This window comes from Strongylocentrotus purpuratus, unplaced genomic scaffold (genome assembly GCF_000002235.5).
Source record: "Strongylocentrotus purpuratus isolate Spur 01 unplaced genomic scaffold, Spur_5.0 spur5_scaffold_1, whole genome shotgun sequence".
Lineage (NCBI taxonomy): Eukaryota > Metazoa > Echinodermata > Echinoidea > Camarodonta > Strongylocentrotidae > Strongylocentrotus > Strongylocentrotus purpuratus.
In genome coordinates, this window is record NW_022145594.1 from 34,138,742 (window position 1) to 34,282,920 (window position 144,179).

Consider the following 144,179-nt stretch of genomic DNA (forward strand, 5'->3'; position numbering starts at 1 on the left):
GCCCCACGTTGGCGTAACGTCGTATTGTTATCTGGGACGTCAAAACTTCCGCGCTATGCGCAGGAGGGGCGGATTGAATTCAGACAAGGATTATGAGTCGAGAAAGGTACAACGAATCGTCTTCTTTCAAAGCTTCCCCTCCCTGCACCCACCCCACTAGGGACTGCGCTATGCGTGCTCTTTAAGTGTGATAACGCCATTACGAACGTGTAGCTCGCGCACAGTTTTTCCTACATAATCATTTTGCCTTCGGCGTAGACTAGAAGAGATGAGATATAGATGACGTCATTCGCAGCGAAAGTTAAATTACGTCTTGCAAGATTTTTAACATGGATTTCGATTTTGACCCATAATTTCCTAAAAAGGGACCTTTAAACAGATTATTTCAGTCAAGTTGGTAACCGATTTATTATAGCCTAGACTCTAGGCCTAATTTACAATATAACATGCACTAGGTTTTTATAGGTAAAATTAAATTTGGGGGGATTTTCGGGGCATAACAATATGGCCAGGCGCGTACGCAGGATTTTTACAAGGGGGGGGGGGGGGGGGGGGGTTTTTAACATTTATAAATCAGGCCGAAAATTTTGCAACGACTCAGCCAGCCGCTGAATAAGCGGGGGGGGGGGGGGGGGGGGAGGTAAATAAGAGGACATCTATATTACTAATACGCAAAATCGCCGCGGGGGGTCCAACATGGGCCAAAACGGTTCCTCAAAAACGCCTTTCCCCGACCGCACCCGCCTCCGCCGGGGCGCGGGGACGGCGGCACAATTACACGAGGCCTGTCTCCCGTAACCCGCGTGCCACGTCGACCCCGCGATCGACATCCATGCCGTTAAACGCGTTTTCGGGGTTCCGGGGAGGACGGGCGGACGAGAGCACGGCGGGCGTGGTGGATTGCAAGGAGGCGTCAAACCTGTGAAAGCGAGTCGGGAAGGCGTGCACCCGCCCTCTGCATGTCTAATCAAAGAGAGGACAAAGAGACACACGATAGACGAGAATCAACTCGCGTCAACGGGTGTAGCAAATCTAATTGCAACGGATGCGGTGTTCCCTGAGTAAGGCATCTTACAATAGATATCCTTTGTAGACGAGGCGCCCATAGTGTACGTGTATTACACGCTCTCAGGTCACACACATGCACACAGTACAGTCGATTCGAGCCGCGGCGATTGCTACAACTGGCGCAAACCATGGACCTATTTTCACGTAAAATCTTTACTCTGAAAATAAACATAATCATAGTCCAAGCTTCTGTTTTATTGGTCTTTTCATGAAAACTACATCGAAATCACAACAAGAATAGCGCAAATAGATCTGTGATAGTACGCCTTCACGTGACTGACAGTTCAGTTGCAAACTACCTTGAGTCCACAGTGTATTGCCACCGCAGCTGAGCGATGCTGGCGGCGGTGCTGTCGGAGCTAAGTGTTTGAGCATGGAGTAGCGGTGACGGAGTAGCCAGGCCTGTCCGTGGTGTGAGGAGAGTCTAAACAACACTTTGAAATTGCTATTATGGCCTCGATTTCAACATAGTTTCGTGAATAGATGTATGAAACCTGGGCTTAGATTGTGATTATTCTGGCCATGTATAGTTGTATACTCAGGGCTCGAAATTAGCGGTTGCCCGGGTGCCATTGACCACCTAAAACGCCACCGGGCAACCTAAAAGTCCCGTCTTGGCTGCCCGGCTGGCAACCAACAAAATAAATGTCAAAAAAAGGAAATGATCTCAAATAGCCCCGGCCCCCGTAACGATTACGAGCGGCCGCTCTCTACTAGCTTTGTATTCATTGTGTGCATTTCTTGGTCGGCACGCACACGCGCGCTGAATCTCCGTCTAAAATTGTATACACAAATTCGGTCATAAAAAACTTGATTCACCTGGCTTACCATGTCGCACGCACGTGTACGCGAAAAGACGTACATTTTCGCGGTTGCGAGACGGAGCGCAGGGATCGAGTTTTTTGCGGTCGATTTTGTTTCGATAGATCATATTAGCTGAACCTAGACCATTTGCTAAAAAAGATCGCCAAACTGCAATCAATTTCCATCATGATTGCCGCTATTGTATATAGTTTTCGTGAATAGAGGTATGAAATCAAAGCTTATTTTGTGATTATTCTCGCCATGATATTCATTTTTCAAATAAGTTTTCACAAGAAAATCGGAGAAAATGATCGTGACTGACAGTTCAGTTGCACAGTGCAGTGTCACTGCAGCTGCTGTGTGAGCTGAGCTGAGCTGAGCTAGAGTCGAAGAGACTTGACAACACTTTGAAATTGCTATCTGTTTGCATCATTATTGCCGTGATTTCAAAGTAGGTTCGTGAATCGAGGTATGAAACCTGAGCTTAGAACTAGTAAAAGTGTTACTTATGTCTTAGTTTTTAAACGACTGTCTGATTTTCTTGTGAAAATTTTACTTTGAAAAAAATGATTATCGAAATTCAGTAGAAGATCTGAACATGGTCATGGCCAGAATAATCACAATCTATTATGTTACAGTCAAATGCATTAAAACTTAGGTTTTTAACTAGATAAATGCTTTCTTTTTGAATGGGTAATTATGACGCAGGAAGCCCGAATTAAACCTTAGCATACAAAAAAAAATCTCAACAAACTATCCTTTTATGAATTAATGAAAAAGTAGCCCCAGAAAAAAGAGCCCTCGAAATGAAAAAAAAGCTCTCGGAAGTTGAAAAAGTAGCCCCCCAAAAATGTCCCCAAAACCTGAAATGGAGCCCCTGAAATGAAAAACTTAATTTTTTCCCTGACTGTTGTACCGGGCACTGAGTTAATTATGATTTTTTTATAGACCCTCTAGTTTAAATATTTTAATTCAAGATTTCAAGTAGCGCCCCTTATAACAAAAAAAAGTGCCATGGTAACCATGATTTTGTTGTCCAAATTACCATCCACCATGGTTACCATAGTATCAAACGATAAATATAGGGTCATCAAACAATGTATTTTATTGTTTGGTACCATGATTACCATGGTTACCATGGAGGATGGTAATTTCGATGGCGCGACAATTGCGACAGACCCGATGGCAGATTTATGCATTACACAAACCCCTTTAAACATATTCACTGTGACCACCTAAACTGCCATTTGGCAACCTAAAAAACTGTATAGGATGCCCGGCTGGCAACCAAGAAAAAAAGTTAAGTGAGAGCCCTGATACTGAATTTCGATAATCATTTTTCAAAGTAAAGTTTTTCACAAGCAAAGTAAAGTTTTCACAAGAAATCGGACGGTCGTCATGGTCGTTTAAAAACATGATAATACTTTTAGTATGATACAGTTCTTGCATCAAATCAATTTTTAAAGTATGGGGGGGGGGGGGGGTCAGGTAACTCAAAGCGATTTGAGTGCAGGCGTGGTGTCCACGGGTACAAAGGGCTGAACCCCCGAAAGCTCAGGGGTTTTAGGCATTTAATTACGGTCAGATGAGCATATTTTTAATACCTTATTTGTGACACTGGCAGGTCGATCACTAATTGGCGTGGGGTCCATAGTAGAGTTGCGTACCAACTACGCTGATCTGAGAGTACGCTGGCCTACGTTACTATACCCTGAGGGACGCAAAAAAGTAGGCAAGATGGACGCAAACAATTTAATATGTTTAACAAAATTCGCGTACTTTCGGCATAGAAACTTGATGCAGAAAGTACGCCTTTTTTACGTAACACTACGCTACTAAACAAACTGCATCTTTAAATGAATTAATGAAAAAATGAGAAAAAAAATGAATTAGGAAATGAAAAATTAGCCCAAGAAAAATGAGCCCCCGAAAGATAAAAAAAGTAGCCCCAAAATTTTTTCCCAAAATTTGATATAGAGGTCTAGATCGAGTCCCCGAAAAAAAAAAAATCTTTCACTGGATTCTACGCTCACAGTCCCACACACAGTCGAGTCAATTTGTGAACAAACCGTCCGATTTTCGCGTAAAATCTTTACTTTTAAAATAATTATAGGCCTACACATTTTGTGAACAATGCCAACATAATCATAATCCAAGCCTCTGCATAGACTAGAGTCTTTTCATGAAACTACATTGAAATCACAACAATAATAATGCGAATAAATCGTAATTATCGAGATCCTATCTGACATAGACTAGAGTCTAGACTAGTTTGTTTTACGATGCGCCATTCATGGTCAAACAGCATAGATCTAGATCTAGATCTAGACCTAGTCTAGGCTATATTATAAAAATTCTCTAGACCTAGATCTAGATCTAGTACTATAGTCTAGAGCCTATAAAGATAATCTAGAGTAAAGTACCCGGTAATCGGTCAGCTCCGGTTTTCGGCCAATTGGTTGGATACATGGTAAAATCACTTTAAAATACATCGCATAATAGCATAACACATATCCCACACATACCATACCATGCCAGTGTCACTGAAGAACCACATTTGCAATGAAAAATATATCCTAAAATATCACATTTTAGCGATGTAATCGGCGGTCCCGCTACCCAAATCTGAAAAATCGAGTTTCTTACGCGTGTATGTAAGAAATATGGGTACCATAAAATGAGCTTTATTTCAAGTATTTTTCAGATATAGAGCCCGATTTTGTGCTGGTCGCAAGCTCAAAAGTATCTCATCGCATGTATTAAATCAATGCAGCCGCACACCGCGACGCACACACGATATGTCTGTCTAATTCAGATTCCAACTTCCGATCACCGCTGTGCCTGTATTCGGCCAGGCGAGCACCCGGGAGCTCCGGCGTGGGATACCTGCTCCGCCAGCTTGTGCTATACATCAGCGCAGAAACGCACGGCGCGCGCGAGCGCTTCCTATTGACTTTGTACATGCGGCCGTAAACTGAAACGCTCGGCCGATAACCGGCTCCAAAACAGTGAAAATTGAAATGAATATTGTCATGGCAATTCGTGATTTTTTGGGGGGATTCTTTTTTTGTTTAAATAATAATAATATTTGCTTCATGATTTGAACAAGAAATGATAATAAATAGGAAGTAAAGAGTCCAATAAATAGGATTTTGTCTTAAGTGGCCGAAAACCGGGTACTTTACTCTAGATTCTAGTCTAATTTTATTTTGGATAGCACTAGACCTAGATTCTAGGCCTCTATCTATCTAGATCTATCTATTTGGCCCCCTCCCCTACTAGTCTAGAATCCCGTGGATTTTCCACGGGTCCTGCTAGTTTTTTTTAATTTTTGGTTTCGAAATTTGAAAATTTGACATTTGGCTCCGTTGGGGGGAGTAAGGTCACCGTTAGGTCAGCCATGTGAATTTTTTTTTTTTTTTTAATAGTCTAGAGGTCTAGATCTAGATCTAGATCTAGGCCTAGATCTAGATAAAAGTAATTAAAAAACAACAACAAACAAAAGGGGGGGTTTTAGATCTAGGCCTAGACCTAATTAGGCCTAGAGTCTAACTTTTACATACAAAAAAAAATACCAAAAGTGGGGGTTAACCCCCCCCCCCCCCCCCCCCCCCCCCCCCCCCCCCCCCCCCCGTGTAGGCCTACGCCTCTGAATATGGCCATGGTGTTTGAAAATGAATATCTAGACCTAGTCTAGGCCTAGACAAAAATTACTTCAACGGCTCGAACGCAAAATATGAGCCTAGCTCAGGCGGGTAACTTGCATGCATTTGATACTACTAGCCTACTACTAACCTACATCGTTAGTAGCCTACAGAAAGTTAGGGCAGGTTGCCGTCTGCAAAACTCACAAAAAACATCGAATTCAGAGACAGATTTCAGGTTACCTGGATTTTTACAGTTCCTTAACAGGGGAGTTAAGGTATAGATCCTCCAACATATCGATTAAAAACAAATCCTTGGCATATTTCCGGTGGTTTCTGCCAAAATTATGGGAGCTTATGAGATACTTTTTCACTCTATCGCGAAATTTTTCTAATGGCGGCCGTTACCATGGATATAGGGGTACTATACAGGTACCCCTACCAGAAGATGGCGCTCTTCCAAACTTCGGACAGGCAACATTGAGTGTCATTTTGACTACGAAAAAATAGCGCTTTCGTAAGATTTTAGCACCAAAATATTGTGTGAGTGTTGTGAAAAACACCTTTCTGATAGTTCTACCTAAAATAAATCTATCCGAAACGAGAAAATAATATTTTTTTCATGAAATCAACGCAGTCAAACTTACCCCCGTCGAACGATTTTTGATCCAGTTTTCAAACCTCCGATGAATACGCACTTTAGCGCGCGCGCTATACGTGCGCTGTACGTGCGCTATGCGCTATACGTGCGTTATACGTGCGCTACAAATGAACGTCCGAAGCTTAGCAAGTGCGTCCGAAGCTTGGCATGAAAAAAGGTTCGGCGGGTAAGTAAATAATTCTAGTTTTCCATTTCCTTTACTAATTTTCTTTTCATGACATACATAAACAGTATTTGCACAATAATAGCGTATTTGATCTTTCACTAATTAAAAAAAAGAATTTAATGTTTTCCCCCGTTTTGTCTTAAGTGTCCGAAGTTTGGCGGTTAGATCTAGGATATATAGTCGGCTTCCGTCTCTAAAGAGAGAGCCAACCCTACCCAAAAAAGAGGCTTAAAGGTAATACAAAGTTTTGGGAGATTTTGAAAATTGGGTGGATAGTGAATCTTTACAATTTTGATATATTTGGATGCCCCTGTGGATGTATTATAAGCACTAAAAAAAATAGCCCCTAAAACACTTCTGTTTACGTGAAAAATTGAATATAAAAATTTACCGGTGCTCCCGGTAAATTTTGATAAATTTCAAATAGCGCCTATGGCCGTACAATGGTAGCTGCGACCATGAAAATCTCAGAATGTGTAGCTGGGATATATAATTTCCAAACGGGAATAGCTAATCGGTCGATTTTAGTCAAGAAACATTTTTTCATAGTTAAATTAATATCTTGACCTTGAGAGGGAGCTATACAACATAAAGAGTTTATTATTTATAATTTCATAACTTTAGACTCGATTTCAACCGCGACAACGATCAATGTATATTGTAGGAACGTATATGCTTCCAATATGTTAATTTGAACCAAATTCATGACCCCATACCAAAAACTTTGTAATACCTTTAACGGACGAAAGAGACGGAAAATTCGGTCTACCCCCCCCCCCCCCCAACTACGCTTATCAAAATATTTTCTCACGGATTGGGCCCCCTCCCTCGTCGCCGGACGGAACTGCCCCTGCATGAAACTGCCTACCCGGCCAGGGACCAGGCCCATGTAGTCTAATTACTAACCTTATTTCACTTTTCAGTCTGATCAGGTTTACAAAGTCAACTCAAAGACAACATGTCGCCGATAAACTGAACATCTAATCTAACTTTTAGAGCCTCGATCAGGACTAGCCAGGCGCGGATCCAGGATTTCTTAGGGGAGGGGGCCCAACTTTTTTTTTTTTTTTGCTCCAGAAAATTTGAAAATCGCGCCGGCCGAAAAGTCGCACAGTGGGGGGGGGGGGGGGGGGGGGGGGGGGTACAGAGCACATTTTTTTTTTTTTTTTGATCCTCAAAAAAAAATTCAATTTGCACCCCCCCCCCCCCCCCTTGAGCGCCAGGGGGGGGGCCCAACCCCAAAAAAAGGTACTAAAAATCACGTGATTTTACATGATTTTTTTCTCAAGGGGGGGGGGGGGGCCCCCGGGCCCCCCCCCCCCCCCCCCCCCCCTGGATCCGCCACTGGGACTAGCTACTGCCACTAAAGAAAGATCTTCTTCAGGTTGCCTTCTTCAGGTTTGAAGATTCTTGCAGCTGCAGGTGGTTAAAGTCGGATAATGAAATAGGACCAATTAATCACTGAATCGAATTCATAAAATCTAGATGACGCATGACGCATGACGCGGCAGTACATATTATTACTACTACTAAGTTAGGCCTCGATGGTACGTGTACAATTACTGGGTGAAAATGGCGAATGCACGGCCACGATCGCCAAAACAGAGCAACTGAGCCATGGCCAATGAGAGGGCGATCCCATCAGCGGGGAATTCCCTCGGCCTAGGCCAAGCAAGCGGCTTCGAATTTTCAAACCGTATCGCAGCAGCATCTTCGCGTGTGTATGGCAACTGCACGAAGGTTCATTCATGCATTAGCAATATCGTGGGAAGGGCTCTCCACTGAATCCACTATGAATGGTTTAAAATAAGATCCCGCGCGTTATCGTGCAAGCTTTTTTGTTTGTTATTTTAATCTCTTCATTTCCTTCTACATTCCCAATCCTGGTTAGTGCGAAGTATGGTTTCTGTGTGACGTACCGTACGAGCAATAAACTCCTTAATATGGGGATGCTCTGCACTATATAGCTCGTAGTTCAGCTCGACTTGAAGCACAAATCGAAAACATGTCATGTCTCAGTTTTAAGTTTGTCAAAAATAGGCATAGCTTATTAGCTTGACTTAATTCTGTTCGCAAAATGTGCTAGTTGTTTTGTCTCAAAATGATGAAAAGGTGAAGTGCAAAACAGATTGTGTCGAGACTAGATTGTTTAACCTTCAAACCTCTTCTGGGAGAGCCTCCAGGTTTTGAATGTGAAAGTTGTTTAAGCTACAAGATGGTGATCGAATGTTTGTGAATGGTGCATGCATGTGTCGGTTTGATCAAATCTATCAGAGCTGCTCTTACTTATATATTTCATTACTTTTTATAAAAGCTCACTAGCAGGGGCGGATCCAGGGAAGGGGGCAGTTGGGGCACACGTCCCCCTTTTTCTTCCCCCCAAAATGTATATATCTATATAAATATTCACCTTCCAGGGGGGAGGGGGCAGCAACTAAAGATTTTGACAGAGTTCATAAAGGATCAGCATGTAATCCCTTTCTTCTTCTTCTGGGTGTAACAGTTAGTACTGTCTCCACCTCCAGACACTCATGTTCTACATCACAATTTAAATGATTTGTAAGTGTATAAGAAAGAGTTGATCAGGATTCTAGATATGTGTATTTGAAAGAAATATTTTTTAAAAAGGAGACTGAAACCTTCTTCAAAGCACTGATGACTTTGTCAGATGTTACTTCTAAGAAGAGGGAAGTGAAGAAGTGAGAGAGAGAGAATCAAAACTGGGAAAGATGCAAGGATAACTAAAACAAAATTTTCCATTACACACAGAGGATAACAAACACCGAAAAGTTGCTGGTTACACAATACTTTTATTAGAATTCCAAATTACATAGAGAATATTGGCATTCAAGGGTATTTCTGTTATTTGAACAAGTACTTTTGAGTTGGACAGTGCATATTCTAGATGTATATATTGAATACATTAACCGCAAAGAGGATCATTTTCAATCACTCTGACCTTGGTGTACTATTGGAATAGCAGCCCAGAATAAAGATTTTTTTTAATCGAGTTGAAAATTGAATAAAATTAATTTGAATGTCTCCACCAGGTAGATTCTGCAAGGTCAATTTATAAAATAGGGTTCAACTTTGCACATGATATCAAGACAGAAATTATAAATCGATAATCAGTGGTGCATGAATATGAAATTATGCTTTAAATTGTCAAACTTTTGTATTTTTCCCACAAAATTTGTAACAAAAGGTCCTTTTACGGTACACTGTTCCCCAAGCATCATGATTTTCATGTGATGTTTGGACTATAGATACATGTAGGCTTATTGGGTAATTTCTGGCAGCATTCACATATTATCATCTAGATATGACATTATAATTCTCAGTGCTGGCTTCTTAAGAATTCAAGATGAATGTTCATTAGTTCAAAAGACAGTACCATGTGTATTAAGGTGATACACTGTATACTGTAAATCAACCATTTACTTTCTGGACATTAAATTTCAGTGATGGGTTTACAAACACCAATCATGACAAATGTTAAGTAACCTGAAAAGGCCCAGTTACAGAATAGCCCCAAACCTCTCGATACTTCCACCCCAACACTGGGATGTTAGAATGTTCTTCATGTGGGCCTAAATCAACTTATTATGCAAATGGCGAAGTCTGGGGTTGACTCGGACATTAAGGTCTCCTCCAATTATGAACCAGCATTTTCATATTTTTTGCTTTTTTTTTTTCATCTGATTTTTTATATTTTTTTGACTTATCACATCCCGAGTAATATCATGCTGCACTATGGTTGCTCTAGTTTTGATACCAGTAGAATTTACGATTCCAGCTGGTTCTTCTCTCTGTCTTATCAGTTATCACTGGTAGATTACATTTTTTTGTTTCAAAGTTGTTGATGTCCTTACATAAAATTTAAAAAAAAAACAATGATATAAAAATCCTTCCTGAAAACACAGAATGTTCTCAGGACTATTATCTAGTAAGGTCACAAGAACATTCATTGTGTGTTGAATTAATTAGTTAGATAGAAATGACAAGGTGGATTCCTTGTGGTACCTAAAAGTCTGCGATTACAAATACTTTCAATCAGAAATTTAAAAAAAAGTCACATTTACCGTTATCTCTTTAGTGAGAACTGAAGTAAATGACTTTATCTTCCCTCCCCTCCAAAGAAAAACAGTAATATACCACTTGTATTAACCATAGTGCAACATGGGGAAACTCTGGTCATGATTGTTAAACTTGAACACTAGTCTCGACACTTGAACAGAGAATAAAATATTCAACGATGGTTACGTCTGAAAATGATCACTTCAGAAATAGCTACAGTACACTGACAGTTTAGCCGAGTGATTCTTACACGATTACTTTCTGATGATCGAATGGAAATCTTGAAAACCTCACAGTAACAAACTGCTTTGAATAACCCAGGGCAAAGTGTTACTGATAACCGCTTAGTTCAAATATCATATTCAAAGAAAAGTTTCAGTTATCATGTGTGAAGTGATCATTTTCAGGACTCCACTGCATAGCAAGGAAAGGCATCCTACTGAGTATACGATGGCTTGTATTGAGTTACCAATCAGGTTGCACAATACTTACCATTGATGGTAACTTTGCCATCAATGGTAACTACCATGGAAACCTTGATTTTGATTGGCTGTTGAGCCCTGTTACCATGGTAGTTGCCATTGATGGCAAAGTTACCATCAATGGAAAGTTTCATGCAATGGGGCCCTGATTCGACTGGACTGGACAAAAGCACATCATAGTTAGAATAACTTCAAAGGATGTTTGGGATTTCCTTCCTAATTCGTGAACCATCCAACTTCCCTGAAGGGAAATATTCTTGGAACTCTGCGTCTCTCATTCTCAAGGCATTTGAGCTAATGTAATGTCGCCCTCACAGTGATGCCTTGGGAATAAAGGAACAAGTTCTCAATACACCTTCCGTACATAATTCAGAGTTTCAAAGTAAGAGGTGAAAAATTTTGTTGAAAATCAACAATGACCCTTTTTTTTGGCTTCTAAATATCGCCATGCAGTCCCGGTTGCTGCATGATCTACATACAACGTCAGGCTCATGAGGAGCATATGATACTATTATGTTTGATATAGTTAGTGGCATCAAACAATTATACTGATTGGTCATGTCACACTGACAGTAGCAACATTAATTCTCATTATGAATGCACCATGTTAGGATGAAGGGGTTCTTCACATATCAAATTCTTCACCTCTTACTTGGAAACTCACCAGAGAATGAAACAAGGTTATTTCGCATTTCAAGAGCAATACAGTTTTAGGCCAATGCCATTTTGCAACGCTGTAATTCTCATGAAATCACATAAAACAGATTTTGCAAAGTTGCCTTGGAGTTCACATTACATGTTTAGATGGATTCCAAATATATGTCAGACAAAACACGTCCCTGTACTTTTAAACCTGTCTCTGATGATTTAGCAGTTGACAGAACAGCCTCTTACAGATTTGTGAACGTTAATTCATTTTCTCTTCTCCTTAAACGGAGCCAGACATGGTCTCAACGGAACATATACCTGAACAAAATACACAGATTTTGGTGTGTAGGTGAAAGGCAACTTTGCAAACTAAGATAAGATTTTGACCAACAAGGTGTCATTTGGTCTGTAAGCTCTTGATGGACAGTAAGAGCTTTTTAACCTGTGGAAATGTATCAGGGTCCCACAGGCCTGCTATATTGTGTACCTGAACACAGAAACCAAGAGTGATGGGCAGGGGAATACTCTGTAGTTGTACAATTTCAATTGCCACCCCACCAGGACGAGCCAGTCCAACTTTGGTCTAACACTGTTCATTGATTGCTGCCTGAAGACTGGTGAATATCACTTCTAGCTGTGCATTGTAAAGAAGCACCATAAGCACACAGGCAGACTTTAAGTCGGTACAAACATGTTCTAGAAATGAGATAGTATTTTCACCAGTCTTGCATGTAATGGTCTTCAGTACATGATGTTAGAGAATTGCATCTCTAGCATAAGAAAATATTTAACATTTTGATGGTCATTACAACACAATTGTTATGAATATGTTCAACAGCTTCTTCTATTTTCCACTGGCAATTTCAGGACTTTTACCATTTCTTTGTCCATGCTTTTCTGTCTCTGTATGGGCACCAACCTGATTAATTTTTTCCACTTCTGTTTTAAAAAAACCAGGACTTGCTGTTCTACACCAAAATCTACAACTATGTTGTGAATACCATCAAAATGAAATAGGATGTTTGTTGAAAGTCAGTAAAATGTTCATCTTAGACAACAGCTTGAACACTTTACTGAAGTCAACACGATACTATTTATGTACACTGAGGATGAACAAAGCCCTCAACTACTTTTCTAATGCGAAAGCATCTCTTCTCCTCAAATGACGTATCATATAATGCAATTAACATGAAGGACTTTGTTTCCCAATGTATACAACTAGTAATTAGTATGGTTCATGACATAACCAACACTTATCTTCCATTTCCCTCATTAGGTCAATTCACACTAGGCTACATAAAACATGGTTACACCACAGAGATGTTTCGACCGTTGTGTGAATGGGCCCTGTGTGTCCTACGTACACACAGAGGCTGGCAATGTGAAAATATTCTTCTTTCAGCATGGAAATACATCAAGCAGTCATCTGCAAAATGCCACGATTGTGAGAACACACTTTTTTTGCCCAACATTTCAATCATTGCTTACACACACAATCACCACCTCCTCTTGTGCACATGTTTCAATATGAGTGTGTATAATAGCACACACAGAGGGAAATAGAGATATTACAACACAATAGGCCTTTGATGGCGCTTTTATTTAGTGAATACAAAGACCCGAGAGAGATGCCTCAAGTCTTCGCATTAAAAAAAAAAATACAAATCAATGAGACACCTGACTTATCTTCTTCTCTTTTTTTTTCAGTTTCACATTTTCCATTTAACACACTTCCCAAACTTTGACTTAGCTCAATGAAGGAAGCAATCTTTCCTTTTTTAAAGTCAGGTGTCTCATCAATTTGTATGTGTCATGCAAAAGCTTAACGTTCCCCCTCCCTCTTCCCCCAACACAAACCTATCAGGTGTGCCAGAGGGGAAGGGGAGGGGGTGGGGGGGGGGGGTGCCTCATGATTTCCATTGTTCTGGGACAGAACACTAGAAACACAAATGAGAAAAGGGCGGTACAATAGGATGGGAGGGTGTACCCAAAAAGTATTTCAGGCTACTTGTGTATTCTGGAACAATAACACTCATCATTATGATGATGAATGAATTCTCTGAAGTAGTATTTCTCTATTTACATGTTTTACATTTATGTTGAACAGAATACACTCCTCACAAGAGGAAAAGTTACTCTAGTATGCTGCTTAGATCACTTTAATTCATCTTAGCTGGCTCTCTATGCCCCATCCGATTTCTATCTTGTCCCAATAATTTTGCTTAATAGTTGCATAGCATTCACCAAGTACATACAGGTAGTCGCGTAATTGGCTTGGTTGGTTATATGCAGACTTCATTCCTTAAGCCACTCCTAAAATCTTAGTGCATGTCTCATAGCTCTGCAGCATTGCTTCCTTTCTGCGTTGCCCATTGGTATTGGATCATTACTCTCAAACATCTCCAAACTGCTACTGTCTGTTCATCTGAAGTAAAAACAACTTTCCATTTCCGATCCACTTCTCATCTTGCTCGTTTCCAATTTTTACCTTTCCTTCCAAAGTGTCAATATCACTTTCAAATGCTCATCTTTCATTCACATCCTTCTTCTTTATTTTCATTCTGGAGACACCATCCACAGCTTTCTTCCGAGTTCAAAGTTCAACTAATTTACTTCCCGACTTGGATTTCCTGTTGTGGTAATAGCAATCCTGTTTCTCCACGTCCGGTGTTCATCATGTTATGCAGAGTTTCTTTGGTTGTCAATATTTCAAAGCATTTGTTCAATTCTTCCGGGACGCCGGTATGCACGCTGAAATCCTTCCCATTCCGAGTTCCTTCCGTCTAATTGTTGATTGCATGTTCCATCATGAATGCATGCTTCAATCGTGTTTTCAAGCAAAACAAGACACACTACACACCCCATTTCATGGAGGGCTTGCTTAAATCAGTGCAAGAAAGGTGTAACGCGCTACAGAGAGATTTTAAGCCATTTTTAACCTTTCACCAAAATGATGATATGGAGTGATGACCTTTTACTGGTACAGCATACTAGAGTAACTTGCAATAGCCTGAATTACTTGTTACATTTAATCATTTAAACGTCAATTAGTTAACATTTCCACTTCATAAAAGTTGACAAGATATGAAGAAGAAAAAAAAAGTGAACCCTTTTCTGAAGGGAGTACAAAAACAAGGATAGATTTGTCAGTTCGCAGACTTCATCTTGCACATGAACACAACCGGGAGATTTGGCATATCTCGCTCATAAAAAAGCATGTATATGCACAGAAGGAATGGATGGACTTAACACACACCAACAATCACACCTACATACACACACGTCCACTCTTTAGCTCCAGAGCGAAAGCAAAGAATCAGATCATTTCCAGTGTTCTCAGAACCCTACTATAGTACAACGCGGTTGCTTTCTCTTCCCAGTAGGGGCTAGCGTATGGGCACATTCCTCGCATCATTCCTTGCATCAGCAAAAGGTTTGGTAGCTGAAATCTTATAAGTATCTTGACATTTTTAAGCCTGTATTCTATCTATGGGAGTGCCAAAAGTTCACATACACTTTAATACTGAACGGATCCATTTTCGTCTTGATTGTCATGTCTTGGCTCTGGAGCTAAGAGTAGTAAGAGTAATCATATCACACGAATCAAAACACCATTTCACCTGGAAATCACACCGACACACATTCTCGCTCTCTCTCTCTCTTACACTCACTCATTCACAACCACACATCATACTTAAAAGCACTGTACACATACATCTCTAGTACAATGCAGTCCGATATGGAAAGGCTGCTGAACACATATTTAAGATTACATCAGGTAACAATATTACGTCAGCTAAGAGCCAGAGGAAAACAGGTAAACTAATACTTTAAGGCAAGCAGCATGGTCAAGTTAGGGTTCCTGTTCCAGAATTTACAATCTACAGGAGCCGATTAAGAAATCTGTTTATCAAATAAACTGAGGAACAGCAAAACCTTTCCTTCTTTCTTACTTTTTTCCTCAAACACCTGAACTCTTGGTGTGACAGCCGAAACAAGTAACAAACGGTTCACTTGTCATCAAATTTACTCTTTAGAATTTCTGTGTTTTCATGTCTGGCCATGTCCGTCTGGTTTAGGAGTCTCAAATGGGCGCCTCTACAAGAGGGAATAACCCAAGGTGGGAGAGATACAGCAAGTGTCCCAATCAGTCACGTTCTTAAAGAACATTTTCTCTGTTTGATAGACTTGTACATGACTGGATCCTGATGTTATAGTGTTCAGGGTTTCCATACAAATATGAAACCGATTTCCATGACCAGACAAGTACCATTTTTGTATCATGGGTCGCGGCATCCAAGCTGTGTACAAATACCACACAGTGATGCATATTATTTTATGTTTAAGGTGGCCTCTGCCTCCTTTCAATTTCTATAACTTTCCATAACTCTGGGAGATTTTTTTTCTCATCAATTTTCCATGGCTTTCCATGATTTTCCAAAGTACTTATTTTTCCATGACTTTCCAGATTTGTCCATGACTTACCATAGGAACCCCAAGTGTTATACAGAGACCAAGGGTTCTTACAGGGTGCATACCTATTCTCCTCTGGCTCTAAGGGGTGTGGTATTAAAGTGTTAATGTCGGATATCAACCTGAACGGATATGAGACGGCATTGACATTGCAGATTTGAGTTGATGCCATCAGTAGGTCAAGTCTGGAGCAGTAAAACATTTGTTCACGCGAAGCAAAAAAGCAGCATGATAAAAAATGTGCGAATGACGCTGAACAGTCATCCAAATGCAGAGTCATGGTTTACTCACATGCTGAATATAAAGTGGATAGCTCATTTGGAGAATTTCAGACTTTGTTTCTGCTTGGAAAATCCACTCCCCTTCTCTTTCAGTTCCTATGTAGGTTTATTTAAGTACAATCTCAGCACAAAAGGTGCGCTTGCTCTGGTTTAGCGAGCTAGTCTGCACAATTCATACTTATCTTTGGGAAACTCAAATGACCAACTGACCAAGTAACATATTGCAATTAGCAATGCCGCATCACATCCTACGGAAGAAAAAAAACAGGGGTCACAGACAACAAAACAAAACGTTAAAAACAAAAACTCTACCTTACGAAACTGGACACTAAATGCACACTTACATCTGACTTTGATGTGCATTTGTGAAACCTTTTTTCTTTTGTTTGAGCTAAGAAGGCACTCTCATAGTGACCACTTTCTGGTCCATTTTTTTTCATGTAAATTCATTTTTTTTAGAAAAGATATCTTGTGGTAAAATAACACCTTTTTTCACAATGTTACACCGTCTCAGTGCATCGTGATACACTTGACTTTTTTCGCAATCCTTCTACAAATTATATATGAGTGATTAAAGAAAAATTAAAAGAAAATATAAAATTGCACAAGGTTCATATCAATTTCATTAGTTTTTTCTGAATTGGAAATGGAAGGAAAAGAAAAGAAGAAAAAAAGTCAAGAAACAAAAAGAGAGATTTTGTGCCGAGATATCCTCTCTCTAGAACAATTTTCACTCGTTTTCTTTGAGCTTAAAAAAGTACCTTCTCAACTCTGCGCTTAGAACGCATCTTGCAGTTTAGCACCATTGCAAGTGTATCCTAATATAAACAGATCTGGGCCACGTTTCATAAGACTTGTTATCAATGACAAATCTGCCCATATCCAATCAAATGAAAGGATTTCAGCAGATTCTTCACAATGGACCCTGCCATGTTTGTATGAAGAGTGGACTATTGGAGATTGCTAAAGAGATATTAAAATCACACTAAGCCATTCTTATTTTTTTTCAATCGGTATCCATGTCGAAAAGATGAAGAAAAAAAAGAGGCTTTTCCAAGTAATTTTCCTATGATCTGGCTTGCAATCTATGCTGCCATGTAAACCATACCTCAAAAACTAGACTTTTCAGTTTTGCGCATACCAACTTATAGAGACATTTCATACGTCTTCATTGTACCAACATGTTAAATCTAGGCATCATTATCACTCACATCTCAACATTATCTTATAAATTGATGCCCTATCTTCACTTCCAATGTCTCTATGATACACTAGCCAATCCTGAAGTATCCTCGCCTAGCATCTTTCGCGGAAAAAAAATAAAAAAATAAAGAGAATTCCAGTATCTGTTTCGTTCAAATCGAATGTGACTTAATTGGGCGTATTTTGTTTGACATTTAAACTCAATTTTCCTATGATTTTCTCCAGTCATCTAGCCGGATCCGTCTCCGATCTCTTCCTCCGTCTGGTACTCTGCCACGTACAGCCTCTTGTCGACGGCCTCCTTGCACGGGAAGGGAACGATCTTGGTCGAGAGCTCCTTCTCGATGACATACATGGGGACGCGGTCGTCGTGGGTGATCATGTTGATGGCCAGTCCCATGTGGCCGTAACGTCCAGAGCGACCGATGCGGTGGAGGTAGGTCTCCGACACGCGCGGGAAGTCAAAGTTGATGACGACGTTGACAGACTGGATGTCGATACCGCGGGTGAACAAGTCTGAAGGATGGAGATAAACATAGTCCAAATGATCTCATTAGTATTTGTCGTTCGCGGTGTTATCAAAGATTACAAATTGTCAAAACATGTTTTCTTCGATGTAAGGGGTTCCATACTGTATTCAAAATATGAGCTTCACATGTTACTTTTACAAAGAGATATGCTAATATTAGTACATTCTCAGTGAACAGTAAAATGTCTAGTTGAGTAGACTGGTCAACTCACATAGAATGCCTTACCTATAGTATGCCAGGTATAGTTTTTCATGTTGATTTTATTCATTTTAACTATAAACAAATTTTATTTTCAGGAGATTTGTACACTTCTATATGAAATATCAAGTCTGAACTGAGAGGATGGAGATAAAACACGGTCCTAAATATCTCACTAGTGGTCTTCACTCTAGGTGTTAAGATAACAGATTCAAGTCTGAAGGAGTTCATTCATCAACAGCTTATCACACAAATTGGCCCTCATTTCCAAAGAAAAATAATACAATATCCAAACTCCTGTCTTCGTTTTTTTACTTCAGGTTTTTCTCTGTGGATTTAAGATCCATTCCCTTTAAATTTTCACAAGCCTATCTCTTGATAAATTAAAGCTGATTTAAGCTAGAATCTTTCATATGCATGATTAAACTCTCAAATATTTCACGAATGTTTCCAGAAGCGATATTGTCTCATGCCACAAAACAATTTGGCACTGTGAAGTGTCTTTTGGCATCTTTGAAGGAAACATACCTGTACAGACAAGGTTTCTGCAGGCGCCGTTGCGGAAGTCATGGAATACTCTGTTTCGATGTTCCTGCTGCATGCGTGAATGGATGTAGTAACAGGAGTAGCCAAGCTCTGTGATCTTCTTGGCAAGGAGTTCCACACGCTGGGTCGTATTGCAGAAGATTATCGCTTGGTTGATTTGCAACTAGGGTATTAAGATATCAAGGAGAATACAAAATGAATAATAGCTAGACACATTGGGTCGTATTTCAGAAGACTTATCACTTGGTTTATTTGTAATTCTGGTAAGAAATAAAGGACATCACAAAATGAATATTACCTTCAAAAGTGGCAACAAAGTAGAGACAAAAAATATATATATTTCAAGATGTGGAGAAGATAAAATTGTTTGAATATCAAGATTTCAGGGCTCTGATTGGTCAATACTGTAGGCAAGAACCAGTCCACAAGATCCTGATCTTTTTTGGTTGCCCCTAACAATATGTTATTTTACACATGTATATGATTATGTCAATATGTTTTATTGCATTGTACTATTTTCTTTTATATCGTTGAATAAAGATGAACAAGAAAGATGAAAAAGAAATTACTAACTCCTGGGCAGTTCACCAGGATATCACTTTGAAGTGCCTAACATACAATACTTCTACCATGAAGACAAAAATGGATACTGCATGGCTTTGATAGGTCTATAGGGATACCTCCATTACAGCCACTGTGACACGGACAGCGTTTCTGTGGGTATTTGGGAAAAAGGTGTGAGTCGATATTTATTTTCAGATGAATTTCTTTTTAGTTTACACATTCAGTTTCTCATTTTCTGATGAGGGATATAAAATTAAATATACCATGCACTCTTTTTGAGGCGCCGGTAAAATTACGGATCACCTGCGACTGGTGTAGTGGCTACAGTGGCTATGCCAGTCACATCAGAGAATCCATAATTTCAACCGGAGCCTCGCAGTGAATGGTATATTTTATTACCACGTTTATCCCATTTTTCTTTCTTACCTTAGAGAAGAGAGTATTAAGGCAGTGAACTTTCTGTTTCTCCTCCACAAAAGCGTAATACTGAGTGATACCCTTCAGGGTTAATTCCTGCATGAGGTTGATTTCATATGCCTTGGTCAAGTAACGATCCTGTGAAGAAAAAAACAAAGTTGTATTACTTCTTTTCATTCGACATATTTTATTACAGTTCCAGAAAGAAGGAGGGATTTTGTTTGATTTACAAAGGAAATTGCATGAAAAAGTGATGCCAAGATGTAACGCAGCAAGAATAACATCGAAGAACATATAATTAGATCACAATGTTAGACGATCCTATTGAAACAAATCAAATTATTTTTCATAGATGTGCACACATACATGAAGACGCTACTATACTTATCATGTACAGATTTCAGGCATGAGTTATTTGAAAACCCAGTCTTTATAAGGCAGGGATGGCAGTAAGAATAGGTCAAGAGGGCCTGCAAATCCCCTAGAATGAGCTATTTTGTACACAAAAAAGCCTAAACTATGGCCTGAAAATAACTCGCCAGGGCCTAAATTCAGGCTATTGCCTGAAAATTGGCATCCCTGATAAGAGAGTTTGGTACCTATTTAGAAACTCGAGTCAATTCACTTTCAGATTTTCTCCGCAGGGGCAGATCAACGGTACATGATACACAGGTGTAAATATTCATTTACAGAGGGGAAAAACAAAAGGTATTGATGAAGCGCCTCCATCAATTTGGCAGTGATTATTCTAAAGCGCACAAAGCGGGACTAGCATTTATACATCTGCTACCTGCATACGAACTGGTCTATTGACTCACCATAAAGTTCTTGACTGTGATTGGAAAGGTTGCAGAGTAGAGCATGATTTGTCGATCCTGTGGAAGAAAGCTGATGATGTCATCTAGCATGTTCTGGAAGTCTTTAGACAGTAACTTGTCAGCCTGGCAGAGGAAAGAAAGGGCGATATGATAAGCCATTACCACATGCAGGAGAAATACACATTCACATACACGTACCTACTCATCCAATGTTCATGGTAGAATAGCAATTTGCTGCCCTCTACTGTACTACTAGGTCATACAACAATACACCAGTTTATGGTTACATCAGTGCGCATGTGTAGACATGGGCGCCATTTTAATTGGCGAGTAAACAAAGCCAATGACCTAGAGGTCATTTGGTTTGTGCGTAAATTAAGATTGCGCCCATGCAAATTATGATGTGAGCGCACAGCGCAGCGCGCAGGCAGTGATGTTATCATAATTTGCATGGGCGCAATCTTAATTATGCACAAACCACTGACCTCTAGAGGTCATTGGATTTGTTTACTCGTCAATTGAAAATGGCGCACACCACCGTAAACTGGTGTATTATCACGTATAAATGTTCTCTCTCTCTCAGCACAAGAGGGCAGCACAGAGCCAGGTAATCCTATTTTATGGCTGGTCATCACAAAAAAGGGGGGGGGGGATGGCTTCTCCAGATATGCTGCGAAATGAGATTATGTAAGCAAGTGGGAAAGATTTTTGAATCATCAAATTTATGAGAAATTAAATCTTACCGACAGTCAAATGCATTGTTCCAAAATCGTGTATATGGACTACGCACTCTACTCGTGTCATAGGGAAGTTCGTCCAAACTTTTCAGTTATTTTTCATCACATTTGAAGAGCCATCTTTTGCATGAGCTTTTTTCTACATTTGTTTCCAACTGAACATAAAAAGATAGAGAAAGCTCACCTTTACAAGAATTCAACATTGTATTACTATAAGAAGATAGACCTACCTCATCTAACACCAGCACACTGCACTTGTCCATTTTGGCAATGCTCTGCTTCATGAGATCAAGAATACGCCCAGGTGTAGCTATCACAAGGTGAACTGGTGAAAGGAAACATAAACACTGCATTTAAGCACTGATAAACACAGCATTAAAGCATCGATAAATACAACATTAAAGCACTGATTAATACAACATTAAAGCACCTATAAACACAGCATTAAAGCACCAATAATGCCAACTTCTTCAGGCCTAAGCTGCCAGTTTTTTATAATAAGCTCACAACTGACTTGGTAGAAATACCATTCAATTCCATTAAAACATAATAACTACATAATGAATACATACATGGCAGTTAATTAATGTTCAGATATGGCCCGGCAAACTGAGTCACTCATGCACAGTCTGAGGATATCGTGTCCGAGGCTTCTACCACCCGTTGAGACCCTAAAATTGTGTCTTATAAATGTCAAGTGCTACACAAAAACTACCTGTACTTCTACTATATGTATAAAGGTTGTCTCAGGGTCTTCTAGTCTGAAGATGTGATGTCTTAGACTTGTGACACCCTATGTGACAATAGGCAGTTTTCGCAACCGGTAATGGGGCATTCTACAACGCTAATTCTAAAACGCTAATCTTCGCGGGGGGTCCTACTCAGAGCAAACAAGTTTCTGTGTAGCGTCCAAACCTATGAGGGTACAAGCGTCGGGAGTCAAGCTAGTACGGGGCTCACAGCTCATTTAAATACCCAGTAGTCAGCACTTGCGCCGTTGTGCAAAAAGTCCCTAACAATTTTAGTATATGCAGACTACAAGGGTGTTTCTTACCTGGGTCTTCCAGTCTGAGGATGTCGTCCCTTAGGCTTGTACCACCCGTTGTGACCATGACATTGTGGCCCGTGTGCTTTGACAGCTGCTTACAGATCTGACTCGTCTGGAGAGCCAGCTCTCTCGTTGGGACAAGGACTAAAGCTGTGGAACAGGAAGAGACAAAAAAAAAAATAATAATAATTTTGTGATATAAGTATAATTCATGTGTTTTTCTTTGTAATCAATATAATTTTGTGTTTCTTATGTACGTATTATTCAATTAATAAATGATGGGGGAAAAAAAAGTGTATAAGTTTTGAACGCAAACATTTTGTTGAATTACTTGCATAAGGGCTGATTGCAATTCAAATAATATAGGTGCAATCATATGGGCGGGTCACAAGTATGTACATACATGTAAATGGGGACAGGTAGGAAGGAATTCCTATTATTATTAATATTATACCCTGTTGCCTACTGAAACCGGGAGGCTCCTGCATAAAGCATATGGCATCGAGAGCATTCAAGTAGTGAAAGGGTTAACATAAAATCATAAACCATATCAAAGCCTTAACCTGGTTTTAATGATATAAATCCCAGAGCAATGCAGCAAGAGTGTGTGCTGCATTGTCAGGACTGTACCCTTTATCCTTCAAACTGGATACCAGGATATCCAGCTAATTGAGAAGGATATGGGGGAAGTTACTCTATGCCCACTTCGACACTGACATCACTGATGTAAACAATGGTCAGCAACACTGGGGCATTTTGAACACACTTTATACAAATTTAATTTGTTGTCAATGTATCCTGAATGTAAAGATGGGCAAATTAATTCACATCAATTGTTTACTTGCCTTTTGGGGGCAATACAACACCCTATTAAACTATCTTTTATCTGATATCAGCTGTAGTAAAAACCATGTATTTCAAATAAACATCAGGTATACTAAAATATCTGATGTTGTCAGTAATATATAGGTTATTCATAGTGCGAGGCAAGGAAATGGGAATGGAAAAGGAATATTAACTGTCCCAAGAGGTTTATGTCAACTGAACAAATGGACATGCATAATTAACAGTCTACAGGAGACAAATTCAATAGCGTTCACAAAACTTTCAAAGATACACTAATGATTTATCACAAATAGGCCATTTTCGTAATGTAACCAAATTGAATGCATATCTACGTCTAGTGCCTTGACTCAAATATTTCATTCACCCTTCGTATAATTGTATTTGAATAGTTAGAATGCAAATTGCATGTGTTATTAGGTTGGGCAAGTCATATTTGTCCTTATGCGCTTTGGATCTAATGAAAAGGCACTTATAAATGTAATACAATTATTATCACCTAGCAAGAACTAGTGTATGCAACTCGCGTTCAGACTATTGAAATACAATTATTTGTAACAGGTGAACAAAATAGTTGGCACTTTACAAAGACATATCAGGGAATAATTTTCCCGGTATCGCATCGCAATTTGCGACGCATTTTCAGCCATTTGCTACACATCTTTTTTTATGAATCGCAATTGCTGCGATGCAAATGCAAACATACATGTTTAAGGGCGGGCTCATCACACCTCTGTACAAGTACAAGTGCGAGTGAGAAGCCCGTTTCGCGAACTGAATAATCTGAATTACTAGGCTAGCTCATCACACCTCAGTACAAGTGCGAGTGAGTAGCCCGTTTCGCGATCGCCGCGGCCCTGTAATCAGAATACAGGGCCGGCGATCGCGAAATTGGCTACTCACTCACACTTGTATGTTTGCATTTACAGCGTAACTACTGTGCGTGAAGTATACTGCAGTCACTCTCTAACCGTGAAGCTTATACACATACACCCATTGTCGCGCAAGCACATGGCATGTTACGATCACCTTCTAACCGCGATTGTTGTTTTGAGGCATGGTTCGCGCGATCATTGCACAATGCAATGACAATGCACGTGGGATCTAATTACATGCATCGCATGTGCGCGATGATCGTACCTGGGAGTTGTTTGTTTACTGTCACAGCAGCAAGTGGCCATATCCATTTGAGGACTAGAAATGTGAGTACACCCACCATGTTTACATGTACATTCATCTTATTGTAGTGGGCAGAAAATGTGCGCTTTGCTATATGAGAAAAAAATTGCGATACAAATTTATCCAACTGCTATGCAAAAATTATTTTGTATAGCAGTTTTGCTATGCAATTTTTTTGCTGAAAATTATTCCCTGCATAAGCACTAAAGTTGGTTACACTACGAACATGGCCAATTTAGCATTTCCTCTCCAATTTCGAACACGATCTTACCTTGAATAAAATTGTTTTCTGTGTTCGTCTTTTCCAGGACGGGTATGGTATATGCCCCGGTCTTGCCGGTCCCATTCTTGGCCCTGGCCATAATGTCTCGTCCGGTCAAGGCGATAGGAATGCTCTCTTCTTGGATCGGGGATGGTTTCTCCCAGCCCTTCTCAAAGATGCCCATGAGCAGGGGGCGACTGAGGCAGTAATCCTCAAATTCGTTTCCTTTGGTATCTGTCACATCCTGTAGGGATTGGACACAAAACAATTAATCAAGGGTTCAGTGACACAAAGACGTAACTCCATATTTTGACAAAATAAGTATTTGATATCAAAATGTTCAGAAAAATGTGGGTTTTCCACGAAACACAAAGACTTACTCCACCCAACATCCCATTGAAGTCAATGGCTAGTGAAACATAGACTTTACTCCTTAAGGCCCAAGTGCTCGGTGACACATAAACCACTTTTTCTCAAAATGGCCAAAATGGAGTTACGTCTGTGTCACTGACCCCTCAAAATGTATGTCGTCTGCTAAAAGATTTCACCGAAATAGACTGGATGATAAGAATTTTTTTTTTTAATGATTTCTTATGACTTGCTGTTCATGAAAGAGATAGAGCCAGAAAGATTTGAGAGGTCACAGAGGTATTGGGCTCTCGTTGGGAAATGGCCTTTTTCGGGTGTTTACCTAATAACGGGTGATATCAAATTGTAAATCACCAGAATTAGCCTTCAGTTTTATGACCAACAGGCCTTTGGTAACGCTGTGAATTTTCCACCAATCGCCCAATATGGAAAAGTCATTATCTTACATGTCCCTCATCCGAAGACTGCCACGGAACTGGGGGTATTTCTTGATGGGACTACGGGTTTGCAGGGTGGGAGACTTGTACATCCATTTATGGTATTTCTACCAATTATAGCGTTGGCGAATTGTGACCTTCTGTACATGAAAACCGACGACCTTCTGTACATGGAAACCAACGTCCTTCTCCCCATAACCGGACTAAAGAACACCCAACAAAATCAACAGAGATAAGGTGCATACCAGTTGTCTAATATCTACTTCACAGCCATTGTTAAAACAGCATTGTTTGGAAGCTAGGTTCAATCTCGGGAAGGTAATATAAACATGTAGTTATCTTTCAGACAACTTCAAAATTGTTTTGAATTTGATGAAGTTGGGACTCATTTTTATCGGAGGTATTCCATTCTATACTTACTGTGGTTCTAATTCTTCTATCCTTATCTGGGATTGCCAGCTTTTCTTTCCAGTCTGGATCACTGTGAAACAGAATAATGATAATAAATACATTTGTATAGTGCTTAAAGTAATACAAAGTATTGTTAATATTTAAACAGGATTGGATTATGAAATCTAAAATGTACTCTACCATTGTGAAACCTAGTGTTAGAATAAGCAACTTTGAAAAAAATTGGGAAGGCTTAGGATTTTGAGAAATTAAAATATCAAATTTATTGGTGCTCCCGATAAATTTCAAATAGCGCCTACGGCCATACAATGGGTAGCTGCAACGATGGAAATCTCGGTATATGCAGTTCTGATTTATTATTTCCAAACAAGAAATTACATACAATGTCTACATTGGACTTCAGCAATTTACGCTGAAGCAAATGTCAGATCACGACTGATAGAATATCATGGAAAGGTACACAAGTAGAACATCATGAAATGCTAGAGCGCCGTAATGGCCGCCTTGCTAATAATAATCGGAGCAGCACCAGGAGCGTCACGAACTCGACGGACGCTATATAAGAAGCCACCATTATTATTATCATTATTACCATGGAAAGGTGAAATGAGAGAATGGGACTTACTCCATGTCTATGGGTGATGGCTTTGGAAGTGGTGCAGCTGGTTTAGGTGCTGGTCTCTCAAAGTCCTTCTGTCTTGAATACTGTCTGCTGCCGTAGCCTCCGCTCCCCCTGTACCCTCCGTAGTGTCCATGATGGTAGCTACCTGGCCCGTCTCGCTGCTGGTGGGGTCCGTTCCTGTCTCCACGTCCTTGATGATTTACCTGATGATTCCCCTGGTGGCTTCCCTGGTGGTTGCCCTGGTGGCTCCCCTGGTGGTTGCCATCTCCTCTCCTCGAGTCGTTGTTCTGCTGCCCCCTGTTCGGGCTCCTCGCCCCGTGATTGTTATTCATCACGCGGTTGAGTTGTGGTGGTGCTGTTGCCATAGCAAAGAGTGTCTTTTCTCACTTCAGGTTTTGTTCCGTTTTCACAAAGTCTTCAAAGAGTTTCACAACCTGATTGACAGCTGATTTTAGTCTTCTTTTGTGATACGTTTATATTATCAATGAAAATTGCATCAGGTGTCATAAGAAGAACATTTCAGTTAAAGATGAGATACTTCCTGAGATTAACTTGTCCAGAAATGTAATAGTACAGGTTCACAAAAAAAGGCAAGTTAGTGCCATTCGACTTTGCCCATACAAAATGGGGAAAAATTATCTTTGGCAAATATACAAATATACATTAATATATAAAACAACCTTTACAAATAATATATTCTGCTATAAACAATGAAGCCCCTCAAAGAGGCTTCATGAGGAATTTAGAGATTTTTGAATTTCAAATTGTCCGCTTGGTGGGAAGGAAACAAGCAGCAATTAAAATGGCTAAGAATCCAGTCAATCCACGGAAGTTTTGAACTTCTAGCGCGAAGAGTCTGTTAAGGTGATATATCACAGTTCAAGATTGCAGTTTGTATTGACATGTATCGCTCAATGAAGTCTGCATAGATCCAGTAGAATTTTTCAGCTCGAAGAAAAGTTGGTGAATTGTCCAAGAACTCTCCCGACTATTGCAGGAATGCCATCAAACCAGCTTCTCTGTGGATGAAATCAATAAAACTCATTGATTAGCTCGAAACTCAATATCTTCTTTGGGATTTGCTCATCAACTTTTAACAACCTGATTAGGTTCTAGTAAAATGTCTGATTTTGCAAAACTCAAGATTGCCTGAAAGACTATGACAATAAGGCACAAGCTACACGTTATAACCAAAAGACCTGTATGGTAGTGCACAATATGTTTACGCAGGGCCCTAATCTGTACATGTGATGATAGTCTACGTGATTCTGATAAAAACAAAACATTTAACCCAAATTATCCGTCTCTAGACTACGGAAACATACTAGGCTCAGGTCAGGGTCCTCTATTTACATGTATGTTAATATTTTTGTGAAATTTTCTTTGTTCTGGATTGTGTTGCAACATTTCTTTCTTTTTTTCTCGAAATGAAGCATATAAATCCTCCGTGTATGTTGAAATCACACTTGTACATCCCCTTTTCACGTCATTTACCACAATTTTCCCCTATGCGTGCGAATGAGGATCATCCACTTAAAAGAGGATATCCTCATAATAGGGTGTCTGATCGCGCACCCGATGTTGTGTCCTAAAATTCTTCCCAAAGAGATTGCATGCATCCCTATGCAGTCTACATGCATTGCGCGACCATGCAAAATTGGTCAATTTTTTTTTTTTCAAAACGAGATTCAAACCTTTATTCTTTGTGATCCTGAAGGTGATACTCGATAAATGAGGTGTCATATGAAAGAGCAGGTGAATCCCCATAATTCCAAAGGGGCTGCATCTCGGAATTCTAAAAATATCTCTGTCAAAACAGCGATTTAAACATTGTGTCCTGGCTAACTCTGAGGTTTGACACTTTTGAGATATGCAGCCCCGATCGCATACATGCCACAGGGAATAATTTTCCTGGTATCGCATCGCAATTTGCTATGCATTTTTGCATGACTGCTATACAAAATATCTTTTGTGTAGCAGTTTTCTTCCATAGAAATGTACAGAATTTCATTTGAAATATTTATTCATCAGCTGAAATTGCTAATCAAAAAATTTGAGGAAAATTATTCCCTGTGCCAACATTTGAAAATCAGAAATCTGTACAAATTATGCTATTTTAAAAAAAAAGAGGAACAATCCTAACTCTCCTATTCAATACTTACAGACAAATTTGTACAGGAAGAGGAACACCTGCATTAAAATGATAATTATCTTCTCCCAAAAAGAGGAATGTTCCTCTTTAATCTGAACAGTTGGCATGTATGCGATCGATAAGTAGTCCAAGTCCTGAGGAATATATCTATGGGCTTATTTTTTCGCTAGCCCCAAGGGATCACAATGCATAACATCTCCGCGTACGAACGAAACCTGAATGAAAGTATGGCTAGCCGATGGCACATATTGCGGAGACAACGTGGCTCAAGCTGCAAGTCGCGCATTCAGCTAACATGCGTACGATATGCATATCGCGCAATACAGCCGTTTGGCTAAATTTAGCAAAACAACATAACTCTGCGTGTACGTCTTTTTCGTCGATTCTGATCAAATCGATATGAATATTGCAGCGTTTTGGAGTGGCTGTATCTTTTGATAGAATCATCGGTGAGACTTGAAATTTGAAATGTATTATTTAGATTACATTTTTTTATTCAAATATAAAAAAAAAATGGTGAAAAACATCCGAAATTGAAAATTTCATCAAAGGATCATCCGCATTTTTGAGATCATTTTTTTTCTATGGCGTCCTGCAGATAAAAGTTTCCCCATCTTCACGCTGGTAGTGCAAAAATTGGATTCTGCGTGATAAAATACCGTTTAACGTCTACTTTTTTTATGGGTACTCCGTCTTACCGGGGATTTATCGTTCGTAACAAGTCTCTGTCATGCTGTGCAAAGTAAGTTTGAAATGAATGAAGGAGCACATCAAGGAATCCATTTTTCGATCCATATTTTTTAGGAAGCCTCCGTCTGCATTTAAGAAGAGGATCCTCGTTTCTAGTCTATGATATTGATCATGCATAACATCGTAAATCATCAAACTTTTGTATCAAATAAATGTGGCTTTAATTAGGGAGGCCAATGCCCGGGCGTAAGGCTTCTACACTTACGATTTGTGCGCTCGTCGCCCACTTCAAAAAATTAGCAAAGGGAAAAAAATGATGTAAAAATAAAAATTGAAGAAAATAAGAAAAGAAAATACAATTATACATTTCACAACATACCTATAATCACGGATCTGTAACAGTCTTTCACCATTTGTTGACAATCTTGCAGATTTTGACGTTTTTTAATCCAATAATTGTGGTTGCAGACGACCTTGACGCACTCGCACCACCGACTAAGAAAATCCTAGAGGGCGTAGAGGTTTGCTCACTAAAAACCTTCTCATTGGCAGAAGGTAGACCCTAAAAATATGGGATCCGTTTTGAGTAAAGAACTTTTGATAGAGATCAACATTTCAGATGTTCACAATTGCCACTTCTAACAACTAGAAAATATAAAGAAAAAAGATTATATCTTTTTAAATACAGATTTTTACAAACTGAACATTCGAAAGTAGATAGAGTACGATGTTTCTGTCAATCGTGCGTTGGTTTGAGCCCTATAGCTACATCCATCTCAAAATGAGAAGGAAAACAGTGAACAGTGACGTCATTGTTCGCGCCAAAAATAAAGGGTATTGCGACATAATCTGAGCTCCGGTCAGATCGTGCGCAAAGCGTAGTCTTATTTATAGACCCTAGTACCTTATTCTCACAGCACTAGATACGAGTGTCGTGCAGTAATGTATGAGAAGTGTTAAAAAAGATATTTCAGTAAAAAAAAAAGTCTATGTGAGCAGTCTATACTCCAATTGAGAATTGAAATGAAAGCCATGATTTGAACGTGTGTGTTGTATGATACATGGTTAGTGAGTGTGTATGTTACGTATAGCGAAAGGGAGAGAGAGAGAGAGAGAGAGAGTGAGAGAAATATTAGTACACGTACGGTATGTTGCATGCATGGATGTGCGCTATGATTGTGTTCGCTGCAAGATGGATGTTAATTGGACCTCGTAACTTCTCGATCGTTGATAATAAGGAATACTCATGAGGAAATCAAATTATTGGAATGCACATCTAAGGTAAATATCAATGAATTATATATATTTCTATTCTTCATTTTTGAACCATCGTCTTCGGCTCGTAGTAGTAGAAGATGTAATCGTTCGCACATTGATGGCTGGACTTCAGCCTGCATCGGGGCTTGCCTGTGTCGGTGGTGGGATCAACTAAGAATAGGGTGTCTGATCGCGCACCCGATGTTGTGTGCTAAAATTCTTCCCATAGAGATTACACGCATCCCTATGCAGCCTACGTGCATTGCGCGACCATGCAAAAAAAGTCAATTTTTTTTTTTCAAATCGAGATTCAAACCTTTATCAGTTGTGATCCTGAAGGTGATAATCAATGAATGAGGTGTCATATGAAAGAGCAGGTGAATTCCAATATTTCCAAAGGGGCGTAGCCCCCGAAATTCTAAAAATATCTTGGTCAAAACAGCAATTTAAACATTGTGTCCTGGCTAACTCTGAGGTTTGTCACTTTTGAGATATGACGCCCCGATCGATAAGTAGTCCCAGTCCTAAGGAACAATTCTATGTGATTATATTTTCGCTAGCCCCCAGGGATCACAACTGATAACAGTTTAAAAATACCCTTCTCGCTATTTGGTGGATCAGCTAATTAGGAGGCGTGCGCTCCGCTCAGTCCAAACCATGGTTACATCGCGTAACATCTCCGCGCACGAACGAAACCCCAAATTATAGTGACTGAAATTATGGTTGGCAATTCCCTCGATAAACCCGGAAGTGAATACACGTTATAGTCAATGGCAATATCGCGGAGACAACGTGCGTTGTCTCCGCGATATTGCCATTGACTATAACGTGCATTCACTTCCGGGTTTATTGTGCGACGAACGCCAACCATACTAGTCAATCGCACATGTCGCGGAGACAGCCTAGCTCAAGCTGCAAGTCGCGGATTGGCTTAGCAGCATGCGTACGATATGCATACGCTTGCATATCGCGCGATACAGCTGTTTGGCTAAATTTAGCAAAACAACATCACTCTGCGTGGACGTCTTTTTCGTCGATTTTGACCAAAATGATATGAATATACCAGCGTGTTGGAGGGGCTGTAACTTTTGATAGAAACATCGGTGAGACTTGAAATTTGAAATGTATTATTCTGATAACATTTTTTATTCAAATATCAAACAAAAATGGTGAAAAACGATCCCAAATTGAAAATTGAAAAATCGTTCAGACACCCTACTAAGAAGAAGAAGGTTTGTACGTGTGCGACCGATTCAAGGCTAGCCGCTGTTGAGTGATTGCACTTTCGCGCGAAGTTTTAAACTTCATCATGAACTTTGTCCCTCGGGCCTGTCTAATTATGAACGTAACTTTGCGACATGAAATATAATTGTTTCAAGGCTCTTACGTACGGAAAGGCGTAGAAGGAACCTCATAGGAACTAGCTGGATATCTCCTATTTGATGGAACTTCTGGAGTCGGCAGATGGGTGGATTTTCTTAGTGAAAGTAAATGCTTTCTTTTAATCTTAGTTTTAGTATAAACAAATTAGTAATTAAAAAGTTAGATTTGGGCATTGGCCTCCCTACTTTAATCATTTGCATGCATGAATTTTGATTCCATTTTTCATTTTGTTAGAGAAATGACACAAAAGATGCAAGCAAAGTAACAAGAAAAGTTACAATAATTTTTAGAATGGCAGTTTCGGTTAGGTGGTGAAGAAACAATAATATTGGAGATACAAGAAATGTCAGAATACCGCCCCCCGAACTGCGTGTAAAGTGAATGGGTGTGCAGACAAGGAAACCTTTGTTTTGCTACGTCAGAACACCATCGCCTTTTCTTGTGAAAATATCATCATTCTTGCTCGAATTTTGAAAAAAATTGGGGCATACATACTCTGTAGGATTTAAGGAATAAGATGAGATCAACATTATGGACAATACAATACAACATTTTCGTGAAGTTCAATCGAAATGTTAGGTGCGCAGACATAGGATTGGGGCTCTCCTTCATCATATCTCATTAACGAGCTTGAACCAGATTCATATTAGAAATGAGAATTTTCAAATATAAAATTAGGGTTCTTCTTTACAACTTTAAGTATCAAAACATATGGTATTATAATTGCACAAAACACATCATGCGAATTTCATCAAAATTATCAGACATAAATTCAAAACATCATAGATTACGATGGATAACTTTGACAGGATAACATTACTTACAAGACAAGAAGGTTCAAAATGGCCGTCTGTGTATGAAGTAAACGTACGATACGTAAACCGTATAGCGCATCTATATTGCTGACGGATTCACAGTAATATTTTTTACTTTTGTACGACACCCGAACAACTCGTCCTGCGTCGTTTCGTTCCACAGGGCCAATGGGAGAAAGCCGGAAAAGGAAAAGACAAAGAGATTTGTTTTCTTCTTCAAAATTAGGTTTTATTCAATCTCGTCAAAAAGTCCAAAGACTAAAAATGTGAGTTAACATCAAGCACACAATCATATAAAAAAAAAAGCATTAAAAACATGTGTATATAAGGAACAACATAGGAAATGGGAAAAAATATATCAAAAAGATAAATGTTTACATCACAACATCAAAGCAGTAACAACAAAAAAAAACAAAAAAAAAAGAAAATACAAAATATTCCTAGCATGTCAGATGATTGTACTAAAAATAAAGTAATTCAAAATAGATAAAAGCTTTATGAGAAAAAATGAAGAAATTTAGGCCTTCTGTTTTGTTAGTGAGAGAATAATTGTCATGGACAAATCAAATGTATACAGATACGTGAACTCAATTAACTGTAACATAGGAAAACCCGCGATAAAATGCAATACACCATCCATTCAGATACTTTTAGCCGAAGTAGAGAGAAAAGTTTCAATCCTGCCTTGCAGGAGCGATGAAACCGTTCGAGCTTTTACTTGGTGTTATTTCGTTTAATATTTTGTATATATCTATTTGTTTATTTTTACTTAGTAATTCATTAATTCATTTATTAATTTATTACTTTTTTTGGGCCGCCTCGAATGGATCATTGACAAACTTAGCTATGAAATGTTCCTGCTCTTACTCCGGGTGGGGGGGGGGGGGGGTACTCACATATTAAGACAAACCGGGGTGTGCCGCTCTAATGGGTCCCTTTAAAAAAAAAAAAAAAAAAATACCCCTAAACATGGATTCGCTTTTTTAACTGACACTTTGACAAATTGGCTTTACTTCGAAAATAATCCGCCAAAAAGAACCTTTAAAGCAGGGGTAGGTGTTTCGAGGCTTCAGCGGCACACCCCCATCAAAACCAAATGTGAGTGAGCCCCCCCCCCCCCCCCCCGGCTCTTACTACCTTCATAAAGAGGCTCCCCCAAAACAAACACCATTTCTCCTTTCATACACAATAGAATAATGGGTGTTTTTTTAAACACCATAAAAAAGACTTTGGCTATTTAAACTTAACTCTCTTGTACATAAGAGGACTTAAGTATATCTATAAAGTAACACACACCTAATATAATAGAGTTTCTACAATATATAGCTCGAAATTATTAAAGTTTATTATTGTATGCGAAGGAGTATAATTATAGCGACTAAACGAGAAAAATAGCTTCTGTGAAATTGAAAAGCGGTAATCGGAGATCGACATGTATTGTAATGGTAAAAAAACACATAAAGTCACAAGGGAAAAAAGACTTACATAATAATTATAAGAGTGAGCATAATTATGTTAGCCTCAACAGGGAGAGTTTTTTGTCTTATGTGAGAGGGGTGACAAAGGTGTTGCCTCATCCCTGTCATCATTGTCCTTTTCGCTAATAAAAGAAAAGCATCGATCTGTTTGCATACTATGGTTTGCGCTATACTCGCGCATACAGTCAAACTTGTCTAGGTCATCCAATTAGGGAAACACAACTGGCCACTGTAGACATGCAGGTGCCCTTTCTAAACAAGTTCTTCAACATAAAAGCTAAACGGTGGTTTGCCTTCTCCTCTTTGGCTTTTATATAGAGGAAATGTGAACACTTAGGGGCCTTTTCGTAACGTAAAGCGTTTTTACATTACAGTTTTTGAGAAATGGGGAGTGTATATATATATATATATATATATATACAGACCGAGTGAGAGAAAAAAATATGATATTGGAATGTTGAATGGGGTTGAATGTACGTGGAAACTCAGTATTTCAAACGGGACCAGAAATCTTTTCCGGGTTAACTGCAAATTGCATGTTTGATGTCATATAACATTTTTTCTTCTTGCTAGGGGAACGGGGCCGAAGCCTCCTCTTTTCGTAAAGTATGTAATATAACATCTCGTTCTATATCCCCACCGCACCCCTCCCCCCCCCCCGCGTTTTCGAGAGCCTTGTGGTAGCTGAGGGCAAGAAAAACCTTTTATAATGAGTTGCGAGGGAGCGTGGCGGCCGAGCAAGAAAAATGGAAGGTTGAATTTGTATTTTATTATTATTTATTATTATTATTATTTATTCGACCATAAAAACACATTCAGCATGTACAGTGTATATAGGTGTATACAGAGTGAAATAGGAAAAATACAAAGTAAGATAAAGAAGGAATAGCATGTGGGTCAGGGTGCACAAAAGCGAAATTCTTCCCTGTTGCCCGGGGGCATGTGCACCCTCAATATTTTATAGCCAAAGCAACCTTTAACGCCGGGCTATAACGACGTTATATATGAAAAACATTTCACTTCATTTTCTTGATTTTCTCTTTTCTCTTATGGAGGGGGCACAATGAGGTGGTAAGATTTGATTATTTATTCCGAGGGAGCCAGCTAGGGGGAACGACCCTCTCCCACAACACACACATGCACTATCGTTTTCTGTACTTTCAAGTGCATGGGCCATTTTAATATTACCTAACATTTCTAAAAATAAACTCAATGCCCTATTGCCCCCCCCCCCAGTGTTATTTAGGGTACACGTAACTATATGCTTGTTCCCTCCCTTTGAAAGCATCTCAGGACTGCCAACATTTATGAACCCCCCTTTCGCGGGCTTTTACTGCCTTGGAGACCCCCCTATATCCGGAACACTACTCAATCCCCCCCCCGCCCCATCTATGATATTATAAATTTTACGACCCCTTTTTTAATTTCTCAGGAGTCCAAAGAGAGAGAGAGAGAGAGAGAGAGAGAATTCACACCCTTTTTGATATTTTATAACTCCCTTGTTAAATTTCTCAGGAATTCAAAGAGAGAGACTAATCGGAGAGAGAAGAAGAAAAAAAATCCCCTTAAAAAAAAAATTCTCCGGTTGAAAAGTTGAATACATCCCTTTTATTACAATTCTCGGGCCGGACTTCGTCGCGCGAAAAGTACCCCTTTACCAGATATTTCGGAAACACGAATGCGGTACCTCCGACCCCGGATGGTGGGAGGGGGGGGGGGGGGGGGTTACCCCATACAAATCATGTTCTGTTTAGGCCTATCTCATTGTCATGCTCGCACAATAGGTGACGTACAAAGACATTGACAATATGGTTCATCATAATTAAACCCAAAAGGCTTTGGACAAGGAACAATTTCCAAATTATTGATTGAAGTGAGTTCTCTATCATGTCAGGTGCCCCTATCCAACTAAGTTTTCGGCCTATTGAAATTTGGAGTATGCCTCTCGTACTGTATATGCCTAAATTTTGCACTCGTTTGAATTATATATGATAGTGTCAGAGCATGGATCCACGAGATTTGTGGGTGCTGCACCCCCCCCCCCCCCCCCACCACCACCGCCTGCACGAGAACCGAAACGTCAACCTTATGGGAACGAGATGGCGAGGGGCGAACTGGCACGAGGACGAACTGTTTAGCATTATCCCTGGACAGAAAATGGTGAACACAATACATGCCAGTAGTGTACGTACGTACGTGGATTTGTGTGCACTAGTGTTGTGTATATCGAACACACAAAGCCATAATAAAAGTAGTCTTTGTTCATAACAAAAAATAGTTTGATCTGATGGAATCTACTCCATCTACTTCCTTTTATTATTTATAGGTTGATATAAATAGAACTTCGCGGCCTATTCTCATAGTTATTCCATCTAAATTTCACCAGTGATCTGTTATCCATGAGCCTATTGATATCAATGCAGGACGGGTTAAACATTTTAACTTGTTTATAGATTTTATTCATTGATTTCATACTGTAGAGTCACGGGTGCTTGTTTCACATGGAATTCTTAGATTACAGTTGTTCTCAACAACTTTAAATTACGGGAAATTAAATAATTAAAACACCCCCCCCCCCCCACGCGTAAATATTCTATAAAAAAAAGAACAACAGCAACCCAGTGAGCTTGGTTATGTCATTGTATGCGACGACACTAAATAAATTAAGGCTTTACCAAAGACTATCCTACAAAACGTATCTTTTCTCTTCCGGAAAGTTAAAAGGAAAAAAAAATGGTAGACGCAGTGACCAAGAAAACTCTAAGTAATATTCCATTACTCAAAACTAAAGCAGGGCCAAGGGACAAGGATCTATGGCCAGCGAGACTGAAAGAAGAATACCAGTCATTAATTAAGGTACATGTATTTACCGTCACTGTTAACTGAAAATGTGTAACATATGTTTATTCCAACGACCGCAAAATGTGAACGGAGCGACAGTGGTTATCCAGCGGGGCAGCTGGGGCGTATGATTATTAGTCAGACCGTAGAGATGCGTAATATTCCGTCATGGCTCATGCTGCCGCGGCCGACCGACGTACCGTATTACCGTGGGCGTGGACCGAAAATATCTGTTTCTTTCGTTCGTCAGCCTTTAGAGAAATGATTGTGTGAGGTAATGTGAATTAATATTGTAAAGACGTGTTCACTGATCCACACAACATTGTCATGATTGTCTAGACCTAGAATCTAACTCTTATTTTTATTTTAGATACGAGGAAGCATGGTTGCACTGGCAATAAAATACATGAAAGAAAGTATGCCCTCTTCGTTATGTTTATTGGGTACTGATGAAGCTAGCTGACCGTACACTTGCAAAGTGTAGTCAAGCACAAGTCGATGACTCGGAATATGAATGACATAAAATAGAATTGGTAATATTGCACAGAGTTTAAATGGTCATATAATGAATGAGAACGAACATGAATAAATGCAATGGACATGATGTATACAAGCTTACGACTGAATGGAAATGACGTCAAAAGTCCAATGAAGATGATGAGATGTGAAGAACGAAGGAAGGAGCTCACGCGATGATGGTGCGGAGGCTTGATGGCGGAGATGTAGCTTCGTTGTCGTGGCTGAAGAGCCTCGACGCTGACGCTCGTGATAAAGATGATGAAGAAGCTCTCAGGCGAGAAGAGAAGAGATGTGGCGCTCGATGACGAAGCAGTGAATCGCTTGATGTCGGAGGCCAAGAGTAGAAATGTAGACATTAAAGCCGGTGGTGAAGATGAACAGTGAGGTCACTCGATGGATAGTTGAGCCGGACTTTAAAGTAAAATCATCAGAGTTGCAGTAAGTCGAACTCGCTGATGAAATGAAAGACGAACTACGGTGAATCGAGCTCATGAGTGGGAAGAGCTTCCGGAACGAAGAAACTGGCAGCTCCCAGCGGAGAATCAGGCGCCATGTCGGTCCTGATTATAACGTTCCAACTGGGAGACTGCCAGCCCGATGGAGACGGCAGAGAAAGAGTAGACGTGCCATAAGAGAGGTGATAGGCACGGAAGAATAAGCCCAGAGAGGAAATCATAGATACGTCTAGACTTGACCGAGATGGAAGCGGGAGTGAAGAAAAACCTTGTGGCGTTGAAAATACGTGGGTGAACGGATGCGCGGAACCACGGTGCTCGATTGGAAGGATAAACACACGTGGTCCGAATAACTGAATATAAATAAGTAGTGTGATGGAAAAATACTGTGAACATGAATGTACAATAAAAGTAAGGCAAATGTAAGAGCCGCTACAAGCGTTAAATTTGGGTTAAATTGAGGCTTTTAGTTTTAAACGAACGAAAGAGACAATGCCAATCAAATACCGACAGAGCTGAGCTGAGCTGAGCATTGCTGCATTAGCCATTGGCATATTGCTAATATTAAATTGTCTTTAATTCGAACTTCTTCAACTTAATTAAGTTCAACTTATATACAGACATGATTTGAATAAAATATTTAAAAAAGAACAAACAAAAGCCCTTTTGAATGTTTTGTTTATGGAATTATGCAGTGATCATGGTGATAAACTGATAATCATATTAATCAGCTACACATGTACGTTCAACAATAAGGGATAGAGCAACGTCGATCTGGCGCTGCTCAGTGGCTGCCGGGCTCACGATCAATTGAGCAAAAAGATTTTCCGTTTCGGTTTAATAAAATTTGGAGTGGACTAAAAGATTATTATTATTATTATTATTATTTTTAAGTAGGAGGTTTTTGGTAGAAGAAAATGTTGTTGCCATGACAGCAGTTATAATACTGTTATTGTTAATAATACTTAATTACTATATCTTTTTTGGTAAATGATACAACATGTATTTTATTTCTTCTCTTTTCTCTTTTATTTCTTCCTCTTCCAGTATGTGGGGAACAACAAGGAAGCGGACAATGATTGGTTCAGACTCGAGTCTAATAAAGATGGCACAAGGTGGTGGGGGAAGTGCTGGCATATACAAAATCTCTTGAAGTACGAGTTTGAGCTGGAATTCGACGTAAGTACGCCAGGACGACAGCAAAATAAAATGTAACAATAATTTGTGTGAGCAGTGAGCAATTCATGTGCATTGAAAATAGAAAAAGGAGCTTTTGACCTCTGATTTGTGATGCCTGTGTGAAGGCCAAAGGGTACAGGTGGGGAACACATACGTTTGTATTTAGTGTATTTTGGTACTGAACAGTGAATGCCAGAGAATGCAATGCATTGGAGGGGGGGGGGGGGGGGGAAGGGCAGATCAAATGAAAGCAATCCTCTTCCTTGGTTTTAAAGGCATATGGTAGGCAATCAACAGTTTCCATGTGTATTATGTCATAATACGTTGTATTGTAATTAGTTGAGATATTATTAATGGATGTACAAGTTTGACACACAGAGATTGGATGTCCACCCAAGATATACCTCCCCCACTAGTCTCCCAGAGAGTGTGGTCTGCTGTCAAATTCCCTATGAAAATCCAAACGTATGTGTTCTCTTGGCACCTGCACAAGAGCCTAAGAATCGATTATACCTCGTCTAATTTGTGTTTTGATTTTAATTTTAATTTGACAACAGATCCCTGTAACTTATCCTGCTACGTCGCCGGAGATAGCCATTCCAGAGTTGGATGGGAAGACAGCCAAGATGTACAGAGGAGGCAAGATCTGTCTTACCGATCACTTCAAACCTCTGTGGGGAAAGAACGTTCCAAAATTTGGCATTGCACATGCCATGGCATTAGGGGTAGGTGTAAGCAAAAGATGTGATTGTGCACCATTCTGCATGAAAAGGAATTTGCATGGGGAGAAGGTTGCGCATTGCTCGCATAAGTTTGTGTGAGCAAGAAAGAAAATACATTTATAAATACAAGATTGGATACACTACACAAAGAGTGCCCCCTGTTCACATTTTGACATAAGGGATTTTTTTCTTCCCCACAAGAAACCTTCGTAACGTACCACGAGGATAGCGCCAAAAAAAAGAAAAAGAAAAAAAAGGACAGGGATCGGTAATTTAACATGATATCACTATCTCCCCCTTTTTGGGGGGGGGGGGGGGGATTTAAGAAGAAAAAGAAATATATATATATGTACATGCATATTATGTGAGTGTATATACATGAATTTGAGTTAAAAACAAATTTGTTATAGTATTCGGCAATGATAGTCATAATCTGACTGACTTGCCTAAATTAAACAATAACAACATCTGTTTTCTCCAATGTCTTCTGCCCCCCCCCCTCTCTCTCTCTCTCTCTTTCTCTCTGTCTTCCTCTTTCCCCCCTCTCTCTCTCTCCTGCAAAGAAAAAACCAATATAAAACCAATAAAATCTCTTTTTCTATCATATACAGTTGGGTCCGTGGCTGGCGGTGGAGATTCCTGACTTAATAGAGAAAGGAATTGTGGTTCATAAAGAAGGCGGAGCTGCATCAAATTCATAACGTTTACATCAGTGCATAGAGTAGAACTTTATTACATCACAGCTTGCATCACATCTAGAGGGCAATCTATCCCAACAAGGCTTGCATCAAAGAGGACCTATGAATTTCAACTTTTTCGTTGATTCTACGTCGATTTTCGCCAAGTGTTTTGAACATGACATCAGATGTAAGGGAACCATCACCTCGTTTTAAAAAAAATAATTTTTTAAAGATTTGCACTTGAACTAAATAGTCTTTTAAAACCCCACTGCACTAGTTTGGCTAGGAGGGATTAGACCTCCCTGCATGGTCACTGACAAGTGGTTATCTCATCAAATAAGCTCTTAATTAACATAAGAAAAAGGGAAAAAGGGACCAATGGTCACCGATTAGGCATTGTTTGCTATATAGAGGGCTCAAGTAGCTATAAGTAGTGCAGTGGGGCTTTAAAGGGAAATGTGAAAGACAAGTCCATCCGTGCCCAGCACCAAAAACGCACTCAAACCATAACACTGATAAGATAATGCTGGACTAATTTTAGATTTCAGCAGGAACAATGTGCGTATCCTGAACTAAGTATACCATTACACAAAGGGATTCATGTTTTCTGACTATTTAAAGAGTGTCAAAAATAACAGCGAAAACCTGGGAAAAAAAATTGTGGTGTTCCATGCTACAATTTCCAAGGCATGGAATGATCTGTGCAATTTATTTTAAGGTCATTGTTTATCAATGTAAAATCTGAGATGCATGACCCTACGTGTTATTAGTGTCTGTGATATAGTGTAAAATTGAAGCCCTGAAAAAATTGCGCTTCAAAATGATCATGATGTGCCTCAAAAAAGTACAAATCTTTGAGTGACCGGTTTTACCATATCGGTATTCATTTTCCCCAATAGACTGTAGTGTTGTAAAAAAACATTGAGAAAACGGTTTTAGAAATTTCGAATTCCAATCATAAATATCTTGATAATCAGAAGGGCGATCGGCTTGTAAAAGTCCTGGGATTCCTGACTGACCTAAGGGTTTAGAATTATGATTGCAGCATGAGCTAAATCCAGGATTTTGTTTCAGAATCTGAGACAAAGATACCCAATCCCTTTAAGGTCATCCCTTATTATGTTGTCTTTCCCGTAGGGATGAGTGGATTATTCACATTTCAGTAACTGGTAATGTATCTTGAATTTGGGTAATCAATTTAGAACTTGAGACATCTGTGCAAAATTTTGAAGAAAATTTTTTGGGCAAAGCTTCTCTTACTGAAGATACTGTGAACTGTTGTGAAGCAGAATTTTCCAGGTGCGTGAAATTTTGCAATTCCCCGACATTTATTTCATCAAAAAATGAAAATATTTGTTATTTGACTGTCGACTTATAGTTGTTTCTTGTATCACTAAAATTATTTAATGGTCATATCAAGATATTTCCATTTTTGGAGGAAATAAAATGGGGAAAAGATTATCCGCCTTACAGAGCTATTCAATGTTATTACATGTATGTAGTGATTTGTCTGTAAATGTAACATGTTGCCACATGTATTCCATGTATATGATTATGTTAACAAATTAAATACCCTTGCAAAGTATAGATTTCAGTCATGCCTTCCATTTTATTTGGTGTAAAACTCCAATAATTCTTTGCAAAAACATTTGATGTTGTTTATTTCTTTTCCATTCCTTAAAAGCTTTTTAACTTAACTCAACATGATGGCGATCTCTTTGTATTTATCTCTCCTCCCCTCTCTCTCTCTCTCTCTCTCTCTCTCATCTTTCTAATATCCATCAATCCACTGGCCTCTCCTCTCTTTCTTTCTCTCTGTCTCTTTCCTTTTTAACAGAACCAGGTACCAGTATTTAGAACAGGGTTCCCACCCTGGGAAAGTTGGTTACTTTTTTCTTTTTCTTTTCTTTCTGCTAAGTAATGGAAACTGTGAGGGAAGGTGGAGGCCGCCACCACAAACATGAAAATATATATATCACTGCTCTTTTTTGATAATGGTTCTTGGAAATTGGTTCTCATTTCTGTGGGAACCCTGTTAGTGTTGAAACACTTGTATCTCCATTACTACCCTATATTCTTCAACACCTGCACTCTGCAAGCCGATGACTTGCCAATGTTCAACATTATTCGCATCCCACAAACTACAAAGCATCCGAAAACAGAGCCTTCATCAAATGTACAAAACATGATCATGTTTATTAAATGATATACACTTGAGCATCAAGACAAGTACAAGTACCTATGTACACAATATACAGAGAAGATAACAATCATGAGTTGATGAAGCAGCCATTACAATGCTTACATGTACTTTCTTGTTTTGTTGAAAAAAGTGTCTTATCAGCCTTAAACTCAACGGTCCAAAAATGCCCAGAAAATTCAATTACTAGAAGCAAAAGCATGATAAGTACCCCACTTACATTGCCGAACCGACTCCAAACGGACTCCAGACGGACTCCAGACAGACTGTTCCTTGGTCAATTGTTATGTAAATTATAACGTTTTGGGGTTATAATTTACATCGCTGTGATTGAGGTATATGTACAAGGTTCTATGACATATTAAACAAGTCGATAAGCAATGGGAACTGTGTGACTTATCCAAGGACTTGCGATCGGTCACAACTCCTAAGCCTAGACTAATGAGCCATTCGGTGGGATCATGTCATTTGGGCTGATGAAAACCATATGAAATTTGATATATGAATGAACAAACATAAACAACTCGATGAACAAACATAAACAACTCACTGAACAAACATAAACAACTCAGAGACTTTTGGATTCTTCCAAAACACAACAATAATGATACAATAATAATAGTAACAATATTAATAAGATCAATTTTTGTTTACCTGTTCTTTCTGAGGGTACCCATTTTCACCTGGTTGGTAGTGCCGGACTGAGATGCGAACCCTCAACCCTTAGATTTAGAGTGGAGAGCATGAACCACTATACCACAACACCTCCACACAATTATACAACGCTGTTCAGGTATTCTATTCACAGCTTAAAGTGTGTACCTGTAGTCTCAAGCACCCTGTACAGCTATCAAATGGCAAGAAAATAACTCTTAAGTGTCGTGCGGGGCTCTACATCAATGATGGGCGCTTGGTCAGCATGGGCACGTCAATTTTTCAGCGTCATGCCCCCCAACCCCCTCCAAGTTTCTAAAACGTTTTTGGGGGACGGGGCATACATGTACAGACTCTACAAATGTCAATCCAGACCCCAGCCCTGCAAAAGAAAAAGGAGGTACGGAGCCCTGTCGTAATGAACATCAGTTTTCTACTTACATCCAGCGGTAACAACAACTAATTCATTTTTAAAAATAAATACAAGAAAACATGCCTAGCAAGAAAATACAAAATAGACATAACTGTATTAGTCTTTTTTCAAGTACCTGTCATTAATGCCATTGCTTTTTCTTGAATCGTTATTTTTGTAAGACATAATAAAAATGTACACTGTAGCACCTAAACTTTACCACTATATTACAAGGAATGGCATTATTCAGTAAGAAGATGTGTGCCAATACTTGAAACTCATAACTTCTAAATGAAGTATAGAATACAAATTCAAATGCCATACGCATAATGACATAAAGAACACAAACTCACTGTTATTTAACATTTGTTTTAAATCTGAAAGAATAACATTTTGTTCAGAACTCAAACTCCAACGTTTGAATATGCAGCATTTGCAACATGACACATAATGGCATATTACCGGTACCTTTAAAGGGAAGGTCTACCCTGATATCAAATTGGTTTTTATAGAAGCAGAAAAATGAGAGAAACAGGTCAGTGAATGTTTAGCAAAAATTGTTGAAAATTAGAAAGTCACAAGTTTTTTAAGGTGAGATCAATTAAACACAAATTGACAACTCTGTGACGTATCTTGTGACCTCCCCTCCAATTTGACCTGTACTAAAAAACTTTCAAAACTTAATATTTCCCCTAAGAAAATTTTAAATCATACATTCACCCAGAATATAATTGCATGTTTTTATATGACCCCTGTTTGAAACAAATCTATTGTCATCAATAAGTAAGAAAATGAAAGTTTATGACATTTCTGTTTTGTTTAGACGGTATATCACGGAAATCAAACAGTCTTGTCAATCTGTTCCATAAAATAACTTTTAAAATCCCATTGAAAACTCAAAAAAACAGGGGAGCTGAAAGCCTTCTGAATTTCTTGAACGTAAAATTGTCCATCTCTTTGCAAATCATCATCTGCCAATTGAAGATCAATTCAAGCTTCTCTTTTTCATCTTTGTAAACACTTACTTTCTTTGTTCAATTGAATGGAGACCATTACCATCAAATGTGTACACATACAACAGAAACAAATCCTAAGTTTATCACAGGCTAGATAAATACACATACCAATGGAACAGACAACTTTTCTCTTGTAACTCCTACAAATATTTCCAGATTTAGTTGCACGTTTATGATTTTGGCAAATATCTACAACCAATGTACATTTGCGTCACAAAAAGACTACTGCATACACAACTTTCAATGTTGTTCACTTTTCTGAACAAGCAACACCATCAATGCCAATGATTGCAGTCACAGGATTGACACACGAACATTAAAACAAAAATTACAGGCATTCTAATGCCAACGGCCTTCTGCTTACCACAATAGTGTGTAGCACAACAGCACAATGAATTATAGTTATGGCAACAACAAATATCTTGTGTAGCACTCATATACATGTAAACAATAATCTGTGAACATGGCATTGTCTGTATTCAGAAGTTCAAATGACACAGACACGTTGAGGAAGCTATATAAGTTGACGTGATTGAGCAGTAAATCATTCACTGGCAGTACATTCATTTTCCACTGACTATACATGAACAGTTTGCATCATATTTTTCCCCCTCAATTTTAAGTCGTGTAAGACATTAATAAATCTAGGTAGTTGTAGTAAAATTAGCTGCATAGCATGTAAGGTAGTCTACATCATTTACGATACAAATACTGTATAATTCTAAGTGGAAGTTGTTGCATTTCATGCAGGAATACTAAAACAAGCTGATTTAACCTGAAGTAATCAAGTTTGATAAATAATCTTCAGTCCTTGGAAGCAGGCTGGGCCTGTGCATTTCATTTCGCCAACGATGAACTCTCAAACTGCCATGAAAGTTGGAAGAATTGTTTTATTGTACATAGTGGGTCAGAGCATCGCCAACAATAACATACAAGCCTGGATGTGCTATTAAACAGGAAACAAAATGAGTGGAGACTTAAACCAGACATTAATAATTGAAAACGAGAAAAACGGTTTCTTGTCTTATTAAACCGTGAGTATTTTGAGCGGGGCTCAACACTACAATGTAACAGGGGCCTGGTACGTATGGGCACCCACAATCTATGGCTGGACCTGCCTCCCCCCCTATTTGGACATTTTTAAAAGGGATCGTCTACTCATTAAACGATCAAACGGCAACCCCTAACAAAACAGTCAGTGTTGAGCCATGATTTTGAGCACCGCGGCATGTCACTTTAAACCAACATGGAAAGTATATTTTAGAGTACAGTACAAAGTTTAACAAACTATTTACAATACACATAATACTGGAATAGGTAGTCATGAAACCATTCGTCAAAAACTCTTTTCTTTTTAATTAACGGGACTTCTTTTTGAGTTTCCAAGACATAGCATTGCATCGATAAACTAATGCTGTTTTGTCGTGATTCATTCTGGGGCAATTCATCATGTTTTCATACATTTTTTTGGCAAAAGTTTAGAAATCCCATACAGCCATAATTATGAGTGTAAGCAGGGCATGATGCTAACATGTGCCAAGGATTAAAGGGCATCCAATATCACAAACATGTGTTAATCTTATTACACATCATTTAATGTGATGTCCGAGAAGTTTTGACTTAAACCTGCATCTTCCTAGTGGGTGGAAACTTTGAATCCTTGTTTAATTCATTTTCAAATATTTCTCAACAAAAATGGTTCAAACTGAAGAGGTTAAAAACAAAAATTGTCTGTATTAGTGTATTAAAACAAAACAGTGGGCTACAAATGGCTAAAAACGCAAATTTATATTTTGCAAGAATATGAAACTTTGAATTGAAAATTCACAAATACCATTGGGGAAATGGTTATAGTCAGAACTCTCCATATTAAGTAGTTACAGTGGTATCACAAGAATAAATTCAAATACCGGTAAGGATAAATGCTACCAACAATGACAAATACCAGTCATCTGAACATAATAATGATCAAAACACAACCCAGGTGTAAATCTAGGTAAATAAAATGAAACGATGAAGACGTGTTCTTCATTTTTGCCTGTACTCTATTTGTTTTTGTTACTGATAATGTTGATCCTTTCGGCCACCCATAATCTTGTTGTTTTGACAACGGGCCCAATGGCACACAACAGGGCCACCTCCATGTACTGTACATGTATAAATACATGTAACGGTCAAGCTAACTTCGGGGACCTGTTTCACAAAGCCTTTTTTCAATGACAAATGACAAAAATCAGTGACAAATCAGTTGATAACCAATCAGATGCAAGGATTTCAGTAGCTTATAACAAAAACTGTCATTTGTCACTGATGACGAGTTTTGTAAAACGTCCCCCAGCACTACGCCGAACTCGGCAATACGAGGTGATAAGGAGTCACACCTGGAAGTGGATACTACTCAAACCGACCAATGAAATAGCCATAAATTTCATATTTTATAGCATTTTACCCCCTAAAATTGTCAACCTAACCTTTCTAAGAATAGATTTTTACACATTTTATGTATTTCCATCAATCATCTGTTAGGGGCCAGAAGGGTGTAAACTTTGTGTAAAACAATTAGAGTTAATGCCCTTCTGGTTCTAATCAGATAAAACAATCTTGAATTTGACTGTTCTAAATACGTACTTCATGCACAAATATAGGCATGCGTTCGTGATCAATTCAGTTTTCTCGCACAATCTAGCCAAAATTCCTCCCAGTCCAAGTTGACCTAGGGACCAAGTTTGCCACGATCGGTGTACAATTTAGTGTGCTATGTGTCATTCTGATAGAGTGCCTTAACATGAGTTCAGAGCCAGAAGGGCGTTAACTCTGTGGTATAGTACATGAGCTACTGCCCTTGTGGCTCCAAACAGAGGTTTATGATCCCTGAGAGTCAAGCATGATGGTATGATCCAAAGAGCTGCTAACACCGCGATAAATCCTTAATGTGCAGAAAGATAATAAGTTGTCTGGTGTGAACACATCCACAGTTCCTACAGGTTCACATATGATTTGACATGGTATTGTTCACACCACCCAATCCTGGATGCTCTAAAATGATTCATTGATGTTCACACATGACCTAGCCTGGAAAAGGCTTGTTCATACTCTAGAATACAACATATAGATGTTATCGATGTGCTGTGTTCACCACTGACGTGGCCTTGTGCCGTTCTCACTCATTGCTTCAAAGTGACGAAACATGGCTAGGGGATGTTCACACATGATCTTACGAAGCCATGTGCTGTTCACACATGATATAACACCACTATGTGTTATTTACACATGAACTTACGAAGCCACATGCTGTTCACACATGACATAGCACCACTATGTGCTGTTCACACATGATCTTACGAAGCCACGTGCTGTTCACACATGACATAGCACCACTATGTGCTGTTCATACATGATGAAGCGAAGCCATGTGCTGTTCACACTCCTCCTGGCTAATGAAGAGCCGATCGCACGGTGTGCACTCAAAGCTGCTGAGATGCCCCAGATGTTTGGCTTTCATATGAATCAACAAACTCACTCTTGTCCTGTAGCCCATCCCACAGACCTTACACGCAACAATCTCATGGAAACGCGTTGATCTCCCCGCCCCTGCTTCGCCCGGTGGTGAGTTCGGAGGGTCATCTTGACCCCCTGCGGCAGGACTGGGAGTGGCGGTGGCGGCTATGGTATCTTTGGTTTTAGAGGGGGGCAGGAGGATGCCAGCTTGGAGGCACTTCTCGCCTCCTTTCTTGGATTTGTTCACACACAGACGGCAGAGGACGGCGGCGGCAGGGTTTTCTTGGTTTGCTGACTGACTGCCTTCAGTCAGTGGGTCGATGAACTCCTGACCACATGCGCTGCACACTCGGATTAGGAAGCGCCCTGTTCACACAAACAAAAATAAGATATTAGGAATCAAGATATACAGTCAAACCTGCCTTCATGGCTACCTGTCACTAGTAGTCAACCAATTTGCTCCCCTGAAGATAGAAATGCATATTAAAGAACCTGTCTAAAAGGGCCACCTGTCTACAATGGCCACTTTTTGTGTTTCCATTAAGTGGCCTTAACAGAGAGGTCTGACTCTATATGTTCAAGTTCGTTTATTTACACTTATCATTAAAAATACAAGAACATATACAATTAAATACGGAATAGTCACACATAAAATATCATACATTCAACAACAAAAAACAAAAAAACATAACATTATGGGAGTGAAGGGATGAGCTAAAATGGAGTATGGTCCTTATGCTAGAGCCCATCCCTCATTATAATATAAATAAAAGGCAAATTAAATGTTGTACGATTGGAAGCATGAAAAAATGAGGGAAAACAGGGGGGGGGGGTAACGAGCCTGGTGAGTTATAGCACGTAAGATTCAATTAAATACATTTTATATTTTTGTTTAAAAGTTTGAAGACTTTCGCAATTTTTTATATTTATTGGAATGGAATTCCAAATTTTTGGACCATCAAAAGATATTGATTTTTTCATTAAAGTTGTTTTAATTTGTGGTAGGTGGAAATTAGATGCATTTCTAGTTTCATAATCATGAAAAGTCAAATTAAAATTAAAATACTTTAGAAGTGCACATAGTAAAGATTCATTTCGACACAAGTACATAAAGACTGCAATATGATATTTACAGATATCAAATACATTAAGAAGCTTTAATTTATAAGATATAGGTTTCGAATGAGCTCTGTAGTGTGAATTTGAAATTACCCGATGCCGGATGGCTTTCTTTTGCATTTTGAGTACCCTATTCAGATTGGTTTGGCTTGTCATGGCCCATACTTCAGAACAGTAATATAAATGAGGAAGAATTAAAGTATTATATAAAATTCTTAAAACACATTTTGGTAAAAATCTAAGTTTGTTTAGGATGCCAGTATTTTTTGAGATTTTGAAAATGAAAATGAAAATGCTGAAGGTAAAATAAAGTTCATTTTAAACTGGTAGTCTTAATGTACAGGTTCTCTAGGCTCCAGACATGCTGCAATATGAAAAGCATAATGCGCTGATTACGGTTGCAAGAACTAAAGCCTGGGTCGTAATACCTAGACTTCTTTGATAGCAGATCGGGATGTTATATAATAATGTGATAATCAGCCTACCTTCTGATACATTCTTCTGTTTGTTGACAGCTTCGGAGCCTTGATCGCCAGAATCTAAAAAGATGGAAAGATGAAGGGTTCACGTCAGTAGTACCAAGGAACCAAAGTGCTAACATCATATTCGCTCGTTGTCTAGGTTACTCGTTCCAAACAACAGAGCCTGCCCACGAGGTTCACCGCAAAATCATTCAAGCAACATCCTGGAGCATGGAAAATTCAATGTTTGGGGCTGGTGTGATCACCATGCCATTGTTCAGCGCAAGATTGTTTTGAACCGGCAACCTTGACAATTGGCTAGTATGACGTCACACGACATAAACATTTTTTTTATTAAAAAAAAAAACTTTTATTGGATACATCTTGGACAGATAATATATGTAATAACCATTATGAGTTTCTATTTTGAATTGCTTTGGTACAATACAACTAACCTTAAAGCCCCACTGTACTACTTTTAGCTACTTGCTCCCTCTGTACAGAAAACTATGCCTAATTGGTGACCGTTGGTCCCCCATGATCCCCTTTTCTTATGTTAATTGAGAGCTGAGTTGATGATATAACCACCTGTCAGTGACCACGCTGTGTGGTCTAATCCCTCCTAGCCAAACTAGTACTGACGGGCTTTAACTGAACTTTGTTTCACTTACTGGTTGAAACCTTCACCATGTCCTTTTCCCTCCTTGGAGATTCCTTGGTTTGAGCACCTGAACTGTGTCTCCTCTTTTCACCCGAGCTTGTTCTAACCCTCTTCGGGGTGGCTTTAGTTCTCACTGTCTCATCCCCTCTTCCATCCACGTCCTCATCAAACTCCGCCCCATCCTCAAAGTCCAAATCAATCTTTTTATGTCGACTCCTCCTTGAGCGTCTGCTCCGACTCAGCTCATCGTCGTCATCTTCATCATCGGACGAGTTAGAATCGACTTCGATGTCGACCTCCTCGGACAAAGCCTCTCTCCATTTGGTTCTCGCCCGCTCCCGGACACGACTCCTGCCATCGTCACCGTGGTCGTGGTCGTCGCCTTCCTCGTCGTTGGAAGTGTCATCGGAATCACCGGAGTCGTCACTGGACTCGTCCTCCTTCCAATCCATCGCTTCTTTAGATTCATCGGTGCTTCCATCTCCGCCTTCCCCGTAGATGGAATACTTGATTGGTCGATGCTGCCTTTTCCTTCTTACGTAAGGAATGTTGCTGGGATCTGAAAGCAATGTAAAAATAAATTATATATCTATCTGTGAGATCTAATGTCTCTGTATGAGATCCTTCATATCCTATATGATGTTGTGTGTGTCCTGTATGACATACATTGTTATGTACATTAAATACTCCTATGCACAAGATAAAGGGTCACACAGACTAGGTAGCTACTATGCGAGCACCTTTGTATGTGAGGTCCTATCATGAGTACTGTATTATACAAGATCCTGTGTTTCCTAAATAAGGTCCTGTTCGTCTTTTATGAGATCATGTGTCCTATGATAGGTCGTAAGTGTCCTATACGAGTTCCAGTGTAATAAATGAGGTCCTATGTGTCTTATATGGTGTCTTATGTGGACTTACCCTGCACACTATCCCTGCACAAAATACAGAGCCACTCTGTTTCTGGCGGACTCTTCACGTCCACACAGCGGAAATGATACCACTCCACCGAGCAGTCTCTACCATCGCATGCTATCCTCTGGTATTATTAGATCCTGTGTTTCCCATATAAGGTCCTGTTTGTCTTATGTAAGGTCATGTGTCCTATACGAGTTCCAGTGTAATAAATAAGGTCCTATGTGTCCTATATGGTGTCTTATGTGGACTTACCTTGAACACTATCCCTGCACAAGATACAGAGCCACTCCGTCTCTGGTGGACTCTTCACGTCCACACAACGGAAATGATACCACTCCACCGAGCAGTCTCGACCATCACATGCTATCATCCGGTCCCAGGAGTTGGGCTGGCCACAGGGACATAGACCTGCTTCCTCTTGCTGCGGCTTCTTCATCCTCTTCCTCTTCAATTCTAGTTCTTTCTTCTTCCTTCGCTGTTCTTTCCTTCTCTCCTTCTTCTTTCTCAAGGTTTCAGCTGCTTCTGTTTAAAGAGAATGACTTTGGATTAGAGACTAACATTCTGGAAGAATCGGCATGAGGACATACTAAATGGAATTAAAATCAGGACTGAGGAGGCTAATATATGAATATCCTAATAGTCAAACTTGTCCATAAAGGCCACACGGAGGAAAAAGAAAAAGTGTCCCCTGTAGACAAGTGGCTTTTAAAGACAGGTTCTACAATACACATTCTTTTCTCAAAGCAGCTTAAATAATTTGCCACTATAGACAGGTGGTCTTTATAGAGAGGTGGCTACCAAGGCAGATTTGCCTGCATTCAAGTTGAATAGCCACATTTTGGTGCATAATGGTTGCTATGGTCAGCTTAACTAGATGTCCTATCAAGGACATCCTGGGAGAATAATATGAAAGGGCTTTTGGGCTTCTTAATTTTAGAGCAAACAATACAAAAACAATAGGAACTGGGGTGATTACATCCAAAGATAATGTTAAAAATGGAAAATTTCACCTTTTTTTTTTGAAATTCTTACTTTTTCAATTGGAATTTTTGATGATAGTTTGTCTTCGTCGACACCAAAGGTAGGATCACATGAAAGGGGCTTCTGTCAAGATTGCCATCTTACCTTTTGAGCAAAAAGGACAGAACCACTCATCCTTTGGCACCTTAGTGACCCCTACACATGTAAAGTGGTACCACTCTATCTCACACTGTGGGTTGTCGCAAGCTATCATCGCATCGTAGGCGTTGGCACGGCCGCAAGGACACACCCCCAGTCGGCTGGACTTGTCCACGACGTTGAAGAAGCAGCCTTGTTCTGCAGCTGTGAGGGGAGACAAGAGAATGGCACATGGTGACAAGGAAGGTAATAAATTGTCTACAGTCCTATATCCTATCGGTTCCGTTTTCCATTGGCCCAATATCCTACCGATCCCGAGTCCTATTGATCCTTACGTCCCATTGCACGTCTGCCCTTGATTTATCTCATATTGATCTTATGCATCATTTGTCTTATGTCCAACTGGTGCTTTGTCCCATTAGCCTTAGTTCTAGTTGGTTTTGTGCCTCATTTTGCTACCATTTAATTTATATACTATTGGCTTTATGTCCCCAATGACGTTATTGTCTATGACCCATTGGTTCTATGTCCATGTCCAATGTTCTACTAGCTTAATGTCTGATTGATATAATGCTCCAATGATCTTATGTTCGACTGATCATATGCCCCTATGCCAAACTGATTGTAAATTCCTTTGGTCCTATTTTCCATCGACCTTATATCCAATCAGTCCAGTCTTAAATCCAATTTGTCTTCAATTGCTACATCCCATTGGTCCTATGCCCTACAAGTCAGCTATATCCTATCATCACCAAAACCTGGAGGCCAGGTTCACTCAGAGCATTTTAAGAGTTAAGCCCTCCTTATAGGAAGAGACCATCAAAGGTGGAGGGGGGGGGGGACCTAAAAGGGTAGGACTACAGGATATACACTATAGAAGTGGTCATGGTGCCCAGCGGAAATACACCGTCTCAAGCTTTGCCTGGTGACATAGCTGATAGAGATGCATATTTTACACTTCCACAAGGATACTTTTTGGTACCTTAACTGTTCTTCTTAATATATACTTTGGCTCCAGTACAAATCAAGGAAAAGTCAATTCCATCTCCCTCCTTGGCCAACCAAAAAAGAAAAACGCATGCCTTAAATTTACAATATTGAAGCCACAAGGCTGATCTAAATATCTGCAAAAGGGGATCCATTAGGATATCGTTATCCTGTGCAAATATACACCACCCTAAATTCATTTTCTATTTTGTAATAACTATTATCAAGTGGTAATTTAGTAAAAGAAATGGTGTGTATCAATACTTGTGTAAAGTGACAAAGTTCACAATATTGGTTAGATGTACACGAATGTGACCATGCATGACTTTGCGAGTCTTGTGCAACAATCAAATATACACTCAAGGCAATACAAAATACTTTGAAGGAGAAAAATAATTTGAATTGTACTTATTTATATATTTAAAGGAAATGAAATTGATGACATCATTAAGCAGAGAAAGAAAGACTATTTCAGAAACCAACTTATAGTCTAGAAATAAGATTCAGATAGTAAGCTAAAAACATAGTGCGATGTGTTAAACAAACATGTAGACATAAACAAACTAATAAAAAGGACACGAAATAATTTTCAACAAGAAAATATTACTCATTTCTATGTAACATTCAAGATACTAAAATGGAAATGGGAAGCTTTGAAGCAAAAAATATGAAAGTCTGAAAAACAAAGCATGAATTATTAAAAAATTAAATTAAAAACATTTTGGCAAATTCTAAGGTGATTATTAAACTAAGGATATATCAAGAAAAATAATGGCTTAATCAATTTTGTTGGTATAGTTCTACAAAATGCATTTCCCTATGATTATTAAACAGGCACAAATAGTGGAAGAAAGGTTACAATGTCTGATACTGACATACAGGTACATTGAAACTGTACATGTATTTAGGAAATGTATGCATTGCTTTTGATACTACATGTATTTAGGAATAAGGTCTATTTTGGGAGACTAAATTTAAAATGATAAATGCTACCACTGTTCAACACAAATCACAGAAGCCATTGATACAAAGTGCTTATTTTTCTTCTTCTTTTTTTTCTTTAAACTGAGAATTCTCAGAGATGTATTTGATTCAAGATTCTGGCCCCTCCAAAAGTCATTGAATGAACTAAGGATAGACGCTTCATCTTCAAGGGATCAACATTAGATCCAGAATCTTTGTTATGCCTCAGTCACACCTTTGCTGCATATTTATGGCAGGCTGTTTCAACATTTATTCCTATTTCCGGATATCAAGAAATTGAATTCTTGATATTAAGAAATCAAATTCTTGATATCAAGAATTACCTTTGCTTTACAACAGAAAATCACTTCTTGATATCATGAATTCATTTCTTGATATCAAGAAGTAGGAATAAATGTTAAAACGGCTTGCCATAAATACGCAGTAATACCCAAGCCAAGTACGCAAAGGTGTGACCAAGGCATTACAGGGATGAAATATGCATACAGGTCTATTGGGAACCCACCTGAGAAAGAATTCCTACGGGCCTGAACAGAACGCTTTTCTTGGCTTCCTTCTGTAAATAACACAATTGAAGGTTTTGCATCATTATTCAAGTCATTTTTTGCTTACTTTTTATCAGCAAATTGCTTTGTGCTTCATCACTAAGTATTGAAATGTAGCCACTTTGGAAGGTAAATGAATGAATGCAAAACAGTTTTACTTTAAATTTTGTTACTGAGTCTGTTTAGTTATTTGAAGCTGCATGGAGGTATTCTAAACTCTATGGGTGGTATTCTTGTAAGCGGACTAACTTTAGTCCATGGTTTAATCCACCGACTAAGTATGGAATGCTAAGTGTCCATATGAATATGTTTATGAATAATTTAATCTGTCACTAAATTAAAATAAAATGTAATAACATAAATAAAAAACAACAATATAACTATGATATCACTATGTTATCATGGGAATTTAGGGACATATCAAATTATTCAAAAAAATATATTCATATGGAGACTTGGCATTCCATACTTAGTCGGTAGATTAAACCACGGACTAAAGTTAGTCCGCTTTCGAGAATACCACCCAATGACTTCTGCCATCTAGATCTAAATTCGTCTAAACATGCAATATATGGACAGAGGTCAGGGAAGGGGGAGGGAGAGTCGAAGAGAGGGAAATAAAGGATGCTGGGACTGAAGGGAGGGGGGGGGGGGAGGCATGAAAGCAAAAAAGTGAAGGATATACAATAATATGGGGTACACAGAAAGAGGGGAGAGGGGAGAGGGGAGAGAGGGGAGAGGAGAGAGAGAGGGGAGAGATGACAGAAGAGACGGGGATGAAAATAAGAGTGAGAGATGAAATAAGAAAGATATTGGAAAATGAGAGAAAGCAAAGAGAGAGGAAAAAGAAAAAGAGGTAAGGATACAGACAAAAAAGGGAGAGGGAGAGTTTCAATATTGCTGAGTGACTACAATAAATAGAGCACATTTATATTTATGTCTCTGTTTGTATCTCTAGACGTTGACTTATTGACCTCTACTCATTATACAAATGTAATTATACTGCCCAATATTTTAGTCTTCAATGTACATATAAGTACTACATAGAAAGCCTCTAGTACCATCATTGAAAAAAATGTGCTTCTAAATAGTTGAAAACTATTCCACTTCGGTGGTAAGCGCTTTATAAGCACCGTTTTTATTACTACTATTTTTTAAATGGGCTAACATATTACAAGATCTTAACCAAAAAGAAACGTCAAAGACTCTATAGTTTGTTCTAATTTTAATTTCCCCCAATGACCTTTGACCCGAACTAAGACCTGAACCTGACACTCAGAAAACAAATTATCCCCCCAAAAAAAATGTTTTCACTACACCCCACAACATACAGATGAAGACACACACACTCACACACACACACACACACACGGACAAATTGTACAGGGAGAGAGAAAAACATCTTGTTATAACCAAGTGAAGGAGACATAAACCGTACATGTGTAGTCATAACAGCTCTGTAAACTGAGATAAGAAGCTAGAATAGAAGTGAAACCATTATGAAGAGAGATCCTTAGATTCAAATTACTACATTCACTCTCAAAATACAAGAACTTATCACCATGTCTGAATCTAAAATACTTATCTGTTTCTTTCACACAGAGAGTGAGAACGCATAGGGTATTTATGGTGTGCAGCTACATTTTGATAACCTTAACATTTCTTGAACTAACACAGAGATAGTGAATACATTTGTATGGTATTTTTGCGCACAGCTGACTTGTCATCTCCACTTGCATGCGACATATGTGAACGACCCATCGGGTGGTATTCTCGAAAACTTTAGTCCATGGTTTAATCCACCGACTAAGTATGGAATGCCAAGTGTCCATATGAATATATTTTAGAATAACTTGATATGTCCCTAAATTACCTTGATAACATAATTATATCATAGTCATATTGTTGTTTATTTATTATGTTATTACATTTTATTTTAATTTAGTGACAGATTAAATTATTCAAAAACATATTCATATGGACAGTTGGCATTCCATACTTAGTTGGTGGATTAAACCATGGACTACAGTTAGTCCGCTTTCGAGAATACCACCCATTATGACTGCAGTATATAAATGCTTGAAGTATCAAAACAGCTCATTTCATGAATTAAAGGGGGAAATCAATGTAAAAGAATTGAACTAAACTGCACTAATTACCGGCACGATAGAGGTCTTCATTAGTTTTGTTGATTCGCACAACGGCATCAATCTTCTCACATTTGATCTTGAGAAGTGTTGAACATGGGCTAGAGGGTGCTTTCCTCTTCAAGGAAGACAAAACTAAAAAAAAAGATTCAATCAGAAAAAGTATAGGTTTATTAATCTGGAAACAATGCACAGAAATATCTGTAGATAAATCTGGAATGTGTATCGAGCAGCCCAAAAGTTGATATACAGTCAAATCTGTCTACAGCGACTGCCCAAGGGAAACAAAAATGTGCTTGTTGTAGACAGGTGGTCTTTGTAGACATCTTCCTCTAGTACATGTTTCAATGAGAAACCATTTTCAAGGGAAACAAAAATTGTGCGTGCTGTAGACAGGTGGTCACTAAAGCAGGTTTGACTGGGTACTACTAACTCAGTTAAACCCAACCATGGGTCTTGGATCACTTTAACAAAGGGAAATTAAACCTCATATCAACTTTCGTTGTAAAACCTTTTTTGAGCGAAAGCCTGAATCTAGCGTCGGATTCAAGTTTGAGGGGAATACGGGCCATAGGATCTATCAAATATACCATTCTGTGCAACAGGTAAAAAATAATTCTACATCAAACTAGATGAGAACGGAAGTAATTGTACTTTGGTAGTTAATCACTTATGAAAATACCATTAAAAACAAAATACCTTTTAATGATGTAACACAGTACACAAACCATCAACATTAATGATATTTGTCCCTTAAATTCTCCTGACTTAAGCTCTCACCTTCTTTCGTATCTTCTTTTATTTCCACTTCCGATTCGACGACTTCAACTTGCGAGTCTGTCTCATCTTGGGAGGTGGTAATCAGAGTCTCACCAACATCTATCTCCTCTTCATCCCCTCCCGCTTTGGCTTCATCATCCGTAGCAACGGCAAGTGAGGGTTTCGTGGTTGCTTCTGAGGAGTCCTCTAGGGAGGTTAATGTACTGCTGAGGTCTTTCGTAACTGGTGTCTCTGAGGATATCTCTGAAGGTCTGCATCCATGAGGTTCTTCTGGTTTCTGGAGAGGTTCTCCCGATTTTTGAGAGGGGTGTTCCAGTTTCTCGGGGGGCTGATCTGCTTTCTGAAGCGGCTGCTCTGTTTTTCCACATGGCTGTTCTGGCTGCTTCGCAGGAGACGAGACAGGGGCAACACGCTTGTCGATCGGCGGGGTGAGAATCTGGGACGTCTTCATGATCCGAAAGGTCGGCGATGAGAACGGACTTACACCTAGCGGTTTCGATGGTTGGGCAGCCACTTGCTTCACAAACACCTGCACACGTTGCATTGGAAGCTGTCCGGGTAGCCCCTTAGGCACAACTCTGGACACAGTTTGGGACACGGGTTGGACCACCACTGGCTCGTTTGGCGGGGTAGGGGGCAACATTGTGACAAGGCTTGAATGAGTTGGCGTACGCCGCCCATCCTGCGGGGTGTTAAGAATCTGTAAGACATTTGATGCGCCAGAGCTCTGTTGAGGGTGGACACCCTTGTTCGCAGAAGTTTGCACTCCCGGCTGTAGGGTAGCTACTTGTGCATGTAGGGTTGTACCTTGGGAACCTGCAGTGGTTCCTCCACTAGTCACAACACTGGGTAAAAGTCTCCTTTCCTTGGTCACCCCTGGCTTCTTCAAAGACACAGCTAATGCGATAAGCGGAGAGCTCCGCCCCTCCTTGAGTTTGTCCTTCTTGTCCTCACAGTGACCTTGTTGAGCGACGGGTGTGTTCTTGCCCCTCTGCTCTGTGAGCACAGATGCTTTCTTATCAGCCTTTCTGCTATGTAACACCTTGTGTCTCTTGTGAGATGACTTCTCCTTTTTGGGTGGCAAGGTCGGCTCTGGAGATGGAACGAAGCTGATTTCTGAACAAAGAGAGAACAAAGTTTAATCAGAAAACCTGGGGCCGTATTCAATTCACTAATAGGTACATGAAACTACCTTGGTTAAATAGAATGAAACAACCAAATAAGCATATGAATAAATGAATAAACAAACAAATAGATTATTAATAAGGAAATACACACTTAACTAAATAAAATAACTACATGTCGAGGGTTCAGTTACACAAAGACGTATAACTCCATATTTCGCCAAAATGAGTATTTGATATCAAAATGTTCAGAACAATGTGGGCTTTCCAGGAAACACAAAGACTTAAATCCATCCAATTGCAGTCAATGGCTAGTGAAACATAGACTTAACTCCTTAAGGCCCAAGCGGACCTCTATCTTTAAACCACTTTTTCTCAAAATAGTCCAAATGGAGTTACGTCTTTGTGTCACTGACCCCCGGATGTAATACTATCATACTACTCTCAGACGGCCGTGCAATTGTATCATTACTTTAGCTTGGCTACCCTGACAAGACACTCATTCCTACCAGATGCTCAATTTTTTTTCACCTGGAAGCAAAGTGGCAATAGTAGATAAGATTAATGTCCTAAACTGAAATGATTATGAGCAGGGAATAATTTTCCTCAAATTTTTTGATTAGCAATTTCAGCTGATGGATAAATATTTCAAATGAAATTCTGTACATTTCTATGGAAGAAAACTGCTACACAAAAGATATTTTGTATAGCAGTCCAGGGGCGGATCTAGCTTTTTGCTAAGGGGGGGGTTGACCAAAATAATGACGATGCGGAGCATCGTCCACGAGCCGCGAAGCGGCGAGCCGATTTTTTTTGGGGGGTGTTTATTTGAACCCCGTAAGTGATGTTTTCCTGGCATCTATTAACACAATGGAGACCATAAAAAGCTGTAAAAAAAGATGCGAGACTGGATTGCCGCAACTTCTTTGCCCTGTTTGCTTCCATATTGCTTGTCACTACACTCAGACCAGACTGATAAAAAAGTGAGCAACTTGAACAAGTAATCCAGGAAATGAGCAGCCCAGCTCAGCGTGCGTTGCCAGGTTAAATCTTCACAAAATCCCCACCCAAACGACACTTAAAATATCCCCAAAGTTGCCAAATTTTGACAGAAAATCCCCAAATTCGTTTTTCATAAAACTCAATATTATTTTCATTCCCAAATATTTATTTTTCATCCCCAAAGACTTCAACAATCCCCCAATTTTTTTTTTTTTTTAATGTGGGGATTTTGGGGATGAGAATCGGCAACGCTGGCCTAGCTTGTCACTTCGGCGGTGGCCCATGTCCTCAAAAAAGCTGATGGGGGGGGGGGGGAAAGGGACTCTGTGACATTTGTTCGCCCAACCCCCCCTCCCCCCAAAAAGAAATAATAATAATAATAATAATAATAATAATAATAATAATAATAATAATAAATGAAATAAATACATAGAAATAGAATAAAATAAAATTACAAGTTTAAAAAAAAAGATAAGATTTAAAAAAATGGTCCCCGGATTTTTTTTTTTTGGGGGGGGGGGTTGCAACCCCCCCAACCCCCCCTCTAGATCCGCTTCTGCAGTCATGCAAAAATGCATAGCAAATTGCAAGGCGATACCAGGAAAATTATTCCCTGATGAGATCGAGATTTATTACATTGTACATGTGACTGGGGGAAAAAATGACATACTATCGTTAATGGCTGTATATCATTGTTGCCTGTGCTACATACATGTACCAACAACAAAATCAGTGAAGAAAGAAAGTTACCTGGAAATGAAACTAAATACAGCAAAACAAAAAGAAAGAAGGACGCTTGATTACCTGGCAGTTCATCTTCATCATCTTCTTCTTGTATTTTCTCTTCTCTAAATATAACCTCCTTGAAGGCAAAGCTGAAATGTTCATCTGGGGAAAATAAACAAAAAACTTGTCAAGTACCATACACTGTACCCTAGCTGCTAATTTTGCATTTTATTGGCTCCCATGAGAAACATACAATATTTTGTGAGGCAAACTATTAGATTTGTCCATAATTGAGCAGGGCTTGCCTTTTCTCGAGGTTTTAGTTAAAAATCAAAATAGTTAAAAAACGAAATTGCGAAAAAATATATTGAAGAAACTGGACTTCAATTGAAAAGAAAAAGTTACAGATGGGCACAAAATTACTACTAAAGAATAAATAAATCAATAAAAATGGAGTGAGAGACAAACAACAGTGCAGGTATCAAATCAAAGAATCACATCGGCTGGAAATTCATGAAGAAGATTTATCGTAAAACATGATTGAAACTTACTCCTTTTGCGTATGTACATCACTTTAAAGCTTGGTATTTTGTCCAACGAATAAGCGATATACATACGATTATTAGAGTCAAGAATTCAAAGTTTGAACCTAGTTGAATGTGATTCAATTCCAAATTCTCCTTCGCGCTTTTGGGCCACTAAGGCTAACATCGAAATAAATTGAACAAAGAAGAAATTAGACACGTTCACACATAGCAGTACAGAGTCTCCTTTTACTCATTTATAGAGACATCTATGGATGATCTTTTCATCCACACTTCTACGAAAGAATTGTATATAATCTTGAAAGTTTCTAAATTGGCATTGCCTGTGAAATTTATGAACACTACCCTTTTTTTTAAGGGGGGGGGGGAGGGAGGGGATAAATTTTGACATTTTCTTTAACATTGGTTCATTTAATACATATTTCTATTTTCTCAACTATGGAGAAGTGATAATAAAAATAGCTGATGCCAATTTGAGGTGGTAAGACCGATTTATTTAGATGTTAAAAAAACAACTCTGAACTACTATGGGTTACAGAAATAAAATGTGAAGGATTAAAGATCACATACGTGGAAAACAATTATATGTCACGTCTTGGCCCAACTTCACGGAAACATCAGGCCAGGAATGGCGTATTCTTTTCCGCGTTCTCACTGCAGTCCCATCTATGCATAAATGTGTAAGTGAAAGAGATGAACATAGAAGAAAAAAATCACACAGATGATTTAAGGAGATGAGTTAGCGACCACGAGTGTTAAGAACGTAAACTGTACATAAGAATAAGAGTGGTGTAGCATGTCACACACAAAAACAAAGACAAACCTCCATCAATGAATTAATTAATAGCTCAAATCAAATAGTTTCCTTTCATCACTTGATTAAATTCTTTACATGAATACATCTACCAAGTTGGATGTTCCTCTACCATTAAATCTTTGACAGTAGTTGGATAAAATGCACTTCCATTTCAGTTAGGAGCATTTTTAAAAGAACCATATCAAGTCTTAAAGTGCTTTTTTTTTGGGTAGAAATTTGTGTTTGGTCTTACCTTACAAGCAATGGCCACGATGTCCCCTTACACAGACAGACGTCATTGATTGTAAGTTATGACCAATCAAATTGTACCAATCACCCAAAAGTCTCTTACTGTGTATGTTTAGCAGTTCCATGTCAGCGTAATACATTCAAAATATGAGCTTGAATATTGCGTCTCTAATGAGATTTTGCAAGTTTAAAGCCCCACTGCACTACTTACAGCTACTTGCGCTCTCTATATAACAAACAGTGCCTAATCGGTGACCATCGGTCCTCCGTGATCCTCTTTTTCTTATGTTAAGTGATAGCTGATTTGATGAGAAAACCACCTGTCCAGTGACATTGCAAGGTGGTCTAATCCCTCCCGTAAACTAGTACAGATGGCCTTTAAGTCAAATAACACTGCACTTTCCAAACGATTTTCTTCTTGAATCATAAAATTCTTTTCCCCCCTCAAAATTGTCATTTGGCGAGTTAACCAAGTATCAAATTCTCCCATCATGTTTAGTTTAGGATGTGTCGTTCATGTCCCATTCACTGTCTCCTTCCCCACCAATTACTCATGTGGACGGGCTGAAAGAGCCAATTCTTTATTCTCCCAAACTCCCTACCTTATTAAAAAGATAGGTATATCTAGGAAATGTAGAATATTTACCCCCCAAAATCACGAAATTAAAAACAGCACTTATTGCTACCACTGCTGTAATGTATATTCAACTGCACCATCTTTCCGGTTCCTGTACCCAAGCATCATCAGTTGGTGATGCACTGTGGGTCATGACTGTTGAAATATCAAGATATTGTGAGCAGCAGATGGCAGTATATATAGATGTGAAGTACTGTCACTAGAATAACCTGCCTTTAAGAATTACAATGTTAAACTTCAGCAGCTGGATAAAATAATTTCCTTACTTGTGTGGACCACACTAGGAATGACACTGGAGTCCGACTGTGGAGTTTTGTGTGGAAGATTTGAAGCGCCGTTTCCTGGAATGTCTCCTGTAAAGTATTAACAAATTAAAAATCAATTATTTGTGAAAAATAATTTCTCTCTCTCTTTCTTTTAACAGTAGGGAAGCAAGGGTAGGAGTGCCATGATAAATTTAAGTGGACTCCTATGGTAGCTAGCATATGACAAACTATTTCTTGTATGGTAGTTGAGACAAGACAAGGTGAGATACACAAAAAAGGGGGGAAAAGAGAGAAAAAGAGCAAGGAATATCTTGAAACCATGTATACAGAACAAAGCCATAACAATGCAGCCACGGAGTTAGAAAATATTCGGCCTCCTGACAAGGCATGAACTAGCCAACTGCACAGGAGAACACCCCACCCAGCTCAAGTGTCCATTGAGAGGGAACAACAAACCAACATGTATGGTAGCTGAGAAAAGACAAACAACCTTGTATGGTAGCTGAGACAAGACAAACCAACCTGTTGGACTTGATCTTGCACGTGAATGGTCCTCTGTACTGCTTTCTTGGCTGGACTGGTCAACTAATACAAAAAATAAACAAAACAAAAAATATGAATGAGAAATACCATCAACAACAGTCTCAATATAATTACAATGTCCAGAATTGGAGATACAAATAATATACTGGCACACACTACATGACTCTCCTGTGATCCTATTTTTGTAGAAAGGGTAGTTACATGTACCTGTAGTCCTGTACAGGTCTGTATATTAGATATGGAAATCTAAACAAGCATTATCCTCCTGATTTAGGTTCTAAATAATAAGAAAATTACCGCTACAATTCAATGCATTTAACTCTTCTAGTCAGAGTAAAAGATGGAACAGGGGCCTGTTTCATCTATAACAAATGCTAAATTTCGATGACAAGTTTGCTCTCAGCCAATCACATGCCATGATTTCAGTAGCTTATAACAGTAGCTTGTAACTTGTCATTGATATCAAGTTTTATGAAACAGGGCCCAGTTTCAAATCGTAGACAATCACCCTGCTTACCGGTATCTGATTAACTTTATATTATTTTTCTGCTTTTATACAAATAAACTTATTACAAAGGTTAGATTGCCAGCATTCTTTATATTTCATAATAATATATTGCATTGTTGCAAAATACTTTAAAAAAAGTTAACATATCTGCACAAAAACAGAGAAAAAAAAGAAAGGGTATCTGGGTAAATATTGCAAGAAAATTGGGAAATGCTTTAAACAAGCACTATGAACATGACAGACAATGAAAGCCGACAAAATATACAGTTCCTCAGGTAGACAAAGGGACATCCCTTCACTGCTATTATGTAAAAATGTGTAGAACAGGTGTCACATGCATATTCACCTGGTCTACACATCTATATTATTAATACGCAAAATCGCCGCGGGGGGTCTAAAACGGGGCAAAACGGTTCCTCAAAAACGTCTTTCCCCGACCCCGCTCGCCTCCACCGTGGCGCGGGAACGGTGGCACAATTCCACGAGGCCTGTCTCCCGTAACCCGCGTGCCACCTCGACCCCGCGATCGACGTCAATGCAGTTAAACGCGGTTTCGGGGTTTCGGGGAGGACGGGCGGACGAAAGCACGGCGGGCGTCGTGGATTGCAAGGAGGCGACGAACCCGCGAGAGCGAGTTGACAAGGCGTGCTCCCGCCCTTTGTCTAATTATCAAAGAGAGACGAAGAGACACATAATAGACGAGAATCCACTCGCATCAACGGGTGTAGCAAATCTCATCGTAAAACGGTGGGGCGTACCCCGAGTTAGACCTCATACTATAGGATATGCTTTGTAGCGTGTCAGAGAAATACACATTAACCGATGACTCACCCGGTTGATGAGATGTAGTAAATCTACGCTCTGACGGGCTGGGCTTACCCGTGTTATGGATCTTGCTATAGGGTATGCTTTGTACGCCAGACGGCCTATGCCTGTACGTGTATGCGATGATTTTACGCTCATGTCACACGCACAGTCGGTTTGCGACTTTCATTCTATGATTGCCGTGATTTGTGATTTGTATATAGTTAACGTGAATTAGAGGTATATAGCAGGGCTAACTTTGTGATTATCCCGTCCATGTTTACTGAATTGTGATAATCATTCTTCAAAGTAAAGTTTTCACAAGGAATCCATCGTAACTTACAGTTCAGTTGCAAGCTGGCTGTCTTGAGGCTCGAGTCCACACATGCACGGACAGCGCATTGCGCCACATGCACTGCTGCCGTGCACTGTCGGAACTGTGACTGTGTGTGAGCTGAGCTGGGCTACATAGAGTAGACTCGACATTCGATAACACTTTGAAATTGCTCTTATTGCCCTGATTTCAATATAGTTTCGTGATTATAGAGGTATGAAACCTGAGCTTAGATTGTGATTATTCTGGCCATGTATAGTTGTATGCTGAATGTCGATAATCAATTGTCAAAGTAAAGTTTTCACAAGAAAATCAGACGGTCCCGGGTCGTTTAAAAACATAACCTAGCTCATTAGCTGAATACTAGAATACTAGAATACTATAGAATACTTTACTCAGTGATACACAGTTCTTGCATCAAATCAATGCTTTCAAACGGGTATGACGGTCGCCATTCATGGTCAAACAGGGGATATTATAAAAATCGTCTATACCCTATATAAAAATAATCACATATTATTTTTGATTGCACATAACCTCATAGGCCTCTTTCTATTTACCCCCCCCCCTCCCCCCTCCCCTCCTAGAATCCCGTGGATTTTCCACGGGTCCTGCTAGTTTTTACATAATAGCAGTGAAGGGATGTTCCTTTGTCTACCTGAGGAACTGTATATTTAGTCCGCTTTCATTGTCTGTCATGTTCATAGTGAAGATCGGGAGCCACATACAGTATCTGGAAAAGGTCCATAAATTTTTTAGGGAACTGGGAGCCGTTTTTTCCAGGACCCATTTCCAAAACTATTGAAAAAATGTATTCTTTTATTATTTGTTAACCATTACCTTTTATTTATTCATTAGTCTAACAGTACCCTACACTCAGTACTAGTTTGTGTTACAATTCAATAAGGATGTATTTATTCAACGTAGATCAACAACAGTCTCAATACAATTGCAATGTCCAGAATTTGAAATACAAATAACATCTCTACCGGTATATCAGTCGATGGTTTAGTCTCTGTAGTCTATTAATCTTATCCCCTTCTCTAGTTGAGAAACTGCACTTACATGTACATCATGAAGTTCTAGGGGCGTTACCACTTGGGAATGAGTAATCTTAACATGCTTTGATTGGTCAATAGTTTAAAGGTAATACAAAGTTTTGGGAAATTTTGAAAATTGGGTAGATAGTGAATCTTTACAATTTTGATATATTTGGATGCCCCTGTGGATGTTTTATAAGCACTAAAAAAATTAACCCCTAAAATACTTCTGTTTTCGAGAAAAATTGAATATAAAAATTTACCAGTGCTCCCGGTAAATTTTGATAAATTTCAAATAGCGCACATGGCCGTGCAATGGTAGCTGCGACCATGAAAATCTCAGAATATGTAGTTGGGATATATAATTTCCAAACGGGAATAGCTAATCGGTCAATTTCAGTCAAGAAACATTGTTTCATAGCAATTAATATCTTGACCTTGAGATGGAGCTATACAACATAAAGAGTTTATTATTTATAATTTCATAACTTCAGACTCGATTTCAACCGCGACAACGATCAATGTATATTATAGGAACGCATATGCTTCCAATATGTTAATTTGAACCAAATTCATGACCCCATACCAAAACTTTGTAATACCTTTAACTGTTTACCAGGATTGGTATGGTATAGGGGGTGTGGTGATGCTCAGTGCAAGCGACTGGGGTTTGGGCCTATGAGTCATAGTTCTTGGAATGTGATTCCTTGAAGTTAGCTCTCTGGGGTGGTCATTAATGGTCAATATTTAGAATCAAAGACAGTAGGGTCAGTGTCTAGGAATATTGGTTTAAAAATCTCTGGAGCCTGGTTACGGAAAAGCTCGGTTCTAAACATTCCCCCTTTTTTTATTGCCAAGATTCATTATGAATAATAAGTAAAAATGGGCAAAAAACATCGAGGCAAATATTAATGCAAAATTTAGCATCGATACAAAAATACACAACTTTCAAATACATACCCAGCTGCTTTTAAGCATAAGCCAAGACTTGAATATGTTACTTTACAACAATAACATCACAATTTCTTCCATTTTTGAAACAAGCATGGAAAATGCCATCCCATACTCCATGCAAGTATACACATTACACATACTGTACTCTATCTAATGAACTTGGATCACAGCTAAAATAAAAAATGCAATTTCGTAATGGTCACGCATGACAAATCATGTTAAATGTAAATAATGTACTGGTATACACTTTTAAACTACACATGCAGCATTATCTCCTCTCTACATATCTTTTCATGTGCAGGCAAATATATGTACTGAATGACTCCGTATACGGTAAACACAATCTCAACTATTTTCAAAAAATCAACTCAAGGGCATTTTCAATACAAAAAATGTATGTCCAGTAAGCCAGTTCACGTTGCAGTCTGAGCATGGGCAGATAAAGGTCATTGAAGAACAAGGTTTAAAATACATGGAGACGAAATACTCATGAAAGTTATGTAACATTATTCATTCATGCACATTCAGTGCGCTCCATGGTACACAGGTGGAAGTATTCTTTAAAAAGGGGGAACAAAGGCTATAGCCCCTCTTCATGTTTTGAAGATCTGTGGATATTCTGGGTCACACTATGAATATGACTGACAAAGAAAGCGGACAAAATATACAGTTCCTCAGGTAGACAAAGGAACACCTCTTCACTGCTATTATGTAAAAATGTGTAGAACAGGTGTCACATGCATATTCACCTTTTTAAATAATAGCAGTGAAGGGATGTTCCTTCGTCTACCTGGGGAACTGTATATTTTGTCCGCTTTCATTGTCCGTCATGTTCATAGTGTCATTGCAGTATTAGGTGTCACTCGTGAACTGGTCTATTGAAATCATGTTTGATTTACGTAAGACATCCTTATCATGTTCACATATAATTCAGTATGTGATGCTTGAGGCTACTGATAGTACCTCAGGATGATTTTTTGAAAGCAGATGCTATCATGTTCTGTGTACATACATGTACTTGGTAGTAACAACACTGACATTATAAGCCACTTGAGGGAACAATTCAAAGGAAATTTTTTAGTATGATGGGGAGAATAATATGGGGGAGAGGAGAATAATATGGGGAAGAGGAGATGGCTGTAATGAAATGAAAGCAGGATAACGAGTGAGATTAGGCTAATTAGCACATCATGTACATGTACATGTACATTCTTCTCTATCTTGTAACGGTACATGTACAGTGAATACCGGACTACCGGTAACTTCATTATTTAATATTCATACCCTTGCAGACTTGATAGTTTTGTGTTTTACTTAACTCAAGAATGAAAGGTGGACTGATGGAATTAGGGAATTTGTTGAATACTTCAGGGAGGCCTTTCACAAAACTTGACATCAGTGACAAATGACAGTCAATATGTAGTTGATAATAATGATTCCTACACACGGTGTACCACAATGTGCTATCCTAGGTCCTCTACTGTTTTTTAATTTACATTAATGATCTTACACATTCAGCTGCACCTCGCAGTTAAATTAAAGGCCTTGCCGCGTGTTTTTTTTTAACACAGACCTGGCTTGCTGTTTTTTTATTTATTTTTTAAAAGGGCGAAAAAGAGGGGTGCAGTTAATACACGAGGGCGGTTTAAACAACATTAATTACGGTACTTGTACCTGCACTATACAATGAATCTTCATATGACGTTTCTTTGTACAATTTTCATACAAATTTTCTTCATTTTGAACAGACCATATATGTTAGCCCCATGTCAATTACACCAGCTTTATTTCTCTTTCTAATGAACATACATGTACATGTAAATTATCTAAATGTGAACCATGTTTCTTGCAAAATTTAATGACCCTCCTAACATGTGGTTAGGACCATGATCTAAACCAAGCATGTAAAAAAAAATATCTGTACAGACATGCATGGCAGAACTTTGCAACCAGCTCCCCTTTTCAAGGATTCTGGTTTAACCTTTCCCCATACCAGGGGTCACATTATTGCTTTGAGCTACCTAGAATGACCCAAACTTACTAGCTACACCATAAAAACTGAAATGTTACATCACCATTTTAAAGGGCCGAGGAGTGATCACTTTTTAAAAATTATGGTAGAGTAACACTTAGAACATGCTGGATCCAACATTATTAAGGTTAAATCCTGGGCTGCGTCTCACGAAACCGTCATAAGTATAAGTTGAGCGACATCCCATTGAAATGTGTATATTAAGTTTAACACGCATTTCAATGGGATGTCGCTCAACTTGTACTTATGACGGTTTCATGAGACGCAGCCAAGCATGTTAAAAGTATCAATCAGATGTTTTTTTTAAAGAGTGGTTACTCCTCAGCCCTTTTAAATGGTGATTTAACATTTCAGTTTTTAGAGTGTATGTTGTTCGCAAAGTCCTGTAGTTTCAAACTACTAAATGACAATCCAACCTTTGTAATATTCTCATTTGCATGAAAGCAGCAAAATAAGAGATAAAGAATGGCACAAAGTTTGAAATAAACCAGACCAAAAATAAGAGACATTTTTTATATATGAGATAATGTTTGCAATATACTCATTTGCTTGAAAGCAGCATATTAAGAGGTGCAGAATGGAGAAAGTTTGAAATTAACCGGACCAATATATATTGAATAAGAGAGTTACAAATATTTGAAATATGAGATCCCATACATGTACTCATTGCGAATCTCAAATTGGCAATTTGGTTAGTGGTTAATGGACAACTCTTCCGTTTGTCATGTACAAAAATATTATTCATTTTTGTAGTCCTTTGTTGAATACTTTGAGATGTAAGCTTTAATATGTCACTTTCTCAACACTCATAAATCGGGGAAAATAAAAATAATTTACATACTTGTAAAATTCACAAAACTTAGTATTAGGGTATGAATGATTTAGTTGTTATGTGTGTGCCTACATGTAATTATACCTTGACAAGGGATTGTTGAACTCCCTGGCAGTTCAGAATTTTCTCAAGATCTAAATAAATTAGCTTTTCCTCCTTACAGTATTTTCCGCTCCTAATAACAATGTTTACATCTAAAAATTATAAATGTTTATTGTTAAATTACCAATTTGACAAAAAATGCCAATTTGTACACAAACATAGCAATAACATGTTTAACACTCGATTGTCAATTGAGAGACTGGGGGTGTGAGGGAAGGGATCGCTTTAACAAGTACGCCAGAATGCATACAGTGTGTTTACTATAAAGCATCTTTTCCGTTCACATAAATACATTCCCCTTTTGCAGCACAAACCAATGCAAGTCGCGTGCGTAACAGAGTGTCTGGAGTCAGTGAGACTATGCCGGGCAGCCCAGTGCACTTTGATCAAACAAACGAGGTACCAATATCTGAGTGTTGGAACATTCACGGAGAAAGCTACATGTAGTATCTTTATTCAAAATATGGATGTCTGCCGGGGCATCTCTGCTGCATGTGGCCCCTGGGGCAGGTTTAAAAGGAGTCCAAAAATGTGTTTGATCAAACGAACAGGGTACCGTGCATTTTGGGGCCCCCATATGCAGCAGAGGGGCTCCGGCAGCAACTATATAAATTAAGATACACTATGTTCTAATACTCAGATATATACGTACCTCATTTGTTTGATCATAAATCCATTGTTCCCTTGCCCCTTTGCTATCCAAATGACACTTTTTGAACAATGCACTTGAGCAAAGTCTACAGGACGCAGTAACCCACCTCAAAATGCAGCTGCACAACTTTGCCAATAAATAGAGAGCCAGAGGAAGGGGCAGGGGGAAGTAAGGGAAAAACCACGAAAAAGCCCCTATGTGTAACCTACTCGTACTGTTTGTCTCTGCTTTATATGATAAAGAAGCATGCTCCGCTTTAAAAAACTTCATCAATTATGCCCAGGGTAAAAAATATTTAAAGAATTTTTGGGGCTACTTTTCAAGCTTGATTGCATGAAAATAACACTATTTAATTTGTTTGCGTTGAACTCTATGCACATTTTGGGGGGCACTTTTCTGTCTTTCGGGGGCTATTTTGGGCATTTCGGGTGCAAATTCGCCCTGAGCCCCCGCATATTTTGTCTATGCCACAGTGATTGTTTTTATGCAGATTACTGTCTTGAGTCTGAATGAGGTTTACTGTAATTATGCACATGCTAATGATGGGTACATACAATCTAAATATCATCATCTATTAAGGCCAGCACTCAATACACGATATGACTGCAATCCAATTCTCAACAAAAATGGCAATTATATTAGTTATAGAAAATCTAAACAATGGACGTTTTGCCGATTTAGGTTGTAAATTATGATTAAGAATACAACCAAAATGTTGGTGCCTTTTAAGCCTTCTAGTCAGTATAGGTATTAGAAAGTAGACAATCGTACTACTGATCTGACGTCATTACGATTCTGAGCCGATTTAGCTTTTCCTCTTTGAAGGAAGCTTGAAATCCCCTAAAATTTAAATTTGATTAATCCCAAGACTATTCAGATCCTCGATCAGGAAGATTTTACAAGTTTGAATGTCCATGTCAAATGCTACTGCTTTTTTCCATAACAGGATTGCAGTTGGATCGTGTAGTGTATGCTGGGCCTTTGGCAGGATTACATCACAGGCAAGCTGACATCGGGGTTAGCATCAGGATGGCAATTTAATAGCCAAACTTACCATCATTTCTCTCAGGTACAACCTGCTCGGCATGTTTCTCACAAATGCCTAATTTCAAGAAAAAGTGTTGTCATAAAGGGTGCATTCACACTACCAAGCCTCTTGTCAGAATTGATAGGTGCATCATAGAACACGACAATTCTTCATTTGAAAGGGAAAACTTGTTCAACACGATTCCAATTCTCATCTGTAAAATACATATGTCTACGACTGCAATTAATGATTTAGGCTGTGGTAACGTTGTTAACAAATTATTTTCTGTTCGATTGAACTCTTTGTAAATTTTTATCATATAAAAGTGCAATTTTCTTAGAGAATTAAAATTTTTTTTTTTTTTTACTAAAGCCTTTTTTTTTTACAGTTTACCAAAAAATAAATGATAATTAACAAAAAATGACAAAAATATGAGCTTGATTTTGAGTCTTACCTAGTAGGTCCCCCCAATCAGTCAGGTCTTGTAAACTTTCACAGATAACAGGACGGACATCAGGGCTAGCTCCTTCCGATGCTGATGAAGATTCCATCCCAATCCAACTCAATCATGCCCTTTGGCTTTGGCTAGAAAACAGTACAGTGTTATAAAAAATATAAAAAAACTAGATTAAAAAAAGATTAATGTGATATAATATCAATATGACTAGCTGACAAATCTGAACTATGACAATGAAAAATAGGGGTGAGAAGGAGAAGAACAACAACAACAAGAAAAAGAAGAAACAGAAAAGGAACAAGAACAAGAAGAAGAAAAAACAAGAACAAGAAGAGGAACAAAACAAAAAAAACTTGGCGTCAGTTCAGAACTGTGACCATACTTTGAACTTGCGACTCTGGCGTCGGTATGTACATGTACTTGTATTGTGCAGCCGTTTGCGTAACTCCAGGGAGCTCCGACGCTGACGCCAAAGTTGCTTACTGAAGACACGCGCGCGCCCACACCTCACCATCGTCAGTACGGTACACAATTGTATTGTGCTGCAGTTTCCTGTGAAACCAGTGAATAGGAAGTCTTCGATTTTAGGAATAATACCCCGAAAAAGATAAGAAAATTGACACGAAACAGGTAACAAACATATCGACTTATAAATCATGACCTTTATTTTGACATTTGATGAATATTTACTTCATTTAGGGTATTTTTTAGTAGGGTATCTCCAAGCGGGAGTTACTGGGTTAAAGTTTGGCTAGACTTCTGAACTAACACCGCTAGGTTTACCAGTAAGGGGCGCTGGTCCGAGAATGAGGATCGTCCTCATAAACGTGGACAAAATGCGTCCTCATAAACAAGGATCGTCTGCATTTTCGCGGACATTTTTTTTTTATTGGCGCTCTGCAGGTTTTGGGTTACCGAACCGCTCGCTGGCAATGCTAAAAATGGATTCCCCAGGGGAAAATAACCCTAGGGCCTAGTTGTTGACCGTCTACTTTTGTGGGTTGTCTGTCTTCCCAAGGATTTATTGCTCATAATGTGAAGGTCTCTGTACAAAGTCTACGTAAAATGCATCAAGAAAATCATCCCGGAATCCTTTTTTTGCATCGCCACTGTGCCGATCAAAAATATGAAACGTCTGCCTTGTTTTTGAAGACGATCCTTATAATTCTCGGACCAGCGCCCCTACTGTTTACTAGGTAATATTAATATCACATTTTGTGTTACATGTATCACCTAGCTCTTAGGCCAGGACAGGAACCAAGCCTAGGCCGATTCAATATCAAGTAGCAGTCTTCCGACCTAACCCTAGCGTATCTGTTGCTTTACCACGAGCCCGAGCCTGGCCTGCTGAGCCGAGCTGTGACTCTGCCTCTGGGGCGCGGGCCACATGCATGGGCCATGGCCATGTATTGGAAGCTTCATTTCCTCGCGTTTGGTTCACTCGCTTCACCTTTATTAAACCGTAATTTCCGAAGCCACACAAACAAAATCGAAGACACAAAGTACTCATAAAACTTGAGATTTATTTGAATGTTAATAATAATCTTACCATTTATCAATACTAGTCTGGAATCTGGATGAGATACGAGGATCTCCGATCTCTGATCTTCTGTTCACCATGGTTGGTACTTGCGCTATACGTACATGCACGCTATGCGCAATTTTTATGCTGCACCTGCGATGTGTGTTCAGTTGGATCGTTACAGTACCGTACGTCGCTTTGTGTGTACTTCTTCCCGGATCCTTGCAATCATCTGAACACGCACAAGTACTCGCATTGTTTGTCTCGCGGGCACTAGAGGGCGGTGATCACAATGGCATTTGCCTCGAATTGAAAAGAAACATATCTAACTTTGATGATTATATTCTCTTTTTATTTTGTAATTACAAATGTCGGAAAGTCATTTGTAGGTCTAGATTTTAATGCAACCCTTTCAGTTTTATTCAAATGTCAGAATTTCATTAAAAGGTCTGGATAATGTACATGCGTATTCTTTTTCGATGTTAATGTTCCGTTTGTGAGGAGATTGATACTGTCAAAACATTCATTTCGGGCTGGTGAGCAATTTATTCCCCATAATATTAATTGAACATTTTTCGGATGCCTCTAACAGGTTAATACCTAATTATTACTGGATCAATCTTATCACTGTGAGTAAGAAAAAGTTATGAATAACTATTAAAATCGTGTACATGCAAATACCCTACTTTATTTACTTGCACTTAGAGACTTCGGTGTTAAGCGCTTTATAATTAACGTTTTTATTATTAATGTTTTTTTATTATTATTATTATTATTATTATGCAGGAAGTAGTCATGAATATTATGTGTTTGCATTTGCATTAAAAAAAAAGATATACAAACTTCACTTCTTGAGTAGCATGACTCATAAAAACTCTAATCGTTAAAAAAAATGGTGACGCACCGGTTATTCATAAATTCACATATTTCAATGATGTGTAAATGGGATCTGCAGGGGTATACTTCTATGAGTTGCATGGTAAGTTCATATTAACAAAAAAAAAAACAAATACAAAAACAAATAATAAAGATAATAATAAAGATAATGATAATATCGACAGCAACAACAATGATAATAATAATAACAATGATATTTGATAACAACAATGATATACAATAATGACAATAATAATTTAGAAAAGTTCTTGAATATTAATTGAAATAGGTACTATGCAACGTACGTGCTTAGGTAAGAGAGGAGTAGAATATACAGAAAAGTCGCAGGAATAATATGAAGCAATTAAATAAGTATGTTTTGATAACTAGCAGTTTCCTGAACTTGAGGCAGGTATGGTCGGTCGCTGAATAGCAATATGACATTATATAAACCAATCATTACTTCCCGACTTTATGCGTGCAGAGGACTAATCCGGGCATTAATCAGTGCACCAGTGAGTCTATCCAACGTCCCCGGCAAATATTGCACAATTCCCAAGAGGTATTTCAACCGATCACAAAACTACTTGGCTAAAGTTAGATTAAGGAGTGTTCTCTGAGTAAAATGCAGAGTAATTGATTTATGTATAGTTTTCCAGGTGAAATGGAGGAGTGATATAAGTGTAAAAATTATCGAATCAAGTAATTGAAGAATTTGCTCCGAATGATATGCAAGAATCTATATTAGAGCTGAGGAGATGACATTCTCAATTATCTCGTTGAATACTTTGAGCAGGCGCGTACGCAGGATTTTTTTCAAGGGGGGGGGGGGGGGGGGAGGGGTTTAACATTTATAAATCGGGCCGAAAATTTCGCAACGATAATAAGCGGGGGGGGGGGGGGTAAGAGGTCACTTTTTTTTTTTTTTTTTGGTCCCCAAAAAATCGCAACGACTCAGCCGACCGCTGAATAAGCGGTGGGGGGAGGGGGGGGGGGGGGGGGGAGGGGGGGGGGGAGGGGGGGGGGGGGGGGTAAGAGGACACTTTTTTTTTTTTTTTTTTTTTGGTCGCGAAATTTGAAAATTTGACCAAAAAAAAAATTCAAAAGGGGGGGAGGGTTTTAGAGAAATTTAGGGGGGGGGGTTTACACACAAAAAAATTACCAAAGGGGGGGGGGGTTAACCCCCCAAACCCCCCCCCCTGTGTACGCGCCTGACTTTGAGAAGTGTATTATGAGTAGTGAGGGAGGACAACAAAGATCATGTTGTTTTCCTCCATCTTGCAAAGGAGGATGAAGACAAAGAGAGCAGCTGATACCGGGCTGATACCAATTCCGGGAATTAAGATGGAGTCACTAGTGAATGTAGTGCACGGGGCTATTAGTGTGGTACGGTATGTCACTGAAACAGCTCCCGTAGGACTTTTGTGCCAAAATTGATTTTTTGGCATTTTTGGATTGATATGGGTCCAAGCTATCAGAAATTGATGGGGTTCAAATTTTCCCGACCCTCAACCCCTCTCTGGGGGGGGGGGGGGGGGGTAGTTTCCTATCATGAGACCCCCTAAAATTGGGTGTGTCATTCATCTAATGACTGGTTTCACAAAACTTGAGTTGTTTTCTAGAACTGTGGTTATCCCTCAACAGTGAGAAAGGTAATTTGAAGACTTTCAGTTGGATAAACCCTCCAACCAACCCATCCCCATCCCTACCCCACCCCCGTCAGCCCAATTTGCGTACCTTTGTCATTGTTCGGCCAGCCGTTTTAAGGTGTAGTACTTTTATTACCATTATCATATATATTTATTAGCCCATTTCCAAACACAAAGAGACAGAAACAAACATACAGACAACCTACATGTATACACACCTACCTCCCCCCCACACACACACACACACACGCACACACTCATGCACACACGCACACCCTTCCTCCCACACGCACATACTCACACACACCCAAACATTCACAGGCAAGTGCGCTCGCGCACACACAGCGCGCACACACTCCTACATAATATTATGCTGCTCTGTGATCATTGTTTCTAGCTCTTCTGTGGTAAAAGTTGTTTTGTTCCTTGGTCTTCGCAAGTTTGACAGAATAAAGACCCCTCTTTTGCAGTATATTGCCTGATTTTCCAAGGTTAGCATAACATATAGCCAATGGCAAATCTAGATTTTAAAATTTTATGTGATGTGGGTCTTCATTATCGGTTAGAGAAGAAGAAAATAAATTGCAAAAACAAGAGAGAACTTTATTACTCTTGATCAATCAATCAACTTAGATAGTTAAATTGACAAATTGGTAAACATTGTATGCATTGATATATATATATATATATATAAGATCATGGACCTATTACGGAAGGACATTCAACGTTATTCTTTCTTTGATCCAATGAGATCCACCGCCTTCTGATTATGTGCATCTTAATGAGAACATTCAGCTGTTTTAACAATACGACTGCTCAAGCATTTTCGGTTACTAACAAAGGAGCAGTATCCCTCTCTTGGGTTTTGTCTTCCTGATTTTGTCAAGAAGGGTGTTTACAACATTGATATCTTGGAAGACACACCCACAGGGCAAGGAACGGGACAGTGGTTGTAATCAACCAACAGGCTGTAGATGGAGAGCCAGTGAATCAACCACGTGTCATACCCGAGAAACTTTCTTCGCAAGACCTTCTAGCATTTGAGATGAATGTGCTTCCAGGGCCAGACATCAGAACTAGCCCATTGAGATTTCAGGCCTACAAGAGGAAACAAAATCTCATTTCTCAAGAATTCACTCATACCTAGGCTCTTGTGTACTACCTTACAAAAGATGACAACGGAGAAATCATCCGAACTGAACCTCAGCTGCACGATGAAGAAGCCCAGCGCAGTGAAGAGATGCCAAGTGATGCAGAGTCTACAAATGATGAGGAAAATGAGCCTTCTAGCAAGAAGGAGGAAGCTGGGTCTTCAAAGGACAGAGGGGAAACAAACTCTGTCGTGATCATCAAAAAGCAGGTGAAGAAATCAGATAAACTAGCAAAGAATGATGTTCTTCCAACATATGGGCTGCAACTAGGTCCTTATTGTTGTCTCAATCCTCTCCCGCTAGCACGCCTACAAACACAGCGGTGGTTGCCCCATTATTCAAGACATCGCCAACTGATTATGGGACCCTCTATACTGTTCTTCGGTTATCCCAGGGAATATCTGCGACTGTTGTTGGCCCTCGCAGAAAGACATTGATAACGCTAGATCTCGATCTTAACTCCGGAGCGTTGAAGATTCAGCAGTCGGTAGGAAACGCCAGCTGGAGCTCTCCACATTGCTTTCGCTGCCTTACAAAACCATCGATGGTAGCGGTCTTGACACGTGTGCTATCGAATGTGGTGCGTACACCTCAGCATCTCTTCGCAGGATCTTTGGTGGTAAAGCTTATAAGTGTGGCCTTGAATTCCACATTACTGCAAGCCTTGCAATCATGATGTTGCGTTTTGATGCCATACTATCGGATCTTCCCAAGGGTCCAATTCGCATCCAGTACAATTCTCTCAAAGAAAAACTTCATGGACGTGACCCGGAGATGGTGGAGATCTATGAAGAAATCCAATCCTGGTACTCAAGCAATGTCAAACCGCTTGAAGAAGCTGAAGACCTTGGCGAGTTTGCCCAGTTCTTGACCCGGTATTTTAACCAGGTGGAGAGTCTTCTACATATCATTAGTTCATGTCGATCAGGGGACGGGGAGGGCTACTTGTCATCACTAGAAGACCTCACCAAGTACTTTTTGCTCGTGATCTCCTGAACTATGCTCGCCTGATGCCAGTCCATCTCGCTCAAATGAATGCCCTAGAATAGGATGATCCAGAAACATGGAATGCCCTCAAGTCTGGAGACTTTGTGGTGGCAAAGTCAGAGATACCCTTTTCTCTTCTCTTCACTGATCAGGCTCTATAGAGCAAGAAATCAAGAAACTACAGGGGAATGGTGGGATGGTTAGACTCACAAGAAATGAAGCCGCTCTGGACCGACTAGTCACTACCACACCTCACCTTGCTGCTCTGGTAAATCATTACTTCAATGACTTCCCAAAAGCTACTGGAGCTTCGGTGAGGAAGGAGCATCATCAGCTCTCAGGAGACATTGCAGTGAGGTCAAAGAAGAATGCTCTGAAACTACGCCACCTAATCGAGCTGCACTGCGGAGTCAATCCTTTCAAGGAGAAGACACAATTGAAGAATCTGGTTTCATCGGCATTTGTGTCAAATGAGGCGAAAAGTGACATTCTCCACTTTGCAGAAAAGGGCCAGAAGCGCTTTGAGGAGTTTGTATCTGATCGTTTGCTTTCATCATCAACCCTCTCGGTGTGGGACAAAATGAAGAAACTGAAGCTGAAATCCTTTTCGAACTGGATGGAGAAAAGGAAAGTGCGTGTTGGAGACAAGGTCATCAAGTTGCGGGAGGAACGTGAATTGCTGGGAAGATTCCTTATCATCCAAGGCAGCCGCCCAAGCTTAGTTCCTAAACTTGCGGAAACAATTGGTGAATATGAAATGTCAGTGGTTCCCCGTTCACTATGTGCTGTCGATGGTTCTTTGTACATCCCAACAGACAAAGCAAGTCTGATGCATGCAGTTAAAGATGCAAAGGCAGAACCTCCCGATGCTGTAAAACAGCCTGATGTCGTGGAGGATAATGATATTCAACTTCCCCACAGGTTGAAATGATGCAGAAAGAGGTTCCTGTTAGCGTAGAACATGATATAACGCAGGTTCCTTCTGGAGCAGCCCAAAAACCTAACCTCTTGCATGATCTTCCTGTCAAGGTGCTAATAATTGACGTCATGGGTGTACTTCAAGGCATGGAAAAAACACTAGCTGCCATGCAAAATATGTCAGACCTGCAGAATGCATTCAACAGGCGCATCGAAGGGATGATGGCTAGCTATGATGAAGGTCGAGTTGTGTTTGATCGATATATGGAAGAGTCATTAAAGAACAATACTCGACAAAAGAGGGCAACTACATCAGTAGAATACGAGATACACCCAGAAATGAAGCTCACAATGTCCATCAAGGAGCTTCTATCTTCATCGTCAACCAAGAAAAAGCTGACGTGCCTGTTAGGTCAGGGGCTGCTTGATAACTTTTCACAAAACACGGACAGCCCTTTCAAGCTAGTGGTTGTGAATGATACCTTCATCAAGGGACATGATTTTGAGGAGGTGCACACACATGAAGAGGCTGATACCCTGATAATCAAGTCCTTGCCTCTACTGCTAGTGGTGCCTTGCAAGAAATTACTGTTTGGTCCCCTGACACTGATGTCCTCCTTCTCTTAATTCATCTAGCATCTTGTGGAAACAATGCAGTGCCCACTTCTCTACAATTTTCTACAGGCAAGGGTACAAAGAAACGAGAAATAGTTGTGCTGGAGCGGGTTCAAGTCATTGGAAATCAAAAATGTCAAGGCCTCCTTGGACTTCATAATTTTTCTGGTGCTGACTGGGGAGGAAGTTTGTTGGGATATCCAAGAAGACATGGATCAATGCCTACTTAAAGCTTGATGATGATGATCCTGCCATTATCTGCTTCAAAGAACTGGGCGAGGGTTCCATTCCAACTGAGCTTAGCAATGGAGAGCTTCCAACACAGGTGAAGGCACTAGAGCATTTCATATGTCGTTTTTACTGTTCATCAGGTAACAACCCTACCATCGCTCAGATGGGAACTGTTCCGATCAAAGAACCTGGAAGGTGAGATGTTACCTCCAACTCGTGCCGCATTACTACCTCACATCCTCCGTGACAATTACATCACGATGAGAGATCAATCATACAAGACTAACTACCCAGTGCTTCCTTCTATCGAAGAGAATGGATGGTATTCAGATAATCGAGGATGTCTTCCAGTCAAGTGTCTTGCGCTCCCTGCACCACGGGCAGTACTTGAACTCATCAAATGTGGCTGCAAAGCAGGATGCAAAGGACGGTGTAGCTGCTCCAACAACGATTTGCCCTGCACTCCTCTTTGTAAATGCTATAGTGGAGACTGTGAAAACCGGACATGGGAGGATGCTCCAGATAGTGACAGCGATTGACTTTTACTGGAAGTCTGATGAACTTTATTGTTGTCATGGTAACCACGAAGTATGTGGTTACCCCTTTCCCGATTTTATTTTATGTTTTGTTTATAACTGGAAAATGTTTCCAAATAATTCTTTGATTTAGATCAAGATTGTGTCATGTACAAGTATTTCGGAACAAAATAGCTCAACTTGTTTCTTCGGGGCGGGGGGGGGGGGGGGGAGGGGGGGGGACCATATCAACAAAACAAAATGCACATTTTCGTATTACTCTGCATTTGAAAAAAATATTACATATATAATTTGTCAACTTTCTGATTGACTGATGCAATTACAGTGCCTAGAAGTTCATATTTGAGAATTTTGTTATATTATCATCTGAAGGTGTTTGGCGCCATCTGGTGTTTAAGTAAGTTATTCATTTGATAGAATACTAAAATAGGGTTGATTTTTATATTAACAGCCTAAAATAACAGTGTTAATGACATGTGATGTTCCACAATTATTCCACTCTATAATAATACACAATAATGCAATTTCCACTTATTATTTCAAAATTCTAGCCCAAAAGAAAGAAGAAGGGCACATTTTTAGGAAATATTTCCCAGTTTTTCACAATTTTTCGCAAATTGCGCCCCCATAAGGTCAAAGTGAAAAAGTTTTAAGACACAATATCATTAAAAATGAATCCTTATATACCTCAAACAACTTCACAGTTAAATTGGCGAAAAAAATATATGAATTAGGGTGGAAGACACCAAATTTCCCTATTGCGCTTTATATATGCAATTTTGGCGCCCAAAATGGACCCCCCAGGAAGTAAAGGAGGGGTCTGAAAATTTGAACCCCATCATTCTTGGCCAATTGGCACCCTTTTGAAGCCAAAACAGCAAAAAATTCAATTTTGGCAAAAAAATCCTACGGGATTACATACCATACCGCACTATATTGTTTACAGGAGGGATTAGATCGCCCTACAAGGTCACTGAACAGGTGGTTATCTCATCAACTCAGCTCTCAGTTAACATAAGAAAAAGAGGATCATGGGGGACCAATGGTCACCGATTAGGCATTGTTTGTTATAGAGGGCGCAAGTAGCTACACGTAGTGCAGTGTGCCTTTAAGCTAAACACTTGTTGAAAAACAACATATAGGAGCAGTGACTATGTCCTTTCGAATTAGTTTTGAAATGAAGAAGGGTGAAACGAGGAAAATGCTACTAACTTTATCATCTTGTCTTACATTATTTTGTTGGATACTATAGAGTCCACAGTTTCGGGGCAGGCATGCTCAAAACCCCGTTTATATAATAATATTGGCTGATAACAATTTACAGATGAAGAATAAATAATAATGATGAGCTGTGGTAAAGTCTGATGGTGACTACTATTATCTCTCTCTCTTCCTCTCAATCTTTCCATTCTCTCTCCATCACCCTTATTCTCTCTCTCTCTCTCTCTCTCTCTAGCTCATACGTATACCCATTCCTCCTTATTTCTGTTCGGGCATATCTCCCGTATTTCTGATCCGCTCACTTCAATTCCTCAAACCCCCTTTCCCTTTTCTCCCAGTCTCTCTGTAGTCGTTAATATTTCTTTTCTCTTTTTATCACCCTATGCTCGTTCTTTCCCACTCCCCTATCATTCCTTTCTACAGGTACCTCTCTCTATTTTGCCCTTCCCCCTCACCCTTCGTCATATCTCTCTTTATCAATACTGATCTCTCTCTCTCTCTCTCTCACCCCACTCCATCTCCTTTGTGCTCCCTCTCTTTTTCCCTATGCTCTGTCACTGGCTGTTATTTTCTGATGAGTTCCCCTTTTATTGATCTTCTCTCTCACTCAACTATTTTTTAAATATTTTTTTTAGCATCTCCCTTTTCTGCTTCTCTATGTTTTTGTTTTTTCTTGCTTCCTCCCTTTGAAGTTTATAATTGTGAGTCCATTTTTCTTATCTCTCCCTCTCCCTCCTTCACTAACCCCCTCTTTCTCATCTCTCTCTCCCTCTATCTCTCTTTTCGTCTTCCCATGTCTCTCCTTAATTTCACATCAGGCAAAGAGATCAGAGATTCAGATGGTATATTTAAATCTTCCTTTTTTAAATCATGTTTATTACAATTGACATCAATAGGCCAGTTCTGTCATGTACACCAAAATAATGTATGCATCCTCCTGTTAAGAATAAATGTATCTCAATAGTCGGAATTCAAATTGCATACATTAGTTGCTGCTAGGTAGGACAAACATTATGACTTGCACAGTTGCGCAAATATAATCGAATATTGAGTGTCACATAAAGCTAAAGGGATAAAAGGATACTCGCTAACAAATACACTATCATCAAACTACAACTAGCACATTATTTTGTCTCCTTTGTAAATCAAAGTGTTGAAATATCTAATGCTATGGTCACATTACCCAAAAGTTGCCTGCTCGGCGGCCGAGCGGCGAGTTTTTAACCAATTCTGCCCGGCGGCTGCTCGGCCACCGAGCGGCGGCCGCCCAGGCATCGCTCGTTTTTAGGGCATCGCTCGGTCGCCGCTGAAGTTTTAGCGCGGAGTTAAAATTTGGGCGGCGCCTGCTCACTTTTCACTCGCCGCCCAAAATACGCTCGGTGCCTGGGCGGTCGCCGGCCGGCACCGACCTAATTGCTGGGCGATGCCTAAATTCCAGCAGCGACCGAGCAGGCTACTGATCGGTCGGTCGCTGCTCAGATTTGTGACCATAGCATAAGGCACTGCAAACTTCATTTCAGTAATTAATGATCATCCAAATATACATAGAAAGACCTGGTTTATAGTACAGTGAAACCTGTCTATAAAGACCACCCAAGGGAGACAAGAAATTGGTCTTTAATGGCAGGTGGTCTTTATGTCCAGGTTCCTTTATTACATGTTTAAATGAGAAATTTTTCAAGGGAAACAACAAATGTGGTCTTTGTAGACAGGTGGTTTTTCTATACAGGTGGTCACTAAGGCAGATTTGACTATACATCCTTTTGCATGACATATTTCAGAATAAACTCACAGATCTGAACGATTCGCATTGTCTATTATGACATTCAGAGTTGATTATAAAAATGACATCACTTAATCAGAAGAGGATGGTGATCAAAAGGCAATGTAACGGAATGCTCATAAGAGTACTTTACACGTATTTGTTTGTATCTTATAAGCCAATCAACAATGCTAACTTACTAAAATATATAACATATTTACAAGGCAAGTATGGCAAACATATACAAGTTCAAAATAACCATTGCATAATCATAATCATAATGATGCAAATAAAAACCTGGAATGTTTATCATACAAATTATTGAAATCCAATACTGAATACAACTAGAATAAACATGTATCGCATAATTATGGCAGCATATTTACATGAACACTGGAATGATGTAACAAAAAAACCTAGGAAATGTTTCCTCAACTGGATATATTATATAGTACTGGTGAATGTAGTTAAACATGTACAAACAATAATCAATTTAAAAATAAATATTACACTGATGACTCAGGCATGTTACATTGACAAAAGAGACATGTATCTCACAATTATAGCAACATATTTACATGTACACTGGACTGATTGTTGTAAAGAAAATCCTGGAAAATATTTCCTCACATGGATCTTAAAATCTAGAAATGAATGTAGCTCTAAATTTACAAACAATTATACATGTCCAACAAAATATTACACTGATAACTCAGGCCTATGACATACACCCTTACCAGGCAAAGCTAGTTCTCAACTATCATATTGAGTTCTATAACGTTCATTGATAAGATAACTAGAGCAATATGGCTCTTAATATCTGGGCCATTTCTGGTTGCAAAGTCACAAGTTAATTTAAATTCTACTTAACATATACAGTGATATTTTGATAAGATAATTAAAAATATTATGTATATATCCTTATAACTCACTTTGTGAAAGTTAAAGATAAAGACCAGTTATGGTCATGCGATTGCATTGTGAAAGGAACGTGGAATCGATCAGAAAAGGTTGATCATCTAGCATATTAGTATTGGTTTGTACTGCAAGGTTCTGGAATCATCAAAATGATAAGAAATTTGGCCCAGTCTTCGTAAAGTTACAAGCACTGTACACAGAAAGATGTAAATGGGACTACGCACACGTGCGCGACACATGCGTTTATCTCTCACAGTCCAATATATAAACTAATTTACCAAATATATCAATTAGTAGGCGGTTTCCTGGCAAAATTGTTATCATCATGTATTAGTCAAAACATATTCTTTCACATGATTGGTAATAAGAGCTTCCATTTCATTTTTTGAAATTGGGGCGTTTCCAATACTGGTCTTTACCTTTAAGTGGTATTTCATATATTGCATGCAAATCATCTAAAACAAAATGGTAAAAGTCAACAAAACACATATACTTGGTACATCACTACATAAATTGTCTAATACACTCACATCCTTGACAAGGCAATAATCCACATTTGCCTCTCTCTATCCAGATTTAAATGGGCACCCCATATGCAAAAGCGCTACATATTTGGCCGCCGCCTAGAACCAGGGTAATAATATTTAAGCGCCAGGAGTGGCACGGCATGGCGGGCGTGTGCACTACCGGGTTGCACTATATCAGAAGCCACCATTTTTATCATTATAATTACTAGTCCCTGGTGTTGTCACCTTTTATACACAGGCATAATGCAAGATCATAGCAGAGTAAAAAATGATCTCCTATTGAGTATTTTTAAAAACATTTTCCACATAACATGACCTCTTTCTGCATAAAACAGGTACACAATGGACTCTTGATACTGCTCTGTTTTTGGCTTATTCTACATAGGTTTTTCACATGTTTTCGAACATTGTGACAATATTATGTTCTCATTCTCGTAAAATGTATAAAATAATACCAGATAGCGGACTGCAGTGGACTGAATTCATTGCAGTGAAAAAGAAGAAAAACAAATCTTTTTACAAATATTCAAACCTTTGCAAACATCGCCGAATTTACCTCAAATTTCTTGCTATCGCAGTCCAAACCACCAGGCACCCGAAACACATGGACACCCAAAATCTAGGTCTGGTCCCCTTCCCAAATTTGGAATTTTTTTCTTAGGGCTCATGCATACAGACTGTAAAAAATTAAATCTGAACCTCTTTCCAGAAAAAAAGTTAGTGTGAAGCCCTGTAGCATGCATACACAAAGGCAAGATGAAGTGTTACCACTGTGACACTGTCTTCTCTACCGATACCATATTCATATTCATATTCATATTAATTTCATTTCCAACAGAAAGGTAAACAAAGATATTACATTTGATTTCATACATAATTCATTTTTTCAACAAACTATTCAAATAAACTTTGCACATAATAAAGTTATTACAAGAATTTCTTAATTTCTGAGGAAATGGGGGGATCCACTGAAAAGCAGTGCTTGTAGTTTGTGGATCCCCCAGAAAAAAAAATATAAATGTTTCAAATTTTGCCTACGAAGACTTAGAAAACACAAGACAATATTTCAAAACAACATACAATTTACAAACACGAAACGAACAAGGAGAAGTAAAAGGGGGAGGGAAGAAGAAGCAGGACAAATCATGACCGGAAAAAAGTAAGTTTAAATGTTAATTTTGGGAAGGGAAGATCATAAGACCAAATAAATATTAAATTAATCAAGCAGATGATGAAGACCCAAATGAAAAATTAAGATGATTACCAACCGTTATCAGATTATTCTTGTATATTACTATAAGATTTGAGCAAAAATGTTTTTAGATTTTTCTTCAAAGAATTTAGGGATGGACTATTTTTAATACTTTCACTTAGAGAATTCCAAAATCTAGGACCATCATACATAAAAGACTTCTTCGCTAATAAAGTTCTAAAGAGTGGTAGGTGAAACTCGTTTGACCGTTTAGTTGGGTAATCATGAAATGACCGATTTAGGGGGAACATGGCATCAAATATATGTGGAAGGGTCTTTTTTGAATACTTGTACATAAATTGTCCTAAGAGAAGTAGATACAGGTCATTTGTTTTTAATAGTCTGCCATTAACAAATAACAGGTCTGTGTGCATGTGAGAGTGGAGCAGAATGGTAAATAATATGGAGAGACGTCTATTTAATAGAGTTTGCCAATATTCCGTGAAATGATCTTACATGTATTATCTACATGGTATTTCCACGAAAGTTTGTTATCAACAGTTATGCCTAAAAATATAATGAATGAAACAACTTCCAAGGGGGTATCGTCAAAAATGATATTCTTGGGCAGTGTGTCAATAGAATTACTAAATAACATATATTTGTTTTTTTGGAGGTTAAGGGATAGCAACTAGACTTCATACTTTGATCGCTTCTCTGGAATTTTAGGATCATCCTGTGGAACTCTTGACTGAGTAGAAGGAGCTTGCTTCTTGTAGGCGTGGTCTGACTGTTGCTACCTTCTCTGTATGTCTGAGAGAATTGACATAGAATATCTGATGTATTGCCAACATCAAAGTCTTGATCTCTACCAGTACTGCTTGTAAATTTCTAGACATGGAAGGTTAATGATATCAAGAGACTGGAGGGTTACACAACAGAGCAGAACTGGAAGTCATGTGACTTGCCCGAGTCAGCCGAACAATCCGAGTCATTTGAGTTGCCCGAGCTGGCCAAGACATACAAGTCATGTGAGTTGTCCAAGTCAGCCGAGTTGTCCGAGTCATTTGAGTTGCCTGAGTTGGCCGAGACATACGAGTCATTTGAGCCGTCCGATTCATCAAAGCTGTAAAGGACATTGATATAAAAGATGAGAAATAAAATATCAACTACTATTGGTATTATTGAAAGTACCTTTCTCAAGAAAAATTTTGATCTGTGAATGAAGAAGAAAATCAATAGAAGAGACTAGCCTACAGTTTAACAAAAATATCAAGAAAAACCAAAACCAAAAAAAAACCCCAGAGAACACAAAAAATCTTCAATATATTAAAGGTTTAAAATACTTTACAGTTGGGAATTTAATAAAATAGTATTTTTTACGATGGTCCCTAGACCGTTCACCCCCTCCCTTATTCGCACGCTTAGCTACGTGGGACTGACGGGATAGATACCCATCAGCTCGCATCTTCCGACACTCAAACCAATCCCGCCCCTTCAGACTTTGAAGTATTTGTTCGGAAAGTAATATCTGACATTCGGTCAATGCTTTCTAATTTTGAGGAATTATTATCTCTAGCCTTCCAAGATGCTCGTACTACAGAGTTAGAGAAAAAGGTTACCCCACTTGAGAAGAAGGCAAATGACTTAGAAGCCCGCATTTTGACCCATGAATTCCGTCCGCAGACAGCAGAGCTAGCTGAAAATAAACTGGAACGTTTTTCGTGGAGAAACAACTTTAGAATTGTCGGAGTACCTAATTACCCCAATGAGAATGCTATGGATGTCGCAACATAATGAAAATTAGCGCATATGTTCGCCTGGAAACGCCCACAGAGGCTTTAACACCTAAATCATCATGTTTTTAGCACGTTTTTTCCCACTAAAACTGATGTATCTGTAGAACGGGTAATCGCCGCAAAAGAGGTGAACAGATTCTCAAAGTTCATTATTTTAGCTTCATGATCATGTATGTTTTACTAAGTAAAGTCACAAAACCAGTGATCATTTTTCTTTCAAACTTGGGCATTCAATTGCAATTGTCTATGGAGAGAACAGAAATTTGACCCTAAATTTCCTACCCCGCATTGTTTATCCGGACGTGACAGGATAAGTCGATGTCATGTCGCAGAGGGGTGAACGGTTTTGGAAAAAAGATGAAATTCCCTGTCCACTCATATAAGATCCATGGTGATTGGTTAGATATCCAGTGATCATTTTTTCTTCAAAGTTTTCATATAATAAGCAGAATTGTTACAAAGGTCACCCGGTATGTGGCCACATGGCCTGTGTGGTATGCTAATTTTTAGGTCTGTTCCATTGCACACTCACACACGGACCTTATGAGCGTTTAGGGCCAAAAGTTTTCATTATGAAGATATTCTCAAGAGATACTTTGGTATGGAAACCCACAAGTTGAGCGTTCCCATCGAGACGGCCCCCAAATGAAGGATCTTCCACGTCATCTTTTGGTAGAGCTCTTACAAAAAACATGATGGTAAATGAATGGTGTTTAAATGGTAGCGTCAATGGTAAATGGTATTTCAATGGTGTGCCAATGGTGGATTCTGTATGGTGAATGGTGTTTCAATGGTGGTGATGGTGAATGGTGTTTCAATGGTAGAGTCTGTATAGTGAATGATGTTTCAATGGTGGAATTGTATGGCGAATGGTGTTTCAATAGTGGAATTGTATGGTGGATTCTGTATTGGGAATGGTGTTTCAATGGTACAGTCTGTATGATGAATGATGTTTCAATGGTGGAATTGTATGGCGAATGGTGTTTCAATGGTGGAATTGTATGGTCAATGGTGTTTCAATGGTGGAGTTTGTATGATGAATGGTGTTTCAATGGTAGAGTCTGTATGGTGAATGGTGTTTCAATGGAATTGTATGGTGAATGGTGTTTCAATGGTGGAATTGTATGGCCAATGGTGATACAATGGTGGAGTGTGTATGATGAATGGTGTTTCAATGGTAGAGTCTGTATGGTGAATGGTGTTTCAATGGTGGTGATGGTGAATGGTGTTTCAATGGTAGAGTCTGTATAGTGAATGATGTTTCAATGGTGGAATTGTATGGCGAATGGTGTTTCAATAGTGGAATTGTATGGTGGATTCTGTATTGGGAATGGTGTTTCAATGGTAGAGTCTGTATGGTGAATGGTGTTTCAATGGTGGTGATGGTGAATGGTGTTTCAATGGTAGAGTCTGTATAGTGAATGATGTTTCAATGGTGGAATTGTATGGCGAATGGTGTTTCAATAGTGGAATTGTATGGTGGATTCTGTATTGGGAATGGTGTTTCAATGGTACAGTCTGTATGATGAATGGTGTTTCAATGGTGGAATTGTATGGCGAATGGTGTTTCAATGGTGGAATTGTATGGTCAATGGTGTTTCAATGGTGGAGTTTGTATGGTGAATGGTGTTTCAATGGTAGAGTCTGTATGGTGAATGGTGTTTCACTGGTAGTGACTTTTAGAAAACTAGGTGTCCCTTATATATTTGCTCTGTGATTTCGCTTTATTTTTCGCGAATTTTTCTTCATGATCAACGTTTTAAAGCTGACAAACTGCAAGGAATAATACCTTAGTCCTCAGGAACAATGAAGGATCTTTAGTTTTTTCTTCAATTTGAAGTAATTTCAGATCTGATATGTGTCTCTTTACCGTGAGTAACTGCTGTTTTGTGCCTGTGGTCCCACTCATATAACTCTGTGATGTACATTTTTTATACATTTGCTTACATGAAGAGTTGAACAGCGCGCCTGTTATTGTTAATTAAAGCAGCTTATAAATCATTCTATTTTATTACAAAAATTGAAATATTACAGTATTAGGGGCACACCTTTAGAAATTTTATCAAGTTAATTATCTGATTGTAAACAATTAAAAATTATTAATGAAGCTGAATGCCAAGTTAAAACAATAGGTTGCGAAAATCCTAAGGATCTATTCTCAGCCCCCTTTTGTTTTAGATTTATATTATTGACATGCCATGTTCAACCCATAATTTGCGTTGATTTTATTTGCAGACGATACCAGTGTATTTTGTAAAGGTCGTGATCATTTCGTAAATACTCAATTAATAAATTTAAGTATGTGAATGGAATCCAATGAGTTAATATTAAATACTAATAAAACTAATTATATTATGTTTGGTACTAAAACCAAAATTCCAATGGATTTAAATTTTGTTCTATTCAAATAAAAAGATAACTTGGGTGTCAAGTACAACATTTTTAGGAGTAATTGTGGATGAAAAACTATCTTGGAACCACCATATAAATCATCTTTGTAACACTTTATCTACAAAATGGTGTTTGATTCAGATTGAATTTCTTACTTCACACTGTTTTGAAAATGTGATATCAAGCCCTCATTTCTTCCCATTTTAATTATTGTATTATTGTTTGGGGTTTCACTTCTAAAAGAAATATTGAACGAATTTATAAATTACAGAAACATGGGATTCACCCTTTTTTTATTATCTATCTCACACTCTACCATTATATAAACAAATGCAAATCCTACATATCAATGATTTATTAACCTTAAATACTACAATTTTCATGTTTCATCTGTCTAATAGAATTCTTCCTAAGATGTATGATTATTTTACTTTGAATTGTTCCATTCATAATTACAATACTAGAAATGCTCAAAATATCCACCTCCCTTTCTGCTCCCTTTAAACCGAATATCAACTACTCAGAATTTGATTTTTGTTGTTGTTTACAAGGGTCCAATTATTTGGAATAACCTCCCAACTCATCTAAAAAATAGAAAGACTGTAAAACAGTTCAAACGATAAGTTAAACAACACCTACTGAACTCATAAATGATAATATTTTGTTGAAGTTTCCTTTCTTTTCTTCCTTATGTTGTTTTTTAAATTAAATTTTGATGTTTTTGTTATCTTTTTGTTAATTTTTTGATATTTTTCTTACAATGTATAATATGTTATGTATATTCTTGTTATTTGTTAAGGGCTCACTTTCAACGATTTAGTGCTTTTTATGACCCTTACAAAAAAAAAATGTTCAATGGTATATCAATGGTATACCATTCGGAAGTACCACTGAAAATACCATACGGATACCATTCACAAACACCATTTACATACCATTCGGATACTATTGAGATTACGCTCACAAAATACCATTGGGCACCATTCATCTACCAGTGAAATACAATTCAACCTAATAATAATTTGTTGACGCTCATTTGCATAATCATCAATGGTAGATGAATGGTACCATTTACACCATTGAAATTTGAATATGAAAAATGCAAATTTTGTACCATTAATCTATCATTCACATACCATTCACCACCCACCATTGGCCTACCATTGACAAATCATTTACCACCCACCATTGGTATACCGTTCACTGTCCACCATTCGTGTACCATTGGCACACCACTCACCGAACACCATTGACCTACCATTGGAGAATGGTGAATGGTATATATGCCAATGGTGACTGGTAGATTAATGGTACAAAATTTGCATATTTAGGTGATACGTACGTAGACGTATCACCTTTTGATTTCGTCAAGATTTTTATTATTTATTTATTTATTATTATTCTTCCTCGAATTTGTTCGCAGGATATCTCAAGACTGAATAATGCCATTATCATGAAACTTGCCATGATGATAGATCTTAGTCTAACTTAGAACTGCGTGACTTTTTAGAGAGTCAAATTGATCGTGACGTCATCCATGCGCCATTTTGTGAAAATCAACTTATGATCATATCTTCGTAACGGAAAGTTATTTCCTATTCATAATTATCATGATTAAGATCAATATCCGTCCGGTCAAGTTGAGGTCAATAAAAGTGCGCAAATGAGCGCGTGCGCGTTCGTCCGCGCGTTTACGCGCGCGCAAAAATTTAAAATGCTCCGAATCATCCCAAATTTTTTTTGCATACGTTTCAGGCCATTTAAAGCATTTCGCAAAAAAATCGCGCAAACGCGCATGCGTGCGCGTTTCCGCGCGTACTGGCATTTTGCAACGTAGAATCGCCGAATTTTCTCTGTCATCATATGTGGCACATTTTTCCAAGCATATTGATAATTTGTTCACATTTTATTAACGCAATGAGCGTCCGTCAAAGTTGACAGCACGCGCGGATTTGCGTTATCTTTATCCACAATACATGGGCAAAAACATGCCTATATAAATTTCATTTTAACTCTTTAGAATAGATAGAAACTCCTAATATTTTTTCATATTTGGATAGATTATGAAATGGAGATATGATTTCATGTCTCATTTGACCCTCAATTAAGTCATAATGTCATCATAATGGCCTCCAAACTCAAAATTTAAATTTGCATATTATGACGTTTGCATATTTTTGGGAAATTGATTGTATTTCTGTAAATATAGATTGTTTTTCTCTTTAATTTCGATATTTTCTAGCTGAGATAATTTTCTACAAATGCAGTGACCACACCTTTCCAGTTTGACAAAGGTATCATGGCGTATTTTTGCGATTAAAGGAGGCATGTCAGTTTTTCACATTTTGCGTGTATTGTCTATGGGACATGACTATTTCTCAAAACTGGATTCCACATTTCCCTCTTTCGCGAGCAATATCTCTGTTGTTTTATCTTTGTTTACGCTGAGCTTCGAGTATGTTGTAGCGGAGACAATAAGCTATCTCAAATGTGTCTTTTATTTTTTGATCAGATGCCGGGATCATGCTCATATTGCACTTGCAAAGTGGGATTTGAGAATCCCATTTTCCGTTTACGTGTAATCGCTATGTGAATTCTCGCTACCCCAAATAGCGATTCTGCCGAGATCCGGGGAAAATCCTGAAAACGCGCATTGCATTATGGGATAGCTTTTCGACATTACAGCTTCCTGTGCAGGCACTATATTACTAGGCGCGATAGCGCAAACGTAAAACGCCGTCGCCACACAACGTGTATGCACCGAATATGTCGTCTGCTCGGTCTTGTTTTTTTTTTTCGCAAATATTTCAACGTTTATTTGAACATTTCGTTCGTTGTTTTTTGCGTCTTTTAACATCAGTGACGATGGTTTTCTTTTGTGAGGCTGCACAGTGCTGGGCTCATGATTCCAAGCGTAAGAACCCTGAAAAATGGGGGTGGATGAAGGCCGTGACTTGGGATGGGACTCTATACCGGAAGTTGTAGTGACGACCCGAGAGAGTGAAAATTACCTCGTCTCGCGAATTTCGAGATTTTCGTACCTATTTAGGGTAGCGAGAATTGTTTTGGTATATCGTTAACGCACTTGAATTCTATCCTCGAGATCCCTGGTTCGAGTCTGGGCGTCTCCAACCACTTTTTTTCCTTTACTTTTTTTTTTCTTTTTGACCTTTCACTGTACCATCTCCTTTGATTATTAAAACACGTACATCTGCGAATAAACTATTTGCTTTATTATTACCCTATTTTCACTTAAACGATTACTTTTTGTGTCTAATCCCTATGGGAGATGACTTTTCCTCAAATCTGGATTCTACATTTCTGTCTTTTGCGAGCAATATCGCCGTTATTCCTGCTTGGATTTTGTTGATATTTAAGGATGTTGTAGCTGAGACTATATGCTATCTAAATCACCCCTCATTTTTTCAATAAGATATCAGGATCACGCTCATGATCATGATCATCTTCATTATCATTTATCAATTACATTTTCATTTCTTTGAATAAGATAAAATCGTCAAAAGGTGTTCTTCATGATGTAAATTAGAGTCAAATGTGTAACTGGTTACTGCACAGGGTCAAAGGTCATATATTGTTTCAATCTATCTTCCCTAGATCCATGATGATCAAGGAGACACAATTTAATCTTGATATATGGATAGATCATAATGGGAGAAGTATATAAATGGGAGAAGCATTTCATAACATAATATATCGTGTAATGCATTATTTGTTATGTAAACCATTATCATACGTATCACCTAATTCGTCTAAGTGACGAATTAAAGTCTAGTTCATATGTTTTTTGTAGTTAAAAAAAAAATCACATTAACTGTACTGACCTTTCCGAACATGTGAGGGTCTGAAGAAATGAGTCCAAGTCATCTTGAGCTTGTTCATTGAACGTGAAGTTTCCTTTCCTGATCTGAGGAAAACAACCCTGTAACATATAACAGCAACATTGCTTGTAAACCTTGTATCAGTTACAAGCAAGTGGATTTATTTCATTCTGGCATATAATCTATTTCTTTGGGAATATACACTCAAGAGCTTTAGTTACATCCCACAAGAGAATTACAACAATCTCAAAAAGAAAATGATCCAATAGTTGAATACATATTGCAATTTCATGAAAACTGTAATATTAATAATAGTGGTAGTTTTACTGTAGTAGTAGTATCCACTATGGCAGTAGTAATTGAATTGAATTATTGACTTCAAGTAAGAAAAAAAATTATACCTGTTAGACAAATCTTTTTATTTTTTCTCATACTGTAAGGGGATCAGAGAACAACAACAGAGAACAGAGAACAGAGAACCATTTCTTTTACGATTCAACCCTAAAAGGGCTTTAGTGGGTGGAAGCTGCCTCCTTTCCTGTAAGTAATGTATTTTAGAGTAATTTACTTCCAAGATCTGTCCTGACTTAATAGCCTAGAGTCTTGTGCATCTTTGATACTAAATTTATAGAATTTAACCATTGGTTGCTGTGCAGTATCAAGAATAATTGCACTGTAATTATCTATCTTGTTTCATGACAACTCATGTCAGCCTTACTCCTCATTTGTTTTGTTCCCTTTATTGTATTTTTTTGAATTTTGGTTTGGCTATTTATTCTTTATATTTCGTGTGTGAACCTTTAAAGGGATCGTGTAACAATGTTAAATCTGAGATACACGGCCCTACGTGTTATCAGTGTCTGTGATATGGTGTAATACTGAAGCCCTAAAAAAATTGCGCTTCAAAATGATCAAGAAGTGCCTCAAAAAAGTAAAAATATTTGAGTGACCGGTTTTACCATACTCGTTTTCCCCAATAGACTGTAGTGTTATGAAAACCGTCAAGCGAACGGTTTTCAAAATTTGCCATTCCAATCATAAATATCTTGATAATCAGACAGGCGATCGGCTTGTAAAAGTCATGGGGTTCCTGACTGACCTAAAGGTTTATAATTATCATTGCATCATGAGCTAAATCCAGAATTTTTTTTCAGAATCTGAGACAAAGTTACCGGATCCCTTTAAGCATGTATACATGGACTTGAATGACTATGACGTGTATTTTCTGTGTTTGCTTTGAATTTATCATGTCTCAAATTAATTAACTTCTTCTGAACCTGCATGCATATTTATATTTACATTCCATATTTTTCCTGTGTTTGTTCTGTAATTATCATTATAGCCTGCCCGCTTGTTGCTACTAGGGCTAGATATCCCACCCCAAAATAAAAATTAAAAAAAAAAAATTCAAGGCATTTTTTACTTTTATTTTGTTGCACTATATAGACCTTATCAAACCTGCTTACCCATCACCACCACCACCACCACCTTCACCTCCAACAAAAAAAGACAATAAATGTTTGGTTCATATACGGATTGCATTAACCTCTTTGTACGCTACATGACGCGAAAACCTTCAAGGTCCCACAGTGTTTAAGGCCCCTATCCCCCTAAACAAAACACAATTTTAAAGTGCCCCACCCCCCCTCTCCGGGCAGTAACTAAGCTCATGGTCCGGTCCAACCCCGTTATATAATTTGTAGGTCCATAAGTCCTACTAAAAGCTACTTTCTATACAAAACATTATTGTTGTATAAACAATTACTAGTTTCTGAAATAGCAAACTCAGTTCTTAAATAATTGGCCTGCTTGGTCTTCTTAAAGTCTCAGTAGCGTAGCCTGGATAAGATCAGTAGGCGGCAGGGTGGTGGGGCAAGATTTCACACAAGGACAAATTACGATAGGATTATATGTGTGTTATGTTTTACTCTTTGTTCTTCGTCACCACAGGTGCGGGTGATGTCTTTAGATAATTATCAAAGATAATATACTTTTAAAAAAGACAAATATTCAAGGACAAGTGTCGCCCCCCCCCCCCACAGCGACACCACAGCCGTGGGGGTGTCCTCCATCCGATATATCCCTTTGTTATTAGCATTTTGTTTTTTGCTTAGGCCTATTTTATTTTTATGCAAAGCGACCCTCATTCCGTATTATGAATAGCAACCCTCTACTCTTATTATGAATAGCGACCTTCATTTTGTATTATGAATAGCGGTCCTCATTTCGTATTATGAATAGCGACCCTCTTCTCCTATTAAGAGTAGTGACCCTCATTTCGAAATATGAATAGCGACTCTCATTTTGTATTATGAATAGCGACCCCGATTTTGTATTATGAATTATATTAAAAAGTCTGTGATTTGTTGACCATTTATACAGGTTTCATTCGCCCCCTTGTCGAGTATGCTTCCCCCGTTTGGCACCCAGGCCTTACCTTTTTCCAAACTAGTCAAATTGAGAGAGTGCAAAAACGTGCCCTTCGTTTGATCATGGGTTCAGCTTATTCATCTTACGATGAAGCGCTGGACCACACACGTCTTGAGAAACTCGAAGTTAGAAGGGATCATCTTTGTAAGAAATTTGCCCAGGCCCTCACGAAATCTAGCCACTTCAATAGATGGTTACCCCTTAGGAGACAACATGAAGGTTCCCGATCACTTAGAAATAAAACCCACTACCAACAAATGCGCTGTAGGACAGAAATGTACAGAAAAAGCCCCATCCCTTTCTTGATTGACATACTAAACAATACCTCATGAAAAGTCTAATAATAATATGATTGCCTTTGATGAATTTGTTTTGTTAAAATTCATTGATATTTTCAAGATTGTGGATATTGGTGAACATTGTTATCGATGTATGGGATGATGTTCGATTTACACATAGCTTAGATTTGGATATTGATGAATCTTGACTTGTTCTTTCACCTACTTCCAATTTCTCTCTTTTACTATATTACTCTTTCTCTCCTTCTGTTATTCCTTCTCTCACATACTACCTTTTCTATCTTATTCCTCCCCCTCTCTCTCTCTCGCTCTCCCACTTCATATACATATTATGATATACACATCTGCCTTTGCTGTTGTATTGCCTAATTCCTCGCATCCTACATTATACATATATATATATTTGATGTTTTAAATGTAAATAATAGCCTAGTTGTATCTTTTTGTGGACTCTGTATAGTGTACAAGTATAATTTATCTAATTTCACTTTTAAGTATTATTTTAAGCATACAACCTTTTTAAATGATGAATTGTATTTTAATTTAACAATATTCACATATCAATATATCATGTATTCGTTGTACCTGGTTTGCTCTCTCATCTGACGACGAAGCATTCTAAAACACATACCTAGAGCCTATTTCCGGCTTTCGTTACTCCTGATTCTTAGTTTTTACCTTATGGTATTTTTTCTTCCAACACTAGTTCTTCCTCTCTGACTCCCACCTTTTTCTCTCCCTTCTTGATTATCTCTCTCCCTCTCTCAATCTGATCATCTATTAATCTATGTGCCTTTATACCATCTGATAATCCTAGCTATTTTGTTTTAAAATGTAAAAGAATATTAGTTAAATATTATTGCGTTACTAATTTTGTATGCAGTTATTATTTTGTGTAATGCTTTTTACAATGTTTATTATAATCTGTGTTTATGTCAAAGATTTGTAAAAAAAATCGTGCAATTCAGCCTTTGGGCTGCAATGTGATTTTTTGAATAAATAAACCATTATATATAATAGCGGTCCTTATGAGCAATGACCCTCAATGTGAATTATGAATAGTGACCCTCATCTCACATTATGAATAACGGTCCTTATGAATAGTGACCCTCTTCTCCTATTAGGAATAGCGGTCCTTCAGGTATGGGAAGTTGCACGTAATGAACAGCGGTCCTTATGAATAATGGTCCTTATGAATAGTGAGCAGACCCCAAATTAACATATATACATGTGCACCATGTGTTAATCAATACTGCTCTTTATTTCTTTCAATGACATTTCCATGACATATGTATAAGTCCACACATACGTGTATAGATGCTAGTTTTGCTTTCATTGTAGAGAAGATATCCTCATTGACACTATGAACAGTCTGGACAAAATGACTCAATGTGATTTTGCAAGAGACTTAAATTCCGATTTGATCTTGTGGTCTTATTAAAATAAAATCATTACAATACTAGTTTCAGTATTAAAGGTAAACATAACTCTATATTTCATGTGCACAAGAATCCTAAGTCAGGAGGTTTGTCGCTATGGTGCAGTTTGGAAATTCATGCCTTTATTAAAAATTGGCTCTCAAAAAACAACTATGTGACATATTTTTCATATCAATCAAACTTTGAATAGGTTGAATATTGATTAATGCTCAAAATAATGTCATTCTTAAACATACTTGAATTTCAACTGAATCAGAACATGAGTAGTTAGCTTTTTCCATGTTTCATGACTGTTCCAATATCAATTATTTAAGTGAATGGCCTTTTAAAAAGGGTGTTTGGAAGGGGAAAACAAATCATATGTACATGTGCACCATGCATATAACCATTACTGCTCTTTCTGTCTATCAATGACCCTCTCCATGACATTTACATTAGGACACACATACCTGTATGGATGATGCCATTGCTTTCAAAGTAGAGTTGAAATCCTCAGTGAGATCCCCTCCATAGAGTTCCAGTTCAGTTAGGTTTGGCATAGAACACATTGCCTCTGCAAGGTGTTGTGATGAGGCTGGTGTGGGACACAGGAGACCGTCAAGCTCGAGAGACTGGACCTGCATTGTTTGTCAATATAGTTAAGCAGCTGATCTATACATGCATATATCTTTTAAAATCATTTCTCATCGTCTTCTTAAATTTTACATAACATTTATTAATTACATAGTTGTATTTTTAATAACAATCTCAATTTAATTCTTCTATGTTGAGAAAAAGAACACACTAATGTTTCCACGGAAAGGATGATTTTCCGTAATAGTGTTATTTTTTAATGTTTTAAATTCCATATGTATTCTTCATTCTGCTTGCAACCTGTTTGTAGTGATAAGTGCTACTACTACTAACACTGAAATTAATAATACCCATAAAAAGACATTTGCTATTAATGTATTAAATGTATAATCATAACTCTGGATTTCATGTGCTCAAGAACCCTAATTCAGGAGGTTTGTTGCTATGGTGCAGTTTGGAAATTCAAGCCTTTATTTAAAATTGGCTCTCAAAAAACAACTATGTGACATATTTTTCATATCAATCAAACTTGGAAAAGGTTGGATATTGATTAATGATCAAAACAATGTCATTCTTAAACATACTTGAATTTCAACTGAGTCAGGACATGAGTAGTTTGCTTTTATTTCATGTTTCATGACTGTTCCAATATCAATTGCTTAAAAAAGGGTGTTTGAAGAAAAAAAATATCATATGTACATGTGCACCATATAACTATTACTGCTCTTTCTGTTTATCAATGACCCCTCTCCATGGCATTTACATTAGGACACGCATACCTGTAGGGATGATGCCTTTGCTTTCAAAGTATAGCAGAGCTCCTCATTGAGATCCCCTCCTAAGAGTGTCAGGTAAGTCAGGTTTGGCATAGAACACAGAGCCTCTGCAAAGTGATGTGATGAGGCTGGTGTGGGACACTTGATGCGTGCAAGCTGGAAATTATGGACCTGCATTGTGTGTCAATATAGTTAGGCACCTCATCTATACACGCATATATTTTATTAAATATTTTCTCATCGTCTTCTTAAATCTAACACAAATTTTATTAATTACATAGTTGTCCTCATAATAATATTCTTGAGAAAAATGATTGATATATTTTATTTTCAAATTCAATTCTTCTCTATTGAGAAAAGATGATTTTGTAATAGTGTTATTTTTGTATGTTTTAAATTCCATATGTATTCCTTATAGGGCTTGCAACCTGTTCGCATTGATAAGTACTACTCCTACTAACACTGAAATCAACCATACCCATAAATATACATCTGCTATTAATGTATTAAAGGTTATTCATAACTCTAGAATTCATGTGCACAAGAATCCTAAGTCGGGAAATTCAAGCCATAATTAAAATTGGCTCTCAGAAAAAAATATATGACATATTTTTCATATCAATAGAACTTTAAAAAGATCAGATATTGATTATTTATCAAAACAATGTAAATATAGAACACACTTGAATTCCATCTGACTCAATACATGTGTAGTTTGCTTTTATTCCATGTTTCATGACTGTTCCAATATACCAAGTGAATGGCCTATAAACAAGTGTGTTTAAAAAAAAAAATCATGTCCACCATATAACAATTACTGCTCTGTCTGTCTATCAATGACCCTCTACAAGACTTTTACATTATGACACATACCTGTATGGATGATGCATTTGCTTTCAAAGTATAGCACAGATCCTCAGTGAGATCCTCTCCAGAGAGTGACAAGTTAGTCAGGTTTGGCATAGAACACAGAGCCTCTGCAAGGTGATGTGATGAGGCTGGTGTGGGACAATGGATGCGTTCAATCTGGAGAGTCTGGACCTGCATTGTTTGTCAATATATAGTTAAGCAGCTCATCTATACATGCCTTTATTTTATTAAATATTTTCTCATCGTCTTCTTAAATCTAACACAAATTTTTATCAATTACATAGTTGTATTCATAATAACATTCTTGAGAAAAATGATTAATAGATTTTATTTTCCAATACAAATCTTCTCTATTGAGAAAAGAACACAATAAACTTTCTATGGAAAGGATAATTTGTGTAATAGTGTTATTTTTAAATGTTTTAAATTCCATATGTATTCTTTATAGGGCTTGCAAACTTTCTGCATTGATAAGTCCTACTCCTAACACTGAAAGTAATAGTACCCATAAATATACATTTGCTATTAATGTATTAAATGTATTCCTAACTCTGGATTTAATGTGCCCAAGAATCCTATGTCAGGGTGTTTGTTGCTATGGTGCAGTTTGGAAAATTCAAGCATTTATGAAAAATTGGCTCTCAAAAAAAAACTATATGACATATTTTGCTTATCAATCAAACTCGGAAAAGGTTGGATATTGATTAGTTATCAAATCAACCTCAATCTAGAACACACTTGAATTTCATCTGACTCAGTACATGTGCACCATATAACTATTACTGCTCTTTCTGTCTACTAATGACCCTCTCCATGGCATTGAAATTAGGACACACATACCTGTATGGATGATGCCTTTGCTGTCAATGTAGAGTAGAAATCCTCATTGAAATCCCCTGCATAGAGTGTCAGGTCAGTCAGGTTTGGCATAGAAGACACTGCTTCTGCAAGGTGATGTGATGAGGCTGGTGTGGGACACTCGATATGATCAAGCTTGAGAGTCTGGATCTGCAGAGTTTGTGATTATAGTTAAGCAGCTCATCTATACATGCATATATTTTATTAAATATTTTCTCATCGTATTCTTACATTTAACACAAATTCTATTGATATATGTATCATCTTTATTAAGCGTAATAAACAGAGAAGTATAAACATTTGAAACCAGGTCCATGACACAGTGTAGTATATAATATACAATTGTGTCACTGGCAGGCGTATCAGGACAATTACCCCCTGGGCAATCACCCCCCGGAAAATTACCCCCCGGAAAACTACCCCCATAGGATGATTACCCCCCGGAAAATTACCCCCCGGAGAATTACCCCCCGAGGACAATTACCCCCCAAGGACAATTACCCCCCGGAAAATAACCCCCCGGAGAATTACCCCCCGAGGACAACTACCCCCCGGGGACAATTACCCCCCGAGGACAACTACCCCGGAGGACAACTACCCCCCGAGGACAACTACCCCCGAGGACAATTACCCCCCGAGGACAATTACCCCCCGAGGACAACTACCCCCCGAGGACAATTACCCCCCATGGACACTACTGGGTCTAGTGGCTCAGTGGTTAGAGCGCCAGTCTCATGTACGGAAGGTCGTGGGTTCGAACCCCGGCCGAGTCATACCAAAGACTTATAACAATGGGACCTTCTGCCTTCTAGCTAGGCGCTCAGCATATTAGATTGGAGAAGGGTAGTAATAATTATGTTATGTTATGCAGGGCCCGCTGGAAGAGCAGTTTCATAACTGAAGTGGCTACCCTGGGTAAATAAAACGTTATTATTATTATTATTATTATTATTACCCTCGAGGACAACTACCCCCGAGGACAACTACCCCTCCCCCTTCGACGACAACTCCCCCCCCCCGAGGACAATAACCCCTGAAGGACAACTACCCCCAATGACAATCAATCCCGAGGAATTTAAAGACTGTGACGTATAACGCAAGCTTCTCTCCAAATTGCTATTTACAGAAAATTGCATAAACCTTCATTTTCTTTGTGATTTATGAAGTTCATTTCAGTCTTTTCAAATTATTCAATTCAATTAGGGGGGGTTGTTGAGGTTGCCCAATTCCCCTGTAGTTTTGCTACCGAGTAAAGAACAGAAATTACATTTCTTAGAAATTAAACAATACATTGCGCGCAGATGAGTACGCGTTACAGCCTCTCTCACCATCAATGGCACAACAAAGAAATTAGGATGTAAGATTTCTTTTATGCACCCTCTGTAACTTTCTCATCAGCTGATCGTGTATTTGTCTTAGTATGTATAATGGGCCCTCATCCATGCCGTGATCCATAATTAAGGTTTTCTTCACGTTATTTATTTATTTCTGTTGAAGTATAATATGTTTTCGTGTACGTTAAATTATTTTGAAATAGAAATTGCCATGTCAAAAGAAAATAAATATCTGCTCTCTGGTAATTCATCTCATTTGATTTTGTAACTCCAGCACAGCGTTTTTCAACCGGGGTGCCGCAAGAGAATGATTTGGAAAACGTTGATTTTGTAAAAAAAAATCAAATACCAGAAACGGTTAAAATATGTAATTACGAGAGAAAATAAAATTTGGAAGATACTAAAGTGTCTTCCTTCCTCGCTCGCTGACAATATTTTGACAGCAAGGCAAATAAGGGCAACGAGAGGCCCGAATATTCTCATATTAGTGTATCAAGGTCATGACCGAATATATCACTTTTTATTTGTGAACATTCGGCGGCAAGGTGCCCGCATACAGTACTTTAAATAGTTTCTAGTGTGTGGATTACAAACTATTTTTTTACCAGTTTGAAAATGTCTTTTTATTCTTAAATGTGCCCATACGTGTGTGCATAGTACTTGACGAGAGCCAGAGTCATGCAAAATTAATAGTCTGTAAAGACTTTGGGATTTGGGAGAAACTTGTCATTTCTTAAGAGGGTACCGTGACTAACAAAAAGCTAAAATAACGCTGCTCCAGAGAAATGTATTTCTATGTATTTTGAAAAGCGCTGGACAATTACCTAAAACTTACATCCTTCGTGGAAATTAGCAACCGCGCTGGCGTTGCATAAATTATAATAAAAGGGAAATGTGTAGTAATGAGGAAGACAACGTGCTATAGTATTTGAAAGAATATGGGGTCATGCAGGGGATCTTATGGGCTCGTAGCCATCTCTCAATGTGTCAGATCGTCTTTTGCTATTGAATCCTGATTGTCCACGGGGGTAGTTGTCATTGGGGGGTAATTATCATCGGGGGGTAGTTGTCCTCGGGGGGTAATTGTCCTTGAAGGTAATTGTCATCGGGGGGGGGGGGGTAGTTGTCATCGGGGGGTGATTGTCTTCGGGGGGTAATTGTCCTAGGGGGTAATTGTCCTCGGGGGGTGATTGTCCTCGGGGGTAATTGTCCTAGGGGGTAATTGTCCTCGGGGGGTAGTTGTCTACGGGGGGTAATTGTCCTCGGGGGGTAATTCTCCGGGGGGTAATTTTCCGGGGGGTAATTGTCCTTGGGGGGTAGTTGTCCTCGGGGGGTGATTCTCCGGGGGGTAATATTCCAGGGGGTAATTGTCCTTTGGGGGTAGTTTTCCGGGGGGTAATTTTCCGGGGGGTGATTGCCCAGGGGGTAGTTGTCCTAGAACCACTGGCAGGGTATACAAGACGTATAGTCGTATACACCCCCTACAATATAGGAAACATATAAAGCATATACAGAAAATAGCAAACGAAATAATAGAAAGAAAAATACGAAGTTAAGATTTCTCAACGGTAATAAGCAATACTATATGTACATATATACATATATACATACACATACTTACACACGCATATATATATATACACAACACATATATGTACATACATACATCTTTGGCTATCTTAAATACCGATATAAAAAGTAACAAGGGAAACGCTCTTGGCGATCTCGTCTGCATTACGCAATTCGATATGATGACATATTGAAGTTGGGACATTATTTATAGGCAGGCTGGCCCATTAGCAGGCCCCCTGAAATGAAAGCCTCTGAAAATAATCAGCTTTTTGAAGTGAATATTGACTAAGAATCATCAGAAAAACTATTTACTATGATTTGTACCAAGATTGATAACTTTCATGAAATATGAACAAATAACAAAAATTGATTGATCAATTCTCATATTAAGTTGTGAAAACCTAATCCAAGTCTACTGACCTAACATAACCTTTGACCATGACGTTGTGACCTGGAATTTCTCATATAAATCAAACTAGGCAAAGGTTAGATATTGTTTATTGGACATAAATAATGTCAACAACTTATAAGCACTTGAGGTTCAACTGAATTAATACATGTGTCGTTTGCTTTCATTTTAATTTCACGACTATTCAAATACACTGTTGCTCATAACGGTGGAATATTTTTTTTTATCCCAATTTATGGAATTATTTTAAAAATAATTTAAAAATACTAGATCTAGATAATAGTACACAGTCTCAGATTTTATTGAATAATAATTTGCCAATATGTGTTTTGCGTGACTGCTAAAGCATGTATATTATGCTACTATGTTTATCAACTAGGGGACCTATGCCCTTAAGTCATAAATGACAGTAATGAGGATTAATGCCTCACAAAAGGGCACTAATATAGCACATCGACACGGTGTTGATCCTGGGGCCTCACAGTTACGAGGCCATTGCTTTGTCACTGAACCATGACGGTACGCAGCGGGGGCTAGGGTAGGGGGCAGTTTCCATAAATTAAAAAAAAAACAGAAAATGCAATAAATATTCAATAATTTATTGCATTTTACCCCGGTCCCCAACATAAAAAAATCCTCTGGACGGCCATGCATTATGGCTCAAGGCATGGGCACACAGAAGATTTTTTTATGTTGGGGACCGGGGTAGAATGCAATAAATTATTGAAAAATTATTGCATTTTCTGTTGTTTTTTTAATTTATGGAAACTGCCCCCTACCCTAGCCCCCGCTGCGTACAGCCATGGTTCAGTGACAAAGCAATGGCCTCGTAACTGTGAGGCCCCAGGATCAACACCGTGTCGATGTGCCATATTAGTGCCCTTTTGTGAGGCATTAATCCTCATTACTGTCATTTATGACTTAAGGGCATAGGTCCCCTAGTTGATAAACATAGTAGCATAATATACATGCTTTAGCAGTCACGCAAAACACATATTGGCAAATTATTATTCAATAAAATCTGAGACTGTATACTATTATCTAGATCTAGTATTTTTAAATTATTTTTAAAATAATTCCATAAATTGGGATAAAAAAAAATATTCCACCGTTATGAGCAACAGTGTATACCAAGTGAATGACCTTTTAAAAAGGGTGTTTGGAAGAAAAAAAACATATATACATGTGCACCATATAACCATTACTGCTCTTTCTGTCTATCAATGACTCTCCATGACATTAACATTAGTACACACATACCTCAATGGATGATGCCTTTTCTTTCAATGTAGAGTAGAACTCCTGAGTGAGATCCCTTTCAAGTTTCAGATTAGTCAGCTTTGGCATAGAGCAGATTGCTTCTGCAAGGTGACGTGATGAGGCTGGTGTGGGACACTGGACATGATTAAGCGTGAGAGTCCGGATCTGCAGTGTTTGTGAGTATAGTTAAGCAGCATGTCTATACATGCATATGTTTTATTTTCTAACTTCTGACTGTATTCTTACATTTCACACAAATTCCATTAATTACATAATTGTATTCAAGATAACATTCTCAAAAAATTATTAATTAGATTTCATTTTCAAATTCAATTATTGTCTATTCAGAAAAAAACACACTGAAGTTTCTATGGAGAGGATAATTTAGAAAGAGTTATTTAACGAAAATTCTATATGTGATCTGTATAGGGCTTGCAATCTGTTTGCATTTATAAGTCATATTCCTACTATTAGTGAAATTAATAATACCCAGAAATATGTATTTGCTATTAATGCATTAAAGGTATTCTTAACTCTCGATTTCGTCTGCATAAGACCCCCTAAATCAGGAGGTTTGTTGCTATGGTACAGTTTGGTAAGTTCAAGCCTACATTGAAATTGGCTCCTCAAAACAATCCACGAAATATTTTTCATATCAATCAAACTAGGAAAAGGTTGGATATTGTTTTTTGGTCGAAAATATGTCAAACTTATACACACTTAAATTGCAACGTAATCAGTACATGTGTAGTTTGCTTTTATTTCATTATTCATGGCTATTCCAATATACCAAGTAAATGGCCTTTAAAAAGAGTGTTTGGAAAATGCAACTTATGTACATGTGCACCATTACAATAACAATTACTGCTCTTTCTGTCTTCCAATGACCGTCTCCATGTTACATATGTACACACATACCTTTATTGATGATGCCTTTGCTTTCCATGTAGAGTAGAACTCCTCACGTAAATCCCCTCCATCGAGTGTCAAGTCAGTCAAGTGTGGCATAGAACACAGTGCCTCTGATAGGTGATGTGACGATGCTGGTGTGCGACACTGGTGATTAGTCAGGTTGAGAGTCTGGACCTGCATTTATGGTGAATATAGTTAACCAGTACGTCTTGAATAGATATATCTTATTTACTAATTTCTTACTGTCTTCTTACATTTTACACAAATTCCAATAATTACATACTTGCATTCAAGATAACATTCTAAACAAAAGATGAAATAGTTTTTATTTTTAAATTCAATTCTTGTCTATTCAGAAAAAAGAACACATTAAATTGTCTATCGACAGGATAATATAGAACGATTGTTTTAAATTCTATATGTACTCTTTAGAGGGTTGCAACCTGTTTGCATTTACAAGTCATAATCCTACTTACACTGAAATAAATAATACCCAGAAATATGCATTTGCTCTTAATGCATTAAAGGTACTCATAACTCTCGATTTCATCTGCACAAGACGCCCTCAATACTAAGAGTGATTGTTTTAAATTCTATATGTATTCTTTAGAGGGATCGCAATCTGTTTGCATTGATAAGTTATATTCTTACTTACACTGAAATTAATAATACCCAGAAATATGCATTTGCTATTAATGCATTAAAGGTACTCATAACTCTCGATTTCATCTGCACAAGACGCCCTCAATACTAAGAGTGATTGTTTTAAATTCTATATGTATTCTTTAGAGGGATCGCAATCTGTTTGCATTGATAAGTTATATTCTTACTTACACTGAAATTAATAATACCCAGAAATATGCATTTGCTATTAATGCATTAAAGGTACTCATAACTCTCGATTTCATCTGCACAAGACCCCCTAAATCAGGAGGTTTGTTGCTATAGTACAGTTTGGTAAGTTCAAGCCTACATTGAAATTGGCTCCTCAAAACAATCCAAGAAATATTTTTCATATCAATCAAACTAGGGAAAGGTTGGATATTGTTTATTGTTCCAAAAAGATGTCAAAGTTATACACACTTAAATTTCAACGTAATCAGTACATGCGTATTTTGCTTTCATTTCCTTATTCATGGCTATTCCAATATACCAAGTAAATGGCCTTTAACAAAGGGTGTTTGGAATATACAACTTGTATACATTTGGACCATGGCATTTAACCATTACTGCTCTTTCTGTCTACCAATGACCGTCTCCATGTAGTTACATTAGTACACACATACCTTTACGGATGATGCCTTTGCTTTCAATGTAGAGTAAAACTCCTCACGTAAATTTCTTCCATCGAGTGTCAAGTTAGTCAAGTTTGGCATAGAACACAGTGCCTCTAATAGGTGATGTGACGAGGGTGTGCGAAACTTGTGATAAGTCAGCTTGAGCGTCTGGACCTGCATTCATGGTGAATATAGTTAATCAGCACGACATGAATAGATATATTTTATTTACTAATTTCTCACTGTATTCTTACAATTTCCGCAAATTCCATTAATTACATACTTGCTTTCAAAATAACATTCTAAACAAATGATGAAATGATTTTTATTTCCAAATTCAATTCTCGTCTATTCAGAAGAAAAAAAAAAGAACATTAAAGTGTCTATCGAGAGGATAATTTACTAAGAGTTATTTCTTTTAATTCTTTATGTATTCTTTAGAGGGTTGCAACCTGTTTGCATTTACAAGTCATATTCCTACTAACACTGAAATAAATAATACCCAGAAATATGCATTTGCTCTTAATGCATTAAAGGTACTCATAACTCTCGATTTCATCTGCATAAGACCCCCTAAATCAGGAGGTTTGTTGGTATGGTACCGTTTGGTAAGTTCAAGCCTACATAAAAAGTGGTTCTTTAAAATACTCCATGAAATGTTTTTTATGTCAACCAAACTAGGACAAAATTGGATATAGTTTATTGGTCAAAAAAATGTCAAATTTATACACACTTAAATTTCAACGTAATCAGTACATGTGTAGTCTGCTTTCATTTCATTATTCATGGCTATTCCAATATAACAAGTTGATGGCCTTTCAAAAAGATTGTTTGGAAAATGCAACTTATATACATGTGCACCATGGCATATAACCATAACTGATCTTTCTGTCTACCAATGACCGTCTCCATGCAGTTACATTAGTACGCAAATACCTTCATGGATGGTGCGTTTGCTTTCCATGTCGAGTAGAACTCCTCACGTAAATCCCCTCCATCGAGTGTCAAGTCAGTCAAGTGTGGCATAGAACACAGTGCCTCTGATAGGTGATATGACGAGGCTGGTGTGCGACACTGGTGATTAGTCAGGTCGAGAGTCTGGACCTGCATTCATGGTGAATATAGTTAAACATTACGTCTTGAATAGATATATCTTATTTACTAATTTCTCACTGTCTACTTTCATTTTACACGAATTCCATTAATTACATACTTGCATTCAAAATAACATTCTAAACAAATGATGAAATAGTTTTTGTTTTTTTAAATTCAATTCTTGTCTATTCAGAAAAAAGAACACATTTTATTGTCTATCGACAGGATAATAAATAACGATTGTTTTAAATTCTATATGTACTCTTTAGAGGGATTGCAATCTGTTTGCATTTATAAGTCATATTCCTACTAACACTGAAATTTACAATACCCAGAAATATGCATTTGCTATTAATGCATTAAAGGTACTCATAACTCTCGATTTTATCTGCACAAGACCCCCTAAATCAGGAGGTTTGTTGCTATGGTACAGTTTGGTAAGTTCAAGCCTACATTGAAATTGGCTCCTCAAAACAATCCAAGAAATATTTTTCTTATCAATCAAACTAGGGAAAGGTTGGATATTGTTTATTGTTCCAAAAAGATGTCAAAGTTATACACACTTAAATTTCAACGTAATCAGTACATGCGTATTTTGCTTTCATTTCCTTATTCATGGCAATTCCAATATACCAAGTAAATGGCCTTTAACAAAGGGTGTTTTGAATATACAACTTGTATACATTTGCACCATGGCATTTAACCATTACTGCTGTTTCTGTCTACCAATGACCGTCTCCATGTAGTTACATTAGTACACACATACCTTTATGGATGATGCCTTTGCTTTCAATGTAGAGTAAAACTCCTCACGTAAATTTCTTCCATCGAGTGTCAAGTTAGTCAAGTTTGGCATAGAACACAGTGCCTCTAATAGGTGATGTGACGAGGGTGTGCGAAACTTGTGATTAGTCAGCTTGAGAGTCTGGACCTGCATTCATGGTGAATATAGTTAATCAGCACGACATGAATATATATATTTCATTAACTAATTTCTCACTGTATTCTTACAATTTCCGCAAATTCCATTAATTACATACTTGCTTTCAAAATAACATTCTAAACAAATGATGAAATAGTTTTTGTTTTCAAATTCAATTCTTGTCTATTCAGAAAAAAGAACACATTGTATTATCTATCGACAGGATAATAAATAACAATTGTTTTAAATTCTATATGTATTCTTCATAGGGATTGCAATCTTTTTGCATTTATAAGTCATATTCCTACTAACACTGAAATTTACAATACCCAGAAATATGCATTTGCTATTAATGCATTAAAGGTACTCATAACTCTCGATTTTATCTGCACAAGACCCCCTAAATCAGGAGGTTTGTTGCTATGGTACAGTTTGGTAAGTTCAAGCCTACATTGAAATTGGCTCCTCAAAACAATCCAAGAAATATTTTTCTTATCAATCAAACTAGGGAAAGGTTGGATATTGTTTATTGTTCCAAAAAGATGTCAAAGTTATACACACTTAAATTTCAACGTAATCAGTACATGCGTATTTTGCTTTCATTTCCTTATTCATGGCAATTCCAATATACCAAGTAAATGGCCTTTAACAAAGGGTGTTTTGAATATACAACTTGTATACATTTGCACCATGGCATTTAACCATTACTGCTCTTTCTGTCTACCAATGACCGTCTCCATGTAGTTACATTAGTACACACATACCTTTATGGATGATGCCTTTGCTTTCAATGTAGAGTAAAACTCCTCACGTAAATCTCTTCCATCGAGTGTCAAGTTAGTCAAGTTTGGCATAGAACACAGTGCCTCTAATAGGTGATGTGACGAGGGTGTGCGAAACTTGTGATTAGTCAGCTTGAGAGTCTGGACCTGCATTCATGGTGAATATAGTTAATCAGCACGACATGAATATATATATTTTATTAAGTAATTTCTCACTGTATTCTTACAATTTCCGCAAATTCCATTAATTACATACTTGCTTTCAAAATAACATTCTAAACAAATGATGAAATAGTTTTTGTTTTCAAATTCAATTCTTGTCTATTCAGAAAAAAGAACACATTTTATTATCTATCGACAGGATAATAAATAACAATTGTTTTAAATTCTATATGTATTCTTCATAGGGATTGCAATCTTTTTGCATTTATAAGTCATATTCCTACTTACACTGAAATTTACAATACCCAGAAATATGCATTTGCTATTAATGCATTAAAGGTAATCATAACTCTCGATTTCATCTGCACAAGACGCCCTAAATACTAAGAGTGATTGTTTTAAATTCTATATGTATTCTTTAGAGGGATCGCAATCTGTTTGCATTGATAAGTTATATTCTTACTTACACTGAAATTAATAATACCCAGAAATATGCATTTGCTATTAATGCATTAAAGGTACTCATAACTCTCGATTTCATCTGCACAAGACCCCCTAAATCATGAGGTTTGTTGCTATAGTACAGTTTGGTAAGTTCAAGCCTACATTGAAATTGGCTCCTCAAAACAATCCAAGAAATATTTTTCATATCAATCAAACTAGGGAAAGGTTGGATATTGTTTATTGTTCAAAAAAGATGTCAAAGTCATACACACTTAAATTTCAACGTAATCAGTACATGCGTATTTTGCTTTCATTTCCTTATTCATGGCTATTCCAATATACCAAGTAAACGGCCTTTAACAAAGGGTGTTTGGAATATACAACTTGTATACATTTGCACCATGGCATTTAACCATTACTGCTCTTTCTGTCTACCAATGACCGTCTCCATGTAGTTACATTAGTACACACATACCTTTACGGATGATGCCTTTGCTTTCAATGTAGAGTAAAACTCCTCACGTAAATTTGTTCCATCGAGTGTCAAGTTAGTCAAGTTTGGCATAGAACACAGTGTCTCTAATAGGTGATGTGACGAGGGTGTGCGAAACTTGTGATTAGTCAGCTTGAGAGTCTGGACCTGCATTCATGGTGAATATAGTTAACCAGTATGTCTTGAATAGATATATCTTATTTACTAATTTCTCACTGTCTTCTTACATTTTACACACATTCCAATAATTACGTACTTGCATTCAAGATAACATTCTAAACATAAGATGAAATAGTTTTTATTTTCAAATTCAATTCTTGTCTATTCAGAAAAAAGAACACATTAAATTGTCTATCGACAGGATAATAAAGAACGATTGTTTTAAATTCTATATGTATTCTTCATAGGGATTGCAATCTTTTTGCATTTATAAGTCATATTCCTACTTACACTGAAATTTACAATACCCAGAAATATGCATCTGCTATTAATGCATTAAAGGTACTCATAACTCTCGATTTCATCTGCATAAGACCCCATAAATCAGGAGGTTTGTTGGTATGGTACAGTTTGGTAAGTTCAAGCCTACATTGAAATTGGCTCCTCAAAACAATCCAAGAAATATTTTTCATATCAATCAAACTAGGGAAAGGTTGGATATTGGTTATTGTTCGAAAAAGATATCAAACTTATACACACTTAAATTTCAACGTAATCAGTACATGCGTAGTTTGCTTTCATTTCCTTATTCATGGCTATTCCAATATACCAAGTAAAAGGCCTTTAAAAAAGGTTGTTTGGAATATACAACTTATATACATTTGCACCATGGCATTTAACCATAACAGCTCTTTCTTGTCTACCAATGACCGTCTCCATGCAGTTAGATTAGTACCTACATACCTTTATGGATGATGCCTTTGCTTTCAATGTAGAGTAAAACTCCTCACGTAAATCTCCTCCATCGAGTCTCAAGTTAGTCAAGTTTGGCATAGAACACAGTGCCTCTAATAAGTGATGTGACGAGGGTGTGCGAAACTTGTGATTATCAAGCTTGAGAGTCTGGACCTGCATTCATGGTGAATAAAGTTAATCAGCACGACATGAATAGATATATTTTATTTACTAATTTCTCATTGTATTCCTACAATTTCCGCAAATTCCATTATTTACATACTTGCTTTCAAGATAACATTCTAAACAAATGATGAAATGATTTTTATTTCCAAATTCAATTCTGTTCTATTCAGAAGAAAAAAAAGAACATTAAAGTGACCCTCAAGAGGATAATTTACTAAGAGTTATTTCTTTTGATTCTTTATGTATTCTTTAGAGGGTTGCAACCTGTTTGTATTTACAAGTCATATTCCTACTAACACTGAAATGAATAATACCCAGAAATATGCATTTGCTCTTAATGCATTAAAGATACTCATAACTCTCGATTTCATCTGCACAAGACGCCCTAAATCAGGAGGTTTGTTGCTATGGTACAGTTTGGTAAGTTCAAGCCTACATTAAAAGTGGTTCTTTAAAACACTCTATGAAATGTTTTTTTTATGTCAACCAAACTAGGAGAAAATTGGATATTGTTTATTGGTCAAAAAAATGTCAAATTCATACACACTTAGATTTCAAAGTAATCAGTACATGTGTAGTCTGCTTTCATTTCATTATTCATGGCTATTCCAATATAACAAGTTAATGGCCTTTAAAGAAAGATTGTTTGGAAAATGCAACTTCTATACAGGTCACCATGGCATATAACCATTACTGATCTTTCTGTCTTCCAATGACCGTCACCATGCAGTTACATTAGTCAACACATACCTTTACGGATGATGCGTTAGCTTTCCATGTAGAGTAGAACTCCTCACGTAAATCCCCTCCATCGAGTGTCAAGTCAGTCAAGTGTGGCATAGAACACAGTGCCTCAGATAGGTGATGTGACGAGGAGGGTGTGGGACACTGGTGATTAGTCAGGTTGAGAGTCTGGACCTGCATTTATGGTGAATATAGTTAATCAGCACGACATGAATAGATATATTTTATTTACTAATTTCTCACTGTATTCTTACAATTTCCGCAAATTCCATTAATTAAATACTTGCTTTCAAAAAAACATTCTAAACAAATGATGAAATGATTTTTATTTCCAAATTCAATTCTCGTCTATTCAGAAAAAAAAAAGAACATTAAAGTGTCCCTCAAGAGGATAATTTACTAAGAGTTATTTCTTTTTTTAATTCTTTATGTATTCTTTAGAGGGTTGCAACCTGTTTTCATTTACAAGTCATATTCCTACTAACACTGAAATAAATAATACCCAGAAATATGCATTTGCTCTTAATGCATTAAAGGTACTCATAACTCTCGATTTCATCTGCACAAGACCCCCTAAATCAGGAGGTTTGTTGCTATAGTACAGTTTGGTAAGTTCAAGCCTACATTGAAATTGGCTCCTCAAAACAATCCAAGAAATATTTTTCATATCAATCAAACTAGGGAAAGGTTGGATATTGTTTATTGTTCAAAAAAGATGTCAAAGTTATACACACTTATATTTCAACGTAATCAGTACATGCGTATTTTGCTTTCATTTCCTTATTCATGGCTATTCCAATATACCAAGTAAACGGCCTTTAACAAAGGGTGTTTGGAATATACAACTTGTATACATTTGCACCATGGCATTTAACCATTACTGCTCTTTCTGTCTACCAATGACCGTCTCCATGTAGTTACATTAGTACACACATACCTTTACGGATGATGCCTTTGCTTTCCATGTAGAGTAAAACTCCTCACGTAAATTTGTTCCATCGAGTGTCAAGTAAGTCAAGTGTGGCATAGAACAAAGTGCCTCTGATAGGTGTTGTGACGAGGCTGGTTTGGGACACTGGTGATTAGTCAGGTTGAGAGTCTGGACCTGTATTCATGGTGGATATAGTTAAGCAGTACGTCTTGAATAGATATATCTTATTTACTAATTTCTCACTGTATTTGTACATTTTACACAAATTCCATTAATTACATACTTGCATTCAAGATAACATTCTGAACAAATGATGAAATAGTTTTTATTTTCATATTCAATTCTTGTCTATTCAGAAAAAGAACACATTAAAGTGTCTATCGACAGGACTATAACGAACGATTGTTTTAAATTATATATGTACTCTTCAGAGGGATTGCACTCTGTTTGCATTTATAAGTCATATTCCTACTTTTACTGAAATTAACAATACCCAGAAATATGCATTTGCTCTTAATGCATTAAAGGTTCTCATAACTCTCGATTTTATATGCACAAGACGCCCTAAAAACTAAGAGTGATTGTTTTAAATTCTATATGTATTATTTAGAGGGATTGCATTCTGTTTGCATTCATAAGTCATAATCCTACTTACACTGAAATTAACAATATCCAGAAAGATGCATTTGCTCTTAATGCATTAAAGGTACTCATAACTCTCGACTTCATCTGCACAAGACCCCCTAACTCAGGAGGTTTGTTGCTTTGGTACAGTTTGGTAAGTTTAAGCCTACATTGAAATTGGCTCCTCAAATCAATCCACGAAATATTTTTCATATCAATCAAACTAGGAAAAAGTTGGATATTGTTTTTTGGTCGAAAATATGTCAAACTTATACACACTTAAATTGCAACGTAATCAGTACATGTGTAGTTTGCTTTTATTTCATTATTCATGGCTATTCCAATATACCAAGTAAATGGCCTTTAAAAAGAGTGTTTGGAAAATGCAACTTATGTACATGTGCACCATTACAATAACAATTACTGCTCTTTCTGTCTTCCAATGACCGTCTCCATGTTACATAAGTACACACATACCTTTACGGATGATGCCTTTGCTTTCCATGTAGAGTAAAACTTCTCACGTAAATCCCCTCCATAGAGTGTCAAGTCAGTTAAGTGTGGCATGGAACACAGTGCCTCTGATAGGTGTTGTGACGAGGCTGGTGTGGGACACTGGTGATCAGTCAGGTCGAGAGTCTGGACCTGCATTAATGGCGAATATAATTAACCAGTACGTCTTGAATAGATATATCTTATTTACTAATTTCTCACTGTATTTGTACATTTTACACAAATTCCATTAATTGCATATTTGCATTCAAGATAACATTCTAAACAAATGATGAATTTTTTTTTTCTTTTTCAAATTCAATTCTTGTCTATTCAGAAAAAAAGTACACATTAAAGTGTCTAGCGACAGGATAATACAGAACGATTGTTTTAAATTATATATGTACTCTTTAGAGGGATTGCAATCTGTTTGCATTTATAAGTCATATTCCTACTTTTACTGAAATTAACAATACCCAGAAATATGCATTTGCTCTTAATGCATTAAAGGTTCTCATAACTCTCGATTTTATATGCACAAGACGCCCTAAAAACTAAGAATGATTGTTTTAAATTCTATATGTATTATTTAGAGGGAATGCATTCTGTTTGCATTCATAAGTCATAATCCTACTTACACTGAAATTAACAATATCCAGAAAGATGCATTTGCTCTTAATGCATTAAAGGTCCTCATTACTCTCGATTTCATCTGCACAAGACCCCCTAACTCAGGAGGTTTGTTGCTTTGGTACAGTTTGGTAAGTTTAAGCCTACATTGAAATTGGCTCCTCAAATCAATCCACGAAATATTTTTCATATCAATCAAACTAGGAAAAAGTTGGATATTGTTTTTTGGTCGAAAATATGTCAAACTTATACACACTTAAATTGCAACTTAATCAGTACATGTGTAGTTTGCTTTTATTTCATTATTCATGGCTATTCCAATATACCAAGTAAATGGCCTTTAAAAAGAGTGTTTGGAAAATGCAACTTATGTACATGTGCACCATTACAATAACAATTACTGCTCTTTCTGTCTTCCAATGACCGTCTCCATGTTACATAAGTACACACATACCTTTATTGATGATGCCTTTGCTTTCCATGTAGAGTAGAACTCCTCACGTAAATCCCCTCCATAGAGTGTCAAGTCAGTCAAGTGTGGCATAGAACACAGTGCCTCTGATAGGTGTTGTGACGAGGCTGGTGTGGGACACTGGTGATCAGTCAGGTTGAGAGTCTGGACCTGCATTTATGGTGAATATAGTTAACCAGTACGTCTTGAATAGATATATCTTATTTACTAATTTCTTACTGTCTTCTTACATTTTACACAAATTCCAATAATTACATACTTGCATTCAAGATAACATTCTAAACAAAAGATGAAATAGTTTTTATTCTTAAATTCAATTCTTGTCTATTCAGAAAAAAGAACACATTAAATTGTCTATCGACAGGATAATATAGAACGATTGTTTTAAATTCTATATGTACTCTTTAGAGGGTTGCAACCTGTTTGCATTTACAAGTCATAATCCAACTTACACTGAAATAAATAATACCCAGAAATATGCATTTGCTCTTAATGCATTAAAGGTACTCATAACTCTCGATTTCATCTGCACAAGACGCCCTCAATACTAAGAGTGATTGTTTTAAATTCTATATGTATTCTTTAGAGGGATCGCAATCTGTTTGCATTGATAAGTTATATTCTTACTTACACTGAAATTAATAATACCCAGAAATATGCATTTGCTATTAATGCATTAAAGGTACTCATAACTCTCGATTTCATCTGCACAAGACCCCCTAACTCAGGAGGTTTGTTGCTTTGGTACAGTTTGGTAAGTTTAAGCCTACATTGAAATTGGCTCCTCAAATCAATCCACGAAATATTTTTCATATCAATCAAACTAGGAAAAAGTTGGATATTGTTTTTTGGTCGAAAATATGTCAAACTTATACACACTTAAATTGCAACTTAATCAGTACATGTGTAGTTTGCTTTTATTTCATTATTCATGGCTATTCCAATATACCAAGTAAATGGCCTTTAACAAAGGGTGTTTTGAATATACAACTTGTATACATTTGCACCATGGCATTTAACCATTACTGCTCTTTCTGTCTACCAATGACCGTCTCCATGTAGTTACATTAGTACACACATACCTTTATGGATGATGCCTTTGCTTTCAATGTAGAGTAAAACTCCTCACGTAAATCTCTTCCATCGAGTGTCAAGTCAGTCAAGTGTGGCATAGAACACAGTGCCTCTGATAGGTGTTGTGACGAGGCTGGTGTGGGACACTGGTGATCAGTCAGGTCGAGAGTCTGGACCTGCATTAATGGCGAATATAATTAACCAGTACGTCTTGAATAGATATATCTTATTTACTAATTTCTTACTGTATTCTTACATTTTACACAAATTCCATTAATTGCATATTTGCATTCAAGATAACATTCTAAACAAATGATGAAATAATGTTTTTTTTGTTTCAAATTCAATTCTTGTCTATTCAGAAAAAAGTACACATTAAAGTGTCTAGCGACAGGATAATAAAGAACGATTGTTTTAAATTATATATGTACTCTTTAGAGGGATTGCAATCTGTTTGCATTTATAAGTCATATTCCTACTTTTACTGAAATTAACAATACCCAGAAATATGCATTTGCTCTTAATGCATTAAAGGTTCTCATAACTCTCGATTTTATATGCACAAGACGCCCTAAAAACTAAGAATGATTGTTTCAAATTCTATATGTATTATTTAGAGGGAATGCATTCTGTTTGCATTCATAAGTCATAATCCTACTTACACTGAAATTAACAATATCCAGAAAGATGCATTTGCTCTTAATGCATTAAAGGTACTCATTACTCTCGATTTCATCTGCACAAGACCCCCTAACTCAGGAGGTTTGTTGCTTTGGTACAGTTTGGTAAGTTTAAGCCTACATTGAAATTGGCTCCTCAAAACAATCCACGAAATATTTTTCATATCAATCAAACTAGGAAAAAGTTGGATATTGTTTTTTGGTCGAAAATATGTCAAACTTATACACACTTAAATTGCAACGTAATCAGTACATGTGTAGTTTGCTTTTATTTCATTATTCATGGCTATTCCAATATACCAAGTAAATGGCCTTTAAAAAGAGTGTTTGGAAAATGCAACTTATGTACATGTGCACCATTACAATAACAATTACTGCTCTTTCTGTCTTCCAATGACCGTCTCCATGTTACATACGTACACACATACCTTTATTGATGATGCCTTTGCTTTCCATGTAGAGTAGAACTCCTCACGTAAATCCCCTCCATCGAGTGTCAAGTCAGTCAAGTGTGGCATAGAACACAGTGCCTCTGATAGGTGATGTGACGATGCTGGTGTGCGACACTGGTGATTAGTCAGGTTGAGAGTCTGGACCTGCATTTATGGTGAATATAGTTAACCAGTACGTCTTGAATAGATATATCTTATTTACTAATTTCTTACTGTCTTCTTACATTTTACACAAATTCCAATAATTACATACTTGCATTCAAGATAACATTCTAAACAAAAGATGAAATAGTTTTTATTTTTAAATTCAATTCTTGTCTATTCAGAAAAAAGAACACATTAAATTGTCTATCGACAGGATAATATAGAACGATTGTTTTAAATTCTATATGTACTCTTTAGAGGGTTGCAACCTGTTTGCATTTACAAGTCATAATCCTACTTACACTGAAATAAATAATTCCCAGAAATATGCATTTGCTCTTAATGCATTAAAGGTACTCATAACTCTCGATTTCATCTGCACAAGACGCCCTCAATACTAAGAGTGATTGTTTTAAATTCTATATGTATTCTTTAGAGGGATCGCAATCTGTTTGCATTGATAAGTTATATTCTTACTTACACTGAAATTAATAATACCCAGAAATATGCATTTGCTATTAATGCATTAAAGGTACTCATAACTCTCGATTTCATCTGCACAAGACCCCCTAAATCAGGAGGTTTGTTGCTATAGTACAGTTTGGTAAGTTCAAGCCTACATTGAAATTGGCTCCTCAAAACAATCCAAGAAATATTTTTCATATCAATCAAACTAGGGAAAGGTTGGATATTGTTTATTGTTCCAAAAATATGTCAAACTTATACACACTTAAATTGCAACGTAATCAGTACATGTGTAGTTTGCTTTTATTTCATTATTCATGGCTATTCCAATATACCAAGTAAATGGCCTTTAAAAAGAGTGTTTGGAAAATGCAACTTATGTACATGTGCACCATTACAATAACAATTACTGCTCTTTCTGTCTTCCAATGACCGTCTCCATGTTACATACGTACACACATACCTTTATTGATGATGCCTTTGCTTTCCATGTAGAGTAGAACTCCTCACGTAAATCCCCTCCATCGAGTGTCAAGTCAGTCAAGTGTGGCATAGAACACAGTGCCTCTGATAGGTGATGTGACGATGCTGGTGTGCGACACTGGTGATTAGTCAGGTTGAGAGTCTGGACCTGCATTTATGGTGAATATAGTTAACCAGTACGTCTTGAATAGATATATCTTATTTACTAATTTCTTACTGTCTTCTTACATTTTACACAAATTCCAATAATTACATACTTGCATTCAAGATAACATTCTAAACAAAAGATGAAATAGTTTTTATTTTTAAATTCAATTCTTGTCTATTCAGAAAAAAGAACACATTAAATTGTCTATCGACAGGATAATATAGAACGATTGTTTTAAATTCTATATGTACTCTTTAGAGGGTTGCAACCTGTTTGCATTTACAAGTCATAATCCTACTTACACTGAAATAAATAATACCCAGAAATATGCATTTGCTCTTAATGCATTAAAGGTACTCATAACTCTCGATTTCATCTGCACAAGACGCCCTCAATACTAAGAGTGATTGTTTTAAATTCTATATGTATTCTTTAGAGGGATCGCAATCTGTTTGCATTGATAAGTTATATTCTTACTTACACTGAAATTAATAATACCCAGAAATATGCATTTGCTATTAATGCATTAAAGGTACTCATAACTCTCGATTTCATCTGCACAAGACCCCCTAAATCAGGAGGTTTGTTGCTATAGTACAGTTTGGTAAGTTCAGGCCTACATTGAAATTGGCTCCTCAAAACAATCCAAGAAATATTTTTCATATCAATCAAACTAGGGAAAGGTTGGATATTGTTTATTGTTCCAAAAAGATGTCAAAGTTATACACACTTAAATTTCAACGTAATCAGTACATGCGTATTTTGCTTTCATTTCCTTATTCATGGCTATTCCAATATACCAAGTAAATAGCCTTTAACAAAGATTGTTTGGAAAATGCAACTTATATACATGTGCACCATGGCATATAACCATAACTGATCTTTCTGTCTATCAATGACCGTCTCCATGCAGTTACATTAGTACACAAATACCTTCATGGATGGTGCGTTTGCTTTCCATGTCGAGTAGAACTCCTCACGTAAATCCCCTCCATCGAGTGTCAAGTCAGTCAAGTGTGGCATAGAACACAGTGCCTCTGATAGGTGATATGACGAGGCTGGTGTGCGACACTGGTGATTAGTCAGGTCGAGAGTCTGGACCTGCATTCATGGTGAATATAGTTAAACAGTACGTCTTGAATAGATATATCTTATTTACTAATTTCTCACTGTCTACTTTCATTTTACACGAATTCCATTAATTACATACTTGCATTCAAAATAACATTCTAAACAAATGATGAAATAGTTTTTGTTTTTTTAAATTCAATTCTTGTCTATTCAGAAAAAAGAACACATTTTATTGTCTATCGACAGGATAATAAATAACGATTGTTTTAAATTCTATATGTACTCTTTAGAGGGATTGCAATCTGTTTGCATTTATAAGTCATAATCCTACTTACACTGAAATTAACAATATCCAGAAAGATGCATTTGCTCTTAATGCATTAAAGGTACTCATTACTCTCGATTTCATCTGCACAAGACCCCCTAACTCAGGAGGTTTGTTGCTTTGGTACAGTTTGGTAAGTTCAAGCCTACATTGAAATTGGCTCCTCAAAACAATCCACGAAATATTTTTCTTATCAATCAAACTAGGGAAAGGTTGGATATTGCTTATTGTTCAAAAAAGATGTCAAAGTTATACACACTTAAATTTCAACGTAATCAGTACATGCGTATTTTGCTTTCATTTCCTTATTCATGGCAATTCCAATATACCAAGTAAATGGCCTTTAACAAAGGGTGTTTTGAATATACAACTTGTATACATTTGCACCATGGCATTTAACCATTACTGCTCTTTCTGTCTACCAATGACCGTCTCCATGTAGTTACATTAGTACACACATACCTTTATGGATGATGCCTTTGCTTTCAATGTAGAGTAAAACTCCTCACGTAAATCTCTTCCATCGAGTGTCAAGTTAGTCAAGTTTGGCATAGAACACAGTGCCTCTAATAGGTGATGTGACGAGGGTGTGCGAAACTTGTTATTAGTCAGCTTGAGAGTCTGGACCTGCATTCATGGTGAATATAGTTAATCAGCACGACATGAATATATATATTTTATTAACTAATTTCTCACTGTATTCTTACAATTTCCGCAAATTCCATTAATTACATACTTGCTTTCAAAATAACATTCTAAACAAATGATGAAATAGTTTTTGTTTTCAAATTCAATTCTTGTCTATTCAGAAAAAAGAACACATTTTATTATCTATCGACAGGATAATAAATAACAATTGTTTTAAATTCTATATGTATTCTTCATAGGGATTGCAATCTTTTTGCATTTATAAGTCATATTCCTACTTACACTGAAATTTACAATACCCAGAAATATGTATTTGCTATTAATGCATTAAAGGTACTCATAACTCTCGATTTCATCTGCACAAGACGCCCTAAATACTAAGAGTGATTGTTTTAAATTCTATATGTATTCTTTAGAGGGATCGCAATCTGTTTGCATTGATAAGTTAATTCTTACTTACACTGAAATTAATAATACCCAGAAATATGCATTTGCTATTAATGCATTAAAGGTACTCATAACTCTCGATTTCATCTGCACAAGACCCCCTATATCAGGAGGTTTGTTGCTATAGTACAGTTTGGTAAGTTCAAGCCTACATTGAAATTGGCTCCTCAAAACAATCCAAGAAATATTTTTCATATCAATCAAACTAGGGAAAGGTTGGATATTGTTTATTGTTCAAAAAAGATGTCAAAGTCATACACACTTATTAATTCCATTAATTACATACTTGCTTTCAAAAAAACATTCTAAACAAATGATGAAATGATTTTTATTTCCAAATTCAATTCTCGTCTATTCAGAAGAAAAAAAAAGAACATTAAAGTGTCCCTCAAGAGGATAATTTACTAAGAGTTATTTCTTTTTTTAATTCTTTATGTATTCTTTAGAGGGTTGCAACCTGTTTTCATTTACAAGTCATATTCCTACTAACACTGAAATAAATAATACCCAGAAATATGCATTTGCTCTTAATGCATTAAAGGTACTCATAACTGTCGATTTCATATGCACAAGACGCCCTAAATCAGGAGGTTTGTTGCTATGGTACAGTTTGGTAAGTTCAAGCCTACATAAAAAGTGGTTCTTTAAAACACTCCATGAAATGTTTTTTTATGTCAACCAAACTAGGACAAAATTGGATATAGTTTATTGGTCAAAAAAATGTCAAATTTATACACACTTAAATTTCAAAGTAATCAGTACATGTGTAGTCTGCTTTCATTTCATTATTCATGGCTATTCCAATATAACAAGTTGATGGCCTTTCAAAAAGATTGTTTGGAAAATGCAACTTATATACATGTGCACCATGGCATATAACCATAACTGATCTTTCTGTCTACCAATGACCGTCTCCATGCAGTTACATTAGTACACAAATACCTTCATGGATGGTGCGTTTGCTTTCCATGTCGAGTAGAACTCCTCACGTAAATCCCCTCCATCGAGTGTCAAGTCAGTCAAGTGTGGCATAGAACACAGTGCCTCTGATAGGTGATATGACGAGGCTGGTGTGCGACACTGGTGATTAGTCAGGTCGAGAGTCTGGACCTGCATTCATGGTGAATATAGTTAAACAGTACGTCTTGAATAGATATATCTTATTTACTAATTTCTCACTGTTTACTTTCATTTTACACGAATTCCATTAATTACATACTTGCTTTCAAAATAACATTCTAAACAAATGATGAAATAGTTTTTGTTTTTTTAAATTCAATTCTTGTCTATTCAGAAAAAAGAACACATTTTATTGTCTATCGACAGGATAATAAATAACGATTGTTTTAAATTCTATATGTACTCTTTAGAGGGATTGCAATCTGTTTGCATTTATAAGTCATATTCCTACTAACACTGAAATTTACAATACCCAGAAATATGCATTTGCTATTTATGCATTAAAGGTACTCATAACTCTCGAATTTATCTGCACAAGACCCCCTAAATCAGGAGGTTTGTTGCTATGGTACAGTTTGGTAAGTTCAAGCCTACATTGAAATTGGCTCCTCAAAACTATCCAAGAAATATTTTTCATATCAATCAAACTAGGGAGAGGTTGGATATTGTTTATTGGTCGAAAAAATATCAAACTTATACACACTTAAATTTCAATGTAATCAGTACATGCGTGGTTTGCTTTCATTTCATTATTCATGGCTATTCCAATATACCAAGTAAATGGCCTTTTAAAAGAGTGTTTGGAAAATGCAACGCATATACATGTGCACCGTTGCATATAACTATTACTGATCTTTCTGTCTTCCAATGACCGTCACCATGCAGTTACATTGGTCAACACATACCTCTATGGATGATGCGTTATCTTTCCATGTAGAGTAAAACTCCTCATGTAAATCTCCTTTATAGAGTGTCAAGTCAGTTAAGTTTGGCATAGAACACAGTGCCTCTGATAGGTGATGTGACGAGGAGGGTGTGGGACACCGGTGTTTAATCAGCTTGAGAGTATGGACCTGCATTCATGGTGAATATAGTTACCCAGTACTTCTTGAATAGATATATCTTATTTACTAATATCTCACTGTCTTCTTACATTTTACACAAATTCCATTACTTGCATTCAAGACAACATTCTAAATAAATGATGAAATAGTTTTTATTTTCAAATTCAATTCTTGTCTATTCAGAAAAAGAACACATTAAAGTGTATATCGACAGGATAATAATGAACGATTGTTTTAAATTCTATATGTACTCTTTAGAGGGATTGCAATCTGTTTGCATTTATAAGTCATATTCCTACTAACACTGAAATTTACAATAACCAGAAATATGCATTTGCTATTTATGCATTAAAGGTACTCATAACTCTCGATTTTATCTGCACAAGACCCCCTAAATCAGGAGGTTTGTTGCTATGGTACAGTTTGGTAAGTTCAAGCCTACATTGAAATTGGCTCCTCAAAACTATCCAAGAAATATTTTTCATATCAATCAAACTAGGGAGAGGTTGGATATTGTTTATTGGTCGAAAAAATATCAAACTTATACACACTTAAATTTCAATGTAATCAGTACATGCGTGGTTTGCTTTCATTTCATTATTCATGGCTATTCCAATATACCAAGTAAATGGCCTTTTAAAAGAGTGTTTGGAAAATGCAACGCATATACATGTGCACCGTTGCATATAACTATTACTGATCTTTCTGTCTTCCAATGACCGTCACCATGCAGTTACATTGGTCAACACATACCTCTATGGATGATGCGTTATCTTTCCATGTAGAGTAAAACTCCTCATGTAAATCTCCTTTATAGAGTGTCAAGTCAGTTAAGTTTGGCATAGAACACAGTGCCTCTGATAGGTGATGTGACGAGGAGGGTGTGGGACACCGGTGTTTAATCAGCTTGAGAGTATGGACCTGCATTCATGGTGAATATAGTTACCCAGTACTTCTTGAATAGATATATCTTATTTACTAATATCTCACTGTCTTCTTACATTTTACACAAATTCCATTACTTGCATTCAAGACAACATTCTAAATAAATGATGAAATAGTTTTTATTTTCAAATTCAATTCTTGTCTATTCAGAAAAAGAACACATTAAAGTGTATATCGACAGGATAATAATGAACGATTGTTTTAAATTCTATATGTACTCTTTAGAGGGATTGCAATCTGTTTGCATTTATAATTCATATTCCTACTTACACTGAAATTAATAATACCCAGAAATATGCATTTGCTATTAATGCATTAAAGGTACTCATAACTCTCGATTTCATCTGCACAAGACCCCCCAAATCAGGAGGTTTGTTGCTATGGTACAGTTTGGTAAGTTCAAGCCTACATTGAAATTGGCTCCTCAAAACAATCCAAGAAATATTTTTCTTATCAATCAAACTAGGGAAAGGTTGGATATTGCTTATTGTTCAAAAAAGATGTCAAAGTTATACACACTTAAAGGTAATACAAAGTTTTGGGAAATTTTGAAAATTGGATGGATAGTGATTCTTTACAATTTTGATATATTTAGATGCCCCTGTGGGTGTATTATAAGCACTAGAAAATTTAGCTCCTGAAACACTTTTGATTTCATGAAAAAAAATTAATGTAAAAAATTACCGGTGCTCCCGGTAAATTTGGATAAATTTCAAATAGCGCCTACGGCCGTGTCATGGTAGCTGCGGCCATGAAAATCTCAGAATATGTAGTTGTGATATATAATTTCCAAACGGGAATTCCGTATCGGTCGATTTTAGTCAAGAAACATTGTTTTATAGCTTAATTAATATTTTGACCTGAAGAGGGAGCTATACAAAATAAAGAGTGTATTATTTACAATTTCATAACTTTAGACTCGATTTCAACCGCGATAACGATCACTGAATATTGTAGGATCGCATATGCTTCCAATGTGTTTATTTGAACCAAATTCATGACCCCATACCAAAACTTTGTATTACCTTTAAATTTCAACGTAATCAGTACATGCGTATTTTGCTTTCATTTCCTTATTCATGGCAATTCCAATATACCAAGTAAATGGCCTTTAACAAAGGGTGTTTTGAATATACAACTTGTATACATTTGCACCATGGCATTTAACCATTACTGCTCTTTCTGTCTACCAATGACCGTCTCCATGTAGTTACATTAGTACACACATACCTTTATGGATGATGCCTTTGCTTTCAATGTAGAGTAAAACTCCTCACGTAAATCTCTTCCATCGAGTGTCAAGTTAGTCAAGTTTGGCATAGAACACAGTGCCTCTAATAGGTGATGTGACGAGGATGTGCGAAACTTGTGATTAGTCAGCTTGAGAGTCTGGACCTGCATTCATGGTGAATATAGTTAATCAGCACGACATGAATATATATATTTTATTAACTAATTTCTCACTGTATTCTTACAATTTCCGCAAATTCCATTAATTACATACTTGCTTTCAAAATAACATTCTAAACAAATGATGAAATAGTTTTTGTTTTCAAATTCAATTCTTGTCTATTCAGAAAAAAGAACACATTTTATTATCTATCGACAGGATAATAAATAACAATTGTTTTAAATTCTATATGTATTCTTCATAGGAATTGCAATCTTTTTGCATTTATAAGTCATATTCCTACTTACACTGAAATTTACAATACCCAGAAATATGCATTTGCTATTAATGCATTAAAGGTACTCATGACTATCGATTTCATCTGCACAAGACGCCCTAAATACTAAGAGTGATTGTTTTAAATTCTATATGTATTCTTTAGAGGGATCGCAATCTGTTTGCATTGATAAGTTATATTCTTACTTACACTGAAATTAATAATACCCAGAAATATGCATTTGTTATTAATGCATTAAAGGTACTCATAACTCTCGATTTCATCTGCACAAGACCCCCTAAATCAGGAGGTTTGTTGCTATAGTACAGTTTGGTAAGTTCAAGCCTACATTGAAATTGGCTCCTCAAAACAATCCAAGAAATATTTTTCATATCAATCAAACTAGGGAAAGGTTGGATATTGTTTATTGTTCAAAAAAGATGTCAAAGTTATACACACTTAAATTTCAACGTAATCAGTACATGCGTATTTTGCTTTCATTTCCTTATTCATGGCTATTCCAATATACCAAGTAAACGGCCTTTAACAAAGGGTGTTTGGAATATACAACTTGTATACATTTGCACCATGGCATTTAACCATTACTGCTCTTTCTGTCTACCAATGACCGTCTCCATGAAGTTACATTAGTACACACATACCTTTACGGATGATGCCTTTGCTTTCAATGTAGAGTAAAACTCCTCACGTAAATTTGTTCCATCGAGTGTCAAGTTAGTCAAGTTTGGCATAGAACACAGTGCCTCTAATAGGTGATGTGACGAGGGTGTGCGAAACTTGTGATTAGTCAGCTTGAGAGTCTGGACCTGCATTCATGGTGAATATAGTTAACCAGTACGTCTTGAATATATATATTTTATTTACTAATTTCTCACTGTCTTCTTACATTTTACACACATTCCAATAATTACATACTTGCATTCAAGATAACATTCTAAACAAATGATGAAATGATTTTTATTTCCAAATTCAATTCTTGTCTATTCAGAAAAAGAACACATTAAAGTGTATATCGACAGGACAATAATGAACAATAGTTTTAAATTCTATATGAACTCTTTAGAGGGATTGCAATCTGTTTGCATTGATAAGTCATATTCCTACTTACACTGAAATTAACAATACCCAGAAATATGCATTAGCTGTTAATGCATTAAAGTTTTTTATTACTCTCGATTTTATGTGCACAAGACGCCCTAAATAATAAGAGTGATTGTTTTAAATTCTGTATGTATTCTTAGGAGAGATTGCAATCTGTTTGCATTTATAAGTCATATTCCTACTTACACTGAAATTAATAATACCCAGAAATATGCATTTGCTATTAATGCATTAAAGGTACTCATAACTCTCGATTTCATCTGCACAAGACCCCCCAAATCAGGAGGTTTGTTGCTATGGTACAGTTTGGTAAGTTCAAGCCTTCATTAAAATTGGCTCCTCAAAACAATCCAAGAAATACTTTTCATATCAATCCAATTACGGAGAGGTTGGATATTGTTTATTGGTCGAAAAAATATCAAACTTATACACACTTAAATTTCAATGTAATCAGTACATGCGTAGTTTGCTTTCATTTCATTATTCATGGCTATTCCAATATACCAAGTAAATGGCCTTTAAAAAGAGTGTTTGGAAAATGCAACTTATATACATGTGTAAAGTGGCATATAACCATTACTGATCTTTCTGTCTTCCAATGACCGTCACCATGCAGTTACATTGGTCAACACATACCTTTATGGATGATGCGTTATCTTTCCATGTAGAGTAAAACTCCTCATGTAAATCTCCTTTATAGAGTGTCAAGTCAGTTAAATTTGGCATAGAACACAGTGCCTCTGATAGGTGATGTGACGAGGAGGGTGTGGGACACCGGTGATTAATCAGCTTGAGAGTATGGACCTGCATTCATGGTGAATATAGTTACCCAGTACTTCTTGAATAGATATATCTTATTTACTAATTTCTCACTGTCTTCTTACATTTTACACAAATTCTATTGATAACATACTTGCATTCAAGATAACATTCAAAACAAATGATGAAATAGTTTTTATTTTCAAATTGAATTCTTGTCTATTAAGAAAAAGGAACATATTAAATTGTCTATCGACAGGATAATAAAGAACGATTGTTTTAAATTCTATATGTAGTCTTTAGAGGGATTGCAATCTGTTTGCATTTGTAAGTCATATTCCTACTTACACTGAAATTAATAATACCCAGAAATATGCATTTGCTATTAATGCATTAAAGGTACTCATAACTCTCGATTTCATCTGCACAAGACCCCCTAAATCAGGAGGTTTGTTGCTATGGTACAGTTTGGAAAGTTCAAGCCTTCATTAAAATTGGCTCCTCAAAACTATCCAAGAAATATTTTTCATATCAATCAAACTAGGGAGAGGTTGGATATTGTTTATTGGTCGAAAAAATATCAAACTTATACACACTTAAATATTAATGTAATCAGTACATGCGTGGTTTGCTTTCATTTCATTATTCATGGCTATTCCAATATACCAAGTAAATGGCCTTTAAAAAGAGTGTTTGGAAAATGCAACGCATATACATGTGCACCGTTGCATATAACTATTACTGATCTTTCTGTCTTCCAATGACCGTCACCATGCAGTTACATTGGTCAACACATACCTTTATGGATGATGCGTTATCTTTCCATGTAGAGTAAAACTCCTCATGTAAATCTCCTTTATAGAGTGTCAAGTCAGTTAAATTTGGCATAGAACACAGTGCCTCTGATAGGTGATGTGACGAGGAGGGTGTGGGACACCGGTGATTAATCAGCTTGAGAGTATGGACCTGCATTCATGGTGAATATAGTTACCCAGTACTTCTTGAATAGATATATCTTATTTACTAATTTCTCACTGTCTTCTTACATTTTACACAAATTCCATTACTTGCATTCAAGACAACATTCTAAATAAATGATGAAATAGTTTTTATTTTCAAATTCAATTCTTGTCTATTCAGAAAAAGAACACATTAAAGTGTATATCGACAGGATAATAATGAACGATTGTTTTAAATTCTATATGTACTCTTTAGAGGGATTGCAATCTGTTTGCATTTATAAGTCATATTCCTACTTACACTGAAATTAATGATACCCAGAAATATGCATTTGCTATTAATGCATTAAAGGTACTCATAACTCTCGATTTCATCTGCACAAGACCCCCCAAATCAGGAGGTTTGTTGCTATGGTACAGTTTGGTAAGTTTAAGCCTTCATTAAAATTGGCTCCTCAAAACAATCCAAGAAATACTTTTCATATCAATCAAATTAGGGAGAGGTTGGATATTGTTTATTGTTCGAAAAAGATGTCAAACTTATACACACTTAAATTTCAACGTAATCAGTACATGCGTAGTTTGCTTTCATTTCCTTATTCATGGCTATTCCAATATACCAAGTAAAAGGCCTTTAAAAAAGGTTGTTTGGAATATACAACTTATATACATTTGCACCATGGCATTTAACCATAACTGCTCTTTCTTGTCTACCAATGACCGTCTCCATGCAGTTAGATTAGTACATACATACCTTTATGGATGATGCCTTTGCTTTCAATGTAGAGTAAAACTCCTCACGTAAATCCCCTCCATAGAGTCTCAAGTCAGTCAAGTGTGGCATAGAACAAAGTGCCTCTGATAGGTGTTGTGACGAGGCTGGTGTGGGACACTGGTGATCAGTCAGGTCGAGAGTCTGGACCTGCATTAATGGCGAATATAATTAACCAGTACGTCTTGAATAGATATATCTTATTTACTAATTTCTTACTGTATTCTTACATTTTACACAAATTCCATTAATTGCATATTTGCATTCAAGATAACATTCTAAACAAATGATGAATTTTTTTTTTTTTTTCAAATTCAATTCTTGTCTATTCAGAAAAAAAGTACACATTAAAGTGTCTAGCGACAGGATAATAAAGAACGATTGTTTTAAATTATATATGTAATCTTTAGAGGGATTGCAATCTGTTTGCATTTATAAGTCATATTCCTACTTTTACTGAAATTAACAATACCCAGAAATATGCATTTGCTCTTAATGCATTAAAGGTTCTCATAACTCTCGATTTTATATGCACAAGACGCCCAAAATACTAAGAGTGATTGTTTCAAATTCTATATGTATTCTTTAGAGGGATTGCATTCTGTTTGCATTTATAAGTCATAATCCTACTTACACTGAAATTAACAATACCCAGAAATATGCATTTGCTATTAATGCATTAAAGGTACTCATAACTCTCGATTTCATCTGCACAAGACCCCCCAAATCAGGAGGTTTGTTGCTATGGTACAGTTTGGTAAGTTCAAGCCTTCATTAAAATTGGCTCCTCAAAACAATCCAAGAAATACTTTTCATATCAATCCAATTACGGAGAGGTTAGATATTGTTTATTGGTCGAAAAAATATCAAACTTATACACACTTAAATTTCAATGTAATCAGTACATGCGTAGTTTGCTTTCATTTCATTATTCATGGCTATTCCAATATACCAAGTAAAATGGCCTTTAAAAAGAGTGTTTGGAAAATGCAACTTATATACATGTGTAAAGTGGCATATAACCATTACTGATCTTTCTGTCTTCCAATGACCGTCACCATGCAGTTACATTGGTCAACACATACCTTTATGGATGATGCGTTATCTTTCCATGTAGAGTAAAACTCCTCATGTAAATCTCCTTTATAGAGTGTCAAGTCAGTTAAATTTGGCATAGAACACAGTGCCTCTGATAGGTGATGTGACGAGGAGGGTGTGGGACACCGGTGATTAATCAGCTTGAGAGTATGGACCTGCATTCATGGTGAATATAGTTACCCAGTACTTCTTGAATAGATATATCTTATTTACTAATTTCTCACTGTCTTCTTACATTTTACACAAATTCTATTGATAACATACTTGCATTCAAGATAACATTCAAAACAAATGATGAAATAGTTTTTATTTTCAAATTGAATTCTTGTCTATTAAGAAAAAGGAACATATTAAATTGTCTATCGACAGGATAATAAAGAACGATTGTTTTAAATTCTATATGTATTCTTTATAGGGATTGCAATCTGTTTGCATTTATAAGTCATATTCCTACTTACACTGAAATTAATAATACCCAGAAATATGCATTTGCTATTAATGCATTAAAGGTACTCATAACTCTCGATTTCATCTGCACAAGACCCCCTAAATCAGGAGGTTTGTTGCTATGGTACAGTTTGGAAAGTTCAAGCCTTCATTAAAATTGGCTCCTCAAAACTATCCAAGAAATATTTTTCATATCAATCAAACTAGGGAGAGGTTGGATATTGTTTATTGGTCGAAAAAATATCAAACTTATACACACTTAAATTTCAATGTAATCAGTACATGCGTGGTTTGCTTTCATTTCATTATTCATGGCTATTCCAATATACCAAGTAAAAGGCCTTTAAAAAGAGTGTTTGGAAAATGCAACGCATATACATGTGCACCGTTGCATATAACTATTACTGATCTTTCTGTCTTCCAATGACCGTCACCATGCAGTTACATTGGTCAACACATACCTTTATGGATGATGCGTTATCTTTCCATGTAGAGTAAAACTCCTCATGTAAATCTCCTTTATAGAGTGTCAAGTCAGTTAAGTTTGGCATAGAACACAGTGCCTCTGATAGGTGATGTGACGAGGAGGGTGTGGGACACCGGTGATTAATCAGCTTGAGAGTATGGACCTGCATTCATGGTGAATATAGTTACCCAGTACTTCTTGAATAGATATATCTTATTTACTAATTTCTCACTGTCTTCTTACATTTTACACATATTCCATTACTTGCATTCAAGACAACATTCTAAATAAATGATGAAATAGTTTTTATTTTCAAATTCAATTCTTGTCTATTCAGAAAAAGAACACATTAAAGTGTATATCGACAGGATAATAATGAACGATTGTTTTAAATTCTATATGTACTCTTTAGAGGGATTGCAATCTGTTTGCATTTATAAGTCATATTCCTACTTACACTGAAATTAATGATACCCAGAAATATGCATTTGCTATTAATGCATTAAAGGTACTCATAACTCTCGATTTCATCTGCACAAGACCCCCCAAATCAGGAGGTTTGTTGCTATGGTACAGTTTGGTAAGTTTAAGCCTTCATTAAAATTGGCTCCTCAAAACAATCCAAGAAATACTTTTCATATCAATCAAATTAGGGAGAGGTTGGATATTGTTTATTGTTCGAAAAAGATGTCAAACTTATACACACTTAAATTTCAACGTAATCAGTACATGCGTAGTTTGCTTTCATTTCCTTATTCATGGCTATTCCAATATACCAAGTAAAAGGCCTTTAAAAAGGTTGTTTGGAATATACAACTTATATACATTTGCACCATGGCATTTAACCATAACTGCTCTTTCTTGTCTACCAATGACCGTCTCCATGCAGTTAGATTAGTACATACATACCTTTATGGATGATGCCTTTGCTTTCAATGTAGAGTAAAACTCCTCACGTAAATCCCATCCAAAGAGTCTCAAGTCAGTCAAGTGTGGCATAGAACAAAGTGCCTCTGATAGGTGTTGTGACGAGGCTGGTTTGGGACACTGGTGATTAGTCAGGTCGAGAGTCTGGACCTGCATTAATGGGGAATATAATTAACCAGTACATCTTGAATAGATATATCTTATTTACTAATTTCTTACTGTATTCTTACATTTTACACAAATTCCATTAATTGCATATTTGCATTCAAGATAACATTCTAAACAAATGATGAATTTTTTTTTTTTTTTCAAATTCAATTCTTGTCTATTCAGAAAAAAAGTACACATTAAAGTGTCTAGCGACAGGATAATAAAGAACAATTGTTTTAAATTATATATGTAATCTTTAGAGGGATTGCAATCTGTTTGCATTTATAAGTCATATTCCTACTTTTACTGAAATTAACAATACCCAGAAATATGCATTTGCTCTTAATGCATTAAAGGTTCTCATAACTCTCGATTTTATATGCACAAGACGCCCAAAATACTAAGAGTGATTGTTTCAAATTCTATATGTATTCTTTAGAGGGATTGCATTCTGTTTGCATTTATAAGTCATAATCCTACTTACACTGAAATTAACAATACCCAGAAATATGCATTTGCTATTAATGCATTAAAGGTACTCATAACTCTCGATTTCATCTGCACAAGACCCCCTAACTCAGGAGGTTTGTTGCTTTGGTACAGTTTGGTAAGTTTAAGCCTACATTGAAATTGGCTCCTCAAAACAATCCACAAAATATTTTTCATATCAATCAAACTAGGAAAAGGTTGGATATTGTTTTTTGGTCGAAAATATGTCAAACTTATACACACTTAAATTGCAACGTCATCAGTACATGTGTAGTTTGCTTTCATTTCATTATTCATGGCTATTCCAATATACCAAGTAAATGGCCTTTAAAAAGAGTGCTTGGAAAATGCAACTTCTATATGTGTGAACCATGGCATATAACCATTACTGATCTTTCTGTCTTCCAATGACCGTCACCATGCAGTTACATTAGTACACACATACCTTCATGGATGATGCGTTTGCTTTCCATGTAGAGTAGAACTCCTCACGTAAATCTCGTCCATCGAGTGTCAAGTCAGTCAAGTGTGGCATAGAACACAGTGCCTCTGATAGGTGTTGTGACGAGGCTGGTGTGGGACACTTGTGACCCTCAAGCTTGAGGGTCTCGACCTGCATTCATGGTGGATATAGTTAACCAGTACGTCTTGAATAGATATATTTCATTTATTAATTTCTCACTGTATTCTTACATTTTACACAAATTCCATATTTGCATTCAAGATAACATTCTAAACAAATGATGAAATAGTGTTTATGAAAAAAGAACACATTAAAGTGTCTATCGACAGGATAATAAAGAACGATTGTTTTAAATTATATGTGTACTCTTTGGAGGGATTGCAATCTGTTTGCATTTATAAGTTATATTCCTACTTACACTGAAATTAACAATACCCAGAAATATGCATTTGCTCTTAATGCATTAAAGGTTCTCATAACTCTCGATTTTATATGCACAAGACGCCCTAAATACTAAGAGTGATTGTTTCAAATTCTATATGTATTCTTTAGAGGGATTGCATTCTGTTTGCATTTATAAGTCTTAATCCTATTGACACTGAAATTAACAATACCCAGAAATATGCATTTGCTATTAATGCATTAAAGGTACTCATAACTCTCGATTTCATCTGCATAAGACCCCCTAAATCAGGAGGTTTGTTGGTATGGTACAGTTTGGTAAGTTCAAGCCTACATAAAAAGTGGTTCTTTAAAACACTCCATGAAATGTTTTTTATGTCAACCAAACTAGGACAAAATTGGATATAGTTTATTGGTCAAAAAAATGTCAAATTTATACACACTTAAATTTCAAAGTAATCAGTACATGTGTAGTTTGCTTTCATTTCATTATTCATGGCTATTCCAATATAACAAGTTAATGGCCTTTAAAAAAAGATTGTTTGGAAAATGCAACTTATGTACATGTGCACAATGGCATATAACCATTACTGCCCTTTCTGTCTTCCAATCACCGTCTCCATGCAGTTACATTAGTACACACATACCTTTATTGATGATGCCTTTGCTTTCCATGTAGAGTAGAACTCCTCACGTAAATCCCCTCCATAGAGTCTCAAGTAAGTCAAGTGTGGCATAGAACAAAGTGCCTCTGATAGGTGTTGTGACGAGGCTGGTTTGGGACACTGGTGATTAGTCAGGTCGAGAGTCTGGACCTGCATTAATGGCGAATATAATTAACCAGTACGTCTTGAATAGATATATCTTATTTACTAATTTCTTACTGTATTCTTACATTTTACACAAATTCCATTAATTGCATATTTGCATTCAAGATAACATTCTAAACAAATGATGAAATTTTTTTTTTGTTTCAAATTCAATTCTTGTCTATTCAGAAAAAAGTACACATTAAAGTGTCTAGCGACAGGATAATAAAGAACGATTGTTTTAAATTATATATGTACTCTTTAGAGGGATTGCAATCTGTTTGCATTTATAAGTCATATTCCTACTTTTACTGAAATTAACAATACCCAGAAATATGCATTTGCTCTTAATGCATTAAAGGTTCTCATAACTCTCGATTTTATATGCACAAGACGCCCTAAAAACTAAGAATGATTGTTTTAAATTCTATATGTATTATTTAGAGGGAATGCATTCTGTTTGCATTCATAAGTCATAATCCTACTTACACTGAAATTAACAATATCCAGAAAGATGCATTTGCTCTTAATGCATTAAAGGTACTCATTACTCTCGATTTCATCTGCACAAGACCCCCTAACTCAGGAGGTTTGTTGCTTTGGTACAGTTTGGTAAGTTTAAGCCTACATTGAAATTGGCTCCTCAAATCAATCCACGAAATATTTTTCATATCAATCAAACTAGGAAAAAGTTGGATATTGTTTTTTGGTCGAAAATATGTCAAACTTATACACACTTAAATTGCAACGTAATCAGTACATGTGTAGTTTGCTTTTATTTCATTATTCATGGCTATTCCAATATACCAAGTAAATGGCCTTTAAAAAGAGTGTTTGGAAAATGCAACTTATGTACATGTGCACCATTACAATAACAATTACTGCTCTTTCTGTCTTCCAATGACCGTCTCCATGTTACATAAGTACACACATACCTTTATTGATGATGCCTTTGCTTTCCATGTAGAGTAGAACTCCTCACGTAAATCCCCTCCATCGAGTGTCAAGTCAGTCAAGTGTGGCATAGAACACAGTGCCTCTGATAGGTGTTGTGACGAGGCTGGTGTGGGACACTGGTGATCAGTCAGGTCGAGAGTCTGGACCTGCATTAATGGCGAATATAATTAACCAGTACGTCTTGAATAGATATATCTTATTTACTAATTTCTTACTGTATTCTTACATTTTACACAAATTCCATTAATTGCATATTTGCATTCAAGATAACATTCTAAACAAATGATGAAATAGTGTTTTTTTTTCAAATTCAATTCTTGTCTATTCAGAAAAAAAAGTACACATTAAAGTGTCTATCGACAGGATAATAAAGAACGATTGTTTTAAATTATATATGTACTCTTTAGAGGGATTGCAATCTGTTTGCATTTATAAGTCATATTCCTACTTACACTGAAATTAACAATACCCAGAAATATGCATTTGCTCTTAATGCATTAAAGGTTCTCATAACTCTCGATTTTATATGCACAAGACGCCCTAAAAACTAAGAGTGATTGTTTTAAATTCTATATGTATTCTTTAGAGGGATTGCATTCTGTTTGCATTCATAAGTCATAATCCTACTTACACTGAAATTAACAATATCCAGAAAGATGCATTTGCTCTTAATGCATTAAAGGTACTCATAACTCTCGATTTCATCTGCACAAGACCCCCTAACTCAGGAGGTTTGTTGCTTTGGTACAGTTTGGTAAGTTTAAGCCTACATTGAAATTGGCTCCTCAAATCAATCCACGAAATATTTTTCATATCAATCAGACTAGGAAAAGGTTGGATATTGTTTTTTGGTCGAAAATATGTCAAACTTATACACACTTAAATTGCAACGTAATCAGTACCTGTGTAGTTTGCTTTTATTTCATTATTCATGGCTATTCCAATATACCAAGTAAATGGCCTTTAAAATTTTTTTTTTTGAAAATGCAACTTATGTACATGTGCACCATTACAATAACAATTACTGCTCTTTCTGTCTTCCAATGACCGTCTCCATGCAGTTACATTAGTACACACATACCTTTATTGATGATGCCTTTGCTTTCCATGTAGAGTAGAACTCCTCACGTAAATCCCCTCCATCGAGTGTCAAGTCAGTCAAGTGTGGCATAGAACACAGTGCCTCTGATAGGTGTTGTGACGAGGCTGGTGTGGGACACTTGTGATCCTCAAGCTTGAGGGTCTCGACCTGCATTCATGGTGGATATAGTTAACCAGTACGACTTGAATAGATATATCTCATTGACTAATTTCTCACTGTATTCTTACATTTTACACAAATTCCATCAATTACATACTTGCATTTAAGATAACATTCTAAACAAATGATAAAATAGTTTTTATTTTCAAATTCAATTCTTGTCTATTCAGAAAAAAGATCACATTAATGTGTCTATCGACAGGATAATAAAGAACGATTGTTTTAAATTATATATGTACTCTTTAGGGGGATTGCAATCTGTTTGCATATATAAGTCATAATTCTACTTACACTGAAATTAAAAATACCCATAAATATACATTTGCTGTTGATGCATTAAAGGTTTTTATAACTCTCGATTTTATGTGCACAAGACGCCCTAAATACTAAGAGTGATTGTCTTAAATTCTATATATATTCTTTAGAGAGATTGCAATCTGTTTGCATTGATAAGTCATATTCCTACTTGCACTGAAATTAATAATACCCAGAAATATGCATTTGCTATTAATGCCTTGAAGGTTCTCATTACTCTAGATTTCATGTGAACAACACCTCCTAAATCAGGAGATTTGTTCCTATGGTACAGTTTGGTAAGTTCAAGCCTACATTAAAATTGGCTCCTCAAAACAATCTATGAAATATTTTTCATATCAATCAAACTAGGAAAAGGTTGGATATTGTTTAGTGGCCGAAAAAATGTCAAACTTATACACACTTAAATTTCAATGTAATCAGTATATGCGTAGTTTGCTTTAATTTCATTATTCATGGCTATTCCAATATACCAAGTAAATGGCCTTTATAAAGAGTGTTTGGAAAATGCAACTTATATACATGTGCACCATGGCATATAACCATTACTGATCTTTCTGTCTACCATTGACCGACACCATATGCAGTTACATTAGTACACAAATACCTTCATGGATGGTGCGTTTGCTTTCCATGTAGAGTAGAACTCCTCACGTAAATCCCCTCCATCGAGTGTCAAGTCAGTCAAGTGTGGCATAGAACACAGTGCCTCTGATAGGTGATATGACGAGGCGAGTGTGGGACACTCGTGATTAGTCAGGTTGAGACTCTGGACCTGCATTCATGGTGAATATAGTTAACCAGTACGTCTTGAATAGATATATCTTATTTATTAATTTCACACTGTCTTCTTACGTTTTACACAAATTCCAATAGTTACATACTTGCATTCAAGATAACATTCTAAACAAATGATGAAATAGTTTTTATTTTCAAATTCAATTCTTGTCTATTAAGAAAAAAGAACACATTAATGTTTCTATTGACAGGATAATAAAGAACGATTGTTTTAAATTATATATGTATTCTTTAGAGGGATTGCAATCTGTTTATATTTATAAGTCATATTCCTACTTACACTGAAATTAATAATACCCAGACATATGCATTTGCTATTAATGCCTTGAAGGATCTCATAACTCTTGATTTCATGTGAACCACACCCCCTAAATCAGGAGATTTGTTCTTATGGTACAGTTTGGTAAGTTCAAGCCTACATTAAAATTGGCTCCTCAAAACAATCTATGAAATATTTTTCATATCAAATAAACTAGGAAAAGGTTGGATATTGTTTAGTGGTCGAAAAAATGTAAAACTTATACACACTTAAATTTCAATGTAATCAGTACGTGTGTAGTTTGCTTTAATTTCATTATTCATGGCTATTCCAATATACCAAGTAAATGGCCTTGATAAAGAGTGTTTGGAAAATGCAACTTATATACATGTGCACCATGCAATATAACCATTACTGATCTTTCTGTCTACCAATGACCGTCAATATATGCAGTTACATTAGTACACAAATACCTTCATGGATGGTGCGTTTGCTTTCCATGTAGAGTAGAACTCCTCACGTAAATCCCCTCCATTGAGTGTCAAGTCAGTCAAGTGTGGCATAGAACACAGTGCCTCTGATAGGTGATGTGACGAGGCGGGTGTTGGACACTGGTGATCCTCAAGCTTGAGGGTCTCGACCTGCATTCATGGTGGATATAATTAACCAGTACGTCTTGAATAGATATATATTATTTACTAATTTCTCACTGTATTCTTACATTTTACACAAATTCCATTAATTACATACTTGCATTTAAGATAACATTCTAAACAAATGATAAAATAGTTTTTATTTTCAAATTCAATTCTTGTCTATTCAGAAAAAAGATCACATTAATGTGTCTATCGACAGGATAATAAAGAACGATTGTTTTAAATTATATATGTACTCTTTAGGGGGATTGCAATCTGTTTGCATATATAAGTCATAATTCTACTTACACTGAAATTAAAAATACCCATAAATATACATTTGTTGTTGATGCATTAAAGGTTTTTATAACTCTCGATTTTATGTGCACAAGACGCCCTAAATACTAAGAGTGATTGTCTTAAATTCTATATATATTCTTTAGAGAGATTGCAATCTGTTTGCATTTATAAGTCATATTCCTACTTACACTGAAATTAATAATATCCAGAAATATGCATTCGCTATTAATGCATTAAATGTTCTCATAACTCCCGATTTCATGTGCACAAGACCCCTAAATCAGGAGATTTGTTCTTATGGTACAGTTTGGTAAGTTCAAGCCTAAATTAAAATTGGCTCCTCAAAACAATCTCTGAAATTTTTTTTATATCAATCAAACTAGGAAAAGGTTGGATATTGTTTAGTGGTCGAAAAAATGTCAAACTTATACACACTTAAATTTTAATGTAATCAGTACATGCGTAGTTTGCTTTAATTTCATTATTCATGGCTATTTCAATATACCAAGTAAATGGCCTTTATAAAGAGTGTTTGGAAAATGCAACTTATGTACATGTGCACCATTACAATAACAATTACTGCTCTTTCTGTCTTCCAATGACCGTCTCCATGCAGTTACATTAGTACACACATACCTTTATTGATGATGCCTTTGCTTTCCATGTAGAGTAGAACTCCTCACGTAAATCCCCTCCATCGAGTGTCAAGTCAGTCAAGTGTGGCATAGAACACAGTGCCTCTGATAGGTGTTGTGACGAGGCTAGTGTGGGACACTTGTGATCCTCAAGCTTGAGGGTCTCGACCTGCATTCATGGTGGATATAATTAACAAGTACGTCTTGAATAGATATATCTTATTTACTAATTTCACACTGTCTTCTTACATTTTACACAAATTCCAATAGTTACATACTTGCATTCAAGATAACATTCTAAACAAATGATTAAATAGTTTTCATTTTCAAATTCAATTCTCGTCTATCTAGAAAAAAAGAACACATTAAAGTGTCTATCGAGAAGACAATTTACTAACAGTGATTTTTTTTAATTCTTCATGTATTCTTTATAAGTCATATTCCTACTAACACTGGAATTAATAATACCCAGAAAGATGCACTTGCTATTAATGTATTAAAGGTATTCATAACTCTTGATTTCATGTGCAGAAGACCCCTAAGTCAGGAGGTTTGTTGCTATGATTCAGTTTGGTAAATTCAAACCTTCATTAAAATTTGCTCTTAAAAAATTATATGAAATATTTTTAATATCAATCAAACTCGGTAAATGTTGGTTATTGATTATTGGTCAAAACAAAATCAATCTTATACACACTTGAATTTCAACTGAATCAGTTCGTGTACTTTGCTGTCATATGACTATTCCAAGATACCAAGTGAATGACCTTTAAAACAGGGTGTTTGGAGAAAAAACTGATATACATGTGCACCATATAACCATTACTGCTCTTTCTGTCTATCAATGACCCTCTCCATGACATTGACATTTGGACACATATACCTGTATGAATGGTGCCTTTGCTTTCAATGTAGAGTAGAACTCCTCAGTGAGATCCCCTCCCTTGAGTGCCAGGTGAGTCAGGTTTGGCATAGAACACAGTGCTTCTGCTAGGTGATGTGATGTGGCTGGTGTGGGACACTGGTGATCATCAAGCTCGAGAGTCTGTACATGTGTTGTTTGTGAATATAGTTAAGCAGCACGTCTTTACACGCATATATTTTATTTACTAATTTATGACTGTATTTTTCCATTTCACACAAATTCCATTTATTACATAGTTGCATTTAAGATAAAATTCTCAACAAAAATGATTAAATAGTTTTTATTTTTAAAATTCAATATTTGTTTATTCTGAAAAAGAACACATTAAAGTTTCTATGGAGAGGATGATTTATTAAGAGTGATTTTTTTCTTCAATTATATAAATATTCTTTACAGGTCTTCCAACCTGTTTGCATTGTGTCCTAATCGAACTTAAACTGAAATTAATAATACCCATAAATATACATTTGCTTTTTTAAATTGGTCCTTTAAAAGCTATATGACATATTTTTCATATTAATTTAACTCGGGAAAGGGTTCGATATTGAATATTGATCAAAACAACGTAAATCTTATACACATTTATATCTCAACTGAATCTTCACATGCATAGATTTAAACTCAACCCAATTCAATTCAATGTTTTGGCATGAAAAGAAAATTTAAAATCATAAATACAAAATAAATATTAAACAGGCCAGGACCTATAAAAATCACTTTGTGCTTGGTAAATGAGGCCCCTATCTAGGTAAACATAATATTCAATTGAAATGCAAGAAATAAAACTTAAAAGGTATATATATATTTATATTTAGAAGGGGAAAAAACCATTTACTACAGCAGGTACCAACCAT

General features: G+C 37.2%; 4 protein-coding genes and 1 long non-coding RNA gene across 8 annotated transcripts; 1 reads left to right on the top strand and 4 right to left on the bottom strand.

Moving 5' to 3' along the window:
- Positions 1 to 9,133: 9,133 nt before the first annotated feature.
- On the bottom strand, positions 9,134 to 32,913 carry LOC115918428 (ATP-dependent RNA helicase cgh-1-like). The gene is made up of 10 exons (XM_030978118.1): positions 32,795 to 32,913; positions 26,492 to 27,507; positions 25,876 to 25,936; positions 24,659 to 24,893; positions 22,372 to 22,515; positions 21,548 to 21,642; positions 20,581 to 20,703; positions 19,772 to 19,900; positions 18,764 to 18,944; positions 9,134 to 18,023 (listed from the first exon to the last, which is right to left on the bottom strand). Exons 2-10 carry the CDS (start codon positions 26,851 to 26,853, stop codon positions 17,737 to 17,739), a joined length of 1,617 nt encoding a protein of 538 aa, XP_030833978.1. The 5' UTR covers positions 26,854 to 27,507; positions 32,795 to 32,913; the 3' UTR covers positions 9,134 to 17,736.
- A 4,050-nt stretch (positions 32,914 to 36,963) lies between these two features.
- On the top strand, positions 36,964 to 40,816 carry LOC582152 (ubiquitin-fold modifier-conjugating enzyme 1). The gene is made up of 4 exons (XM_782119.5): positions 36,964 to 37,119; positions 39,126 to 39,257; positions 39,815 to 39,982; positions 40,591 to 40,816. The coding sequence occupies exons 1-4, from the start codon at positions 36,997 to 36,999 to the stop codon at positions 40,678 to 40,680; spliced, it is 513 nt and encodes a 170-aa protein (XP_787212.2). The 5' UTR covers positions 36,964 to 36,996; the 3' UTR covers positions 40,681 to 40,816.
- A 6,342-nt stretch (positions 40,817 to 47,158) lies between these two features.
- LOC115921070 lies at positions 47,159 to 74,534 on the bottom strand. Of its 4 annotated transcripts, XM_030978119.1 has the most exons (15): positions 74,340 to 74,530; positions 72,788 to 72,918; positions 72,361 to 72,408; positions 64,028 to 64,090; positions 63,506 to 63,592; positions 62,128 to 62,223; positions 61,091 to 61,174; positions 58,161 to 59,276; positions 57,393 to 57,515; positions 55,194 to 55,244; positions 52,724 to 52,921; positions 51,851 to 52,120; positions 50,691 to 51,239; positions 50,044 to 50,097; positions 47,160 to 48,805 (listed from the first exon to the last, which is right to left on the bottom strand). In XM_030978119.1, the coding sequence occupies exons 2-15, from the start codon at positions 72,882 to 72,884 to the stop codon at positions 48,330 to 48,332; spliced, it is 3,312 nt and encodes a 1,103-aa protein (XP_030833979.1). In that variant the 5' UTR covers positions 72,885 to 72,918; positions 74,340 to 74,530; the 3' UTR covers positions 47,160 to 48,329. The 4 variants fall into 4 exon arrangements, with proteins under 4 accessions (XP_030833982.1, XP_030833979.1, XP_030833981.1 ...); XM_030978122.1 differs by lacking the exon at positions 62,128 to 62,223 and having other exon boundaries at positions 47,159 to 48,805; positions 74,340 to 74,534; XM_030978121.1 differs by lacking the exon at positions 55,194 to 55,244 and having other exon boundaries at positions 74,340 to 74,529.
- Positions 74,535 to 87,392: 12,858 nt separating this feature from the next.
- Positions 87,393 to 106,975, bottom strand: LOC115921336. The gene is made up of 7 exons (XM_030978717.1): positions 106,745 to 106,975; positions 102,152 to 102,319; positions 101,315 to 101,482; positions 100,445 to 100,597; positions 99,542 to 99,709; positions 94,928 to 95,025; positions 87,393 to 88,021 (listed from the first exon to the last, which is right to left on the bottom strand). Exons 1-7 carry the CDS (start codon positions 106,829 to 106,831, stop codon positions 87,826 to 87,828), a joined length of 1,038 nt encoding a protein of 345 aa, XP_030834577.1. The 5' UTR covers positions 106,832 to 106,975; the 3' UTR covers positions 87,393 to 87,825.
- A 3,833-nt stretch (positions 106,976 to 110,808) lies between these two features.
- Positions 110,809 to 112,868, bottom strand: LOC115921488. The gene is made up of 3 exons (XR_004062902.1): positions 112,814 to 112,868; positions 111,715 to 111,879; positions 110,809 to 110,959 (listed from the first exon to the last, which is right to left on the bottom strand). It is a non-coding gene; the product is annotated as an uncharacterized LOC115921488 (long non-coding RNA).
- Between the last annotated feature and the right edge of the window lie 31,311 nt (positions 112,869 to 144,179).

Excerpts from the sequence above, each read along its gene's own strand:
- LOC115918428 (XM_030978118.1), bottom strand. The coding sequence starts at position 26,853 with ATGGCAACAGCACCACCACAACTCAACCGCGTGATGAATAACAATCAC. Across the intron at positions 25,937-26,491 it reads CCATCACCCATAGACATGGA|TGATCCAGACTGGAAAGAAA; the intron begins GTAAGTCCCATT and ends TCTGTTTCACAG. Across the intron at positions 24,894-25,875 it reads ATAGAAGAATTAGAACCACA|GATGTGACAGATACCAAAGG; the intron begins GTAAGTATAGAA and ends CAATCCCTACAG.
- LOC115921336 (XM_030978717.1), bottom strand. The coding sequence starts at position 106,831 with ATGCCAAAGCTGACTAATCTGAAACTTGAAAGGGATCTCACTCAGGAG. Across the intron at positions 99,710-100,444 it reads CAAAGGCATCATCCCTACAG|GTCCAGTCTCTCGAGCTTGA; the intron begins GTATGCGTGTCC and ends CAAACAATGCAG. Across the intron at positions 95,026-99,541 it reads CAATGGCATCATCCATACAG|GGTTGTTTTCCTCAGATCAG; the intron begins GTATGTGTGTCC and ends TATATGTTACAG.
- LOC115921070 (XM_030978119.1), bottom strand. The coding sequence starts at position 72,884 with ATGGAATCTTCATCAGCATCGGAAGGAGCTAGCCCTGATGTCCGTCCT. Across the intron at positions 52,922-55,193 it reads CCGTAGGAATTCTTTCTCAG|CTGCAGAACAAGGCTGCTTC; the intron begins GTGGGTTCCCAA and ends CTCCCCTCACAG. Across the intron at positions 52,121-52,723 it reads CTGTCCTTTTTGCTCAAAAG|AAGCAGCTGAAACCTTGAGA; the intron begins GTAAGATGGCAA and ends CTCTTTAAACAG.
- LOC582152 (XM_782119.5), top strand. The coding sequence starts at position 36,997 with ATGGTAGACGCAGTGACCAAGAAAACTCTAAGTAATATTCCATTACTC. Across the intron at positions 37,120-39,125 it reads AATACCAGTCATTAATTAAG|TATGTGGGGAACAACAAGGA; the intron begins GTACATGTATTT and ends TTCCTCTTCCAG. Across the intron at positions 39,258-39,814 it reads AGTTTGAGCTGGAATTCGAC|ATCCCTGTAACTTATCCTGC; the intron begins GTAAGTACGCCA and ends ATTTGACAACAG.